The sequence below is a fragment of the Rhinoderma darwinii genome, chromosome 1, assembly GCF_050947455.1.
Source record: "Rhinoderma darwinii isolate aRhiDar2 chromosome 1, aRhiDar2.hap1, whole genome shotgun sequence".
NCBI classification, from domain to species: Eukaryota; Metazoa; Chordata; class Amphibia; order Anura; family Rhinodermatidae; genus Rhinoderma; species Rhinoderma darwinii.
Window position 1 is genome coordinate 66,591,927 of NC_134687.1, and position 144,179 is coordinate 66,736,105.

Below are 144,179 nucleotides of genomic sequence, written 5' to 3' on the forward strand. Positions count from 1 at the left end.
ATCTTTCGTCCCCACACCAGACATGGATACGTTTACGTGGATAAAAGATATTGATCTATTTGCAAGAAAACTAGCTTTGCACAAGTTACATAAACATAAAAAGTAAAAATATATCCCTTTTAGAAGAAAAAGAAAAATTAGCTCTCCGGGCTTTGGAAGAACTACTAGTTGAAAATGAGATGGGCTTTATAACATGTGAAACACCTTTTTCTGATGTTCAAAATCAACATTAACTCCTGCTTTTAGTGCACATAGTAGTATTGAAATTTTTGTTGAAGCGGTTGAAAAAGACTTAAATCTTAGAAATCATCAGTTGTAGGCAACATGTCGGAAGAAGAAATACAATCTTTAAAACAGATACAAGATAATGACCAATTGATAATAAAGTCAGCTGAGAAGGGCGGAAATATTGTCCTGATGAATCGTCAAGATTATGAACATATGTGTCTAAAAATACTGTCAGACAATGCCACCTACGAAAGACTAAAAAAAGATCCCACTTGTGATTATCAACTTTGAGGCCAATTCTCATTAATGCACTGTGTAAAAAATTTATCACTTTAGCTTCTTTTTAATGAACACCCAACTATTTCAAAATTTTAGGTACTTCCAAAAATAAATAAGGACCAGATTACACCGCCAGGTAGGGCCGTTGTATCGGGAAATAATAGCCTTAGGGAACAGATCAGTATATATATGTCGATAAGATCATTAAACCATTTATTTTGTCATTACCATCTTTTTTTACTTTCATTAGTTTTTTTTATTTAAAAAATTACCATCTTTTTTTGAAAGATACTAAGGATACAGTTCGGAAGTTAGAAGGAAATTCAGTAACCCCAAATACCTGGCTAGTCTTGATGTGGAAGGATTATATAGTAGTATCAGACATTATATAGGCCTGCATGCAGTTTCACAATTTCGTGGCAGACACTTGAAAGATCATAGCGATTTTGTTATAAATCTTCTTGAATTTACTTTGAAGCACAATTTTTTCCTCTTCCGTAACGCCTTCTACCACCAGCTCAGGGGGACTGCTATGGGGACATCTTGTGCTCCCTCATATGCTAACCTCCTGGGCTGGTGGGAGGACAAGGTTGTCTTCGGTGAGGATCTTTTATTTTACACTCACCACATAACTTTCTGGGGGCGATACATCGACGATGTGATGCTACTCTGGAAAGGAGATTTACATTTTATTTTCTGATTTTGTTGAAATTTTGAACAAAAATCCACATGCCCTTTTTTCACAAGTGAAATACACAACTCATTTCTTGGATTTGACAGTGATTATCAAATACAGACAAAAAAAAATCACAAACCAACCTCTAATAACAATGTGCTAGCTTGGAAGAATTATCCGGAAAGCCTAAACAAAGGTATTCCTCTTGGGCATTATTTTAGAGGATAGGCCATCAATTTTTTGGGACTGGAATCCCCCTTAATAAAAGTTATACAATATGATATACTTATGTACTTCAAAACTATGCTATCAAAAAAATACATCTTATGCCGCAAAAAAACTTGTATGACTACTTTGATGGAAAAATAAAAAGATTAAGGATTTTGGAACGTGGAAATTAAAAATCGAATAACATTGCTGCGTCCTTTAGTCCAAACGAGGCTATGTCCTTAAGGGGTTAATGTAGACCTGTACAGTACTGCAGAAGAACATTGTGTAAGTCTTGTATGACTATAATTTTTGCTTTATGTCTGCAGGAAGAATCCAAACTTGTATTGTAATGATGGACCTCCATTGCTCTCAAGGCATAAGGGTCATTGTATTGTGAGAATGAGTGCGTCTCAATGCGTATTAGGGTCCTGCATAATTACATTATAAACACCAGGCATGCACAAGACCTAGCAGATACCAGCACTGCTGCATGATGAATATTCATGTAGATGCGGCTCTCAGCATCTCTATATTGGTGCACAGTATGAATACTGTATATAATAAGGTTATCCATGAAGTTGGTGTTGGATTTTTTCATGTGAAAATGTCAAAGGTAAGAATAGAAGAGCGTGCTCTATAAAAGTCATAGATCTGAATGTTACCATTACAAGACTGGGTCTACAGGATATCACAGATTAGTAATCATTTCGCATGTGAAGATTCACAAATGCTGAATATTAATTGTCGCATATATTGAATCAAATATTCTTTGTGGACTATCATGCAATGCAAACACTCCAAGTATGTACTTATCAGGGAAGACTACAGTATATGAACTGCATATCATTTGGATGACTGTAAAATAATGCTAACCAGGGATAAAGGAAATACTTTTTACCTGGGCCATACAGATTTCCAATGCAAGTGCTTATTATCTCTTGCATCAACACAAATATTTGTCCGACTATGGCTTGCTGAATAGGGAACCATTGCAAGATTACTACTCTAAGTGTATATACAGTCATTATCTGACCATAGGGACCATGGACTCATATTTATTTGAGGAAAATAATATATGAATAATTATGTTGCAAAATAGCTCTCATGTTGGCAATGAAAGCGATATGTCGTGACAGTAGCACAGGGACAAAGCAAGACTTTCCTTTACCTGGGCCAAATATTCAGTCTGGTGCTTCTCCCCCACAAAGTAATGCATATAAATCGAAGTACGCTGACATGTATACCCAGTGTTAGACTCACTTTGCCAGCAAGGAAGGGGCTACATGTTCCTTAAAAGGGGTTCCCTGAGACTTTGAATAATGGCCTATCCCTAGAGTGGACCAAGTGTTTGATCAGTGGAGGTCGGACCACTGGTACCCCTGCCGATCGGCACAATTAAGGTGCCACAATGCTCCCAAGAGCGCGTCTTCTCTCCTCGTCTGTACGGGTGGCAGTGCCTGGTACTACAGCTTGTCCAATTCAGCCCCATTCAAGTGAATGGAATAAGCTGCAGTAACAGGCCATCAAGATCAGATGCAGGCGGAATATATGTATATTGTAGCTTATTTATCTAGTGAGGTGGAAAATAAACATATTGGCTGAAAATACGAGTTTTGCTGTTACCAAATAAAATACTGTGAAAAGAACACTTGAATAATCAAAGAAGATATTCACTGAGCACATTACTCCGCATGATAAGCCATATAACAAAGAAACCTGAGATTATGATGATGATGTGATTGTTCCAAAGGAGAATAAACTACTCTCATCAGTTCTGCCTTTGCAGCCTAAGGAAGAAAATATCCGCAACATAAGATACATAAATATTATCAGAGACCAAAATAATCCACACAAAAAGTCGGGTAGTGGCGACATTTTATGAACACAGGATGAACGAGTTGAATTCTTGCATAATTTAACCCAATTGTGAAAATGCAGATTATATTAAAGCTAATTCTACAGAACACACCAACACATTCTTGTCCAGTGACATTGTCTCCAAATGCCTTGTTTAATCTGTGATGTGTTCTATTTGGAGAAGAGAGTAACAGTCACTTATCACAGTCCACAGGAAGTCCCTGAAGCATTTACCAAGGTGACAAAATTCATACACACACACACTGTACAGACTTGTAGTATACTTTGGACTGTATTAGTGGTAGACTGGTATTGCTGGTAGGGCCCACTAAGTGTCCCAGGCACCTTGCTCAGCAACAAAACATTGAAGACACATTAATTGAACTATAACACTAAAATTTCAATTTGTGGCTAACTTTTTCTTTCACATTTTTTTAAATCTTTCATTTCGTCTTCGTTCTAATTCTTCATCAATCACCAGATCCATCATGGGAGATTCTGTTAAATATCTCCTCTTGACACACTTGGTGGTCCATAGCATCAAAATAGGAGTTTACGTTATGGAAGAACGTTCCCACAGCACGTCCTTGGCGAGCATGTCCTACTGCATCACTGAAAACCTTGTTGATCTGTTCCTCGGATGGCATCCACCAGTCTGGGTTTGAAGTGCAATGCATCCTAATAAATTCTGAAAGTGTAAAAAGTAGACAAAAGTTACGTAACACACCAAGTAAGCATTTGTTTTCTTGTATCAATTTTTGACGTTGCGTTTTTTGGTGGAGAGTTGGGGCAAATTAGTAGAACAGACATCCTGGAATATAACTTCGTTGGAGGTCTGGGACATCGGCCTCTCACCATTTGCCAAACCAGGCAGTAATGAGCTTCCATGTAACACAAATCTCCAGCAATGGTGAAAGGGCGCTCAAATAATACTATTCATTTAAATGGTGTTTCATCAATAGTGTTGTTTGTGTCAGATATGCAAATAGATGGAGAATATGTAGGCAAGTGCTTTAAAGAGCTTCGACACCTACATTTTGGAAATTAGGTAGATCTGTGCTCGTTGAACCCCTTCTTTCCGCATGGTTCTATGACTTATCAGGAGATCCATTTAAAAAAAAGGAGATTTGCATGATTTATCAATAATTTCTGATCAGCCGCTACTATGCGCATAGTGAACGATCAAAGTATAATATGTGTATTAACGTGCTGACATTCCTTATTAATGCCTCACTGCCTGAAATCGGACAGGTCATATTTAAAGAAAGATGAGGAACTTTAAGTAACTATTTCGATACTTATATAATGTACACAGTAAGCTCCCAGTTTTCTGCCATTTCTAAAGATCTTTACAAATTTTACAATTCTCAAAAATTAAATGGACACTCACTTTTCAAAAAACTTATGCTAATCTAATAGTATACCTGATATTTATCAACTTTGTAAGTTACGAGCTGTTAAAATTTTGTTGTTTTATCCATGCAAATTCCGTGTGAAGTTACTGCCACTGGGTGTCTCCCTTCCTGTAATCTGCTGTCCACCCGCTGTTGTCAAGTAAAGTCTGTCTCAAGTTACAGAGCAGAGGAGATGGAATGCAGGAAGTAGAGGTGTGTTTCTTCACAGCCGGCCCATAGACATCTATGGAGGGGGCAGAAGGAGGGAGCAGGGAGATATACATATGCTGTTTCTCATAAAAGTGTATGGAGAGGAGAAGGCGGAGCAGAGTAAGAGGGAGAGGAAAAACCTGCTGCTAATAGAAATCTATGAAGAGGGGAGGGGAAGCATGTGGAGGGTAGCAGAGAGATAGAGACAAATGCACTGCCCATATAAGTCTATGAAGAGGAGGGGAGCAGGAGGAGGGGGCAGGGGAGAGGAGACAGTAGAAGTTTGGAGAAAGGAGGGAGTAGGGACGTAGATAGAGACCCAGACCTGATGCCCATAGAAGTCAGTGGAGAAGAGAGGAGTGCCAGAGGTGGGAGCAGAGAGAGAAAGAACAGATGCTACTGCCCATAGAAGTCTATGGAAATGGCAAGGGAGAGCAGAAGGAGGGAGCTGGAGCACAGATAGACCCAGACACGCTGGCCATAGAAATCTTCAGAGAGGGGAGGAGGAAGAAGGAGTAGAGGAGACACAGGCTACTGGTAAGATTTATATGTCACTCCAGTGCTGGATTCCCAGCTACACTGCTCCATACTGCTGTATGATTTCCTCCATGCTGCTTCTATGAGTATGTTACAAAGAGATAGTGGACGGATATTCTCTGCCCTGCGTGTGCAGGTTATAGAAGACATTATAACAGTTAAGATCTGCCAACTTTCTCAGGGAAACTGAGAATTACAGGTAGGCTCTGCAGAATGGGAAACTGCTAAAAAATGCAGAATGCAGAATACAAGTCATATAATGGCCAGAAATAGTGTTATGCCTCAAAAAAGTTACCTAAAAGGTTAGGTATGCTTTAAGGGAGATGTGTCTGTACAATCAAGAACAAATGCATACCAACGAGGATATGTCAGTCAGGGTAAGAATCACTCAAGAATACTACAGAAATCATATTTTTCTGGAATAAGGTTGAAAAGTGAATTCCCAATACAATTCCCAATTTCCAATCCGTGTGTGTCCTTACATTGTATGTAATGGTACATCCCTGTAGACATTACTTTTACCCCCTACAGCAGTGCCTCTCGAACTGCGAAACAGCCCTCCCAGTACTTAAATAGGCCCTAAGTTCAGCAGGGCAGTCCCAGCACTTGAACCTTCTGTCCCAGTAGATGCGATCTATCAGGGATTTATTAATCTGGAAAGACATCTGCTCTGTTGGAGATGTTCAAAGCAGAAAATGTAAAAGGTATCGTATAAAATTATCAGCTTCTGCACCTCTTATCAAAGTAAACAAGGTGGCCTCTCTTGCATGATTCCAAAATTGGGACGCCAGTACCTTCATAAGGAACATAGCAAAACTACCCTGCTACATTCATTCGTATGAAGGTAAGGATGGACCTATCTTTGAGGAAAGGACCAGGTTATTTATTTAGCAGAAAAGGAGGAAACCAAAAAAGTTTTACAACCCCTGTAATGATATAGGGGTAATTGTCTTTTTTTTTCCTTCAACATTTTCCATAGCCCTTTCTATATAAACCGTTTGATATGGCTTTGACAAGAACATAGCGGCAGCCATTTATACATTTCAGTATTACTGTCTTAGGATAACGTAGATAAAAGCAACAGCCACTTATTTTGGAGTGCCTGGAAAATGAAGCAGCTTCTAAGTGTACTTTACATTTTTAAATTAGAGTGCCATCATATCAATTAAATAGGAGCTACTACCTCTTTATAATACCATCATTCTGGTGAAGAAGGGGCTGCGTCTCCAATTCCGCTTTATTTCTACTTCATAATCTCACGGCTTTAATTTATATAGCTGTAACATCTGGCTGGGCTTTCAATAATGATCAAAAGACATCTGTTAATCTGTATTTATGGAATAATATGATTTGTTCATTGACTGTGGTTTGTATTTTAATTAATGATCTTGGAGCTGGCCCTTTTGTCTAGCAAATGGATATTAAAAAGAGTCATTCAAATCAAAGCATGCAAAAATGTTATGAACAAAAGCCCTATTAAAATAGAGAGAAAATGTTAATGCGCAAACAGCTTGTCTTCAATGTTCTATGTGATGCTCAAAACAATAATACCATAGACCCAGGGTAGTTTTTGTAGATTCAAACTTTATAAGCTTCAGTTCTTTAAAGCGTATTTCCACGTTCCCATATTTTCAATCTGTATAAACGATTGATCATACACTTTGCTTTACTGTATTTGCTTTACTGTATTTGCACCATCCCTTGGTAACGTAATGCCAGTGTATTACTGGTTAGACCCCCTGGGAGGAGGTATCACTGCCTTAGGGGCTGGTTACAGACGTCATTATGATGTTACGTTATCTAATTGGCCGTCTCAGGTATAGGATCCACCCCTGGGGTGTGGCTTAACACTTAAGTAGTTTGCCTTTCAGCATCTCGGTGCGGCCAGTATGGTGCATCCTGTGTACCAGTACTAGCCATTTGTATGGCCTATGCCTAGGATGATGCACCAACTATTGATGCGTGGTATTGAAACACGTTATGTGGCCTATTAGTAGATTAATGCCACGGTTTACTTAGTAGTGTTGACAGTTCTGTCCAGATAGGTAGAAATAATATCATTTAGATATAGAGGAATAGGAGATATTGATCCAGTGTGAGAGACCGTATCAGTTCTCCACATATATACTGCAGTATCATCAATATCTCCTATCTGGTGCCTGATATAGGGTATTACTAGTGGTCAGTGAGTCCTAGACTATTCTTAAAGTAAAAGTATTAAAGTTGATTTTAAACGTTCTTTCAGTCAGATTTTCTTTTTATATAAGTGAACGTCTTATTTAAAAATCGGCTTTTCTATTTTCATGTTGTTTTCTCCCATCATATACATAGCAGATTTTAGCGGTCTATCACTTCAATCAGTAATGTTCAGTCATTTTGGAGAATTTACATGTTAAATTTGCGGCGCGCGTCTAGTGCTGCAGCACTTGAGTCTAACATTTCTCCCTATTGGGCAGTGGGAACGTGAATATCATGCATACTGTATCATTGGACTCACTGTCTGCAGCGCTGGCTGCGCAGCAAACAATACTGTATGTTAAATCTTTAAATTGACTGAACATTACTATGTGACGGGCTGCTGAAATCAGCGTGCCTAACTATTCTATGCTGCCGGCAGACAGGGTAAGGGATTGCGGCGGTCCGCGACCATGTCCGTGACAGTACCCCTCCTTTCGCCCGCCCCCTCTTCTTAAGTCCGGAGCGTAAGAGGAACATCTTTATGAGGGTAGGAGCATTGAGGTCGTCTTCTGGCTCCCAGGACCTCTCCTCAGTCCACTAGATAGAAGGTTCTTCCTCCTATTCTCTTATAGTCCAGAATCTCTTTTACCTCAAACACCTCAGATGACCCGCTGGGAGCAACTGCATACCTAGGAGCTTTACTGAAGCGGTTCAGAACCACAGGCTTAAGGAGGGACATGTGGAATGAGTTGGGGATCTTGAGAGTGGGAGGCAACCGAAGTTTATAGGATACAGGGTTAATCTGTTGCAGAACTTCGAATGGACCGAGGAACCTGGGAGCGAATTTGTGGGAGGGCATCTTGAGACTAATGTTTCTCGAGGATAGCCAGACCTTGACTCCAGGAGAGAACTGAGGAGGAACTTTTCTCCTTTTATTGGCATGCTTTTTCATGCAGACAACTGCTTGGAGAAACGCAGACTTAGTCTCCTGACAGATGTGAATAAACGTCCCAAAAGAAGAATTGGCTGCAGGTACCCGAGTCATGGCTGGCACAGGAAGAGGAACTCAAAGATGCTGGCTGTACACAATGCAGAAGGGAGACGAGGGAGTAGACTCACTTGTGTGATTATTGTACGAGAACTCAGCCCAAGGCAGAAGGTGCACCCATTTGTCGTGTTGGGCAAAAACAAAATGGCGGAGATAGTTCTAAATTTGGTTGGTCCTCTCCACTTGACCATTGGACTGTGGGTGATAGGCAGAAAAGACGTCCAGTTTTACATCTAACAGGTTGCACATGGATCTCCAGAACTTGTATGTAAACTGTAGTCCCCGGTCCAAGACAATATGCAGAGGAAGGCCGTGCAGGCGGAAGATGTGTAGAATAAACAAACGTGCCATCTTTGAGAAACAATCCACTACTACCCAGATTCTAGTACATCCAACAGAAGGAAGGTCAGTGATGAAGTCTATCGCAATATGCTGCCATGGGGCATTAAGAACAGGCAGGCGTAGTAGCGGACCAGCAGGTTTGGAGCGGGTAGATTTGTTTGAGCCACAATTCGTACAAGAGACATAGTCCGCAACATCAGGCAGAGTGGGCCACCAATAGTGACGAGCTATCAAATTCTGTGTCTTACGGACGCCAGAGTGCCCTGCTAGTTTAGAGTTGTGGCCCCAGCTGAGAATTTTCTTCCTGTCAGCAAGACGGACAAAAGTCTTTCCTGGCAGAATGTCTCTGATTTGCAGGGGGTTAGCAGCAATAATCCTAGAAGGATCTATGATGTATTGAGGGATCTCCTCAAAGTCATTGGTTTCGAAGGAGTGAGACAGGGCATCTGCTTTCACATTCTTGTCTGCAGGACGGAAGTGAAGCAAAAACTGAAATCAGGCGAAGAATAACGACCATTTGGCTTGGCATGGATTTAACCGTTGGGCCGACTGTATGTATGTGAGGTTCTTGTGGTCGGTATGGATGATAATAGGATGACTAGCACCCTCCAGCAAGTGTCTCCACTCCTCTAAGGCCAACTTGACTGCCAGCAATTCCCGATCCCCGATGGAATAGTTCCGTTCTGCTGGGGAGAATAATTTTGAGAAGAAGCCACAAGCCACCATCTTGCCTTTGCAATTATTTTGGCACAGTAGTGCTCCCGCACCTACGGAAGAGGTGTCCACCTCCAGAAGAAATTGCTGAGAAGCATCAGGGTGATGGAGAACAGATGCTGAGGTGAAAGCTCTCTTGAGGTAAAAAAATTCAGATTCTGTCTCCGGAGGCCAGACCTTGGCGTTCACCCCCATTTTGGTGAGAGCCGAGATTGGAGCAGTCAGAGATGAGAAGTTCGGGATGAACAGCCGATAGATGTTTGCAAATCCCAGAAATCGTTGTATGGAACGAAGACCCTGAGGTCGTGGCCACTCTAAGGCGGATCTCATCTTCTCAGGATCCATCTTGAGACCACGGTCAGACAGGATGTAGCCCAGGAAGGGCAAAGAGTTCCTTTCGAAAACATATTTCTCGAGTTTAGCATATAGACAGTTTTCCCTTAACTGCAAGAGGACTTGGCGAACGTCTTCCGATGTGTCAACGAATCAGGTGAGTAAATCAGGATGTCGTCCAGATAGACCACCACACAGACATGCAGTTGGTCTCGGAAAATGTCATTCACAAATTCCTGGAACACAGTTGGGGCGTTACATAGTCCAAAAGGCATCACGAGGTATTCATAATGGCCGTCTCGGGTGTTAAATACGGTTTTCCACTCATCACCCTTGCGGATATGGACCAAGTTATAAGCTCCGCATAGATCCAGCTTTATGAACACCATGGCCCCACAAATTCTATCAAAATGTTCAGAGGTGAGTGGTAGGGGGTACTTATTCTTGACCGTAATTTGGTTTAGACCTAGGTAGTCGATACATGGGCGAAGAGATCTGTCCTTTTTTTTCACAAAGAAGAATCCGGCTCCCGACGGGGAGGATGACTTCCAGATGAACCCTCTCTCGAGGTTCTCTTTAACGTAGGCAGATGTGGCTAGTGTCTCTGGCAGGGAGAGGATAAACTCGACCTCGAGGTGGCGAGGCATCAGGAAGTAACTCAACATGGCAATCGTAGATACGTTGGGGGGTGGGTGTCTCTGCCTCCTTCATACTGAAGACGTCTTCAAAACTGGCATATTGTGACTGTAGATCGGAAAGTGACTGAGACAGTGGAGGCAAAACAGGATGAACCTCTCCGGAACTCCAGTCGAGGACCGGAGCATATAGGCGGAGCCAAGGCAGGCCCAGCAGGACAGGGTTGATGGAATTAGGCAGGAAGAGGAAGGTGATCTGTTCCGAGTGAAGAACTCAGATTTGTAAGGTCAACGGTTTAGTGATGGACACAATAGGATCGGGCAATGGCAGTCCATTCACAGAGGCAACAGCCAAGGGTCTCTCCAGAAGAACTGTGGGTAGATGTAGACGATCCACTAAATCCTGCTGGATGAAATTTGCAGCTGCTCCGGAATCAAGATAGGCAGAGGAGGAATGTGATGTCTCTCCAGCGATGAGGGTCACAGATATAGATAATTTGAAAGAGAGGTTTTGACATTTGGCGTCGTCCCCCCTAGAGTTGCCTCTCCAACTAACCCTAGGTGCTGGAGTTTTCCAGCTTCTATGGACATTGGCGCACAAAATGGCCCCAGAAGAGCGTCTGCGCTGTTTCTCCTGCTCGGAACAACTTGACTCTGTCTACCTGCATCGGTTCTTCAGGTAGCGCAACAGGGGAAGGCAATAGTGGTCTCTGCAACGAGGGTGCTAGTCTGTGAAGCCTTCTCTCCTGCCGAACCTCCTGAGCGCGTTCCTGAATCCTCATGGAGACCCGGGTGGCCAACAGGATGAGGGCATCCATGGTAGAAGAAAGGTCGTGGGCTGCTAGCTCATCCTTAATATGAGAAGACAATCCCTGCCAAAGGGTCGCCACCAACGCCTCATTGCTCCATGCCAACTCTGCTGCCAGCATACGAAAATAGATAGCATACTCTCCTTGTAAAGGATCTGCCAGACACAGCTTGTGTCAACGCCCATAGGTAATCAGTCTGCACCTGCTTCTATGTCTGTGAGACTGACTCCATCTTCCACCACTCAGGATGGCAGGCTTAGGAGTGGGAGAGCCTATCACAGCCTGGCCAGACGGAGCTAGCTCCCGCCCTCTGTCTATTTATACCTGCCTTTCCTGTTCCTCCTTTGCTTGTGATTCTTCTCTGCTGGTTTCCTGGCCCTGCTGCAGCTTCTTGAACTACTACCCTCTGCTTGTTATTGACCTTGGCTTTACTGACCACTCTTCTGCTCTGCATTTTCGTACCTCGCTCATCTCCTGGTTTGACTCGGCTCGTTCACCTCGCTTGTTGCTCATGGTGTTCCCGTGGGCAACTTCCCATTTTCCCCGGCTTCTTTGTACCCTTGTCTGTTTGTCTGTCGTGCACCTATTGAGTGTAGGGACCGTCGCCCAGTTGTACCCCGTCGCCTAGGGCGGGTCGTTGCAAGTAGGCATGGACTGAGTGGCGGGTAGATTAGGGCTCACCTGTCTGTCTCCCTACCCCGACATTACACTCCTACTGTGGAGCCTCCTTGTTTGAGGGTTAGCAGAGTGGCTGCGGCAGAAGATGTTCGGCCCGGCTCTTCGCAACACGGCACGGAAAGACTGCAGGAACAAGGCTAGGTCCCTGTTGTTCTAAGATGGGGTTCGCCTATGCGAGGGCCTTTCCAGCGAGGGAGATAATAAATGCTACTTTAGCCTCCTCAGAAGGGAAGAGATGAGCTCGTAGTCTAAAATGAATGGTGCATTGATTGATGAACCCTATACAGGCTCTAAGGTCACCGTCATAGCCAGGAGGAAGAGGCAGCGAAACTGTGGATCCGGAACAAACAGAAGGGGTAACGAGCAGTGGAACGGCAGTCGTCTCTGGAGGGCGAACATGGAGTTGATCCAGTTGAGCCATGATGGAGTTTACAGTCTCAAGGAGTTGATCCTGACATGCCCGTAAGTCATGCATATCCGTCTGTATCCTCTGAACTGCGGTCTTAGGCTGGCCAGCGGGTTCCATGGCCCGAGCGCACTGTCACGATCTAGGAGTATGTGGACCCACTAGGCCGCTCCGCCGTAGCGGAGGCAGCTTACCAACTCACAGTCTAGGCACAAATTCTATGGTAAGAGTGTAGCACACGGGTACCTGGGATAGTCCGGATAGCGGCAAGGGTTCTGGCACAGATGGGGCTGGAGGTGGTGGTGTGGCAGATGGTATCCGGAATGACAAGCGACAGCCGACGTTGAGTATTCCAGCAGGGGAGACAAGGTACGGCTCAGGTACTATACAGGCTCGGAACAAGGCACAGCACGGGATAAAGGATATAGGAGGCAGGACAAGGGAACACTGGGAGCAGGAAAACACTAAGGAACCATTTGCAATACAGACATGGGAAAACGACAACAACGCTCAGGCAGGAAGTGGAAGGGCGGAGCCGTTCTTATAGTCCAGGATGGGCAGAGGTTGATTAGGGAACTTTAAACATGTGCGCGCGCTGGCCCTTTAATGCCGCGCGCACCATACCAGAAAAAGAGCAGGACCAGCCGGCCGCGAGTGCTGAGTTTCCTAGGAAAAAGACGCCGGCTGGAAGAAAACGGACTGTGGTCGCGGACTGCCGCCGTTCCTTACCTGGCGACGCCTGCGGCCATGAGCTTTCCTCCTATGTCGGTGATCAGCGCTGCTCGTCAGTCTGAAGGCGGCTTACTTCTTTGTGAGCCGTCTTCAGCCTGACCGGGAGCACTCATCACAGCCGAAGCAGCAAAGTGCTTCTGCACCTTCGTTTCAGCAACGGTGGGGGTCTCAGCCAGCATCTGCACCCCCACCGATCTAAACTTTTGAAATGTCACTATGACATATCAAAAGTTTGATGAAGGTGCCGTTCCTATTTAAGACCCTGCCTATTAATCACTTCAGAAGTAAGATCTTGCACATTTCCTGTGTTGCACATTTCAAAGTGCCATAAATAGGAAGGCATATGCCTTATACATGTGTGTCAGAGGTCTGCACACTATGGGGCGAATTTATGAAGACTGGCATTTTATTAAATGCCAGTCTTAAACAGAAGAGTGTTGGAGTAAGATGTGCCAAAAAGATTTACTGGCAAAAATAATTTTATAAATTCCGCCCCATGACTCCAGCTTTTGTGAAGTCCCATAAATGCTGAAGACTGCTATGACATGCTGGGACTTGTAATTTCACAGCTGGAAGGCCACCGATTGCAGACCACTGACTCATGTAATGTAAGTCAATCAATACATGGAAGTTAAATATCTAGACACATAAAGTATGCATGTAAGCATGAATAATACATAAAGAGGCATTGATATCTTCCTAGTGTGCTTCCTGGCGGCTAGACATTCTGAGCAATGGAGTTCAGGGATGACATCGGAAGTTCCTACATGTAGGGCATTTCACTTGATTCTGCTAACTTGCTGCAGCGTGATATCACGCAACAAAAGCCATTGAAAAAGTCAAATTAAAGTTTCTCGCCACTGTATTTAATGCGTTAAAAGTCAAGATAAAGTTGGCTACATCTGTAAATAGAAGCCAATGGAGACTGACTCTTCTCATGATAGTACTGTGCATGTGTTGCAGGAGATTGCTCCTTCTTAGAAACCATGTTAAAAACAAGGAGGGTGGCAAACTGGGAGGGACGTATAAATGTATGTGTGCCACAAGCACAGCCAGGCCTGAAGTTACCTATAGGCACAGTAGGTCTGTGCCTATAGTGGCCATGGGGTGGTTGTATATATGAATACACTGAACAGTATACATTCACCTGCAGAGTATGTGTATTTTTGTGTTAATCAGGCACTCACAGTGATGTGGGTGTGACAGGAGGACACCCAGCGAGGGACACGAAGGCTGCAGAGGGGGCAGGATGTTGTGAAAAGTGCACCGCAATGTTCTGCTTCGTTTCGTAAGAGCAGAGAAATATTCTTTATATGACTTAAAGGGGTTGCAAAGGATTAGGAACACATGGCTTCTTTCTTTGAAAAACAGTGCCACACCTATCCCCAGGTTGTGTGTGGTATTGCAACTCAGCCCCATTCACGTCAACTAATCTTAGCTGTAATATCAGACACAACCTCTGGACAGGGGTAGCACGGTTTCTGGAAGAAAGTAAAAATGTTTTTATACTTTTGGACAACCCAATGTGTGGTCTACTTGATTGGTGGAACCTAAGGCAGACAATCTGTGTCTACAGACACCTGAGAGAAAAATCTAGAAAGTTTTTCCATGTCTCGTGCTGTGATCTCTTCCTGATTTTGGTGATAAAATAACCCTAAGGCCTTATTCACAAGAACGTGTTTAATGTCCGTGATACGTGCGTGAAAATCACGCGCGTCGCACGGACCTATGTAACTCAATGGGGCCGTTCAGACAGTCCCTGATTTTCACGCAGCGTATGTCCGCTGCGTAAAACTCACGACATGTCCTATACTTGGGCGTTTTTCGCGCATCACGCACCCATTGAAGTCAATGGGTGCGTGAAAATCACACGCGGCACACGGACGCACTTCCGTGTGCTGCGCGTGATTCGCGCAACAGTTGTTAAAAAAATGAAGGGACAAATAAAACCACCTCCTTCATTTCTGTTTATTAACATAAAAACAGTGTCATAACAATGTCATATGTGCGAAAATCACGCAGCTACGCATCAACTACTGATGACAACTGCAACGCACAAAAAACCCAGCATTTTTTGCGCGAGCAAAAAGCACACGTTCGTGTGAATAAGGCCTTACACATGTGTGACCCTTAACAAAACCGGATTGTTTTTCTGCATTTCCACACAATTGTCTGTTAGGAAACACAATGGAATACATGTGTAATGTGGAAACATATGCTCATTTTTTTATTTGCCAAATTTCCTATAAAGTGTTAGGGTAAGGCCACAAGGTGCGGTCACGGTGCGTTTATGCTGCGTTTTGAAACTGCAGAAAGTCATTTTTCAATAGAAGTCAATGGGGAAATTTGTGTTATGGTCAGACGGCTGCTCTTATATTACAATGTGTTTTTTGTACAGTTAGCTGCATCTTCATAATTTCCGACCGCATGCAGTTAATGATCGCGCTGCCAAAGTTGTTGCTGAACTGCTTGCGTTTTTGCTAACAGTTCTACAATGCAATGTAATGAACAATATACAGGAAGCACCGAACAAACTTCAACACGGGTGAAAACGATGTCCATCAATTATTTCCTTTAAAAACGCAACAGAACTGCCGCATTACAGAGACAAAAAACGCATGCAGTTGTCCACATGCGGTTTTCAAACACAACAAAACCGCGTCAACGACGCACCGTGTGGCCTTACCCTTACCAAGAATGTGGTTATTACGGGTAAGGCCACACGGTGCGTCGTTGACACGGTTTTGTTGCATTTGAAAACCGCATGCGGTTAACTGCATGCGTTTTTTGTCTCTGTAATGCGGCAGTTCTGTTGCGTTTTTAAAGGAAATAATTGATGGACATAGTTGTCACCCGTGTTGAAGTTTATTAGGTGCTTCCTGTATATAGTTCATTACAAGGCATTGCAGAACTGTTAGCAAAAACGCAAGCAGTTCAGCAACAACTTTGGCAGCGCGGTCATTAACCGCATGCGGTCGGAAATTATGAAGATGCAGCTAACTGTACAAAAAACACATTGTAATACAATAGCAGCAGTCTGTTAATAACACAAATTTCAATGACTTCTATTGAAAAATGACTTGCTGCGGTTTAAAAACGCAACATAAACGCACCGTGACCGCACCGTGTGGCCTTACCCTAAATGGGGTAGTCTGGAAATTATAAACTGCACTTAAGCGTCTATTTTAGCAGTAAAATTACTTAGTTTACGGTATAATAGTAAGTTTGTCACTGCAGTGTTGGAGCGGAGATCTCATAACACTACGTATAGGGGTATGTGTGTTTTTCCGCTTGCGACAAGCTGCTGTTGAACAAACATTTTGGAATTACCCTTTAATGTGTTGGTGCCCGTTAGTCCCCATTCACATCGAGTTTGTGCTATCCACCGAACGTATACGTTTTTAAACACTAAAAAAGCATTGAAACCTATGGCTTGGCGTATACATAGACTGTAATGGGTCAAACGTAGACCAAAATAGCATCCGTTTGGTCTATGTTTGTCATGGTTTACGTTGGGATACTGTTTTTTGAAAGTACTGAAAAGCGTAGTCTGCTACGTAATTCTGTACTTCAATAAAAGGTATATGCGACGTAACTTTTTTTAGCATTGATCTCAATGGACGGCGTAATGCTATACGTTTGTATCCGTTTACATACAGTAAATCTATCAGTTTTTTGGGGGTTTTACTTTAAAAAAACAACAACTTAGGCCTCATGCACACGGCCGTAGCCTAGCCATGTGCACGGCCGTGATTTTCGGGTCGGACGGCCGCGGAGTGTCACTCGCGGGCCGCCTGCAAATCGCAGGCCGTGCACATGACCGCGTGCATTAATTTCTAAGAGCCTGGGCCGCAAAACACGGCCGTAATAAGACCTGTCCGTTCTTTTGCGGTCCAGGCTCTTGTCCCATGCACGGACCATGGAAACCACAGTCATGTGCATGGACCCATTGAAATGAATGGGGCCGCAATTCACCCGCAGATTTTCGGGTGAATTGCGACCGCAAAAATAAGTTCGTGTGCATGGGGCCTTATACTTTTTTTAGGTAAAAAGCGGACAGAAACGTATACCGACGTATAAATATACTCTAAACGTACACGCTATAAAAAACACAGACATAAACAGAAAATAAAACTGCTTTCTTTCACTTATTGTGGGGCACGAGGTGTGATGAATTTAACCTCCATGTGCCTCACATTAATAGTAATTAACCCCATCATGTACCTTACACATTAACCCATTATGACTGAGAAACATGATGGGGTTAATTACTATTAATGTGAGGCACATTCAAATTTCATCACACCTCGTGCCTCACATCAGAAAACGAAAGAACTTTTTTTGTTTTTATTACTGTTGGCAAATTATCGTTTTGGTATCGAAATCGCAATACTGAACGAAGTATCGGTATCGAAGTCCAAATTCTGGTATCGTGACATCCGAATGAAAAAGCTAAATTTACAATAAGGGCATACATACCATAGAGGTAAACCATGGAACTACAGTACATTGTTAGAAACTAAATGGACGGAAACTGGTGTAAAGGTTATGGAAAGGGTGTAGAGGGGGAAACAAACCCCAGGCCCTTTATCCTAGGTGTCACAGTCAAAACCTAGCACAACATTCGGGGCCCATTTTCATCTTTTCTTTCTCTACTGAATGTTTAGAGGTTTATCTAGAATGAATAGAAAAGTCGGGAATGGTCACCTTGTTAATAGTAAACTATACTGTAGTAATGCAAAGAGAAGCATAACATCTTTTACTTGAGAAGCAACCAAAGGATGCATAGTAGCGTCATATATAAGATATGTTACACAAAAGAGAACCCACATAATAGGGCTCGATAGTAGAAAGTCACCACTATATTATTTTAACATTGTTCTTGCACCTGAGCAGCCCCTCAGCCTCTGGACCTGTAGCAGCAATAGAAGTTGTAGCTATACTCATATCTGCATGAATGCAACAGTGCAAGATGGAGCATGGCATTATAGGAGCTACTGGAGGGGGAGGGGGACACGCGCTGTCAACACAATGTCAACTGATTCCAGTAACAACCTGCAGAATTATGAATGCAGCTCTGGGCTCTAATGCAGCCTGAAGCTCAGAATCAGTACAAATGGTAATGCAATAAATGACAATGTTATTTAACTGTGTATACCCTGAAGGTATAAGTGTGTATACCCTGTGTATAAGCTTCAGCGCTTTGCTATTAAGTGACATTCAGAAGACAATTAAATGCTATTTCTAGTTTCCTAGAGCGCAATCTTATTTACACTTTTGTTGCTTGTAATATTAGCAACCAGTACTAGTAAACAGCAGGTGCAGTATCTGCTTTTGCTCATCACTGTGGTTTCTGTTGCCGTTTGTGGTTTTATATACAGTTTAACTGCAATTTTAATATCTTGCAAAATTATATTTCTTCAAAAGGTAGAAAGGATCATACATCAGCATGCTTGATATGAAAAATATAGAACTCTGTATGTGGCACAGCTATAAGCGGTCAGTACAATGTGGATAGTACTGTAGGAACCAAAGGAGACATTAATGGGCACCACCGTGAGGCACAACTATGTCACAGGGCTTTACTGAGTGGTTATCTGGGCTGTATTATGTGTTAGTATAATATTGACACTCCTGGGGACAGTATGTTATAATGGACTACTGCGTGAAAACTAATATATGTCATTATTATGGGGGCATTAGATGTCTGGGAACATTAGGGGGAATTTATCAACATCTTTATGCCACTTATGTGGTGTAACAATTTTGCACATTTTAGCACACTACATATTTGCGCTAAAATTGGTGACTTTTTACATTTAATTTCACAAATATTTTATTACTTGCTCCATATTATAGAAGTATGCCCAATGGAAAATAAAATTCTCCCTAAGACGGAGTATAGAACTTTGTTGTGTGAGCGTGTCATATCAAAAAATACTTTACGAGTACCTGTCATTTTTAAAATCTTCTAATAGGTCATGGATAAATATCCCAGCTATCCATGAACAAGCTGAACAAAGCTTTATGGAGTCATCCTCACAAACTTTTTCTAATATCCAAAAAGTCTGAGATCTCAACCGTTTTACTTAATATGGCCACTCTCCCACTAAGTGAATTTCCAGTGAGGAGAAGATTCAACCAACTCCTTGTGACAAATCTTATCACCTTTTGAGTAACTTGACCACCAAATGTTTGACATTTCAAGCCACTAAAGTTTTTCTACCGGTTGTTGGTCACTACAACGTGGCCTGATGTTAGTCCGTGATGTCATTACATCTCAATCCATTATCTATGTCTAACCTTGTTCAGATCAACAACAGACTTCAAGGGATTGTCTCAGCACAAGCATTAACCCCTTCCCGCCGCAGCCCTTTTTCAGGTTTTCATTTTTTCCTCCCCACCTTCCAAAAGCCATAACTTCTTTATTTTTCAATATGGTCATATGAGAGCTTGATTTTTGCGGGACGAGTTGTCGTTTTTCGTAGCACTATTTATTGTGCCATATAATGTACTAGGAAATGGTAAAAAAATTATTTGTGGGGTAGAAAATGAAAAAAACAGCGATTCCTTCATTGTTTTTTGCGCGTCCTTTTTACAGAATTCACTGTGCAATTAAAACAACATGTTAACTTTATTCTGTGTGTCAATACGATTACAGTGTTACCAAATATATATAGTTTTTTTCTATATTTTACTACTTTTACAAGTAAAAACCTAAGTGTAAAAAATAACATTTATTTTGTGTCACCAAATTCCGAGAGCCATAACTTTTTTATTTTTCCGTCCATTAAGTGGTCTGAGGGCTTATTTTTTGCGGGATAAGCTGTAGTTTTGGATTATGATACCATTTTGGTGTACATGCGATGTTTGATCACTTTTTATTTCATTTTTTGTAGAAGATGAGGTGACCAACAAATACAATTTATTTTTTTTACGGCATTCACCGTGCAGGTTAAATAATGATATATTGTAATAGTTCAGACTTTTACGGACGCGGCGATACCAATTATGTTTATTTATTTATGTTTTTCCTATGCTCTAGTGGAAAAAAATTTTTTTTTTAATTTTAAATTCTTTTTTTTACATAAAAAATTAACTTTATTTAACTAATTTTTACTTTTTTTATTAGTCCCCTAGGGGACTTCAACGAGCGATCCTTAGATTGTTTGCACGATATACTGCAATACTAATGTATTGCAGTATATCGTGATTCTGACAGGCTTCTATTAAGCCCTGCTGGAGGCAGCTCTTAATAGGAGCAGAAAGATGGCGGACCTGAAAAATTATATTTTTGGAGTAATAGCAGGTTAAAGAAAACTTGTGGTAGTGATAATTGTGGCCATGTTGATTGTCTCAAATGTTGCAGAAACAGATATCCTTAGGAAATTATTGTGTTCTTTAACCAGGTGACATAATGTTATAATAAGTATCGCATTCCTGCATTCGTTTCCCCCAATTTCCAGTATGACTTTGCTCTCAGATGTACTTTATAAGCAAAGCTGGCCATACTGGACATATACATTAGATTAAAGATACAGATGGTATTGGCCAACTATTTAATTTGTATGGGGGGGGGGGGGGGTTGTTCCTGACTCTCCCTGAGGGCATATGTTGGGGAAAAGAAACATCAGGCACGTTGGATTTCATCATCCCCAGTCATCTTTTGTCCTACTTTTGACCTATTTCTTCCTTTATGGATGTGATACACAAAACGTTGTTGCTTTCTCATAGGTAAGTACACGTCTAATAGCTGGCCATACACTTAAGATTAGGATTGGCCACAATGCAGATAATCATTTTGTACATTGGATCGTTCATACAAATGATCCGACTATCAGCATGTCAGACTCCACTTAGATCAGAGACATAGTTAAAAATAAAAAGTGTAAAAAAACAGAATACGATTGCACAAAGTGGCGAATGATTGGATGTAATTGGTCAAACATGTCATACAGGCATAGTTGCAGCTGGCGACCGGCTGAAAATATTAAAGATCACTATTTCGGCAGGCAGCAGTTGGCCATCCCGATTGTTCGTTAGATTTTAAAACAATGCTCGTCTGAACATTTTGGCCAACTTTCATCTTATGTGTATTGACACCCAATACTTGTGGAGATCTAACACGAATGTCATATGTTTTCTGTATACATGACTATTCCTTCAGGTATTTTGAGGCAGATTTTGACCTGCCAGCCGAACATGTGCCGCGTTTTTCGGCCGCGGCCACTGAGCAGGGAAAACCTCTTTCTCTGCCTCTCATTGATGTCAATGGGAGGTCAGAGATAGAAATACCTAAAGAAAGAGCATGACGCTTTTTCCAGGAAAAAAACGCCTTCACCTCCCATTGAAATTAATGGGAGGCGTTTTCAAACGTTTTTTGGCGTGGTTTCCGCATCAAAAATGGCGCCAAAAAAACCTCTGTGTGAACTACGCCTAACACTTCATGTAACCACATGCGCCGGGGTCTAGCCACACCTTTAATGTAAACTTTTTGTTAACAATAACTTTGAAATATAATTAAGAAATGACAGAACATAATTTTATAATAATGTGACCACTAAGGGACTTCTCTTGCTGATGTTTGGCTGAAATGCTCCTGTGCAATTTTCATGGACACTTAAAATATGTCAATTGAATCAATTGAAAGAAGTATAACAATAAGAGGACGGAAGGTGTATCACATGGAGTCTATAAAAAAAAAAAAGGTGCTAAATATGAGATCAATCAAGAGTAACACTGAGTGAAAAGATGCAGTACCTCGGAGACATGTAACTTTAACAGGATCCAGGGGACGTCTTTCAGGACCAGAGTCTCCTGTCTGCACTGACCTTTTCCTTTTCCCAAGGCCACATGAATATTTAAGCTCATCTGTTGTGAAAACAAATCTTATGAGGTATCGGAGGAGCCGCCTTCCATCTTTCTTGGAGGAGTTGACGGCCTCATCCCATTGTTTACTGGTAATGTATACAGGGTAGTTATTCAACAGCTGTTTGCTGCCCTGAGGAGGTAATGGACAAAGAAATTGTTATGTATGAGTACATTTCTAATGGAAGAATTATTCTTGAAGGGCATTGTCATATAGGTATTTCCTCAGTCATCCCCTTATAACCACCATGCTGGGAGTTGTAGTTTTTTAAAAACTGGAGAGCCACAAGTTGAAGATTACTGACTTACCCCATGCTCCAAATTACCTTGAATATATAACAATGAAATAATTTTGTATTTATATAGCAACAAAATATTCCGCCAACGCTTCATTATATTATAGACTTTACAATATTATATGCAGAATGATTTTAAGATCATTCCTAGATCATATCCTGTGAATTACTTCCCCAATTCAAGCAATGAAATACTATTACATTTTACAATAAATCTGCCCAAGTTCAATAACGCCTCTTCCCTATGATATGTGAGCAGCCTATACTGTAATACTTGTGTTAAAAATATATACCTAGCGCTAATTCAGAACAGTAAGAGATTGTAGTAACTAAGGGCTAGTGGCAATTCATTACAAGAGAATGGGCGGAAGTTCATGATGCCTTCTAGATATGTGGGAATAATTCACATTAGCGACAAACAAAAATATATGGCAATAGCACATACAGGTTACTATGCTGACTTTCATATGGTTTGTCACTATGCAGGTTACTGCACACATATTACATCAGCTGCTAAACCAATCCATAAATCAATATGTAGATAGATAAATACGAGATAGATAAAAATAACAGCACAGGAAATATAGAGAGAGAGAGTATCCGATGCACACCAATGGACTTTGGCAAAGTGTCCAACAATTGATAAGGAAGGATACCTATCTTGTATCTATCTATCTAACTCAGCATTCCAGATTTCCATAAAATAAAGTGGATTCTCTATTCACCCATAATGTGCGACATTTCAGCTTACTCAATGGAGGCTTTCTCAAGCTTTATTTCATGGAAATCTGGAGTGATGAGTTAGATAGATAGATATTTCCAAACGAATAGGCAGCACTACACAAGACTCCAATTCAGTGAAAAAAGGTTTATTCACCCATACGATAGTGCAACGTTTCAGCCCACATGGGTCGTATGGGTGAATAAACCTTTTTTACTGAATTGGAGTCTTGTATAGTGCTGCCTATTCGTTTGGAAATATATATGTGGGACTGGAGTCTGAGGCCCTAAGGCTTGTGCACACACAACTACGCTTATTTTTCATTTATATGTGCTGCTCTTCCTTTTTCTACTAGATAGATAGATAGATAGATAGATAGATAGATAGATAGATACCCAGACTGGTCAAGGTGTGATTCCAGCCCAACAGAAATATTCCCCCTGGAGTTCTGCAAACAATTTCTCCAAGTCCATCGGAGTACCTCAAATAGTGCCCGTCGAGCCAAACTGGGCAGGCTCCCACTACACCTCACAATCAAGAATAGGGCACTATCATTCTGGGCCCACGTACATAGCAGCAGGCAAAGTTCCTATCACTTTAAAGCCTTGCTACATCATGGGGTCCCAGGTAAACCAGGCACCCTGGAAAAATTCACCCTGACCAAAATATCATTCAGCAACGCCTGAACCAAAATCGAGAATATAATAAACAAGGGCCAAGAGGAGTATATCAGTGACTGGAGAAACTACATAAAAACATCACAAAAACGGATAATATACCAGAGTCTACAGAGAGAATACGAACTGGCCTTATATCTGGACAAACTGCCAAACCCCAGAGACAGACAGTTCCTGAGCCGTTACAGACTCAGTGCCCACAGTCTGGTCATCGAATCAGGGCAGCACAGACAAACCTACAAGCCCAGGGAGAGCAGACTGTGCCAACAGTGCGACCATGAGGCCAAGGAGGAGGAGACCCACTACCTGCTACACTGCTCCATATACTCAGCAGTTGTAGATAATGCCACAGTGCCCTCTGTAGATAGTGCCACACCCCCTGTAGATAACGCCAGTGCCCTATGTAGATAATCCCACTGTGCTCTCTGTAGATAATGGCACAGTGCCCTCTGTAGAAAGTGCCCTCTGTAGATAGTGACACAGTGCCCTCTGTAAATAGTGCCACAGTGCCCTCTGTAGATAGTGCCACACCCCCTAGATAACAGTGGCCTTTGTAGATAACGCCACAGTGCCCACTGTAGATAATGCCACAATGCCCTCTGTAGATAGTGCCACACCCACCCACATGTATATCGTGTCACACACACTCACATGTAGATAGTGCCACCCCCTATACACACTTCCATTAGGGCTCCCACTAGGAGTGGAATCCCAAGCCAGAGCGTTGCCGACGCTCTGGCCGGGGATTCCTCTACTGGAGGAGCCCCTGAAGTCACTGTCCATATATGGCAGACAAAAAATGGACAGAGGCAGCACTTCCAAAAAGCATCAGCAGTTTATTCACCCGGGCATGGGTGAAGTGCTGCCCCTGTCCATTTTTTGTCTGCCTGATATTGAGGACCGTGGAGCATGTCCAATTGAGGTGTGCACCCACCTGCAGTCCAGTGCTGTGGAAACTATTTGTTTTTGATACTGTCCATATATGGACAGTGACATCCGGGGATCTTCCTGGACCGGCCAGAGCGCTCTAGCTGGGGATTCCTCTGCTGGAAGAGCCCCTGAGGTCACGGTCCATATATGGACAGTGACGTCAGTGGATCCTCCTGGACCAGATTCCCCGTTGCTGACACCCAGACCGGCTATTCCTCTGCTGGAGGAGCCCCTGAAGTCACTGTCCATATATGGACAGTGACGTCAGGGGATCTTTCTCGAGTGGATTTCTCTCGAGTGGATTTCCCGTTGCTTATGCTCGGGCCGGGGATTCATCTACTGGAGAATTCCCTGAAGAAGTCACTGTTCATATATGGACAGTGACTTGAGGGGCACTTTCAGCAGAGGAATCCCTGGCCAAAGCATCGGCAACGCTCTGGCTGGAAGTTCCACTCCTAGAGGGAGCCCTAATGGAGCTATCTACAGGGGGCTGTGTGGCCATTATTCACCTACCACGATCCAGCAGCGCGGGAAAGGGACTGCGCTCCTGCATGACGTCATGAAGGAGCGCCGGCGTGGTCCTACTTTGGCCTGCTCTCTTCTATCCGGAGGGAGCTTCGGTGCCCTGCGGGCCGCAGATGACAGCCTCGTGTTTGGGACATCTGCCATAGACTAAGTGAGACATGATATGCAACGGACTTGTATACTCCAACCCTAGATGTGTCCCTATACCCCATTCCCTTACTTCTTACTTGCTTTGGCAATGCTAATGTGTATTTAGTCCTGCCAATAAAGCCTCTTTAAATAAATAAATAAATAAATAGCTAGATATAAGATGGATAGATACATATGAGATAGATAGATAGATAGATATTGTAGATGTAGTAAATGTGGGTTGTCCAGTGCTGGACAACTGATGACCACCAGACAGGTCATCAGTGTATGACACCCAGACCCCTGTACCAATCAGCAGTACTGCAGCTCAGCCGCTATTCTGTGACCGGAGCCATCTGCTTCCGGCATGGACGTCCAGTGCCCGGAGGCAGCCAGAGCGACTGATCGGTGCGGTGGATTGGTCATCAGTTGTCCGGTAGTGGACAATTCCTTTTAATCCTATAAATCTGTTCTTGTGTGTGGTTTCCTTTCTGCACTGATGACACTTGTATAGCCATACACTATTCATCCACGCTCATGCCTGATTACATGAACTATTCCTTCACAACACAATGTTGGCACAAGTCCTGATTGCAACGCACAAAGAAATGCAGTCAAGTCATTCCCTGAAGAAAAAACAAGCACACTACTACACTGACAATAAAACATGCACTGAAATTAACAAGTAATTGCTCACTCTAAGGGCTGACACTTTTAAATTACATTTGCATTTTCCATAACAAGACCCAATGAGGTATAATGAACACCTTTGAGAAAGCAGTTATTTATAATTTGCACTTTAGCAGGTAGGAGCAAAAGTGTCAATGATCCAGTGACTGAGAACATCATTTAAATATAACCCGTAACCTTCCTGTTCCTCCATTAACATGTCATGTGCCCGGGATGAGCCTGATGAAGGAGTTGTCTATATGACGGGTGACAGTATACTGTACAGATGATGCTTTATCATCAGCTCTGTAAATTACCATTAAGTAGTGGAAAATGTGTCGCTCAATCTAACGGAGGAATAAAAAACAACGGCGCAAACAAATAAAACTGCAGCATTAAACCTGTTAAAAAGCTTGACGTAAAGGCTAAGAATATTCATTCGAGTTTACAGCATTGAGTAAATGTCACCGTGTCAACCTGCAATCCTTCTCACTCATCATTTACTGTAAAACTCCAGGGCTAACTGCAAGCATTGCAACTAGTTACTGTCATTTGTATGACCCATGATTCATTTATACAGACGATCAGTCAATAATACCGATTCACAGATCTAAACTCATCAGTCGTTTATTATATGTAGATCCTCACTATTAAAGAGCATATACCTTTAAATAAAATCACCTCAGGGGCCCATTCAGATGGAAAAGGCAAGTGCACAGCCCTGTACGGCAGCCGCGGAGTCCATACAAGTTTGTAAATAAACCTCTGTGTCCATAGCACGCTATGGGCACTGTATTTCTGATCAACACATCATGGATTCATAATACGGCCATGTACAGAAGGCCTAAATATAAGTTATTGTGCTGTTTTCATGTGTCTGGCAAACAAAATGGCCGCCATTACAAATACCACAGTCCACTGAATGGAAAATGTGTCTAATTGTGCAGTAATATGGTAATATGGGAAAGGTGGATATATCACCGGGCAACTTTGCTACTATGTAGTCTGGGAAAGCTAGGTAACAACTCCTATGGGAGAAGTCAGGGTGAGCTCTCTTGGTGTCTAATATACGGTAGATGTTTAAAAATGCCCCCCCCCCCACCTTGTTCTCTGAAGTTCTGTAAATACTCTATGTGCCACCATACAGGGTCTGTTCAAAGGGCAATACCATGCAAATTGACACTTATGCAAACGAGAGTATTTAGATATGGTCTCTGTCTGTCACTGCAGGTTAGTGCATACTTGACTATTCTCCTGGAATGTCCTGGAGACTCCCAAAAAAAATAAGAGAGACCTCAGAGAATCCCAGAAGAGCAGGCAAGACTCCTCAGTTGTGAGTTTTGACTATGAAGGTACTTAGGCTCTGTTCACACCATGTTCGGTGTGTTCGTTCACCATATTCGCTGGGAAGTTCTCCCGGGTTCACATATGCTGAACATATCCATAGAGTCCTATAGACCCGATGGTTGCCTCTTAGCATCCTCCTGGCAAGTATACATCGTTATACGTTTTTTTTTTTTTTTCACTGTATAGGAAAGCGTAGACTACTGCACTTTACTATACAGTGGGCCAACACTAAAAAAATAAAAATGTATACCACACAATATAGGTTTTGATCTTTCAACATAGGGGTCTATGTATGATGTATACCACTGTATGACATACAGTGAATACGTCAGAACTTTACACCGGGTACTTACTTTGGGAGATTTCCCAGTGGTACAAACCAAAACTTATAGGCAATGGCGGATCATCATTAGGGCTTAAGTACGGTGCAGTTTTGTTGCACTTTTTGACGTGAATCACGGAAAAAAAACACAACAAAACTGCATTGTGTATGTCCTGCAAAGGAACCTGCAGACATAAGGTCACATGGCCTTATGTCTGCAGTTCTTGTTACTGTTTAGAGACCTGCTGATCACATGACCGCAGGTCCTAGAACAGCAGCAAGACTCCATAGAAAAGAATGTGAGGTGAGCTGCTAGGTAAGTATAAGGGGATGGATTTGTTTAAGGGGTCTGTATTTAGGGGGTCTGGTCTGGGGTCCGTATTAGTTTAAGGGCTCTGTATTTAGGGGGTCTATTAGTTTTAGGGTCTGTATTAGTTTAAGGTGTCTGTATTTAGGGGGTCTAGTCTGTGGTCTGTATTAGTTTAAGGGGGTCTGTATTTAGGGGGTCTGGTCTGCCATCTGTATTAGTTTAAGGGGTCTGTACTTAGGAGGCCTGGTCTGGGGTCTGTATTTAGGGGTCTGGTCTGGGGTCCATACTAGTTTATGGGGTCTGTATTTAGGGGTCTGGTCTGGGGTCTGTATTAGTTTATGGGGTCTGTATTTAGGGGGCCAGGTCTGAAATCTGTATTTAGGGGCCTGGTCTGGGGTCTGTATTAGTTTAGGGGTCTTTATTTAGGGGTCAGTATTCAGAGGTCTGTATTAGTTTAGGGGGCAGGTCAGGGGTCTGTATTAGTTTAGGGAGTCAGTTCTTGGGTCATTATTAGTTTAAGGGGGTCAGGTCTGGGGTCTGTATTTATGGGTCTGGCCCAAGGGCTATATTTAGGGTGCTTGTTCTGGTGTCTGTTCTGGGGTCTATATTTATTTAGAGGAGTCTGCAATAGATTAGAAGGTCTGGGGACTGTATTTATTCTAGGATGTGTTCTAGGGTCCAAATTTATTAGTCTGAGTAAAAGGAGTTTTCCGGGCACATCAATAGGTCAAACCAGTATGAAAAACCGGACAACCCCTTTAACCACTTGTGACCTTCCTGATAGAGCCTCAGTTTTCAAATCGGACATGTTACACTTTATGTGGTAATAACTTCGGAATGCTTTTACCTATCCAAGCGATTCTGAGACCGTTTTCTCGTGACTTTATGTTACTGGCAAAATTTGCTCGGTACATTTAGTATTGTGAAAAACACCAAAATTTAGCGAAAAATATCCCAAAATTTGCATTTTTCTAAATTTAAATGTATCTGCTTGTAAGACAGGCAGTTATATCACACAAAATTGTTGCTAATTAACATCCCCCATATGTCTACTTTAGATTGACATTGCTTTTTGAACTTCCTTTTATTTTTCTAGGATGTTACAAGGCTTAGAACTGTAGCAGCAATTTCTCACATTTTCAAGAAAATTTCAAAAGGCTATTTTTACAGGGGGCAGTTCAGTTGTGAAGTGGCTTTTAAGGCCTTATATATTAGAAACCCCCAATAACTCATCCCATTTTAAAAACTTCACCCCTCAAAAACAGCATTTACGACGTTTCATAACACTTCAGACGTTTCACATGAATGAAAGCAAAGTAGAGGTGAAATTTAGAATGTATTTTTTTTACAGAAATTCATTTTTAATCAATTTTTTTTTTTTTAACATAGCAAGTTTTACTAGAGAAATACAACTCAATATATATTGCCCAGATTCTGCAGTTTTTAGAAATATCCCACATGTGGCCCTAGTGTACTTATGGACTGAAGCACTGGCCTCAGAAGCAAAGGAGCACCTAGTCGTGCCTTCTTTTTATTAGAATATATGTTAGGCACCATGTCAGGTTTGAAGGGCTCTTGCGGTGCCAAAACAGTGGAAATCCCCCAAAAGTGACCCCATTTGGTAAACTACACCCCTCAAGAAAATTATCTAGGGGTATAGTGAACATTTTTACCCCACAGGTTATTTGCAGAAATTAAGTAGGCCATGAAAATCTACATTCTTTCGAAGAAAATGTTGGTTTAGCTAATTTTTTCTCATTTCCACAAGGACTAAAGGAGAAAAAGCACCACAACATTTGTAAAGCAATTTCTCCCGAGTAGAAGAACGGCTGTTTGGACAAACAGCAGGGCTTAGAAGGCAAAGAGCTCCATTGGCTTTTGGAGCTCAAATTTAGCAGGAATGGTTTGCGGAGGCCATGTCGCATTTGCAAAGCCCCTGAGGGACCGAAACAGAGAAATCACCCAAAATGTAACTCCATTTGGGAAACTACATCCATTGAGGAATTCATCTAGGTGTGTACTGAGCATTTTGACCCCACAGGTGTTTCATAGATTTTATTAGAATTGGGCAGTGAAAATAAAAACAATCCTTTTTCTTCAATAAATAAAAGAAAAAAAGAACCCCAACATTTGTAAAGCAACTCCTCTGGAGAACAGAAATACCCCATATGTGGTCATAAACTGCTGTTTGGGTACACGGCAGGGCTCAGAAGAGAAGGAGCGCCATTTGGCTTTGGAGCACAAATTTTCTGGATTGGTTTCTTGACACAATGTTGCTTTTGCAAAGCCCCTAAGGTACCAGTACAGTAGAAACCCCCCACAATCGACCGCTTTCACGAAACTACACCCCTTCAAGAATTCATCTAGGGGTCTAGTGAGCATTTTGACTCCACAGGTGTTTCATAGATTGTATTAGAATTGGGCAGTGAAAATAAAATAAAAATTATTTTTCTTCAATAAGACGTTTTCATTTTCTCAACAAATACAGGCAAAAAAGAACATTTTTAAAGCAATTTCTTCCGAATACGGCAATACCCAATATGTGGTTATAAACTGCTGTTTGGGCACAGAGTAGGGCTCAGAAAGGGAGGAGCGCCATTTGGCTTTTGGAGTACAGAATTTGCTGGATTGGTTTCTGGTCGCTACGTCGCATTTTCAAAGCCCCAGTGGGACCAAAACAGTGGAAAGCCCCCAGAAATTACCCCATTTTGGAAACTACACCCCTCAAGGTATTCACCTAGGGGTGAATACCCCGCAAGTGTTTTGCAGTAATTAGTGTGCACTCAATGTTGCAGAATGAAAATGGGATTTCTTCCATAGATATGCCAATATGTGGTGCCCAGCTTGTGCCACCATAACAAGACAGTTCTCTAATTATTATGCTGTGTTTCCCGGTTTTAGAAACACCCTACATGTGGCCCTAATCTTTTGCCTGGACATTCGACCAAGCTCAGGAGTTAAAGAGTACCATGCGAAATTGAGGCCTAATTTAGCAACTTACACAGTATTGGTTCACAATTGCAGAGGATCTGATGTGAAATAATAAAAGAAACCCCTGAGAAGTGACCCCATTTTGGAAACTACACCCCTCAAGGCATTTATTAAGGGGTGTAGTGAGCATCTTCACCCCACAGGTCTTTTCCATAAATGATTGAGCTGTGGGTGGTGCAAAGTAAAAATTAAAATTTTTCCCTCGATATGCCATTTCAGAGGCAAATATGTCATGCTCAGCTTGTGCCACTGGGGAGACACTCCCCAAAAGCCATATATGTGGAAGTACCCAGCTGTTTGGGCACACTGTAGGGCTCAGAAGGGAGGGAGCACCATTTGGCTTTTGGAGTGTGGATTTTGCTTGGTAGTAGTTTTGTTTGGAGTTTACTGGTATTTCATTTTATAATGTGGGGGAAAATGTGAGCTGGGCAGAGTACATCAGGGGATGCGCCCCTCAGGGGATATAATAACGGGGTAAAAAAAAGAATATAATAATCCATAGATATTTCTTACGCTGTGAAGCAATCCTTTCTGCACAGGCCAGTGTCGCACTGATATATGGTGTCCTTACTTATCCCCCTTTTGGTCCACACTTCGCACCTTTGCAGTTTGTGGAATTTTGCTGGGAAGTGTTGTCCTGGTAGAATACTGGCACCCTCACTTTCAGCAGATATGTTTGGGCCCTACCCTTCCTGGTTCCCTAATTTTAGGGCCTTGATATATCGCCTCTTGAAACAGTGATGTTCCCCTCGGCCCTGTACAACTGCATATTTTTTATTTCCTGACTTATTGGAGCCTTAACTAATTTTATTTTTTCATAGAGTAGTGGTATGAGGGCTGGTTTTTCACGGGACGTGCTGTAGTTATTATTGGTACCATTTTGGGGCACATGCAACTTTTTGATCACTTTTTATCCTATTTTTTGGGAGGCAAGGTAACCAAAAAACAGCGATTATGGCATAGGTTTTTTAGGTTTTTTTTTTATACAGTGTTCACCATGCGTTATAAATTACATGTTAACTTTACTCTGCGGTTCAGTACAATTCCGGTGATACCTAATTTATAGTACTTTTTTATGTGTTACAACTTTTTGCACAATAAAATTACTTTTGTATTTTTTTTGTCGCCGTGTTGTGAGAACCATAACTTTTAAATTTTTTAGTCGACGGAGCTGTATTAGGGCTTATTTTTTGCGAGGCGAGCCGTAGTTTTTATAGGTACCATTTTTGGATACATGAGACTTTTTGATCACTTTTTATTTACATTCTTGTAGGGCAAAGTGACCAAAAAATAGAGATTCTGGCATTCATCGCGTGGAAGAACTAACATCATGTTTTTATAGCTCAGGTCGTTACGGTCATGGCGATACTAAATATGTATGGTTTATTATTATTTTCAATAATAAAGGACTTACATACAGGCTTACATAATAAATTACATACAGCGTCGGGGCAGGTGGTTTCTGATCCAAAGGACATTATCACATGCTTCCAACAATACTATTCCTCGCTATACAATATTAAAGGCAGTTTACATGATATCCCGGTTGAAGCGCTACAGTTCATAATAGATGAGTATTTAAATGAGACCCCGGTCCCTACTCTTTCCCATATGGACTCTGATACCTTGGAATCTGACTTCACGGAAGATGAAGTACAGCGAGCTTTAAAGGATTCTCCGTTGGGAAAGAGTCCTGGCCCTGATGGTTTCAATAATAAATTCTATAAAACATTTCAGGATTTACTAATTCCCTTTTTAATGCAGGTCTTCAATTCCATCACTCCAGCGTGCGGTTTCACCCAACAGTCACTTGAGGCACATATCACATTGTTACCAAAGCCTGGGAAAGATCCTACGTCTTGCCCTAACTTTCGCCCGATCTCACTGATCAATGTGGATGTCAAGCTATTTGCGAAGACCATTGCATCACACATCTCTCCTATCTTACCCTCTCTCATTCATGATGATCAGGTGGGATTCGTTAAGGGGCGAGAGGCAAGAGACAATACGAATAAAACTATTCTTCTCATGTCCTATGCACAACGACAGCATATTCCAGCATGCCTGCTCTCTGTGGACACCGAAAAGGCGTTCGACAGGGTTAGTTGGCAATTCCTTCGGAGGACATTGTCATAAATTGGTTTAGGTCACAATATGCTCAGGAAAATCATGTCCCTGTACACGAAGCCCACAGCTCGGGTTCGTGTGAACGGGTTATTATCGGATCCACTACATATTTCAAATGGTACTAGGCAGGGATGCCCGTTATCCCCTATTCTATATGTTCTCACTATGGAACATTTGGCTAGTGCTCTGCGAAATAACTCCTCCATAAAAGGAATAACAGTGAGATCACTGCATACCAAGCTTGCTTTGTATGCTGACGACCTCCTCTTGTATGTAACAGAACCTATTGTGACTTTACCATCCATACTCAAGGAATTTGAACATTTTAGTCAGCTCCGCAATTTCAAAGTTAATTACTCTAAAACTGAATCTTTAAATGTTTCCCTCAGCAGTGAGTAGGTTGAACACTTAAAACAAAACTTCCCATTTAAATGGCAACAGGAGACTCTAAAGTATTTGGGGATCAACATCCCACAGGATTTGACAGTGTTGTTCCGTCTGAACTACATCTCTTTATTGCATCGCACACTGAAAGATGTAGAGCAGTACTCCTCGGCTCACCTTTCCTGGTTTGGCCGAATCAATGCTGTGAAAATGGACATTTTACCTAGATTTTTACATATATTTCAAACGGTACCGATTCTGGCCACTCAATCTTACTTTCGGCAATTACACAGAGGCATAAATAAATTCATTTAGGGCCCTAAAAAACCTCGAATAAGCATGAAGGTGCTCTGCAGACCAAAATCGGAGGGAGGGGCGGGGTTACCGGATTTTAAAAAATATCATTCTGCAGCATTGTTGATGAGAATTGCTGATTGGTTTAGATCATTTACTCAGAAACAATGGGTTCGCCTGGAATTTGAAATTTCACCTTTGCGACTAACATCTCTCCCGTGGATTGCCAAACAGAATAGATCTACTCTCATGCTACCATTGTTAACCCAACAATTTTTGGTGTGCCTGGGATAGGGATGCGGCGCCTTCCAAATTAACACATTGTCCTGGCCCTTTCACTCCTTTATTTGACAATCCAGACTTCACACCAGCGGTGGGAGTTGAGGAATTTCTTTCGTGGAGGAAACAGGACAATGTTAGACTCTCTTCCACACTTGCAGACACTCATGAGCTTCCCACTTTATTGTCTCTGAGGGAATCTTGTCCTCACAAAAGATTATCTTGGATGGAATATCTACAGTTTAGAGCATACATTTCCCCTTTCTCGGATTGCGAGGCTCTCGCCCTGGACAAAACAGCATTGGAAACCTTCCTATTGATACCCTCTAGGCCGACTAAACTTTTATCAACACTACATGCTTTTCTGCGTGCTTGCCCCGAGCTTTCGCAACTGAGGTACGTACAGGCGTGGGATCGTGAATTGGGGTTTCATATACAGGATGAGGATTGGCAAAACATTTTTTTGCTCACCCATAAATTGCCCTCAGCCTGCTACGCCCAAGAAAAGAATTTTAAGATTCTCACCCGTTGGTACCGATACCCGGTCTTGCTGCATAGAGCCTTCCCCCTCCGTGTCTGATCAATGTTGGCGCTGCCTTTCAGCTTTGGGAACCATGTTACACATATGGTGGGAATGTCCCATCTTATCTCCATTTTGGACTAACAAATTCGAACTGTATAATGTGCTGTTTGATTCTCAAATTCCTATTGAACCTGCCATTGGACTATTGTCCCTTTTGCCCGGCAATGTCACAGTTCTGAAAAAAGGTATTTTCAGACATTTTCTCACTGCAGCTAGGTGCGTGATTCCTAGACACTGGAAATCTACGGGATGCCCTTCTCTTCGTGAATGGGTAACCGAGTTGAATCATATCATGAGAATGGAGGGCCTCTTGGCAGGAGACAATGGCAAACGTGACAGATTCATGACTACATGGAGGAGTTGGATTCTGTTTGCGGAGAGTGAGGCCCTTTCCCGCTGGCTGGAAGAACACACCTGAGTTTCTTTTGTCAGTCCTACGTCTTGGGTCGCGGACATCCCTCTCCACTCTCCACCTTTTACCTGTTTTGCTTTCCTCCCTTCCTTTCCCGTTCCCCCTTTTTTTATTCTATTTGCTTCCCATTTGATGATTCATATGCTAATGTACACTTCTTGATGCTGACATTCTATATACTCTTCCTGTATTGCATTTACATTGTATTCAAATGTTTTATTTGAAGTGGTTCAGTTGAACTGCCACTCGTTTATGTGCAATAACATTGTTATATGTTTGTACTGAAAATGTAATAAACTTTGATAAAGAAAAAATAATAATAAAAGACTTGATAAGGGAAAAAGGGCGATAGTGTTTTATTTTATTACTTTAAACTTATTATATTTTTTACAACTTTTTTTTTTCAGTCCCACTAGGGGACTTGAAGGTCCAACTGTCAGTTTTTTTTCTAATACATTGCACTACCTATGTAGTGTAATGCATTAGATGTTAGTCATTCACCGACAACAAGCCGATGGGCGGGGCCTAATCGGCTTTCATAATGGCAGAGCAGGAGGACATTGTTAGGCTTCCTGTTGCCATAGCAGTAGTCGGCAGCCCTGCGATTGCAGGGCAGAGCTGCCGATCTGCTGCCAACCACTAAGATGAAGCGATCGCTTTTAATCGCTGCATCTAAGGGGTTAATGGCAGGAATTCGTGCTAGCTCCGGTTCCTGCCATTACAGGTGGTTGTCAGCTGTAACATACAGCTGATATCCACTGCTGATGACGGCTACGGAAGCCTTTTAAGCCTCACCAACGGGTGAGGAATGGAAGGTTTCCGTACTAGGCAGACCACTTTTAGGCCTCCGGTTGCCATTCCAGCCACCGGCACCCCGGCAATTTCATTATTGGGGTGCCGATGAGCTGCAAAAACCTTATAATCCGCGATCGCTTTTGACCGCTGCATTTAAGGGGTTAATGACGGGGATCGAAGCTAACTGTCTGGAAGGGGTTAATGAATTTTTATGTTTCTATAGAGGTTGGAAATGGCTGCAGAAGCGAGGAGCAAAGATGTCTCATCAGAAGTCGCTATACCGGTCTTTGTCAGATGGAGAAGAAAAGAGAATGACTCCAATCAGAGAAGAAATCACTTGTGAGTTACTGGATCTATAGAGGATCTGTCCCCTCTCCTACATGTCTGTTATGGGAAATCCTTGTATTCCACAAAAGTCTTTGTGTACCCAGGACTAATAGACAAATGCGTGTTACCATTCCCATTGTCAAGAGGATCTGTCCCTACACTGTGTGATACTGTCAGCGATGGTTGGAGACGGTCAGTATGTAGGGACACAGCCCTTTGACAAGGGGAATCGTAACACCCATTTGTCAATGCTTGCACAGAAAGGTGAGTTCACTATGGACACGGCAGAGCGGCGGTGGGGAAAGGGGGACTCAAGTTTGTGGATCAGCCTAGGGTCTATGGTCTACTTAATCCACCACGCCTTATAGGCTCCCACAATGTATAGACCTCTTCACTTATGTCCTGATGCCGACGGCAAGGTCTGAATTTATTTTGGGGTCTGTGTTCCTTTTGGGGTGTAATGAAGGGGTTATATGCACTTTTTATGAATAAAATGTATTCGTTTGAGGGCAATTTGGAGGCCGTTGCATAGGTTAAAAAATATTATAACACCAACTCTTGAGATCTCAAGTATGGGTTAGTGTTTGTATATAATATATATATATCTCAATCATTCTATGAAGGGTGCTTAGTTAAACAGATATCCATCAACAGTTAATAGCACCATAATTATAGGTACTTAACATCTATTATAAGTGAGATATTACATCCATTTTACGTACATAAATGCAACTGAATTTACGAAGATTAGGAACACAATGATCGCGGCACACAATACAGCGGCATTAAACATTCATTATAATGATTAGGATTAAGGTGTTGTATTAATTTGCCAAGATAATTAGCACATATTTTAATGAATTAATACTAATGGTTTCTATAGGTTTCATAAAATATAGTGCGGAAAATACGGAGGGTAAAAAATGCCAATTTTGATTTCTAAAAAATGTAAATGTCAAAATGTAAAAAAGTGGTGACATGTTGAAAAGTAACAAGCTCATCAGAATAAGATATATGAGGCAGTAGAGAGAATTCAAGACCATTCTGCAAATATAAATGTTATTGTGCCATAAACGGGGTGAACTTAAAAAAGAAAATGTATTCCAATTATTTTGACACCCTGGGATACACTATATGGACAAAAGTATTGGGACACCTTCACCTTTAACCTACACAAGTTTTTATGACATCCGATTCCAAATCCATAGGCTTTAATATGGAGTTGGTCCCCTCTTTGCAGCTAAAACTCTTCTAGGAAGGCTTTCTACAATATTTTGGAGTGTATTTGTGGTAATTTTTGCTAATTCATCCAGAAGAGCATTTGTGAGATCAGACACTGATGTTGGAGGAGGGGGCCTGGCTCGCAATCTCCATTCCAGTTCATCCCAAAGGTGTTCAATGGGGTTGAGGTCAGGGCTCTGTGCGGGCCAGTCAAGTACTTCCACACCAAACTCACCCAACCATGTCTTTATGGACTTTGCTTTGTGCACTGGGGCACAGTCATGCTGGAGGAGAAAAGGGACAAACCCCAAACTGTTCACAAAGTTGGTAGAATACAATTGTCATTGCCATTCTTTCACAAACGTTTTTAAAGACAAACATGGGTAGGTGCTTCCGTTTATACAGTCCTGGCCAAAAATGTTTACAATTACACCATTTTGGTTTTCACAAAGTTTGCTGCTTCCGTTTTTTGTAGTGGCATTAACTTTAGATTGTTATGAACAGTGATGAGATGAATTGCAAATAATTGCAGAGTCATTCCTTGCCATGAATTTTTTTTTTACTGAATTTCAGCCCTGCCAAAAAATGACCTTCTAACATAATTTTAGTGATCTTCTCGAATGCTCAGGAGAAAGTGTTAACAAGGACAAGTCAGCTGATATTACTCTGTCATGCTAATTGAATTATAAGAGCAGACTGGTTGCTTTAAAAGGGGGATTGTGCTTGAAATCATTGTCCTCTTCTGTTAACCATGGTTACCTCCAGGGAAATGCGTGCAGTCATCATTGCTTTGCATCAAAAGGACTTTGCTGCTTGTATGATTGCCCCTAAATCAACCATTTATCGAATCATCAAGAACTTTAAGGAGAAATGTTTAATTGCTGTGAAGAAGGCTTCAGGGCCAGTCCAGTAAGTGTCAGGACCGTCTCCTAAAGAGGATTCAGCTACAGGATCGGTTCAACACCAGTGCAGAGCTTGATCAGTAATGGCAGCAGGCAGGCGTCAGTGCATCTGCACGCACAGTGACGCGAAGGCATTTGGAGGCTGGCCTGGTGTGAAGACGTGCAGCAAAGAAGTAACTTCTTTTCAAGAAAAACATCAAGAACAGACTGGCATTCTGCAGGAAGTACAGGCATTGGACTGCAGAGGAGTGGGGTAAAGTTATTTTCTCTGATGAAGCCCTCTTCAGACTGTTTTGAATATCTGAAAAAATAATTTTACGGAGAAGAAAAGGTGAGCGCTACCATCCTGTGTCATGCCAACATTAAAGCATCCTGAGACCATTCATGTGTTGGGGTTTCTTTTCATCCAAGGGATTGGGCTCACTCATAATTTTGCCTAAGAAAACTTTCATGAATAAAGAATGGTATCTAAACAACCTCCATGAGCAACTTCTCCCACCCAATGATCCAGGAGCAATTTGGTGATGAACAATGCATTTTCTAGCATAATGGAGCACCATGTCACAAGGCAAAATTGATAACTAAGTGTTTCAGTGAACAAAGCATTGAAATTTTGGATCCATGGCCAGGAAACTTCCCAGATCTCAATCCTCGAAAAGCAGGTGGACAAACAAAAACACAGAAATTGTGATAAACTCCAAGCCCTGCTAAGGCAAGAATGAGTTGCCATCAGTCACGGTTTGGCCCAGAAGATGATATTCAGCATGCCAGGGCGAATTGCAGAAGTCTTGAAAAAGAAGGGTCAACACTGTAATTATTGAGTCTTTGCATAAACTTGATGTATTTGTCAATAAAAGTTTAAAAACTTATGAAATGCTTATAATTGTACTTCAGTATACCATAGTAACATCTGACTAAGGCCTCATGCACACGACCGTATTTTTGTCCACCCGTTAATACTGGCGTAAATACGGGTCCTTGGTCACACGTATTCGACCCGTATTGCACCAGTATTTACGGGCATGTTTTTGGCTGCAAAATTGCACTGCACTAATCGGCAGCCCTTCTCTCTATCAGTGCAGGATAGAGAGAAGGGGCAGCCCTTTCCGTAATAAAAGTAGCCACTGTCCAGGGTGCTGAAACAGTTACTGCCGATCGTTTAACTCTTTCAGCACCCTGGACAGTGACTATTTACTGACGTCGCCTAGCAACGCTCCCGTAATTACGGGTGCACACACGTAGTCACCCGTAATTACGGGAGCCCCATAGACTTCTATGGGCTGCCCGTGCCCTAATTACGGCCTGAAATAGGACATGTTCTATATTTTTCAAGGCACGGGCACCTTCCCGTAAGCATACGGGGAGGTACCCGGGGCCAATAGAAGTCTATGGGCCCGTAATTACGGGCCGTAATTACGGGAGTTTTTACGGTCGTGTGCATGGGACCTAAAAGATCTAAAAACTCTGAAGCAGCAGACTTTGAGTAAACCAAATTTTGTGTCCGGTTCAAAACTTTTGGCCAGGACAGTACACCTGTAGCAATGGGACTGAATGAAACACCTAAATTCAATGAATAAGTGGTGTGTCCCAATACTTTTATATAGTGTTTATATTGAGCTGATACACGTAAAAACACACTGAGGCTGAGTTCACATGTTCAAGTGGTGGTTGTGCTTCCAGTCCCGCAGTTATAAAAACAGCAAAAACTGCCTGTGCAGAGAAAGAATGGAAAGTTGGTAATTTATTTCCGCTACAGTTTACATTTTGTTTTATGGAAGTTACAGATACAGCCATGCACCGTTGCTCAGCTGTTTTGGTAACTCCCGTAGAACAAAAGGGAGAGAGCCATGCGACCACTTCTCCATTAATTCTCTGCCTGGATTTAGCGCAACCCACTGGAAATCCCGTTTAATGGTTATGAAATTTTGCAACTAAACATGCAAAGACTCCGAGTAAATAAATACTTAGGATGATGGTAAATGGACAGGGACAAAGAAGCTGGTGGTAAATACTAGGTAGGTTGCAGTCTTTGGCATTTACGCAAGATATATCTACCGTGGAATACATTGCATGCTAAACAAACGTGACCAAGTAGTGTATAAAGAAAAAAGGGTGGTCCATACTTTTTTTTTTATAAATAAGAGTCATATAAGAATATAAGCTCTAGGCAAAAATAGCCGTGTGCATTAAGCCTGTATGGTGGCACACAGGGTCTCTGTGGCTCAATACTATATAGCCTTATGCTCTCTGTCTCATGGAGCTTCCATATGGCACCAAATGACTAATATATTCTCAGTTCCTTTATACTCTGAAGCTGTCAACACTGGTTAGACAGTGTCAGATTGTGTAGGGATGCACCCTATTAACAAGAGGAATAATAAGATATAGTTGTAAATTTACTGATACATTTCAGGAGGAATACCAGAGGAACGGCAAAACACAGAGTTCTGAGAAAAAATGGTCCAACACTGTTATTTCATGGGAAATGCAAGTATTTACTAAAACAGACATGTCAGGAGAGCTTACTTATCCTCTAAAACATACTCATACATCAAAAGACAAGATACGTATGTAAACAAATAACCACCCTCTCCCACTTCTTTGTGGTCCTTAGATCAGCACTCAGGAACCATAATAGAATATCAATATTGCATGCACCCAAAAGCGATATACTCTAGAGGCACACAAGATGGCTAACATGTGTTTACCATTTGTAAGTGCAAAAAATCAACTTAAATAACAGCAAAACAGAGAACAAAAAAGTCAAACAAAAGCATAAAAGTGCAGGAAGAATGAGTGATCCATATCTAAAGACGCAAGATGTCAGCTAGACCATAAGACAAGGATCAGCTCGCTCAGCTTTCTTTCCAATAAGGGGAGGATATCAATGATAAATAATGTTATAAAATAAATCTTGCTTTTCTGATTAGGATGTAAAAATACACAATAAGGAGAATCTTTGGTTTTGCAGTAAAAAGCTGAAGATGATGCACTGATTATATCAAATGCGACTCCGTGGGGAGGTTTATGATCGTGCTGCAAGTCAGCTAAGAAGTTTTGTGTGCTCTTAGTGTTTATATGCTATATATATATATATATACTGGGAAAAAACATTACTGCTGAGCCCACACAAGGTTTTAGAGCAGTAATAGTCCTAACCAAGGCAATTTTTCTAATATTTTTTTTTTTTCTTAAACAAAGTTGTTAAAATGTAATTTATGGTATCCATTACTACAAAGATTCTAGGAATCATTACCTAAAATATCCCAAATAATGTGAAGCAGATGGGTTTTAAAGGAGTTCAAAAGACATAGAAATGGTTCCATCAACTATTTTCATGAAATGACACTATACATACACAACTATGTTTGCTTAGGGGTAGTTCACACTGCGTTTCTTGGCACGGATTTTGACGTGGAAACCACTTCGGAATCAGTGCCAAGAAACGCCCCAAATCACCCCTCATTGATTTCCAATCTCTACAGAATCGGTCATGTCTTTGTATGCTACAGGCATAAATATATTCATATTGATAGTTTGTATTGACTTTTTTAATGATATCTGTAATGGTCGGGACGTTACATGTTTTCCATCTGAACGCTACAGCTGATGTGGCAGATATTAAAATATGACATATTACAGTTTGGAATTGTTTGGGAATAACATCAATTCCAAGCCGTAGTAACCCAAGTTCCGGCGTGAGGTTGATATTTTGAGTTGTAATCTCATTTAGTAGTGCGCTAATAGATTGCCAAAAGGTTAATAATAAAGGACATTCCCAAAATATGTGAAGTATGGATCCCAAATGGTTACAACCTCTCCAACATTGGGGCGATGCATCACTATATATTCTGGAAAGTTTATACGGAGTGAGATACCATCTATAGAATATTTTATAATATAATTCTTGATGATTAGTACAGGAAGAGGATTTAAGAGATGGAGAATGCTCTTAACCACTGGTCTCTTGAAAATTGGCCGTTCAGATCTCTATGCCATTTAGATATATGTATTTGATTTTCAAAGGTAAGTGATTGGACACCCCTCATTGATTTCAATGAAGGGCAGAGACATTTTTTTCCCCGGGTGGCTTGTGGCTGTGTGCGGGGAAAAAAAGCAGAGTGCTCTTTCTTCGAATGGCTTCTGCCTCTGACCTCCCATTGAAATCAATGGGAGGCAGAAAAAACTTGCGGTGCTCGTTTGGAGCGTTTTTTTTTGCCCTGGTTTTTGACTGATTTTTGCATTGGATTCATACAGCTTAAAAAAAAACGTAGGAAAAAAAAAAAGCTAAAGACCTCATGCACACATCCGTGTTTGGTCCGTGATATACAGGTCATATGTCGGCCCACAGTTCCTAGCATCTAAGTTGTGTGTGATGCTAGGAGTCCCCGTTTCCCTGCGGAAACACTGTCCCATACTGAAAACATGATTACAGTACGGGACAGTATTTTCGCGGAGAGGCAGGGACTCCTGACATCGTACATAACTATGATGCTAGGAGCCCGGCTCCCTGAAGTGTGTTCGGTCTGGGAAATGTGGCCGACATACGGCCCGTATATCACGGACCAAACACGGATGTGTGCATGAGGCCTAAAAAAACGCTGGCATTTTAAAATCTGCCTCAAAATTCCTCAAGGGCTATTGAGACAGATTTTTTTCTGCCAGAGAAAAATTCCATTTGAACTACCCCTTATAGGAGTACATAGCAGATCACATCTGTGGGTATTTCAGGTAGGCACAAATATTGTGAAGGAACACATTTTTAGCAGAGAGATGGATATCATGTCCTCCACTATTTAGGCTTTGGGACATCAGTGAAGTTCCAAGCTCATGGAACTCCTCCAATGTGATTTTCTGACATGTCAGGGAATAGAATCTTTCGAAAGACACTTTTTTTAACTGTACCTATTCCCTCCATTCTGCAGATGATGTCCTACTACCATTTATTGATCAAGTTTTACCTGACATTAGGCCTCATGCACATAACAGAGCAGTAAGGTGGCTCCGTACAGACCCATATTACCAAGAAAATAGTTATCAGAGTAAATAAACTATATTCAAAAATGAGCAAAATGCCAGTTTTTCAGAGATACCTCATGAATGACTTAATGATCTCGCTATCTCCACAATGTTACAAAGCACTTTTATCAACATTGTACATACTATAAACTGTATCAAGTTGAAGCCAAATCTGCAAAAAAGACCTCCCTTATAAACCCCTATCCTACATGTAACCGTACTTAGTTGCACAATGATGTTGTCTAATTGTATACTTCCGTTTTTGTGTTATTTCATACATTGCAGCTTCCCTTTTGTATACCCCTCATCAATGTCCATCTGTTATAGAAAAAAAAAAAAGTGATATCACTTGCTGATTACATGGGGGAGATAAAACGGTGGGGACTGATCTGTGTAGACTGACTGATTTTTATCCAAGTTTCCCCTTGAACGATATACTCACACAGGTCCTGGAAGCTGGGACCTGAGTTGTTCGAGACGGTTTTAGATGCGTCAGAAAGCATCGTAGTTTATGTTTATATATATATATATATATTTATATACACTCCCCAACATTTAAATTGCAACACCAAGAAGGACAAGCCGTAAGGTTATGCAAATCGAAGAAGTAGCAGATGTCGCTAAGATCTGCAAATGACCACATTTTCAAGGACCTAGCTCCAATCTGTGGAATGTGGTAGCGTCATAAGAGCCAGATTGAAAGCAAAGTTTTTTAGCCACGTGAAACCTCAAAAATCGCATCAAGTGGTGAGGGATGATTGTGTGATGCCTCCTGTTCCTCAACGTGCCAGTTATCACCACTTGTCGCAAACTGAGAGGCACAGAATCCTTGAACTGAGAGACCTTGGTTTATCACTCCAGCAGACCGCTACGTGCCTAGGCCGAGATGTCAGCACTGTTCAATGTTGCGTGCCCAGGAGGTTGGGAGAACAACGACGAATGGGAATGACAGCAAGAGGTGTGCAGAGGCGAACCTCTGCACGGATGGATCGTCTGATTGGAAGAATGGCGTGTAGTGATCCATTCCTTACTATAAGTGAAATTGGACGTCACATCCCAAGCATAGGGCGGCAACCAGTGACAACACAAACCATCAGAAAAGCATTTGCACAACAATGGGCTATGATCCAGACGTCCAGCTACAGGTACACTAACAGCTCAGTGTTACATTGATTTGGTTGTGGAACTAGTGGTACGGCCATTTCTCAACAGCTGTTTTTCAACAGGACAAAGCATGTTGCTCGTCCTACTGTGAGCAGCCTGCATGGCCTAAACGTGCTACTATGGCCTGCAGCATCTCAACGTGTCAGCCATCGAGCACATCTGGGACGTCATTGGTCAGCAATTGCAAAGGGAGCCGCCAGCAGCCATTTTTTGTGATTTGTGTGCCCAAGTGCATTCAGCGTGGTATAACATTCCTTAGACAACCATTAATAACCTCAAGGATAGCATGCCAGGGCGTGTGGCGTTCATACTCGATACTGAATAAATCAAGATGTTTTGTTTCCATTTTTTTATTATTGGCACAACATTAAAAGCAATCCTGTGATTTTTCCTTCTTGGTGTTGCAATGTCAATGTTGAGGAGTGTATAATATATATATATATATATATATATATATATATATATATATATATATATATATATATACATACACACATTGACACACATATATATATATATATATATATACACACATATACACACACGTACACGTATACATATATCAGATTCTGAGCATATGTCAATTCAGTGCAGTAAATGCAGCTTTGTTGAGATCATGTAATTTGAAAAGTCTTGTCGACAGGTCTAGGGTGACTAGATGCCCGAATCTTCAATTTATTCCAGATAACTGACAGGAAAGACTCTCACTTTGATGACTTGGTAAAGCAGTTCCAAGCAAAGCGGCACTATTTATATAAAAAAAAGTGAAAAATACACAGCACATCAATGTTTAATGGAAAAAAAAAGAAATATAAAGCAGAAACACATTCTCTCCTCATATTCTTCCCCCCTGACAGACTGCTTATGTGCACACTGCATATTGATTATACATAGGTCTAAAATATAGGGTTGAACTCTACAGCATCATTGATCTGCAGGACCTTTGCAACACCCCACAAGATTAATTGCATTGAAATTGATCAGACAATCTGTGCGCTAGTCAGTAAGGACAGATGAAACCTGCAGCTGGTGCTGAACAGATCTTAGGATTGGCGTGATTATCAAAGAACATACCATCAATAGATCAATCAATCAAACATTTAATCAACCAATCCCTTAAAGTGTATTCTCATGTGTCGAATGACACCGGTAGTGTACTGTGCGTTTTACCGCAAATTATTTCAATGTGTTTCACCTGTACAAAACATGCGACCATAAACCACATTGTAGAACTGTGGTAATTTGCGATTAAACACGTGCGTGAGAATTCACCCTTAGGGTATGTTCACACGCAGTGTTTTCAGGCGTATTTCGTGGCGCTTACGCCTCGAAAAACGGAAGCTGAACGCCTACAAACATCTGCCCATTGCAATCAATAGGAAAAACAGCATTTAGTTCATACGGGGGGCCTTTTTACGCCTCGGTTTTAAAAAAACGGAGCGTAAAAAGACGCTACGTAAAAAGAAGTAGCATGTCACTTCTTGAGGCGTTTTTTTGGAGCTGATTTTTCATCGAACACTATGAAAAACGCCTCAAAAAACGCCTGAAAAGAAGCCTCAAAAGAAGCTCCAAATTTAATTTTCAGCTTCAAAATCGCGTGAAAATCAGAGGCTGTTTTCTCTGAAATCAGCTGCGTATTTTCAGACTTTTTTTGTTAAGCGTGTGAACATACCCTTAGTGTCTATAGAGAAAATGCGATCAGGGCAAGAGAATAATAATATTGCATTTAATTGTAAATTTAAATTTACGCTTCAATGGAAAATTTATTTTAATATGGTAGGAAAATGCAAACTGTTATCGCCCCTCTTGGATCGTGTATGAACGAGGTCTAAGTGATTTGTCAAAAAGCCATATAATATCAGCCTTGGCTTACATGATAATGACCATAAATAAATGCAGGAATCTTCAGGACTTTCTAGGGATCCCAATGTATTTCTATCCCAGAGGAAGACAAAATAAAAGGAATAGAACATCTGATGATAACTCTGTCCTCAGAAAGCAATAGTCTATTTTATATAGTATGCAGCTGCGGATGTGCTTTAACATAATAAATATACAATGCAATTTTCATTGCGGGGTAATTTTGGTAAATATTGTGCACACATTTCATTTCATTTTGCTTCGAAAGAACTGAAGAATCAACAGTTACTTAAGATGAATCCCGACTCTACTTATCATAATGCATCTGAGGTCCTATGGGACTTGTGAAAAAGTGTAGGTAGCCATAAAAGCGATGCAAAAGATAAGATGTGATCTTCAATTAACATATCAAGACAACTTCCATCAAAGTCATGTGAGAGTTGGATACTTTGTAGGAGGCTACAGTGCCCTCTACCTTCAAAAACTTGCGGAGACTTCTGGGAATTTGGTGATAACTAGCTTATATAAATGCACATCATTGCTGCGAACAAATAATGTCATTATCATATTTTAAGTTCAATCCAAAAAAATATAAAAATGAGGATAAGTATGGTAAGGGTCCTCTTACATGGCACGACGTGGGCCATATAAATGAGTGCCGATCAAAGAGGCAGCTTATTCATCGGCACTTATTTGCTCCTTTCCCACGGAGATATGTATGGGGACGCGCACTCATGTTTACACAGAGCAGTGAATGGAAGAGAGCAATCTTTTAACACTGTTTACACGATAATTGGCCCGTGTAAAAGGGCCTTAAGTCTTGTCAACAATTACCATGTAGGTGAAAGTTAGAGAGGAATGTTCAGGATTTTTAACCTTCAGTGGTTCCACGCAAGCCTTGGTGGAAAATAATTAGGAATTTCTAATTTGAAATTAAACATGAAAATAATTATAAGGACATAAATTAATAAATAAAAGTCAGCCAAATGCGTAAAATAATGTTGGCCAATGTGCTTTTAACTGACAATTAAAAATGCCAATGCCCCATTAATTAATACAGAGATTTGGCCAATCATCTTAAAGGGGTTTTCCACTTTCTGAAAACTGATGACTGATGACTGATCCACCGGATAGGTCATCAGTATATGATCGGTACATGTCCGATACACTGACCCCGCACCGATCCGCCACTCCGGCTGCCTCCGGGCGCCGGACGATGTTGCTGGAAGCAGATGGCTCCGGTCAAAGAATAGCTGCCGAGCTGCAGTATTGCAGCTCTGCTCCTATTCAAGTGAATAGGAGCAGAGCTGCAGTTCCGCAAAACAGCTGCTATGCAGTGGTTGGACCCATCTGCTTCCGGCTCCAACTACTGCATCCCAATCCAAACATCTGGTGCACATCGGTGCGGAGTCCGGATGTCGGACACGCACCGATCATATACAGATGACGTGTCCGGTGGATAGGTCACCAATTTTTAGAAAGTAGACAACCCCTTTAAGTCTATGGAGACAGGAAAAAGTAAAGACCGGTTGGGTCTATTTCTCCACTATCCCTAACATCAAGCCTATGGTAAGGGTCTACGACCCCCTCTAACCTACCAATCATTAGCCAATGATACCAGCATCAGCAGACAAATATCTAATGTCCGTGGTCACCTTAAATCTTGACTCCACATAGATAGTGTATTTACCCTATTGTGAGCCAGGTGCAGTATATAGCATCTAAAGTGAATATTGAGTATTTCTACTACGCAAACAAACATTTCAAACCAATCCTTATAATTTCCCCAGTGATTAAAAATATTCAAAATGATCCTTAAGTAGACAGTTGGAACTAAGGCTTCGTTCACATCTGCGTCAGGGTCCCGTTCTGACATTCCGTCGGAGCTTCCCGCCAGAACGGGACCCTGACTGAAACCATAGGTTTCCGTTTCCATCACCATTGATTTCAATGGTGACGGATCCGATGCCAATGGTTTCCGTTTGTCTCAGTTGTGCAAGGGTTCCGTCGCTTTGACGGAATCAATACCGTAGTCGACTACGGTATTCATTCCGTCATAACGATGGAACCCTAGCACAACGGAGACAATCGGAAACCATTGGCACCAGATCCGGAAAGCTCAGACGGAACGTCAGAATAGAACCCTGTCGGATATGTGAACGATGCCTTACATGAGGGGCCATATAATGTGCCTGTATAAAACTGAAAAGGACATCAGGGAGGAACATTGTGAAGAGAGCCATTCAGCCAAACAATATTGCTGAGAAGAGTACCCCCAATGCTGATTGGTTGAGAACAGCTGGCTGACAAGTTCCTCCCTCACGTTCTTTTCAGTATATTATACCGCCTTTCATGACAATATAATTTTTTTAATGGCCAATACCTCCAGGCATTGCATTTTATAACTTGGTAGTTTAACTATATTTGGCTGCATATACTGCAATTCAAAGTGAGTTGTGAATGTGTAGAACATGTAGAATTGTACCCTCTTCCCTCCTCTTCGAAAGTACCGTTCCCTCGGCAGGTACATTGTACAGCAGAATTTAAAAACATTAGGGCAGATTTACTATTCAAAATGCTCAAGAATTCTAGCTCAAATTTAGCCAGAGTTCTGGCGTTCATGCTGTGCACCCCATTTATTAACTGTTTTTAGACACGCTCCACAAGGGGTGTGGCTTAACTGGAAATGGGCACGGACTAGAAAAGTGGCGTGGCTTAAAATGCAAAACCGTGTCCCAAAATTTTGATGCAAAAATCTGAACTTTTAAACTAAGCCACCCAAGAGGTGTATGTTTATCATACAGCATGCACCACTTTGATACATTTGGTGCATTTGTGACTGCCTTGTCTAAATGTAAACTGCCATTATGTGGTACCAATGGAAAGAGATCTTGATGGTTCACCTTGGCCTGTTTCCTTTGGAGCATCACCTGCATAGAGCAGTGTCATGATCCTTCCCATCCTTTCATTAAATAAATAGTCCCTCTACTGCATCATATATCAGTGTGGATCATTGTATGTTTCCATATAGGCCTCATCGCTCTCATGATCCAGAAGAAGCAGACCAGTAGAACCCACAGATCTCCACTTTGTAAGAAACCTTGTTGAATAAGATTTTGTGTGGTGTGAGAATGCTTGTAACACAAAGCGGAACACTTTAATTACATCCTAAACAATTTCCAATAGATAGAAGATTTTTAAGTACATTACCTCAGAAGGTTGATCTATCGGTTGTGGTATAACCAACTGATTGTGATGTTGAAGAACAGTCTTCAAATAGTCTAACACTGTTTGGCAGGGCACTGTAAAAGACAAAGAAGTCACAAGCATGCCAGCTATCGTCATAAACTACTATCTAAACCAGCAAACATAAGAAAACATGAAATTCAGAGATAAAATGCCAATTATCGGGAGGAGTCTGGAGATCTTCTGATGGCCTTAAGTGTAGTTAATAAAAGTTGAAATTTGCCGTATCCCTTAAAGCAAAGGACGCAATCTTAAACAAATTTAAATCCCGTTAAAGGTTCGCATTTAATTTTTATTCTTGTTTTCTAATGAAATGCAAATTAGGTCATTATAACCATAATTAGATTCATTCCAGATGGTTAATGGTTTGAGATTGAGCATGAAGTTAAAGTCACTCTTGAATCTGACCTTAGTGACATATCTCCATGGTTTCACGACAAGTGGAAGTCTCTTCTAAGGCCACCATGAGATATGCAAACAATGTCAATAACTCACAAAAAGCTATTGTCTGAAAGTCAATAAAGTACTAAACTTTCTCCTATCATTTCACATCCTCCATGAATATTTTAACACTATAAACATTATACATTTCTTTATAAAACAAAGGGTTTCCAATTATAGTGGATCAGTCGCAAAGGAGAAGTTAATGAAGTTTGTTCCCCATGACTGGAGTTCCAGCTTCTGCTGTAGAGAATGGCTGTCAGCCAGATTTCAGGACATCTGTATAAATGACTCACAACTTGTATCAGTGTTGGCAGGTGTAGATCATTTATTTCATTGTGCTTTGCTACTTAATTTAATTAATTACTGATCACCTAAAATCCATGTATCAATTGTAAAAAAAAAATCCCCAAAAAATAAATCCTGGGAATTGCCCTCTTTATGAAGTTGTTTAAAATACTATTCGTGCATCTCTTAGTATTAACTTTTTTTCTTATTCTCTTTCAAAAGTGACATCCACTAATGGCTACCATTGCTCTTGGAAACTCTAAAGGTTTACCCTAATAGTAAATCCACTTAAAATAGGGGATATATAACTGAATAACTTGGCAGATTTTCCGTTCAGGACACCAAGGGGAGGTGTAACGGAAGGCCCAGTTCACATGGAGTTTTTTGGCGCGGATTTTAACATGGAGATTTTGTCGGAATCAGCTCCACAAAAAAGGCACAAATCTCCCTATTGATTTCAATGCGAGGTAAAAGCGTTTATTTTCCTGAGCGGATTTTGACTGCACTCGAAAAAACACAACTTCATTCCCTATCTTGGAGCGGCTTTTCCATCTGAACTTCTATTGGAATAAATGGGAGACGAAAAAAAGCTCTGTTCGTTTGGAGCGATTTTTGACGCGGTTTTTGCATTTGCTTAATTTAAAAAAATGCCTAGAAAAAAGCTGCCTCAAAAAACGTGTATAAAAAAGCATCAAAATCTGCCTCATAAATCCTGAAGGAATTTCGAGGTAGATTTTTTCGGCATGGCACAAAGTTCTGTGTGAACATACCCTAATAGATTACCATATACAGTACAAAATTAGGCTTCAATATGTGCTTCTTTCAACATATACTTGATTTATTCCAAAATACATTTATCACTTATCCACATGATAGGTGATAACTATATGATCGCTGGGGACCCCACCACAGGGACCCCCATGATCACTAGAACAAAGGTCCATTCTTCATAACCCAGAGCTTTGCTGTTTCCATCAGTCCCATAGACTTTGATGTAAACCCTAAAATGATGCGGCCACTGCATACAGAACCGATCTCTTTTCTTGCTGTGCAGTAAACAGATATTACTGCACATATTTTACATCATCAGCCGCCATCCAGTCCCATCATCACCTGTTCAGCAAGTATGGACTCAAGGGTTAGATGCTAGAGATATATTTTCCATTAGTCGAATATGTAGAAAACAAATGTTTATTTTGCTGAAATGGAAGAATTAATTTAACATTTTTAAGTGTTCTTGATATTCAGCTCCCAAGATGAAAGATTATCAGATATGAAATGTTTGCTTATATACACACAAAAAGCATACAGATTTCTACTATAAAATGGTGCTACGGAATCTGATATCAGAGGCTGTTTTCCAGGGCTGTTTTTGACCGCTCACGGAAAAAAAAGCGGCATGCCCTATCTTGGAATGTTTTTTCGACTCTGAACCTTCATTAAAATAAATGGGAGGGAGAAAAAAACGTGACACTCGTATGAAGAATTTTTTCGCAGTTTTTGCATTTGATTCATTAAAAAAAACGCCCTAAAAAATTACGCCGGAAAACGCATAAAAAAAGCTTAAAAAAAATGTTGACTGAAGGAATTTTGAGTCAGATTTTTTTCTGCCTGACAAAAACCCAAGTGTGAACTCACTTCCTGGACAAGACGTTTAATACAGTACCTCTTAAAATTAAAATAATAATAACAAAAAATAAAACCTTATATTATTTCCAAACACATTTTGTACTGCAAGATTGACAAAATGTTAAGAAGCATGTTGCAATCTGCCATTTGGAAAACAACCTTGATAAGAGATCATAAAAATATAAGGATATATTGCTATTTGCTGAAATTACAGACGTCTGCTGATGTGCCCTACTTTTCCCTGGTGACATGATACATTTCTGTGCTTTATGCATCTGACGATCAATAGAGCATTGGAGTGCTATCAGAGTTCAATATAAAATCTGGAATATTCCGCTCAATTTCATGAGCATCTGCGAGAAGCAACACAATGGAAATCTATAGGTAACAGGAGAATAACAACGGTTCTCTAAATAACAGATCAGGGATGGAAACCATACAAAATACTAAGCTTCAGGGTGACTGCATATGATCTTCATCAGTAAATACACATGTTGAAATATAATCTCTTGAATAAATCTTTCCTTAGATGTCTGAGATAAAAATACATAATTCTTACGTATTTAACTCACAATTCTGAGATTAAACTCTCAATTAATGCTTAGATTAAAGAGATACTCTCGTCTAAATCATTTATGGCATATCCATAGAATATGCCATAAATGCCTGATCAGACCCTCCCCTATCGGGAGAATGGACCTCCAATACACTTATTCGAAGGCGCTACAGTCTCCATCGAGTTCAATGCTTGCTTGGCTCTTACCGTAACTCCGATAAACTTTAATTGAGAGGGCCAGGAGCAAGCACAGTCACTTCTCCATTAAACTCAATGGAGACTGCAACGGCCACGAATTGGCAAGACGGGGCCGAGGGACCCCAGTTCTTCCAAAAGGTAAGCCCAGCACCTATAAGGTATTTATGGCTTATCCTGTGGATAGGCAATAAATCCTTAAGATAGGAATAGCCCTTTAAGCCGGAAGTTGCACTCCATGTACAGTAGCTCTTCTTGAGAGTCTAAATTAACAATAGAAAAAATTATTACCTAATATTTTCAACAGATGTCCTGTAATGCATTGTAGTGAGTATTTACACAGTGGTTTCCTCTCAGATAACAGCTGATCGCAAGGCAACCACAATATGAAATGGTTTGGTCAAATTAGACAACACCTTCAATGGTCAATGTGCATTGGTGTGATGGTACACGTGATGGTCTTTAGTCTATTTCTTGCATATTTGGGATTGGCTTGACAAATAAATGTGTAGATTGCTACCACAAAATGGTCACATACGTAGAGTGAAAGAGTCTAAAAGGGTTAATGAGAGGACTTGGGTGGCGGAAGAAATTCCTAGATGCGTACCCAGAGAACTAGTGTAGAGACACTTGTCAAATGAGCAGTGCCATCCAACTAATTGTCTGAAATTAAAGGGGTTCACTTGAGCTTCAGTACCAGGTTGATCCACGGAAGTCAGTGGGGATTCGCCACCGATCAGACATTGATGGCCTATCCTAAAGATAGGCCATTAATGTTTAAGTCCTGGAGAACCGCTTTATTTTCTTTGTACCTACATGAGATTTAATTTTTTTAATTAATAGGATGTAGAAGGTATGGGACCTTCTCACTAGACACTTAACATTGTTTATTAGATGACATATAGCAACATGTTATTAAGTACACACCACCTTGATATTGGGACATTTTTTGAATACATTAAAGTACAATCATCATAAAACTATACGAAGAAACGTGTATAGAATACCTGGTATACTTTCTAACTTCCTTCTGAGCTCCTCATTCTCTTGCTGTAGACAAATGACCTCTTGTTCTAGCTCCTGACATCTTGGACAGTAACCTTCTTCTTCGTCATCATCTTCTTCTTCTGGAAGGGTTGAGGAAGATGGGTGGCCATGGGATTCAGAGTTTGCAGGAGATGCCCATCCACCCATTGTGTGCACTGTAGAAGACGAAAGAACATCCATGTCTGTCAAGTGACCATAATCACTTGAAGATGAGGTATTACGAGAAGGAAAGTTTCCAGCCAATAGGTAGTTTTGGAGTGAATCTGTGAAGACCCTCAAAAATGCTGAGGTCTGTTGCTTTTTTTGAATGTACTGCATTTCTACATCTGGTTCGTCTGGAGATTGGCTGTGAAAGGCTTTACTAAATTGACATTGGTCTGGCCGCTCACTGTAACCGTTATTTTCCTGTTTCACACTTGACACCAGAGATTGGGAAGGCTTGTTGTCCAAAAGCTTCCCCCCACAGTTCAACAGGTTCAGTACTCTGCTACACTGCTGGGCAAAGGCGTCAAGAATCATTCGGCTCTCTGCAAAAACAGAACAAAAATAGTAATAAAACGGTACAAAAGCATCAGGAAAAAAAGACTGCCTGGGCCTATACTCTCTTTAACTAACAGAATTACCCGTTATTCAGTCTGACAAGAAACACAAGATTTCACCGCAATATTAAGTTAATTGCTTATGCTCTTTTTGATTTGCATATTTAACAATGACATGAATTAACAGCAAGAAAATCTAAATGTACTCAATCTCAACAGTTTTCTTCAGGAAACCTTAATTTGGCTTTTCAATTTAAAAGTAATAAAAGTATTGAATTTTTTTAATAAAATACCAATATACTCCTTGTAGAGCAGAAATGTTTAGAAATAACATTTTAGTTATCAAGTGTCACATATTACGTAAAAGCTGGTCCCTGAGACCCAGATAGAGACCGGACCTTGAGTGCTCGTCCAACTTTTTCTTGTGCTTTAGTCACCTCCAGCTGCCAATAAGCTTCATATATATGCACACTCTTTGTCTAAACAATAAGGAGGTCAAAAAGACGGATGTCAGGTTCTCTCCACACTCTTGCCAAACCACCTCAGGTAAATTTTGCTTACATTTAAATGGTGCTACATGTGTGAAGTTGAGTCTCTAGTATTAGCCTCATTTCCCAGACCTGCTCACAGCCCAAACCTATGATCCATGCTATCTGTGTACCCAAACACCCAAAACGTTAAATTGCAGCCATACATGGAATCTTGCCTTCTTCCGATTCCAGTGTCGTCCACTGACAGCGTGGCTTTGGTTCACGCCCCGTTGACGCTGGGTGGTGGAGACCGCCCAGTTGTCATTTTTTTCATAACGTAGCATATAGGTAGCTGAAACGAACGGATGATCGTGGGGGAACAGAGGCCCATAGAGAGATTTATAAAAACAGTGCTGAAATCAGGGGAAAGGCAGGATTCCAGGCATGGCCATCATTTTATGTTTTTGGGGACATGACAGGTCCTCTTTAAGTTTGTCTATTCTCTGTGGGTTAAGATTTTCATATTTGCCTTTATCACCCATTTATAATGTTTTGCTGATGGTCTCGTTACTTGTGTCATATTTCCATCCCATTGCCCGCTCCCTTTTTGTTTTGTTTCCTCTCTTCCCATCCCCTTCAAGTCTATATATTATACAAGTAATATTTTTTTATTTAGATATATTAGTCAGATACAAAGGTGTAGCTAGGGACTTAGAACAGGAGGGGCGGAACACATCTGAATGGGCCTCAACCCAGTGGGGCCCCCTACACAGTATAATGACCGCTTAGTGGCCCCCACACAGTTTAGTGCCTTTATAGCTGCCCCTACAAAGGATAATGCCCCTATAGCTGCCCCCACACAGTATAATGCCCTTATAGCTGCCCCCAAAACAGTGTGTCTCTATAGTGCCTCCTCACACAGTACAATGCCCCTATATCTGCCCCCACACAGTGTAATGCACGTAAATTATCTCCCCACACACACAGTTATGCCCCTAAAGCTGCCTGCCACACAGAATATTGCCCCCTAACTGCCCCCACACAGTATAATGACCCCTTAGTGCCCCCTCACACAGTATAATGACCCCATAGCTGTCCACATACAGTATAATGCCCCCATACAATTTATTGCCCCATAGTGACCCCCCTTAACCAGTGCCGCCATAATGCCTAATAAAGAAAAAAATTTAATAAATACTCACCTATCCCCATTCCCACGATGGGTGGAGAAGATCCCTCTGCTCTTCTGGTCTGTGCAGTGTGTGGCTCTGCGCATACAGGCACGATGATGTCACCACATTGCGCCTGTCTGCGTCGAGCCGCTCACAGCCGGCATTACATAGTGAATGCTGGAACAAGAAGCCACCAGCTCCCTCCTCCAGCCTTGGATTCAACTGTATCTGTGTCCTGAGAATGCAGATACACTTGAAACCGGGACATGCCACCGCTGGGGGACCGGCAATGGGCCCCACTATCCCACTAGCTATACCTAGCTATATTAGCAATATTCTTAAGCTTTCTAAGATTCATATTCTTGTCCATATAATAAGGAGGTGGTGCTAGTTTGTCAGGTCAACAATGGAATGTGTAGATAAGTGGCAACCACTTTCCTAAGGCTGACACATTTTCCCTTAGCCCACCCTTTGGCAAGTTCATTACTCAACAGGGGGCGACAGAAAGCACAGGAAAACTGCTCCCATGATGGTAGTGAGATACAGAATAAAACAAGTATAATTAGCAAAATCTACTTTATAACATGTACATTTATTTTACTTTGTCTATGTTATTCTTGGTGCTAGTATTAATAAGTTGCTCTTATAAAAATGAATCTTTATACTAAAAAAGTTCATACTCATGTACAGATCATCACATATACTGTACCATTAGTGAAATCCATACTGAACGTATAAAAGAACTTTGTACATATATTTACCTCAGAGACACCTTTATATACAAAAGCATTTGTGTGTAAATCTGTCAGATGCGATGTATAGAAGTAATTGCTTTCCCTTGCACTGGGCTTTCTTTGTAAAATCTGCATTGGAAATCATACACTTTACATATTTTGTACATTAAATCAAGATTTTTCCTACAAGAAAAAATAAACATAAGCATAAAATGCATTTGGAGGTCTAGTGACACAGACCAACGACCATGTTTTATGCTCTGAAAATCTTTTCTTATGATTCCACTACTTTATAATGTTTATATTTATATTAGGTAGCAACTACAGTGAGGTTGCATAAGCCGTCCGATTTACTAATGCAGAGCTCAGTAAACTGCAAATATCCTCTATATCACAGCACCCAATGCAATTGATGTTAGAAATGTAACACACATTACAGGTATCTAAGCCAAGGAGACTGATACAAGTATCATTGTAGTGTATGTTTTGTATCATATTAAAAGGGCTGTATTAAAGAGATTAAGAAAACATGGCTGCTTTTTTCCAGAAACAGTGCCACTCTTGTCCATAGGCTGTTAGTGGTATTGCAGCTCAAGTTAATATGGCTGAGCTGAAATACCACAAACAGCCTATGAACACGAGTGGCACTCTTTGCAATATTGACAGTGTGGCTCTGTGTTTCATAAAAGAAAAAACAAATATTAAGAAAACAAACACACAACACCAATTCAATAAGTCCTGCCTCTGCTCCACATACCTTCTGAATTTTTCAAAATGATTGCTAGAGTTTTAGTAGGTTTTTCAGAAGTCATAACCCTTATAACTATATGGGCTTCAGAAGACCTATATGCTCCCTCCCGTCTGCCTTTAACCTTACTTTACACCCGTCTCAGTCAGACTTACCTAACCAGGAGACCTTACTGTTGTGCTTCACAGATATAGGGCGAGATTTATCAATAGTGTTGTTGGATGAATGAATTTAAGAGTAACTGAAAATAGTGCCACACTAATCAAATTGAGGAATGTAGCGTAAAATATTTGGCTAGACACATTCCTCCTTATGCCACCTCAGGGTTAAAATACTATATTTTGCACACAAAATAATTTAGAGTTTTACAACTCCTCTTAGCCAAGCCTCTTTCTCTCTTGCGTGCAATCTACTCCATTCCCTGGTGTGTTTTGTGAGCATCCTGGTGCATTTTTATTTATCTCCTCCATATTTTCCATTGCACTCTACACTAATGCATCAATAAAACATAATAAACATGGTGTTCCGTTGGCAAGGAGTCTGGACTGGTAACACACGACAGGGTCCGACTGTCGGCCGATATAAATGGCCATTTTGCATCCGTTCCGATTCCGTTCCGGGCCGTGTTGCCGATTTTAACGGCCGATTTTGACCCGTTTTGCATCCATTTTTTTCCCTGTCCGTTTTAAAATCGGATGAATTTAATTTGTATATTTTTTGCTACACACTGCCCTCTGTAGATACTGCCACAGTCCCCCTGTAGACAGTGCCACACAGACCCCTGTAGCTAGTGGCACACAGCCCCCTGTAGGTAGTGGCACACAGCCCCCTGTAGGTAGTGGCACACAGCCCCCTGTAGGTAGTGGCACACAGCCCCCTGTAGGTAGTGGCACACAGCCCCCTGTAGGTAGTGGCACACAGCCCCCTGTAGGTAGTGGCACACAACCCCCTGTAGGTAATACCAAACAGCCCCCTGTAGGTAATACCAAACAGCCCCCTTTAGGTAATACCAAACAGCCCCCTGTAGGTAATACCACACAGCACCCTGTAGGTAATGCCACACAGCCCCCTGTAGGTAATGCCACACAGCCCCCTTTAGGTAATGCCACACAGCCCCCTGTAGGTAATGCCACACAGCCCCCCCATAGGTAATGCCACACAGCCCCCCCATAGGTAATGCCGCACAGCCCCCTGTAGGTAGTTCTACTCAGCACCCCCCCATAGATGGCACCCCCCCTACCTGTCTGTAGATAGCGCCACCGTTCCAGAAGAAATCCCTGACTTCAATGTACATATATGGACAGTGAAGTCAGGGACTTCTCCTGGAGCGAAGACACAGGCCACAGGGTCGGGGATTCCGCTTCTGAAAGTGCCTGACGTCACTGTGTCCAATGCTGTGGCCGGGAATTGGGGATTCCGCTCCTACAGGGAACAAAAAAATACTCTCCTCCTCCTCATATGCACTTCGCACTGTGAGAAGGAGAGAGCGAGCGGCGGAAGATACGGCCGTGACTCGGAACACATTCCAGTGATGGCTGTTTATTACCCGGCCCCATAGACTTCTATGGGAGCCGGGCGCCCGGGAAAACGGCCGAAAATAGGGCATGTCCCATTTTTTGACAGCCGGGTTTCCCGGGCCGTCAAAAAATCGGTCGTGTGAATAGCCCCATTAGGGGTCTATTGTTCCTACTGCGGCCGTGTGACGGCCATTTTATGATCGGCCGGGAAACCCTGTCGTGTGAATAAGGTCTTAGACATTTATGCCATATCTACAGATTGCTCGGCAATTCCCATAACTCCCATAGAACAGAATGTTGTCACCTCCACATTCATTCTTTGCCCGGAGGCGAGGGTCGGCGGTCGCCACACCTGGCAGGCCGGGGGTGCCTGTTCTCGGCACACAGCTGGGACCTGCATCTATAAAACATTTTGTGGCATATCCAGTGGAAATGCCATAAATGTTTTAGGGGGAAATAACCATTTAAATATGTACATTCACTAGCCATAACTATATACACTCAGTCGGTCATTACAGACAAAAGCCTGTCAACAGCAGCTAGGCAGCTTGTTGACGGTCTCCAAGTAGCAACACAGATTTTATTTTTTTTAACAAAGTCACAGAAGTAGATACAGTTAGGTCCAGAATTATTTGGACAGTGATACAAGTTTTGGCATTTTAGCGGTTTATGAAAAACAAAAAGAAAAAAAGAAAAATATTCCAGAAATATGACTAGGCACTCTTAGGTTAATAGAAAATTATCAAAAGTATTTTATTTTGAACTCCAGATATAATCGGAAGTATAAATATACATATACACAAATTTTAAAAGAAAATCTCCTGGCCAGGAAAACCATATAATTAGAACTTCTGTACATATATCAAGTTCCCTAGGATAAATAACATTCACAATGTATATATATTATTTCAAAAGAATTTCAGTAAAACCGCTGGGTTGTATTCACACTTGCGGTTTTTCACAATATATATTTTTTATCCTTGGAATGGCCAGAGTTCCCATTTCATGTGGTTGGAAATAATTTTTTGAAAAGAATCTTGTTATAAAGTGTGGTACTTATCACAAGAGGATGACCCTCGTATCTTGGGGAACCAGATTTTGCAGCAGGTTTTTATTCCCCTCCATTTCAATAAAGAGATCCTTGATTTTTGTAAGGATCTATAGTGGTAAGCAGTCTATTCATAAACCCATAGGTCAATATATAGCCTTCCAGATTTTATATTCGGCAAGCCCAATTTTTATTCCTTTATATAGGTTTTACCTCCAAACATTCAGCAAGCCCCAGGGAACCATGCGGGGAGGCAGCCAGCCAGGCAGGTGGAGTAGAGGGCCTTCAACAGGTAAGTACCGACATGTTTGGCCATATATTTCCTTTAAAGCCTCCAAAACTTCCACCGTCACCTCAGATAAAGCTTTTCTTTCCAGTGTGCCTAGGCATTCCACATCGTACGCCGGAAAGTGCAAGATCCAAAAGGACAAGGGCGCATGCCGGTAACCAGGTAAGTTCCGAAAATGTATGATATCCTCTTTCCATGTGATGTCTCCAACAGCTTTGAGGAAATCCCGTTCCGGGATGAAACACGTCAGCTGACCTAATCAAACAGGGCGGGTAGTGACGTCTAATCCCTGCCTTGCAAATCCCTGTCCAATGTTGGAGACATCACATGGAAAGAGGATATCATACATTTTCGGAACTTACCTGGTTACCGGCATGCGCCCTTGTCCTTTTGGATCTTGCACTTTCCGGCGTACGATGTGGAATGCCTAGGCACACTGGAAAGAAAAGCTTTATCTGAGGTGACGGTGGAAGTTTTGGAGGCTTTAAAGGAAATATATGGCCATACATGTCGGTACTTACCTGTTGAAGGCCCTCTACTCCACCTGCCTGGCTGGCTGCCTCCCCGCATGGTTCCCTGGGGCTTGCTGAATGTAAAAAACCTATATAAAGGAATAAAAATTGGGCTTGCCGAATATAAAATCTGGAAGGCTATATATTGACCTATGGGTCTATGAATAGACTGCTTACCACTATAGATCCTTACAAAAATCAAGGATCTCTTTATTGAAATGGAGGGGAATAAAAACCTGCTGCAAAATCTGGTTCCCCAAGATACGAGGGTCATCCTCTTGTGATAAGTACCACACTTTATAACAAGATTCTTTTCAAAAAATTATTTCCAACCACATGAAATGGGAACTCTGGCCATTCCAAGGATAAAAAATATATATTGTGAAAAACCGCAAGTGTGAATACAACCCAGCGGTTTTACTGAAATTCTTTTGAAATAATATATATACAATATATACATTGTGAATGTTATTTATCCTAGGGAACTTGATATATGTACAGAAGTTCTAATTATATGGTTTTCCTGGCCAGGAGAGTTTCTTTTAAAATTTGTGTATATGTATATTTATACTTCCGATTATATCTGGAGTTCAAAATAAAATACTTTTGATAATTTTCTATTAACCTAAGAGTGCCTAGTCATATTTCTGGAATATTTTTCTTTTCTTTTTTTCTTTTTTTTTTCATAATTTCCTATCAGAAATGGCACCGTGCTATATTATCATTGCATTTTTGGGTTTTCATATTGGGTATGGTTTAGTTATAACCACATCTTTTTCTATATATTTTAGCGGTTTACCAAAACATATTGAATATACAGTTATATAATCAATATGGGCTTAAAATGCAAACTCTCAGCTTTAATTTGAGGGTATTCACATCCTAATTTTAGGAAAGGTTTAGGAATTACAGCTCTTTAATATGTAGCTGCCTCTTTTTCAAGGGATCAAAGGTAATTGGACAATTATCTCAAAAGCTATTTAATGGGCTGTATGGGCTAGTCCCTCGTTAATCCATCATCAATTAAGCAGGTAAAAGGTTTGGAGTTAATTCCAGGAGTGGGATTTGCATTTGGAAGCTGTTGCTGTGAACCCACAACATGAGGTCAAAGGAGCTCTCAATGCAAGTGAAACAGACCATCGTTAAGTTGAAAAAAATGAAGAAATCTATCAGAGACATAGCAGAAATGTTAGGAGTGGCCAAATCAACAGTTTGGTACAGTCTTGAAAAAAAAACAGCGCACTGGTGATCTCATGAACTCCAAAAGGCCTGGGCGTCCACGGAAGACAACTGTGGTGGATGATCGCAGAATCCTTTCCATGGTGAAGAAAAACCCCTTCACAACATCTACCCAAGTGAAGAACACTCTCCTGGAAGTTGGTGTATCAGTATCTAAATCTACCATAAAGAGAAGACTTCATGAGAGCAAATACAGAGGGTTCACCACAGGGTGCAAACCATTAATCAGCCTCAAAAATAGAAAGGCCGGATAGACTTTGCCAAACAACATCTAAAGAAGCCGCCCAGTTCTGGAACAGAATGAAACGAAGATCAACCTGTACCAGAATGATGGGAGGAAGAAAGTGTGGAGAAGGCTTGGAACGGCTCATGATCCAAAGCACACCACATCCTCTGTAAAACATGGTGTAGGCAGTGTGATGGCATGGGCATGCATGGCTGCCAAACGCCCTGGGTCACTAGTGTTTATTGATGATGTGACTGAAGACAGAAGCAGCCGGATGAATTCTGTAGTGTTCATTTACTTTCTGCTCAGATTCAACCAAATGCAGCAAGGTTGATTGGACGTCACTTCACGGTACAGATGAACAATGACCCAAAACATACTGCGAAAGCAACCCAGGAGTTTTATAAGGCAAAGAAGTGGAATATTCTGCAATGCCCAAGTCAATCACCAAATCTCAACCCGATCGAGCATGCATTTCACTTGCTTAACCCCTTAAGGACACGGCCAATTTTGGCCTTCAGGAAAGAACAATTTTTTTAGATTTCCCTCTTTGCGTCCCGACGCTCATAACTCTTTTATTTTTTGTACGATGTAGTTGTGTGAGACTTTGTTTTTTGCGGGACGAGTTGTACTTTATGTAGGTACCATTTTTTGGTACAAATACATTATCGTTTAATTTCTATAAATTTTTATTTTGGCGAAAATGCAGAATAAAAGCAGTTCGCTGCAGTTTTATTTTTATTTATTTTTTACACCATACACCGATCATAAATAGTGTTATACATTTGCTGTACAGGTTTTTACGGTCGTGGCGATACAAAATATGTCTATATTATTTCATATTTTGCGACTTATATTTTAAAAAGTTTATTTATTATTAAAAAAAAATGTGTTTGTGTATTTTTTTACTTTTTATTTATTTCTTTTAAATTTTACATTAATTTTTTTTACATTCATTTAACTTTTTTTTTTTTAATCCCATAAAGGGATTTATCATTTTGATTTTTATTTTGTAACTGCAATGTACTGGCATAGATCTATATGCCAGTACATTAGCCTGTTACTGATTGTACGCAGGCAGTTGTTAGGGCATACCTCAGTATGCCCTAACAACAGGAAATATGTTCAGACAGCCCTGGGGTCGTTCAATAGACCTTGGGCTGTCTGGCCATACGAGTTGTGGGCTTTGATCGTGTCACAGTTATTTTCTGTGACGCGATCAAAGTGCAGTCCCCCCTCCTTGAACACCGCGATCAGCTTTCATCGCAGTGTTCAAAGGGTTAACGGCAGAGAGAAGATGTTTCTCTCCTCTCCGCTGTCAGAGCGGGGCCGTGGCTGTATATTACAGCCGTTGTCCCGCTCTCGATCGCCGCACAGACCGCTGTCACACAGGACGAGAATGCTCATCCTAATGCGCAAAGTACTCACCGCTCAGGACGAGCATTCTCGTCCTGTGTCAGCAACCAGTTAAGACAAAACTTAAAGGGAATGTGTTGCTAGCAAAAAATGTATTTTTTTTTTTTAGTTAAACAATTAGTGTGTAGGTGATTAAACATTGTTCTAATTTTTTTTATTTTTTTCACGAGTCAGGAAATATTATAAATTAGATTCTAATTTATAATATTTCCCAGCACTGGTCACTAGATGGAGCAATTCCCAAAATTGCAGCATTGCATGTGGTAAAGCAACCACATTGCTTTATGCTGCAAAATTGGAAAAAAATCCCTCGCTTTAGTGAGCTCTCAGAATCCCCCCCTCCTTTATCCTGGCTAGTGCCGGGAGAAACGAGGGGATTGAACGGTCAAACCTCCTACACTGTGTGTCGCCATTTTTTGAGCTAACACACAGTGTAGAAGGTTTACATACAGTAGTAAACACACACTGAAACACGAACATACATAGAAATCACTTACCTGCTCCTGCTGCCGCCGCTCCCTCCGGTCCGTCCGCTCCGTCTGCTGCCGCTGCTCCAAGTGCACAAGTCCGGAAGCCGCGACCGGAAGTAGTAATCTTACTGTCCGGCCGCGACTTCCGGTCCACAGGAAAATGGCGCCGGACGGCGCTCAGTTCAACTTGGACTGTGTGGGAGCGGCGCATGCGCCGTTCCCACACAGACGGCGTACACCATAGTGGATGGAACGGGCCCCGTTCGCATTCACTATGGGACTGTAGCTGCCGTATTCCATGTCTGTATGTGTCGTTAATCGACACATACAGAAATGGAAAAAAAAATGGCAGCCCCCATAGGGAAGAAAAAGTAAAAAAATAAAAAAAAGTAACACACAAACACATAAATAAATACAAAAGTTTTTAATAAAACACTAACATCAAACTGATATAAAAAAATTTTGGGTGACACTGTTCCTTTAAGGCAGAAAGACCCACAAACAAGCAACAACTGAAGACCGATGCAGTAAAGGCCGGGCAAAGCATCACAAAGGAGGAATCCCAGAGTTTGGTTATGTCCATGGGTTCCAGACTTCAGACAGTAATTGCCAGCAAAGGAATCTCTACAAAGTATTTAAAAAATTGTTTTTATTTATGATAATGTTAATTTGTCCAATTACTTTTGAGCCCCTGAAATGAGGAGGCTGTGTAGAAAAATGGTTACAATTCCTAAACGTTTCACAGGATATTTATGTTCAACCCCTTGAATTAAACCTGAAAGTCTAAACTTCAATTGCATCTCAGTTGTTTCATTTCAAATCCAATGTGGTGGCAGCAGAGCCCAAATCATGAAGATTGTGTCACTGTCCAAATAATTCTGGACCTAACTGTACCCATGAAAGGTGAAGAAGATATATTGCAAAGCTGCTACAAATCTATGGTATAAAATGTAATGTTATGGTATAAACAGAGAGAAATAAAAAAGTGGAGAAACATTTTAAACCATGTCTATATAAAGCATGGAGCAGCACAGACAGCTCTCGCACCTATCATAACTGGCCTTGTAACAGAACCCTTTAGATAAAACGTAGCTCTCATAAGTTACCTGCAAATAATTAACATGCTGAACGTCTCGCTCTTTAAGTCTATAGTAATTATAAGTGTAATTATAAGTGTAATTATTGTCAGTGCCAAAGTGAACCAATGTATTTTTATATAATATTTCTGCAAGTGACTAAACGTCAGAACAAAGACAACAGTTAATTAGATGTGCAGAACTAGATCATTTCATTTGCATTATGCCAAAGTTTTGTTGCTAAAGCAATTAAGAATCCATTTTACAGAACACGAAACCGTAAATGGCGCACACACTTCTCCCAGAAGTTCAACACCTATACTACTTATACAGTAAAATATAACCGACTGAATACATTGCCTTTGTATGTCGTAGAAGTTGGTTGACACTAGAAATCACAAAGCAACAGTTTGACCGGAGCCTCACATTGCCACGATGTGCTGCGGAGACCCTGCTCTTTCTACTGTCGCAGTCTGTGCTTTCATGTTTACGTACAAATCACAGAACGGACGTGATGACAGGACTGGGTTCTCCTCTCTGGTCAGTAATATTGCTCACAAATACCATCCAGAAAGCAGAGGGCACAATATGGGCGGGGGAAGTAATAGCCTGCATTGACTATTTGGGGATAATTGCGAGGAACGGAGGTGTAGTGTGGAACAACTTCAGTGGAGATTTATAGAGGAGGGGCACCACCGGTGTGACTACTGGAAAAGAAGGGAGAACCACTGTTGTGACTATTGGGAGAGGCGGATGACAACTGCTGTGGCTACTAGGGTAGGGCAAAAATACTGCGGTGGCTAGTTTTTCCTTCACCCTGGGTAAAAATTCAGATTGCAGCTTTAGCCCTGTATCTAAATTCCCGAGTAAAGGTAGAGTAGTTTGTTGGTGCCGCATTGGCACCAAGCATCCGAGGCTCGTGCCCTGTTGCTGCCCCCCTTGGGTTACTGGGGGAGACAAGACACTCCACTGCTATGACTACTGGGAGAGGTATAGGGTGTCAATGCTGTGACTTCTAGGGAGAGCTGTGACTACTGTTAAGTTAAACCATTGCTTTTAATACAATAGAAAGGGGTAATTCTATTAATGACTTTGAACTACTTTGTGTGGCGTGGGCACTGCTGTGACTACAGATGGGCCGAATGCTGTAGCTTCTGTGGGAGCGGTTACATTTTTTTTTTTTTTTTTTTGCCAAAAAAAATAAAAAATCTCATTCCAGGTAAAAGAGGCATCTTGCCCTTCAAATGCGTAATAGGACATAAGGTAAACTGACATTCTGGCTTGGTGGCAAATTCTCCCTAGAATTTTTTTTAGTAGGTACCGAACTGAAAAATGCAGCTATATATGACTGCCTTAGGGCATGACCACACGTGGCGGATTTCCTCCGCAACTGTCCGCATCAATGCCGCACCTAATCCGGGTTGCGGATTACGGCTGCGGATCTGCACAAAATGTGCAGAAAATTGATGCGGACTAGCTGCTGCGGACTGCGGGAAAAGTGCTTCCCTTCTCCCTATCAGTGCAGGATAGAGAGAAGGGACAGCACTTTCCCTAGTGAAAGTAAACGAATTTCATACTTACCGGCCGTTGTCTTGGTGACGCGTCCCTCTTTCGGCATCCAGCCCGACCTCCCTGGATGACGCAGCAGTCCATGTGACCGCTGCAGCCTGTGCTTGGCCTGTGATTGGCTGCAGCCGTCACTTAGACTCAAACGTCATCCTGGGAGGCCGGACTGGAGACAGAAGCAGGGAGTTCTCGGTAAGTACGAACTTCATTTTTTTTTACAGATACATGTATATTGGGATCGGTAGTCACTGTCCAGGGTGCAGAAACAGTTACTGCCGATCGCTTAACTCTTTCAGCACCCTGGACAGTGACTATTTACTGACGTCTCCTAGCAACGCTCCCGTCATTACGGGAGCCCCATTCACTTCCTCAGTCTGGCTGTAGACCTAGAAATACATAGGTCCAGCCAGAATGAAGAAATGTCAAGTTAAAAAAGCAAGACGCATCCGCAGCACACATGACATGTGCATGACAGCTGCGGACTTCATTGCGGAACTTTGAATCTCCATTGAAGTCAATGGAGAAATTCCGCCATGAGTCCGCCACTGCTCCGCAACAGACAGAGCATGCTGCGGACACCAAATTCCGCTCCGCAGCCTATGCTCCGCAGCGGAATTTTACGCCTCGTCTAAACGAACACTGCTAAATTAAAGTGTAAGTCAATGGACAAACGGCTCCGCTGCGGATTAACGCTGCGGAGTGTCCGCAGCGGAATTTAAGTGAAATTCCGCCACGTGTGGTCATGCCCTTACAGAACCTGTTCTAAATGCAGACCTGCTGGTAAACAGCCGATTGCTGCGGACCGGGCAATGAGCGGATATTGCTGGGAGAAGCACAAATGTAGAATCACACAATGGTCATTCAAATAAATATGTGACCATATAATACATGGTTGGGCTCAGTCCTTCAGAGGTTGAGTTGCTCCTTGCAGTGGCTGTCCACTGTGCTTAATTGGGAGGTCCTAGTTGGGAAACCCCCCTCTGCGACATCCATATGCCCTAATTGGGCATAGAGAAAGGTGTTGTCCTGATGGGACAACCCCTTTAACCTAAAGGACTGAATAATAATTAATAACCTGCTTTACATAAGGAGAGACAAGGTTCTTCTGTGCAGCACCAGGAGTGTTAGTCACACCAATGACAGCCCCTTACCATACTGTTCTCATTCCATTTATAGATATGTTGTGACTTCATTCTTTGACTTTTCTGTTTTTAGTAACTACACAGAAAACAGCAATTTATTAGCATTTTCTAAAAGCCCTGGATCTTCCAATTAGGTGTTTATAGCTTACAATTAAATCACTCATGAAGTTTTATCACCAGGACAAGCTGAAATCACTCTGATATTTTATGACATCATTCTACCAAATTGAATTTAAGCACAGAATTCAAAATTTAATATTAACTTAATACGGCATAGCAACAAAGCATTTTATAGAATTACAAATCAGTCTGATCAACACTCACAAAACAGTCAATATTTCAAGATTTATTCGATATCGATAATCACACAAAAAGATACCACCAAAATTAGGCAAACAAATTGTAATAATAAAAACCTGATATAATGTTATTTTCTGATAATACATTCCCTCTAAACTGGTATTACCAAGCAAATAAAATACATAAAATCACACATAAATATACCATGTGATGTACTCTCTAACATTATGTCCTCTCTCTTTCTGAAACTAAGTCTTTCAAATACAGAGCTCCTTGTGTTTCCGCTATCTACTAACCTTCCTAAACCTGATGTTTCCATCTCAGTGTGTGGTACTACCATAACTCCTTGGCAGCACGCCCGCTGTATTGGGGTTATATTCGAACTTTCATTTACTCCTTATATTCGACCACTTGCACTTCAAAAACATCTCCAGAATCCACCCTTTTCTTACTGTAAAAACAGCTCAAACTGTCATTGTCACTCTAATTCACTCTCGTCTTGATTATTGTAACTTATTAGTAATCGGTCTTCCACTCACTAAACTCTCCCCTCTCCAATCTATCCTGAATGCAGCAGCCAGGCTCATCTTTCTGACCAACCACTACACCAATGCCTCTACCCAGTGCCAGTCGCTGCACTGGACGGCTACACCAATGTCTCTACCCTGTGCCAGTCACAGCACGGATTGCCCATTAACTTTAGAATACAATTTAAACGTATTACTCTCACCCACAAAGCTCTCCATAGTCCTGCACCTCCTTACATCTCCTCCTTCATCTCTGTTTTACCGAGCTCTACATTCTGCCAACAATTCAACTGTAACGTCCGTGGTCGCTGACCACGAACTCCTTCCATCAGTCGACGCCCTTCCCTCAAGAGATGTCTGCACATACGGCCGTCCTGCTCCACAGTGACCACCAGTGTGCACTCACGAGCTCAGTCCAGACTTGAGTTTTATTCCAAACTTCTCCTCACTGACTTCTCCTATCTCTAACCTCACTAAGGGCATGAGCACCAAGGTGTGTACTCCTGAGGCAGGGTGCGCATTCAATAGCCTGAAGAGTGCCTTCACGTCAGCCTCTATCATCCATCATCCAGATGTCTCTCTACAGTTTTCGTTGCAGGTGGACGCATCCTCTGTCGGTGCTGGTGCACTCCTGTTCCAGAGAGGCTCCAAGGGCAATTCAATTGTATGTGGATATTTTTCTAAGCTCTTCTCTTCCGCAGAACGCAACTACTCAATTGGGGATCGGGAGTTACTGGCAATCAAATTGGCTCTGGAGGAGTGGAGACATCTACTAGATTTTTACGGACCATAAGAACCTTACCTGTCTTCAGACGGCCCAATGGCTGAACCCTCGTCAGGCCAGGTGGTCACTGTTCTTTACCAGGTTCCAGTTTGAGCTCCATTATCGCCCGGCAGACAAGAATGTGAGGTCCGATGCCTTGTCCAGGTCTTTCGAGACAGAAGACACCATGGAGATTCCACAGAACATCATTGATCCGTCTTGCACTGTCTCTGTCAATCCCCTGCAAGTTGGGGACATTCCTCCAGAGAGGACTTTTGTGCGCCTGGCTGACCGTGGAAGAATCCTCCGCTGGGGACACTCCTAGACTGGCAGGTCACGCAGGGACCCGTAAGACTCGGGATCTGATTGCTCGTCATTTCTGGTGGCCCACGCTGCCCAAGGACATTATGGACTTTGTTTCTTCCTGTTCAGTATGTGCAGCCAACAAGGTCGCTCACTCCAGACCTACTGGTCTGCTCCAGCCATTGCCTATGCCCAATACCGACTGTCAGCATATAACTATGGACTTTATTACAGACCTGCCTCTCTCTGCCGGATGCAGTACTGTCTGGGTGGTGGTGGATCGATTTTCGAAGATGGCCCACTTCGTTCCTCTGACCGTTCTTCCTTCTGCTGGCCAAGCTGTTCATCCAACACATCTTCCGCCTTCACGGCTTGCCGCAGCATATGATGTCTGATCGGGAAATTCAGTTCACCTCGAAGTTCTGGACAGCCCTCTGCGGACTCCTAGGTATAAAGTTGGACTTTTCCTCAGCCTACCATCCTCAGTCCAATGGTCAGGTCGAGAGGATCAATCAGATCTTGGAGAACTACCTACGCCACTTCATCTCCAAACAGCATGATGACTGGGTGCAGTTGCTTCCGTGGGCTCAGTTCTCTTACAACAATCATACCAGCGAATCCACACAGAAGACACCGTTCCTTATTGTCTATGGCCAGCACCCGTCAAATTCCTCTCCCGGTCCCTGTTACGTCCGAGGTGCCAGCTGCTGACACAGCCTTTGGGGACTTTCTGCAGATCTGGCAGCAGACTCGATCCCCCATCCTGCTGGCAGTCGACCGCATGAAGCGGAAGGCGGATACAAGGAGAAGAGAACCCCCTCAGTTTCTTCCTGGCACAAAGGTCTGGCTGTCCTCCAGGAATATTCGACTGAGGGTGCCGTCGTACAAATTTGCTCCCAGGTTCCTCGGTCCCTTTGAGATCCCGAAGCAGATCAACCCCGTCGCCTACAAGCTTCGGCTGCCTCCTACCCTCAAAATCCCCAACTCCTTCCATGTTTCTCTCCTGAAGCCAGTGGTTCTGAACCGCTTTACCAAGACTCCAAGACCTGCGGTTGCCTCCAGCGGCCCTTCATACACCTTCGAGGTTAAGGAGATCTTGGACATTAAAAAAGTAAGAGGAAGAACCTTTTATTTAGTAGATTGGAAGGGGTTTGGTCCAAAAGAGAGGTCCTGGGAGCCAGAGGAGAATCTCAACGCTCCTACCCTCATTAAGAGGTTTCTCTCTCGTTCTGGTCCCAAGAGGAGGGGGCGTAAGAGGCGGGATACTGTAACGTCCGTGGTCGCTGACCACGAACTCCTTCCATCCAGTCGACACCCTTCTCTCAAGGGATGTCTGCACATACAGCCGTCCTGCTCCACAGTGACCACCAGGGTGCGCTCACGAGCTAAGTCCAGACTTGAGAAGCCAGAGCGCACGCATGTTGGTGATTGAGCTAATTGGTCCAGAGCACCCTGGGCTATAAGAAGGTCCCAGCCCCATCCTCCCACACCTGAGCTTTGTTGCTGTATTCCTAGTCTGTCTTGCAAATGGTCGACTAGTGTTTCCTGCTCCCAATGTTTCCTGTTCCTGTATCCTGATCTAGTGCCGTGCTTAGCTGTAGCCGTGCTGTGCTGTATACCACGCCTGTCCTGCTGCTCCACGCCTGAAATCTACCTGCTGCCTAGTTCCTGCCAAGCCTGTCTTGCTACTGTCCGAACTGCCACAGGTACCCTATATAAACTATAGACTCTGACCTGCGCCCTGTTGGCCAGCTGCCATACCGCCAAGGCGGTACGGCCCAGTGGGTCCACGAACCCTACGTGACATCAACATTAACATCCTCCATAATCCGAACCTCCCACTCCCGTCTCCAAGACATTTCTCGTGCTGCGCCAGTTCTCTAGAATGCGCTACATCTGGCAATCAGATTAATTCACAACATTCACAGTTTTAGGTGTGCCCTAAAAATATATATTTTCAGGCAGGCATATCACATTCCCTAACTGGACTACTTTTCTTTAACAAACCCCACACTACATTTCTTCTCAATATTTAGAACTTCCATTCAGCAGTATCCACCACACACTTTGCACCCTAATGCACTTAATGACTGTCATACACACACACACTGGCTGGTGACCGGCTCATGCAGCTTTATGTTGCTACTGCATTTTTGAAAGATAGTTGGACAATTGAACAATAGAAGCACTTTTACCTCTTGTATCACCCCCTATTTCCTCATAGATTGTAAGCTCTTGTGTGCAGCGCTCTCATTCCTCTTGTTTGATTTGTAAATTAGTTTTGTCACTTTGTAATGTCTGATATTGTCTGTACATGTTCCCTCTGAATTGTAAAGTGCTGCGGAATATGTTTCCGCTATATAAATAAAGATGATTATTATTGCCATTAGGGTTTGTGGGTAATGGTAAAACTGGATATACAGTCTAAATGTTACCATTACATTTAAAGAGACTCTGTCACCACATTATAAGTGCGCTATCTCCTACATAAGGAGATGGGCGCTGTAATGTAGGTAACAGCAGTGCTTTTTATTTAGAAAAACAATCTATTTTCACCACATTAGGAGCGATTTTAGCTTTATGCTAATTAGCTTCTTAATGCCCAAGTGGGCATGTTTTTTTACTTTAGACCAAGTGGGCGTTGTACAGAGTGTATGACGCTGACCAATCAGCGTCATACACTTCTCTCTATTCAGTCAGCGCATAGCGACACTGCGTTGTTCACTATGTGCTGTCTTATACTGACACATTAACGTTACTGAAGTGTTTAGACAGTGAGTAGACATTCCTTCCAGCCAGGACAGGATGTCTATTCACAATCCCGACACTTCGCTAACATTTCTGTGATATTTACAGCAGAGCAAGCGTAATCTCGCGAGATCACGCTGTAAATGACAAGTTACAGGGAGATTACGCTTTGCTCTGCTGCAAGTACCACAGAAACGTTACGGAAGTGCCGGTATTGTGAATAGACATCCCACCCTGTCTGGAAGGAATGTAACGTTAATATGTCAGTATAAGACAGCACATAGTGAATAACCCAGTGTCTGTAATGATGGGGGTAGGGAAATGGACAAGTGAGCCCTAATCTACCCGCCACTCTGTCCCTGCCTACTTGCAACGACCCGCCCTAGGCGACGGGGTACAACTGGGCGGCGGTCCCTACGCTCAGTAAGTGCACGAGACAAACAGACAAGGGTACACAAAGCTAAGGGAAATGGGGCAGTTGCCCACGGCAACACCGTGAGCAACAAGAGGGGTGAACGAGCCGAGTCAAACCAGGAGTGAACGAGGTACCAAATGAAGCAGGAGAGTAGTCAGAAAGCCAGGGTCAGTATGGAGCAGGATCAAATAGTCAGGAGCTGTAGCTGGGCCAGGAAACCACACGAGAAGAATCACAAGCAAAGGAGGAACAGGAAAGGCAGGTATAAATAGACAGAGGGCGGGAGCTAGCTCCGTCTGGCCAGGATGCGATAGGCTCTCCCACTCCTAAGCCTGCCATCCTGAGTGGTGGAAGATGGAGTCAGTCTCAGAGGCATAGACTCAGGTGCAGACTGATTACCTATGGACGTATACACAGAAGTTGTGCCTGGCAGATCCTTTACAGTAGCCCCCCTTTTATGAGGGGCCACCGGACCCTTTCTAAGTGGACCTGGTTTATTGGGGAAACGAAGGTGGAACTTCCTGACCAATACCCCAGCGTGAACATCCCGGGCGGGTACCCAAGTCCTCTCCTTAGGCCCGTATCCTCTCCAATGGACCAGGTACTGAAGGGAGCCTTGGACCATCTTGCTGTCCACAATCTTGGCCACCTCGAATTCCACCCCCTCAGGGGTGAGAACGGGAACAGGAGGTTTCCTCGAGGGAGCCAAGGACGGGGAGCAGCGTTTAAGGAGGGAGGCATGAAACACGTCGTGTATTCGAAAAGATGGGGGCAACTCCAGTCGGAAGGAGACAGGATTGAGGACTTCAATGACCTTATATGGCCCAATAAACCGGGGAGCAAACTTCTTGGACGGGACCTTAAGGCGCAAGTTCCTAGACGATAACCACACCAGATCCCCGACCATAAACAAGGGGTTAGCAGAACGTCTTCTATCAGCCTGAGTTTTTTGTACGCTCTGGGACGCCTCTAGGTTCTTCTGAACCTGGGCCCAGACTGTGCAGAGTTCCCGATGAACGACCTCTACCTCGGGATTGTTGGAACTACCAGGTGAAACGGAGGGGAACCGTGGATTAAACCCAAAATTACAGAAAAAGGGGGAGACCCCTGACGAGGTACTGACCCGGTTATTAAGGGAAATTTCGGCGAGGGGAATGAATGAGACCCAATCATATTGACAGTCAGAGACAAAACACCTTAAATATTGTTCTAGAGATTGATTAGTCCTCTCCGTTTGGCCATTAGTTTCAGGATGGAAGGCAGAGGAGAAGGACAGATCAATCTCCAACTTTTTACAGAAGGCTCTCCAAAACAATGAAACAAATTGTATCCCTCTGTCCGAAACAATATTGACAGGGGCCCCATGGAGACGCAGGATGTGTTTGACAAACAAGGTAGCTAACGTCTTGGCATTGGGTAGTTTCTTGAGGGGCACAAAGTAGCACATCTTACTGAAGCTGTCTACTACAACCCACACCACCGACTTGCCTTGAGATGGAGGCAAATCGGTGATAAAATCCATGGAGATATGGGTCCAAGGTCTCTGGGGAATGGGCAAAGAACGTAGTAAGCCCGCTGGTCGGGATCTGGGAGTCTTGGACCTAGCACAAACCTCACAAGCGGCGACGTAAGCCTTAACGTCTTTAGGCAACCCAGGCCACCAATAGTTTCTGGCAATGAGGTGTTTGGTACCCAGGATGCCTGGATGACCCGATAGTGCGGAGTCATGATTCTCCCTAAGTACCCTTAGCCGGAATTGCAGGGGAACAAACAGCTTGTCCTCAGGAAGGTTCCCGGGAGCTGAACCTTGATCGGCCGCAATTTCAGAGACTAAATCAGAATCAATAGAAGAAATGATTATACCAGGAGGCAAAATACAAGCAGGATCCTCCTCCGAAGGAGGGCTGGCCATGCAGCTATGCGACAGAGCATCGGCCTTAATATTTTTAGACCCAGCCCTATAGGTAACCAAAAAGTTGAATCTGGTAAAAAATACCGAGCTTGTCTCGGGTTTAGCCTCCGGGCAGATTCTAGGAAAACCAGATTCTTGTGGTCGGTAAGGACCGATACCTGGTGCCTAGCCCCCTCCAGGAAGTGGCGCCACTCTTCAAATGCCCATTTAATGGCTAAGAGTTTGCGGTTGCCAATATCATAGTTACTCTCAGTGGGCGAAAACTTCCTGGAGAAGTAGGCACAGGGACGGAGATGGGTGAGGGACCTGGTACCCTGGGACAAGACAGCCCCCACTCCCACCTCGGATGCGTCAACTTCCACGATAAATGGCTCCATTAGGTTGGGCTGAACCAGCACCGGGGCCGAGATAAAGCACTTCTTAAGGACCTCAAAAGCCTGGATAGCCTCAGGAGGCCAGTGGAGTAGATCAGCACCTTTGCGAGTGAGGTCCGTAAGAGGCTTAGCGATGACCGAGAAGTTAGCAATAAATCTCCTGTAATAATTAGCGAACCCCAAGAAACACTGTAACGCCTTCAGGGAGGCAGGTTGGACCCATTCCGCCACAGCCTGGACCTTGGCGGGGTCCATGCGGAATTCATGAGGAGTGAGGATTTGACCCAAAAATGGTATCTCCTGTACCCCAAACACACATTTTTCGGTTTTCGCAAACAGTTTGTTTTCCCGAAGGACCTGGAGCACCTTCCTGACATGAACCAGCACCGGAGCCGAGATAAAAAACTTCTTAAGGACCTCAAAAGCCTGGATAGCCTCAGGAGGCCAGTGGAGGAGATCAGCACCTTTGCGAGTGAGGTCCGTAAGAGGCTTAGCGATGACCGAGAAGTTAGCAATAAATCTCCTGTAATAATTAGCGAACCCCAAGAAACACTGTAACGCCTTCAGGGAGGCAGGTTGGACCCATTCCGCCACAGCCTGGACCTTGGCGGGGTCCATGCAGAATTCATGAGGAGTGAGGATTTGACCCAAAAATGGTATCTCCTGTACCCCAAACACACATTTTTCGGTTTTCGCAAACAGTTTGTTTTCCCGAAGGACCTGGAGCACCTTCCTGACATGCTCAATGTGGGAGGACAAGTCCTTGGAAAACACCAGTATGTCATCAAGGTACACTACAAGAAATACCCCCAGGTAATCTCTTAAAATCTCATTTATGAAATTCTGGAAGACCGCAGGAGCATTACACAACCCAAAGGGCATGACGAGGTATTCGAAATGACCTTCGGGCGTGTTAAACGCAGTCTTCCACTCATCCCCCTCTTTGATGCGGATAAGGTTATACGCCCCCGTAGATCAAACTTAGAGAACCATTGGGCCCCCTGAACCTGATTAAAGAGATCAGGAATCAAAGGAAGGGGATACTGGTTCCTTACAGTGACCTTATTCAAGTTACGGTAGTCAATGCATGACCTAAGACCACCATCCTTCTTCCCTACGAAGAAGAAGCCAGCACCTACCGGGGAAGTAGAGGGGCGAATGTAACCCTTGGCCAGGCATTCCTGGATATACTCTCTCATGGCTTCACGTTCGGGACAAGAAAGATTAAATATCCTACCCTTAGGGAGCTTAGCTCCTGGTACCAATTCGATAGCGCAATCGTATTCTCTATGAGGAGGTAACACTTCGGAGGCCTCCTTAGAGAAAACATCAGCGAAGTCCTGAACAAACTCAGGTAGCGTGTTCACCTCCTCAGGGGGAGAAATAGAATTAACAGAAAAACATGACGTCAAGCATTCATTACCCCATTTGGTAAGCTCCCCAGTATTCCAGTCAAACGTGGGATTATGCAACTGCAACCAGGGAAGGCCCAAAACCAAATCGGACGATAATCCCTGCATCAACAGTACAGAGCACTGCTCCAAATGCATGGAGCCAACAAGGAGTTCAAAAACAGGGGTATGCTGTGTAAAATAACCATTAGCAAGAGGAGTGGAGTCGATACCCACTACAGGGACAGGTTTAGGCAAATCAATCAAAGGCATAGCTAGAGACGTAGCAAATTCCACAGACATGATATTAGCAGAAGACCCTGAATCCACGAAGGCACTGCCGGTAGCAGACCTACCACCAAAAGAGACCTGAAAGGGAAGCAAGATTTTATTACGTTTCATATTTACGGGAAATACCTGTGCGCCCAAGTGACCTCCCCGATGATCACTTAGGCGCGGAAGTTTTACGGCTGCTTATTCTTACGCCTAGGACAGGTGTTCACTTGATGCTTGTCATCCCCACAATAGAAGCAGAGACCATTCTTCCTGCGGAACTCTCTACGTTGTCGGGGGGACACGGAGGACCAGAGTTGCATAGGTACCTCCGAGTCTTCCGTGGAAGAGCGAAGCAACGGGACCTCGGGAGGCATCATGGGGGAGTCAGAGGGGAAAACACAAAAACGTTCAAGTTGTCGTTCCCTGAGACGTCGGTCAAGTCGTACCGCTAAAGCCATAACCTGGTCAAGGGAGTCAGAAGAGGGATAGCTAACTAGCAGGTCTTTCAGGGCTTTCGACAGGCCCAACCTAAACTGGCACCTTAAGGCAGGGTCATTCCACCGAGAAGCTACGCACCACTTCCTAAAGTCAGCACAATACTCCTCAACAGGTCTCTTACCCCGACGTAAGGTCACCAGCTGACTCTCAGCAAAGGCAGTCCTGTCAGTCTCGTCATAAATGAGTCAGAGAGCAGAAAAGAAACGATCAACGGAGGAAAGTTCAGGGGCGTCAGGAACCAAGGAGAAGGCCCACTCTTGGGACCCTTCCTGGAGCCGGGACATAATTATACCCACCCGCTGGCTCTCAGAACCTGAGGAGTGAGGCTTTAAGCGAAAGTAGAGCCTACAACTTTCCCGAAAGGAGAGAAAAGTCCTCCGGTCCCCTGAGAACAGGTCAGGCAACTTGAGGTGGGGTTCAAGAGGTGAGGGGCACTACCATGGTAGCGTCAGGCTGGTTGACCCTCTGAGCCAGGGCCTGGACCTGTAGGGAGAGACTCTGCATTTGCTGGGCCAGGGTCTCAAGGGGGTCCATAGTAGTGTCAGGGACCAGGGTAGACTAGGTATGGGGCTTGTGATTATGTAATGATGGGGGTAGGGAAACGGACAAGTGAGCCCTATTCTACCCGCCACTCTGTCCCTGCCTACTTGCAACGACCCGCCCTAGGCGACGGGGTACAACTGGGCGGCGGTCCCTACGCTCAGTATGTGCACGAGACAAACAGACAAGGGTACACAAAGCTACGGGAAATGGGGCAGTTGCCCACGGCAACACCGTGAGCAACAAGAGGGGTGAACGAGCCGAGTCAAACCAGGAGTGAACGAGGTACCAAATGAAGCAGGAGAGTAGTCAGAAAGCCAGGGTCAGTATGGAGCAGGATCAAATAGTCAGGAGCTGTAGCTGGGCCAGGAAACCACACGAGAAGAATCACAAGCAAAGGAGGAACAGGAAAGGCAGGTATAAATAGACAGAGGGCGGGAGCTAGCTCCGTCTGGCCAGGCTGCGATAGACTCTCCCACTCCTAAGCCTGCCATCCTGAGTGGTGGAAGATGGAGTCAGTCTCAGAGGCATAGACTCAGGTGCAGACTGATTACCTATGGGCGTATACACAGAAGTTGTGCCTGGCAGATCCTTTACAGTGTCACTATGTGCTGACTAAATGAATGTGAAGTGCATGACGCTGATTGGTCACTGATTGGTCAGCGTCATACACTCCTCTGTACAACACCCACTTGGTCTAACGTAAAAACACGCCAATTGGGCATTAGGAAACTAATTAGCATAAAGCTAAAATTGCTCCTAACGTGGTAAAAATAGATAGTTTTTCTATATAAAAAGCACTGCTGTCACCTACATTATAGCGCCGATCTCCTTATGTAGGAGATAGGGCACTTATAATGTGGTGACAGAGCCTCTTTAAAGAAAAAAAAAGAAAACAGAAAAAAAAAAATAGAGATTATTTCATATACAGTGAGTTAACTCATCTACCATTTCTATTTTTCTTCCTAAATGTATTTTTTCGAAAAATAACGCTGGCCGAGGTGGAAACTAGAATGTCTATGTACTGTCAGCACACTGCAAATACAGCTTAACCTTAAGGACATGGACTATTTTGCATGTTCAGGACGCAGCCCCATTTTTCAAATCTGACATGTGTCACTTTATGTGGCAATAACTTTGGAATGCTTTTACCTATCCAAAAAATTCTGAAATTGTTTTCTCGTGACACATTATACTTTACGTTAGTGGTAAAATTTTGTCGATGCATTCAGTATTTTATGGTTAAAAACAAAAAAAATTGCGAAAACCTGCAAAAATGTGCATCTTTCTAAATTTAAATGTATCTGCTGGTAAGACAGATAGTAATACCACACAAAATAAATGCTAATTAACATTTCCCATATTGCGACTTTAGATTGGCATAGTTTTTTGTACATCCTTTTATTTTTCTAGGATGTCACAAGGCTTAGAACTTTAACAGAAATTTCAGACCAAAAGAATGGCTTGACCAGAAGAAGATCAAAGTTTTGGAATGGTCCAGCCAGAGCCCAGAACTTAATCCCATTGAAAATCTGTGGGGTGACCCGAAGAGGGCTGTACACAGGAGATGCCCTCGCAATCTAACAGATTTGGAGCGCTTTTGCAAGGAAGAGTGGGCAACAATTGCCAAGTCAAGATGTGCCATGCTGATAGACTTCTACCCAAAAAAACTGAATGCTGTCATAAAGTAAAAGGGTAATTCAACAAAGTATTAGTTTAAGGGTGTGCATATTTATGCAGCCGCATTCTTTTTGTTTTTATTTTTCCACCCTAAAAGACTTCAGTTTGTTTTTCAATGGAATTGTATAGATTATGGGTCACATTAAAGGTGGAAAAAGTTCTGAAATTATTCATCTTGTACTGACTTTGTTACATTGTTGTAGACTTTTTCTATCCACTGCGTGTGTGTATATATATATATATATATATATATATATATATATATATAGATATATATATATATATATATAGCACACAAGAAAAGTGAAAATTGTGACCCCCACCTGCCACTACAAGGTGTCCTCTATAAGGTGGGAACCTACGCTATATATTTGAGATAGATAGATACAGATGTATACTGTATATAGGGGATTGAGCACACAAATCGTACATGATGCACTGAATTAAATACATTTTTATTATGGGACGAAATGCATAAAAAAGTAATTCTACTATTGATTTTTGTTGTTTACTTTTTCTTATTGCCATTGCTATTTATGGGAATATACCATAATTAATATGTTCACTTATTGCAGATTGTTATGGTTATGGGAATATACACAATGAAATAAATGTAATCCATTATCTGATAATCCATAAAGTCTTAACTCAACGGAACTGCAATATAATGTGGAAATTCACAAGACTAGTAGTAGAAGACTTTGCATGCGTTTTGCTGTCAAGTTTGCCGAGTATCCCCAGAGGGCCCCTGTAAGAAGCCAAGACAGCAAAACTTGAGTCGATTTAGAAAACCATAGCTTGGCATACTTGATACGCTCTTTTACCTTTGTGAGTAGAAATGAATCTTGTATGCTGGATAGAGTCTGGTGGTATTTTACCGTTAGAGGCAGGTATCTCCTATTTTCTCTTAACTAAGATCACAGCGATTCAGCGCTTCGTTGGAACAGTTACTACTAGAATTGGAAGGATTCGAACAGCAATGTGCTCGTTTTCTTTGACCTCAAAGACCGCAGGTACTGTGTTCAAACACACATATCAGTTTTATCTGTAAGCTTTATTTTTCACTGAAAGTTGAAGCAGTGCAGATCTTTATTGTATTCTGGACTGTGCACAAAGAGGACAATCTACTTCTTTTTGTTCTTTGCTGCGCTTTAATTTTAGATTGTGACACCGATATATTTTTGTATTTGCTAGATTCTATGTATTGTTATATCCACAACTGGTCGTCCTGTATTGGGGACTCTGTTTTTTATAGGCTAGCTAAAGAATGGAGTCCCCCTACCATTGTTGAAAGTATCATCATATCATCACAGGTTATTACCAGGGGCAAAAGGGGGCCCCCAGAGCAAAGATTAAACAGGGGTACCCATTATGGTCCTGGGTTTTTCCACCCCGGACTGAGGGCCTGGTTTCTTTCCTACCACCCTCTAGACCAGGGGTCTCAAACTCGGCCGGGTAAGTGGGCCGCATATAGAAAAAAATGGGAAGTTGACGGGCCGCATTACTTTCAAATTTGCTACAATACAAAATTATTGTTAATCAATTAGTTATTTGAACTACTATAACACTATATTACTAGAATAATAATAATAATAGCGCTAGGTTTAAAATTTGAGATATTTCTCCATGTGCTTATTTCAACAATACAGCTTTCCAGTTTAAGTGTCGCTAAATGCAGTCCGGCGGCTCAGTTAGCACAAATGTCAAGATTGGGCAGCCCCTTTTTAGATAGTGCCGCAGTGCCCTCTGTGGATGCTGCCGCAGTGCCCTCTGTGGATAATGCAACACACCCCTAGATAAAGCCACAGTGCCCTCTGTAGATAAGGCCACAGTGCCCTCTGTAGATAAGGCCACAGTGCCCTCTGTAGATAAGGCCACAGTGCCCTCTGTAGATAAGGCCACAGTGCCCTCTGTAGATAAGGCCACAATGCCCTCTGTAGATAAGGCCACAGTGCCCTCTGTAGATAAGGCCACAGTGCCCTCTGTAGATAAGGCCACAGTGCCCTCTGTAGATAAGGCCACAGTGCCCTCTGTAGATAAGGCCACAGTGCCCTCTGTAGATAAGGCCAAAGTGCCCTCTGTAGATAATGCCAGTGTCCTCTTCAGATACTGTCACACACCCACTTGTAGATAACGCCACAGTGCCCTCTGTAGAGGCTGCCACAGTGCCATCTGTAGAAGCTGCCACAGTGTCCTCTGTAGAGGCTGTCAAAGTGCCCTCTGTAGAGGCTGCCAAAGTGCCCTCTATAGAGGCTGCCCCAGTGCCCTCTGTAGAGGCTGCCCCAGTGCCCTCTGTAGAGGCTGCCCCAGTGATGTCAGGGGCTTGCCCAGAGCTGGAGTCCCAGGCAGAGCGCTAGTAGGCTCTTCCTGGGACTCCAGCTGTGCTCCTGACATCACTGGGACTCCTGCTCTGGGGAAGCCCCTGATATCATTGTCGATGTATGGACAGCGATGTCAGAGGCTTCCCCAGAGTCCCGGAGCAGAGCCGATAATAGGGGACTCCGCTCTGGGCAAGACCCTGACACACTGTCCATATATGGGCAGCGATATCAGGGAATTCCACAGAGTCCCGGAGCAGAGCCGACACCAGCGCTCTGCTCGGCACCCCGGCTCTGGGGAAGCCCCAGACATCGCTGTTCATATGTGGACAGCGATGTCAGGGAATTCCACAGAGTCCAGGAGCAGACACCGCGGGCCGTGTGCTTGAGACCCCTGCTCTAGACCAATTCCCTATCCCCTTGTTTGCTAACAATGCAGTTCCTTTGGAGAGGGAAGTTCGGCACAAGTTTTAACACCTAATGGTATTGGGACCTATCCAGGACTGGACCTCCTCTCTCTATGGCCCCATAGCAGCTGCATGATCTGCTCCTATGGTATGCACGTCCTTGGTTAAAGTGAATGTGTTATCAAAAAATGACCTATTGCTTAATTTAAGTTTTTATTCTAAACATATTTTTCAAGAATTTTGGGTGATTCATTTTTTTTTTCATCTTCTTCGTCAATATCTATATTAAAAAATGAACCTAAAATCTTGCATTTTTCACTCCGACCACTGAGCCTCATAATAGGCCTACACTTCCTGTTCTATTGAGATCACTTCTCAGCAGTCATCTCATTATCATCACAGGCAGAATTACAATGAATTTAACATCTCTATATAGAAAAGACAGTATCCACCTTTGACAATAGGTGATGGACACAACTCTTCTCCTCCCCCTCCCTGCACAATGACCTCTGCACAGGTCACAGAGCATGCCTAGAAAACTGTTCTATAGAAGTCAAGGGGTCCCCTCCTGTTCACAGGTTCCTTCGGTCCAAGTGGCTGCTGTAAAGCATATCTCTACATGCTGTTAACAACAACTCAGGAAAGACGGCTGCCCCCATAATCATGTACAAAAATTAGAATTAAAAAAAAAAATCTACAATCAAAAAATCAAACCAGATAAAAAACAAAAAAGTTTATGTATTACTATCTGGTTTGAATTCTGAAATAAAATATATAGGCAACATTTTCCCTTTAATACTTTTTATTTATTTATCAGGTGCTAGTTTTGATAAGTCAATATCGCACAGCTTAGTATTGTAATACATGAATGTAGCGACTGGCATGATGTAATGCGGCCGGTGCCCTACAGACAGAGAACATGGCCCGTCCCCATGTTATCCGTCTTCAGTGCCTGCTGCTCATTAGTGTAACGCCGGCCACATCACAGCATGCTGATCACTTGCTATGCCCGTGCGATCATGAGCTGGGCAATGGTTGTAATACACAGCCGCAGCCCCGCACTAAGGACGGAGATCAGAGAAACCTCTGATCTATGCTGCTATCCACTTAAATGCTCAAATGATCAAAGCTGACCGCAGCATTCAAGGGGAAAATGAGAAGGGGAAGCCCCCCTTTGATTGCGTCGCAAGGAATCTGTGTGAAGCAATCGAGAGACATACCTTATATGGACAGACAGCCAAGGGTCCATTTATGGATGTCCTAACAACTGCCTGAGTGCTATCAGTACACATATAGATATATGCCAGTACATTAAAGTTTAAAAATAAAAAAGTAACATTTATAAAAAATAAAGTATAGTTAAAGAGGCTCAGTCAGCACATTATAAGTGCCCTATGTCCTACATAATGAGATAATGAGATCTGCGCTGTAATGTAGGTGACAGCAGTGTTTTTTATTTCGAAAAACAATCTATTTTCACCAAGTTATGAGCTTTATATTTTAGCTTTATGCTAATGACTTTCTTAATGCCCCACTGGGCGTGTTTTACTTTTGACCAAGTGGGCGTTGTGGAGAGAAGTGTATGACGCTGACCAATCAGTGACCAATCAGCGTCATACACTTCTCCATTCATGTAATCAGCACATAATGATCCTGCATTTTTCACTATGTGCAGTCACATACTTACACATTAACATTACTGAAGTGTCTTGACAGTAAATAGACATCACTTCCAGCCAGGACGGGATGTCTATTCACAATCCCGACACTTCGGTAACATTTGTGTGGGACTTACAGCACAGCAAGCATGATCTCGCTGTAAGCTGTCATTTACAGCGTGATTTCGCGAGATCAGGCTTGCTGTGCTGTAAGTCCCAGGGCGGATACGCTGAGTGTTTTTACGCAGCATATCCGGCCCGTGTGAATACAGCCTAATAGTAATTAAACCCATCATCACTGTGAGGTACATGATGGGGGTTAATTACTATTAATGTGAGACACATGGTGGTTCAAAATTAATAACATCATGTGCCTCACATCAAAAAATGGAAGAACTTTTTTTTTTATTGCTGACAAAGTATCGATTTGGTATCGAGAATTGCAATACTACACAAAGTATCGGTATCAAAGTCCAAATTCTGGTATTGTGACTACCCTCTGTGATCAGTGCTCCTCATCAGGTAGATGATGGCTCACATAGACATTCTACGTGCATACAAGAAAAGGAAGAGTATGTGACTGATATGGAGCGTGACAGACGAGAGACCAGCCCCAAACCACCGTATGCTCAGCAGCCAAAATGGGCAAGTGAAACAGATCCTTCAGAACTGTGCCAGCTGTTCAAAAAAACGAAGAAAGGAAGGAGGCTGGCACTAGATGATTCTGACAGAGCAATCGTCCCGTATAGAGGTTTTGACTGACATGTGATCATGTATAGAGTCGGCTATATGATTGCCCCCGGGGTGCTCATCGACAAGTACAGCAAGTTTGTTTTGGTTGCAATAAACTTCTTTTATTCACTGATCATGGTCTGGGAGATGTGGAGTAAGCCTACGGCCGTTTCACGCTGACACACGGTTTTTCTTGGCCCTGGCGTTACTTCCTCTCTTTGCTTGTTATATACCCTGCTCACACATGAGTATACACAGTATCCTTTACATTCAAAATAGCAAAGAAAAATGCACACTTCTCTGTGCTATTTTGCAACTGCTTGAGAAAGGCCCATGCTGCGGCTGAAACGTTGCACTTACCTTTTGAATTTCTATATATTTGGTACCGGAGGTCGTGGTCCCGAGGCTTGCACCCTTTAAATCTCTACTAAAGGCTTTTTGTGCCTCTTTGTGCTGAAATCCTTTGAGATAGATAGATAGATAGATAGATAGATAGATAGATAGATAGATAGATAGATAGATAGATAGATAGATAGATAGATAGATAGTCCCTTGATGAAAAGATTTCCAAAAATAAAGATCTAAAGATCTTTATAAGAAAAGGTAGAGAACAGAGAGAATAGAAAGAAAACAAAGGTTATGACAACAGGGAAGAAACGGAACTTTAAAGTTGATGGTGAAGAGCTAGATGAAGTAGACATCTCCTGTCTACTTAGATCAATTATTAACATCAAAAGATCTAGCTTTAAGAATTAGGATACAGACTGGCATTTGGTAAAGTAAAGATGAAAGATCTAGAAAATATCTTTAAATGTAAAGATGTGTCGATAAAAACAAGGTTCAGAATCTTCCAGGCTTTAGTATTTCCAGTGGCATTTTGTAGATGGGGAAATGTACATGCCTTTGGACGTTGGATGACAAGCAAAACAGGCAAGTGGATCCTTGAACAACCTATCCTTCTACTCAAAGCGCAAATTATGAGAGGGAATTTTATACCGAAAGGGTTTAACAAGAAGTAAAAGACTGCCAACAAAAATACAGATGGCTAGAAAACAGGACATTCTGGGGAACCATTACTCATATGTTCTCGAGAAGTTAAATCTCTTGCTATACTTGACTAAGGGACTAGCCTACAAGCTATACTACCCTACACCATACAAGGGAGAATCTCTGCAGGAATAGACTACACATGGTTTATTTGTAGTCTGTAACCATGGAGACACCTTGGTCTACATAAGAGCTGGCAGGAGATTTTTTAATCAAGACTATTTGCAAAGTTGCTTCATTTTATATTTTAGATGCATTAGAGCAATAAAACATATTTGAAAGTGTATACATAACGTTTGAGCTTTATATATGTGTGTTTGTATGTTTTATTGTCTATATATTTGTCAATTGTATTTATATTCTTGTAAATTACAAGATAGCATTAGGTCTACATTCAGGACTCTATGGAACTTTATTGGTATGTTTCTGTACATTAACCTTGACTCTCCATGAATAAGAATCGAATAACCACCATTCATGTCAATTTAGGGAATGCTTTCTGGAAAATGGGTTTACCTGAACATCTAATAGTTATGAGGAACCTCTACACCGGTCAGGAAGCCACAGTCATGACGGAAAATGGACAAACAGACTGGCTTCAGATTGGCAAATAAGTTAGACATGGCTACATACTATTGTATGTCCCACTGGGACATTGCTAAATGTTATGTGTAGATTGTTTTGTGTAACAGGAATGGATTCAACTTTATTCCACTCAGAAACCTGGTTAAATTAATCTTTGCACGGTTTGCCATTATTTGCTGAAAAATACTGCAACGTGCGCTTAAGATGTTTTGGGCATGAATTGCTGTGGCTGGAGCAGGTTCCCATCTTTTCTATTGAGCATCTCTGGATGCTTCTGGAAGGAGGGCGGAGCTAAACTAGTATGGCCTTGCCCCCTCCCTGTCCAGTGTGAGTGGAGTTCAGCTTAGGGTGGGGTGTTGAGAGAATAAGTGCTGTACTCTGAGGAGTACTGAAGTAGTGGAAAATGCAATACACACCGAAGGCTCTGGGTGCAAATTGCAAAAAAAGGCCCTTTGATCGGCTCCGCCTTCTAAGTAGGAACAATACGCATTAGTAGAAAGATACACCTCAAAATCTCCAACTTTTCACCATGACAAAGGGTACACCAAATGCTGATAACAACAAAATAATGTCACAGACGTGCTCCCACAACATTGACTTCCCGACCTCGGGCTGTGACAATACCTGTTGCCGCAGAGGAACTGAACAAATTCCCGCATTGCCAGATATGTTTAACCACCATAACTCCGTTCCCATGGGAACACCCGCATACAAAGTACGCCAACACCAAATATCACCGACATGCTCCTCTAACATTGCATCTAGCTCTCCACCAGATATGCAGCTGTCTATCCCCACCACTAGACAGCAGTCGTTCCACAAGATCATCAAAGCGAAGTTCCGTATCTATATAAATGGTATCCGGTATCACTATTTATACTAGAGCTGGGTGATTTTGCTAAAAATATAATCTAGATTTTTTTTCAACACTATGGACGATTTTTGATTTGAATCTCGATTTTCTTATTTTTTTAAAATAACTTAAAAAAAATACCAAGATAGGGTATATATGGTACATTACTAGTAAACAATGTACATATGTATATATGGTGTGGTGCATATGAGCAGCAGGAGAACAGTGAGACCTCAGGTAAAATACACATAAGGTCCTGTTCCCATAAATTTTTCCTTACGGTTAGTGTGTATAGGTGGAAAGATCCAGACATAAACGCTTAAGGTCCTTTAACGTGTCCTTATGTTACAATTAGCCTGGCGTAAATGATAATAAATTTGTTGGGCCACTGTGGTCACACTCTTTCCAAGACGCGCCTGTGATGCTCCTTTCTACAAAAGTTTTGTGGGTGGTGCAAAAAGGGCAAGCCGCAATTTGGACAGCAAATTGTGACTTTTGGGACCTTTTGTGACTTTTCTGGTGTAGAAAGTTTGCTAAATTACCCCCAAAGTCTGCATGTGATTTATGACTGCTCTTTGGACATCACTTCTGTGGCAAGTCTCTTAGACTTATTATCAGCAGTACTACACAGAACTAGTAACCCCCGCTGCATTCTATATCACCAGCACTGAGGCTCCTCCACTGACACTGCTCTGTGCTATGCCGTTTTCATAACTGAAGAGAACTAAAACCACTTCATTTACCCATTCAGTTCCTGCTGTGTTTTAAGGCTTAAGAAGCTATAGGGTGGCTATAGCTTCTTAATCCCTGAAATGCAGAAGGGACTTAATGGGTTAAGAAGCTGCCTGGGAGAATGGGACTCCGTATTAAACAATCTCTAGACTCACAGTATAAGGCCCCATGCACACGAACCTAAAAAGTAACGGTTCTTTTGGCCGCTGACACCTTTCCGTAGCGCTACGGAAAGGTGTCCATGCCATAGAACCGTGCCGGGAAATATGGAGCAAGTCCTAGTTTTCGGATTTTGCGGGCCGTGCTCCCATAGTTTGTGCCCGTAATCCCGGGCTGTGATTACGGGCACGGCTGTGTGCATGTGGCCTAACAGAGTTAGCAAATTCCAGTCCCCTCAAATCCCAGTCCTCTCATCGCCTCCGGCCAGGACGCGATGTATATTCACACTCCCGACACTTCGATAAAGTTACTGTGGGTGTATGTGACAGCACGGTGTGATCTCGCGAGATCACGCTGTGCTGTGAGTACAGATGGACATGAATGGAGAGAAATGTATGACACCGATTGGTCACTGATTGGTCATACACTTCTCTTTACAACGCCCACTTGGTCAAAAGTTAAAAAATGCCCAGTTGGGCATTATGAAACTAATTAGCATAAATCTAAAATTGTTCATCATATTCTCAAAAATGATAGTTTTTCAAAATAAAAACCACTGTTATTATCTATATTACAGCGCCGATCAGATTAGGTGATAGGGCATTTATAAACTGGTGACAGAGCCTCTTTAAAGTACAGACTGCTTTTGCTTACTTGGATCAATTATTAACAAGGTAAACAGCAGGCAAGAAATTAGACAAAGACTGGCCGTTGCAAGAACAAGGATGAAAGACTTAGATCAGATTCTCAAATGTTTTGATTTGTCTCTAAATAGAAAGATCAGAATTGTCCAGAATTGGTATTCTCTATGGCTCACCAAGGATGTGAAAGATGGACAATGAAGAAGAGGGACAGGAAATGTATTGATGACTTTCAGATTGGCCAAGACTTCTGAGAGTACCATAGACAGAAATGAAAACAAACAGATGGATCATCAACCAAATTAGGCTGAACCTTTCGCTTGTAGCAGAAATGTCCAGACTGCAGTTGCCTAATTGTGGACATATCACTAGAAAAGACATGGTAAAAGACGACCAGCAACAAGATGGTTGGATACAAATCACAAGAATTAAGAACAGACTGAAGACTCAAAAGACAGATAAGACTCAAACAGAAGATAGAACATTTTGGAGAAACACTATCCATATGGTCGCCAGGAGTCAAAAACTACTAGACAGCACTTATTAATAATAATAATAATAACAACGATAATAATAATAATAATAATAGTCATTAGATACAAGAGAACTGAAGTGTTTGAGAGCAAGTTCTTTATGTTTGACTTATGTGGCTGAAACAGAGCGAGAAGGGAATATAATCACATGAAGCAGTCCCAACCCATTTACCATCCCAAACAACATCAAAACAATTTTCCAAGTTTGCCAGTCTGAATTTAATGTTTTCAGCTGTTCCACACCAAAGTACGATAATATACCTAAAGTCTATATACACTTTTCTTCAATGCATTTGCCTTCTACAAAAATATATTTTGACAATAAAGTGTGACTCTTGTAAAAAAAACTGATTTCTCCATTGTAATTACCCATCAGGTATTCCATTATCTATGCAAGCACTGAGCCTGTAATCAACGTAGCACCAAGTTGGCCACCAGGGATGAATGTGTTGGTTTTCTAAGCCCTTGTCAAGACCAACATGGTCATGTTTTTATTTGGAGGCTGCAAGGTTGTATGTGTCGACCATAAGGCGTTTGGAAAAAGATAAGGGGTCACAGCACCACAGCCACTTAGTTCTAGCAATTAAAGGGGATCTTGACAGTCGGACCCCATCGATCGAGCATTGATGGCATATTCTAGCGATATGCCATGAATTTTGTGAAGTAGCCCATTAAGTGTTGCTAGTCGATATTGCGGAGATGCGCACTTCTGCCCGCACATTGTGTAGAAGATGTCCACCAGTCCGCAGGGCTAGAGAACTTGTAGTCTGGTGGAGCGCAGACTGGGGGGCATTGGAACGAGAGAAAATCTCTCCCAGCTGGAGGGTTTCTTTAAGATAAACAATAAAAGTACGGTGTTATTTTTCAGTACGTTTTGCTTGTCACTCAACATAATCATTTGGGAATTAAAGAGTATTTGTAAATCAATGTAGAAAAAAAGTCTCCCCAGTGGATTCTATTTTGAAAGAACATTACCATAGATATGATTAGTTACATGTCAGTTCTGGTGTTCTGTGAAGAGATAGAAAATTACTTTCTTGGAAATACAGATACAATGTTTCTACCACATCCTTTGTGTAAAAGAATAAGATAAAAGAATTAACACATTTCATCTGTAACATTGATGTCTTTCATTGACGTTATCTTAAAAATGAATGCATCTGCATAAATGATTGTCCACTTTTATATCTAGTCGTAAGGAGTACTAGCAAGATGTATTGATGCACAGATAGATGGATAGATTGATTACAGACAGATAAGTAGATAATGGAGATTTGGGGGATGGTTGGTATTCGGTGATGTATAACGGTTTATAGGCACTCAATCTTGGGTAACCTTTTTCGAACTACTAGATTGTAGACATCTCTAGTTCTCATTAACATATAAAGGTTAATACATTTCACCCTATGTAGAAAACATTTTGACTTTTGGATCTTTTATGTCACCCTCGGCACTTCTAAATAGGCCATACCGGCCCATAAATGGGATGGGGGCACTGCAGACCGACAAATTTGTCAGTAAATATTTCATTCTGAGGGGCTTAGCAAGGTAGAGGCCAGTGCTCGGCCCAGTACTTTGACCCTCCACTACCCCCTCTCTCCTTCAGGCAATAATAATAATAAAAAGTTTGTATTACCTCACTGCTCCTCTACCCCCTCTCCTGGTCCCCTATCGGTCGTGATGCAGCATGCTGAGGGGAAGGGGATCGGGATCTGGAGGGGGGGGGAGTGAAGAGGAGCAGTGAGGGGAGTATCTATATTCTTTGTCCGATGGGGGGGAATAGATGGAGCGCGACCGCGGTCGTTGCGCTACAATTGTGTCACACAACCAGCGAAAATATGCAACAGATTTATTTAGAGGCATGCGCCTCTTAATAAATCTGTCACATCTTACTCCAGCGGAGTGAAACCCCAGTCTTCGTAAATCTGCCCCATACTGTCGTTTACACGACAAGGTGTAAGGTGTATGGAGGGGGGGGGGGGGATTTTGGGCTCTAACCTTCATTGTCGTGGAAGAAGAATTCACTATATCTACATGAAAGAAGATTTTAATAGCAGAATGCCTTTACATTTCTTTGAACAATTAGTTGATGCTATAAGTTCTGGGTGTAGTGAGAGCTTCCATTTCATGGTCTATTCAGCAGCGATCATGCTGTACTTTAGAAACCGAGGGCGGAAGAGGCACAATTTGAAACCCACTTTTGAAACCCACTGTGAAAGCTGTAAAACTGGCTATAAATATGAGATTTTTGTCAAAGGCTCCAAAATTCCATCAGGAGCCACAAACAATTCTGTGTTTATCGACATAGTCTGACTGCGCCCCGACATCTTCAGTGATGAGTCTGTTCTGTCTTCTCTGATTCTAGATGTCTGGCAGCCACGTATCTCCATTAGTCCATACAAATAATATGTCCATTTGGACAAGCTGAATGGGCATGTTTATAAGGACGTCTGGGATAGCTGTTGGTGTGTGCAACTCTTATGTCTATAGCCGGCTTTAAATTATTGAACCCTCCAAGATCAGCACTGGACAGTCATTAAGATTACAATTCAGATGGAAAGTTTTGGTTTCAACAAAGTACCCCCTTTATAGATGCCATTGTGGAAAATGTGATGCCACTAGTTCATCTGTACTAGATTGCTTGATTTGGATGACTGATTTACGTATTTACTCCGACTGCCATAGCTGGAGTCAGGAAAGATTATTTTTAACCTTACATAAGGACAGTTTGATAACTGGCTCTATGGGGAATAGTTTTGGCCTCCTCTCAATAAAGCTCAACCCAATGGATGTCAAAAGACTAATTTTGGCATTCATCAGGCCAATACATTGCGGTAAACTTTTCTACAACTGTATGGAATAGCATGGTGTACTACGAAATACCATATAAAGGCATCCAGTAAAAAAAACTATTACCGTGTGGTATACATTTTTTTAACATAGAAGCTTATGGGTGACATATGCCACTGTATGCCTTCAGTCTGAAATATACGTCCCGGAGAAAACCTCCAATGTACACTTCAAACGGATTGTGGCTAGACCCTTACTAGTATGTTACCATATCTAATCTATGTGTTCTTCAAATTTATTTTTCTGTAACCTTTTAAGTGCTTACTGCATTTAACGTCTGTGGAATCAATTCCGTATAGATTTCAGAATAATGAATCTATCTATTCACCAAGTCCATAGCACTATAAGTTCATGCACTTTACTGACTTCTTATTTATATTGAGACACAATTATGAGCGTATCTCTATGGAAGATTAAAACTTCAGAGTTTTCTTGTACAATACTTTTGTGAAGCAGTACTTTTGTGTCAGTATGCGAAAAAAAATAAGGTAGAATACGCTACTCTATACAAAGGAATTTCGTAAAAAAAACGTTAACCACACATTTTTTAACATGGCAGCCTATGGGTGACGGATGCCACTGTATGGCATTCGTCACAGGCATTAATTTAATGTATACTTTATGGGCTTTTGATGATATTATAAATTAAACAGGTGCCATACTAGCCAACAAGTGACGATGCCCATGATGGATTTCAGAAAGTGGCATCCGTCTTTCATAGGCCCATGACAAGCCCTAAATAGATGCCATAATAGCCTATTGGTGACGGATGCCACTATTAGGCGTATGCATCACAGAATCTATTTAGCGTATACCGTGGGAGCTTTTCCCAGCATATATGCTAAACATATGTTCCAAAACTGTGTTGAAAATGGGTCCTAACGCATACAGTGGAGCCCAGTCACGGTTCCTACTAGCCTGCTAGCTCATATTACACTTTTGACTCTCCCACTTTCCCTTTTAGCATAGCCCTATACACTGCTTGAATCAGTGCCGAGGCTGCTGTAATCACAGGACTTTATAATCTTGTACATTTTGTTTCTGCATTGTGTAACAGGTCACCATCTATTCAGAAAAACCTTACCTGCCAGTCTTTCCCTGAAGATTCAACTGCATTACTAAAACAGGCTGATAACTGATAGGGTGCCACAATAATTTGGCTGGCGGGGATAACAGGCGTTTCACACTTACCAACATGCACACATATATACGAATACAACTATACCTCTATAAATACCACTACTAATCCATGGGTGACACCGGTTACATATTTTACTCATTATTGCTTGCTCCGCAGTTATTTATCAATTCTTTACTAGGGTGCAGCTATGATCAGTATCTGGAGATTAGCTGCATGTTATTCCAAGGTGTGGAAGAAGTCTGAAGTAGTCTGAAACAGGCCCCTGTCTCATGAAGAACTCAGCATGCTGCTCTTTCCCTCCCTCCCTACATAAGGAGATCGGCGCTATAATGTAGGTGACAGTAATGCTTTTTATTTAATAAAACGATCTGTTTTCACCACTTTATTAGCGATTTTAGATTTATGCTAATGAGTTTCTCAATGCCCAAGTGGGCGTATTTTTACTTTAGACCAAGTGGGCGTTGTACAGAGGAGTGTATGACGCTGACCATTCATTTAGGCAGCGCATAAGGATCCTTTTAGATCGTTATGTGCTGTCTTATACTAACGCATTAACAATACTGAAGTGTTTAGACAGTGAATAGACATTCGTTACTCTGTCTGTGGCAGTTACAGCAGAGGAGGCGTAATCTCGCGAGATTACGCGGTAAATGACAGGTTACAGCGAGATTACGCTTTGCTCTGCTGTAACTACCACAAAAACAGTAACGAAGTGCACAGATTGTGAATAGTTATAGCGCCGATCTCCTTATGTAGGAGATAGGACACTTATAATGTGGTGACAGAGCCTCCTTAAACCCGCATCAATGTCCAGATTTCCTCTGCAACTGGAGCTACAGTTCAACCCCAGTTATAGTGGAAAAGCATTGTGTAAAAGTCCTTTAACCCCTTTCTTCTGTAGCCATTTTTTCAGATTAGAATTTTTCCTCACCACCTTACAAAAGCCATAACTTTTTTATGTTTTCATATGAGAATTTGTTTTTTTGCAGGACGAGTTGTAGTTTTTTACGGCACCATTTATTATACCATATAATGTACTGGGAAAAAAAATTAGTGATTCCTCCATAGTTCTTTAGTTTTTTTACGGCGTTCACGGTGCGGTAAAACTACATCTTAACTTTATTCTGCGGGTCAAAACGATTACAGCGATAACAACTTTATATAGTTTTTTTATGTTTTATTACTTTTACAAGGAAAAAAATAAATAAAAATGACAGATAAAACTTGTTTTGTGTCGCCATAAGAGAGCCATAACTTTTTCTTTTTTCCGTCGATTGAGCGATGTAAGGGCTTATTTGCAGGGCGAAAATAAGACCTTTTGATCACTTTTTATTCTATTTTTTGTGGGAGATAAGGTGACCAGAAAACAGCAATTCTGGTGGTTTAATATCTTTTTTTTTGGCGTTCATCGTGCGGGTTAAATATTTTTATATTGTAATAGTTCAAACTTTTACGGATGCGGCGATACCAGTTATATACTTTTTTTTACATTGCTTTTGGGAGAAAATGGGCAACGTTTTTTTTTATATATTAAAAAACTTTTTTATTAGCTCTCCTGGGGGACTTGAACCAGCGATCGTTGCATTGCTTGCAAGATATGCTGCAACACTAATGTATTGCAGTATATCATGATTCTGACATGCTCTTATTAAGGATTACAAAGATGACAGGCATGGGAGTTTTCATTAGGCCCCCAGACTGCCATGACAACCATTGGTACCCCGCAATTGCGTCGCCAGGGGGGGGCAATGGAATGTTAGAGGGTGCCTCACCCTATTTCTAACGGCTTAGATGCCGTGGTCGCTGTTGATCCCACTCATTACACTGACGTGTCAGCTGTAATATACAGATTGTAACGTCTGCAGTCGCAGACTCCTGTCATCCTGCAGATGTCTTCCTCCCCAGAGATGCCAGCACATCCGGCCGTCCTGTCCTGCAGTGACCACTAGGGTGCGCGCTCGAGCTCATTCCCGGCCTTAATGGGCCAGAGTACACCCCTGTTTTAGATTTGACTGATTGCTCCCATATCACCCTGGACAATAAGGGCATGTTCACACGTGGCAGAGTTTTTCCGCTGCAAATGATGGTGCAGATTTGGGGCAATTACGCAACGAATCTGCACCAAAATTTGCATATTTGACAGGTAATTCAGACGTTGCAAAAAAGACAGCGGACTTGCCACATATTTGAGTTTTTGCATTGCAAAGGCTAAAATCCGCAGTGAAATTCCGCTTCTTCTCCGCAACAGACTGTGCATGCTGCGGAGGGAAAATTCCGCACCGCAGCCTATGGTCCACAGCAATTCCGCCACGTGTGAACATGCCCTAATAAGGGCCCTGCCCCTTCACTCATTGCCTGAGCGTTGTTAGTATTCCCATGTCAGTCTTGCAAATGGTTCCTTAGTGTTATCCTGTTCCTGTTGTTACTCGTGCCCTGCTACCTGTATTCTGTGCTGTGTCCTTGTTCCTGAGCCTGTTAGTGTTGGAGTTGTGTCCTATTTCACCTGCTGTCATCTGCCACGTCCAGTGTCATCCGCCACGTCCAGTGTCATCCGCCACGTCCAGTGTCATCCGCCATGTCCAGTGTCATCCGCCACGTCTAGTGTTATCCGCCACGTCCAGTGTTATCCGCCACTTCTGGCGTAACCTACTGCACCTGCTGTTATCTGCCACGTCTGACGTAACCTGCTGCACCCACCTCCATCCGTGCTAAAGCCTTGGCCACTGTCTGGACTATTCAGGTACCCTAGTGTGGGTGCGGGTGCTCTGTTACTTGGCCAGCTGCCTCTCCCCTACGGCGGTGCAGCCCAGTGGGTTCACATACGCACAGACTGTGACACAGGTGACATGCTCGTTCTATGGGGTGGGCTCAGCCCGTGAGCATGCTCCATACTCCCCCACCCGACCTCTGCAAAATATATGCAGCCACTGTCGGGAAGGGGTTAATGGTCTTTTCTAACCGTTGAGGAATGGAATAAATTAATAAAAAAAAAAAATCTAATACACACCTCCTCGAAATACCAGCCAACACCAAATGTTGGTGCCCCCTCTACCACTGGTTCTATGTCAAAATTAACAATACCAGAAATATTTACTTTTATAAGCCTAAGAATGTATGTAAGAATGATAAAATAAGAAACCTGCATTGGTCACGAAAAAAAAAAATGCTGCAAAAATCACATCGATCTCCCAACAAATAAATAACTCGTAGCCATTAATGACGTTCTAATAACGGCTAAAAGAAGTCTGGTCCTGAAGACCCTGAACCGATTAATATCACAAACAACACAATAAAATATATTACATTACATAAGCTTCTTTATATATACAAACAGGTCACATGTAACACGTAACCCTATCATTATAATAATTTCGTTTCACGGTTATTCTTAAAGTGCTAGAGGAGTAGACTGCAGCCACAAATGCAGCATTACTTACAAATGATAATCACACGTTCATCAAACCCATTGAATTCCGTTTTTATCTGTATTCGTACAATTCTGAACACTGGCGCAGAGTTACAGCCACGCTCTTACCTGAGCCTATAGCAATATTCATCATGAGTTTTCTGGTTTATGAATACAATGCCAGAGTAAAAGTGAAAACTTACAGAGATAGGGTATGTGCACACGATAGCAGGCATTTACGTGTGAAAAGACAGACTGTTTTCAAGAGAAAACAGCTGCCTCGTTTCAGCAGTAAAAGCTCCTCCTCGTATTATGCGAGGCGTCTGTGACGCTCGTAAATCTTGAGCTGCTCTTCATTGAGTTCAATGAAGAACGGATCAAATTACGTTGCAAAGAAGTGCCCTGCACTTCATTGCTGAGGCAGTCAATTTACGCGTCGTCGTTTGACAGCTGTCAAACAACAACGCGTAAATTACAGGTTGTCTGCACAGTAAGTCGGCAAACCCATTCAAATGAATGGGCAGATGTTTGCCGACGTATTGTAGCCCTATTTTCAGACGTAAAACGAGGCATAATACGCCTCGTTTACGTCTGAAAATAGGTCGTGTGAACCCAGCCTTAGTGTTATGGGAGAGAAAAAGGTGTCCTATCTACAATGTAATAATGCCTTTTGGTGGTAGTCACCTAGGATCTAGAATTATACAAATAATTTACACAAAAGTGTAACTTCCTGACATTTATTTTCAGGACGATTTTTTGTTTTTTAAAAGGGGTTGTATCATTAATAACAACCCCTTTCAGTTTTGAGCCGCTGTGGCGATCAGCTGATTTTGCCTGGGAAAGCTGCAGCCTGACAGGTATTTGTAGTAATACATGGTGGCCACGTAATACATGGATGTCTCCAGTCCACCAGAATAGGAGCCGATGGATGGAGTCAATCCATGGTGATATCGGGGCCTCACCAGCGGACAAATACTGCTGCGCAGCACCTATATGACCTCTGTAGCAGTGCCAAATAAATGCCACCATGTAGCACAAAATACTTGCCTATGAGTGCCACAATGCAGTGTAAAATACTTCCCCCAACGGCACCAAACAAATACCCCAATGCTGCACAAAATACCTCTCCAACAGTACCAACTACCACAATAAAAGTACATCCCAGGATTGTCAGACAAGTTACCCTATAAATGTTAGCCACATTGCCCCCATGAGTGCCAGCCATAGGAGCCAGCCATAATCCCCTTAAAACTGCCAGCCACATTGCCCGTATTAGTGCCAGCCATAATCCCCCTGTAAATGCCAACCACTATGCCCTCATAAGTGCCAGTTGCATTGCCCTCATAAGTGCCAGTAAATTAGTAACTTTGTCACCATATATGCCATACAGTTTAGCCAGTAGAGATGCTTTCCTGCGAACTATCTGACTTAATGTGCGCTTAGCTGATGCCATTTAGTCGCCCAGCAGCCACGCGCTGGCAGCTTAGTGTACTGTTAGGGTTAAAAGAAGTGCATAAGAAGGGGTTGTGAGAAACACTTGTTTTAAAGCTCATATTGAGTGTCACGGCGCAGGGTGTGGCCCCACTGGGCCGTACCGCGTAGTGGGGTAGCAGCTGGCCAACAAGGTACAAAACAATGTCTATAGTCCAGAACGGGTACCTGAGGCAATGTAGAAAGTAGCGGAAGCACGACTTGACTTTCACAGCAGGTGGCACCGTGGATACAGCGGAAGACACGACTTGACTTTCTCAGTAGATACGATAGCACGGGATACAGGGTACAGGCAGCAGGAACGGGTAACACTGGGAACTGGAAAACACTGGGAGACGATTTTCAAGACTAACTTAGGTATACAACAACGCTCAGGCAAGAAACAAGTAGGCAGAGCCCCTTTTTATAGTCCAGCAGCCATTTGGGCTAATTATTGGTTGGTGACAACTGGACGCGTACTGGCCCTTTAAGGCCGTCCACGCACGGGCGTGCGCACCCTGCGGGAAACAATCCGAGGACCCAGAAGTGAGTGCCGACGTCTCCCTGGAGGGAGATGACGCAGAGAAGACAGATATCCATGGCCGGGGCCGTCAGAGGGTAAGTCTGAATGACGGCCCGCGGCCATAGACGTTACAGTATCCCCCCTCTTACGCCCCCTCTTCTTGGGACCAGAGCGGGAGAGAAATTTCTTCACAAGGACAGTGGCATCTATGTTCTCCTCTGGCTTCCAAGACCTCTCCTCTGGACCAAATCCCCTCCAATCCACTAATAAAACGTCCTTCCTCCCACTTTCTTGGTGATCAGGATCTCCCTCACTTCGAAAGTTCCAGATGAACCGCCAGGAGCCACTGTGGATCTAGGAGTCCTGGAGTAGCGGTTCAGGACCATGGGTTTCAGCAAGGAGACATAGAAGGAGTTAGGGATCTTGAGGGTAGGAGGCAGTCGAAGCTTGTATGACACAGGATTGATCTGTAGCAGAATCTCAAAGGGTCCAAGGAACCAGGGAGCAAACTTGCAAGACAGCACCCTCAGCCGGATATTCCTGGAAGACAGCCAGACCTTTGTACCTGGAGGAAACTGAGGAGGTTCTTGTCTTCTAGTGTCTGCCTTTCTGCTTATGCGGTCCACCGCCAGCAGAATAGAAGATCGCGTCTGCTGCCATATCTGCAGAAAGTCCCTGAAGGTAGAGTCGGCTGCAGGCACCTGGGACACATCAGAGTCAGGCAGAAGTATTCGAGGATGTTGGTCGTAGACGATGAAGAACGGACTGGAGGTGGTGGACTCACTGGTATGGTTATTATAGGAGAACTCCGCCCACGGGAGCAGCTGCACCCAGTCATCATGTCGTCTGGAGACAAAGTCCCGCAGATAGTTCTCCATAATTTGGTTAACCCTTTCGACTTGTCCATTGGACTGGGGATGATAAGCTGAGGAGAAGTCCAACTTTACACCAAGGAGGCCGCAGAGTGCTCTCCAGAACTTTGAGGTGAACTGGACCCCTCGATCCGAAACAATATGTAGAGGCAAGATGTGCTGAACGAAAAGGTCGGCCAGTCGAGCAGCAGAAGGCAGGCCAGTCAGGGGAATAAAATTAGCCATTTTAGAAAAACAATTCACCACCACCCAGATCACAATGCATCCCGCAGAGAGATGCAGATCTGTGACAAAGTCCATAGCAACATGCCGCCAGGGGGCATCGGGTACAGGCAGTGTTTGGAGCAGACCGGCTGGTCTGGAGTGGGCAACTTTGTTTGCTGCACACACCGTACAGGAGGAGACAAAGTCCATGATGTCTTTGGGCAGCGTCGGCCACCAGAACTAACGGGGAATTAGGTCTCGGGTCTTACAGGCACCCACGTGACCTGCCAGCTTGGAACTGTGACCCCAGCGAAGGATTCTTCCTCTGTCAGCCAGACGTACAAAAGTTCTTCCCGGAGGAATGTCTCTAACTTACAGAGGGTTAACAGAATAGATGCAGGAAGGATCGATAATATTCTGTGGTGACTCCACAGTGTCCTCTGTTTGAAATGACCTAGACAAGGCATCAGCCCTCACATTCTTGTCGGCAGGTCGGTAGTGGAGTTCAAACCGGAACCGTGCAAAAAACAATGACCACCTGGCTTGATGAGGATTCAGCCGTTGAGCGGTCTGTAGATAGGTCAGGTTCTTGTGGTCCATGAAGACCAGGATAGGATGAGCTGTGCCTTCTAGTAGGTGTCTCCACTCCTGCAGGGCCAGCTTGATGGCCAGTAACTCCCGATCCCCAAATCGAGTAGTTGCGCTCAACAGCTTGGAGTAGTAACCACATACCACCGTCTTGCCTTTCGAACCTCGCTGGAACAAAAGTGCACCAGCACCAAAAGATGGGGGAGGTCCACCTCTAACGAAAACTGTAGGGATACATCAGGATGATGAAGAATAGAGGCTGACGTGAAGGCCTTTTTTAAGATTTGAAATGTGACTTCCGCCTCTGGAGTCCATACCTTGGCATTCATACCCTTTTTAGTGAGGGTAGAGATGGGAGCTGTCAAAGAGGAGAAGTTGGGAATGAACAGTCTGTAGAAGTTGGCGAATCCCAGGAAGCGTTGTATGGCCCTTAAGCCTTGGGGACGTGGCCACTCCAGGACAGCCTTGACCTTCTCAGGGTCCATTTTGAGACCCTGATCAGAGATGATATAGCCCAGGAAGGGTAGGGACTTCTCTTGGAACACACACTTCTCCAACTTGGCGTAAGGCTAATTCTCCCTTAATCGAAGCAACACCTGGCAGACATGACCCTGGTGAGTCACAAGATCTGGGGAAAAAAATCAAAATATCATCGAGATACACCACAACACAGATATAGGGGAGATCACGAAAAATGTCATTGACAAATTTTTGAAACACAGCGGGGGCGTTACACAGGCCGAAGGGCATGACCAAATATTCATAGTGTCCATCACCTGTGTTAAATGCAGTTTTCCACTCATCACCCTGACGGATCGGGATTAGATTGTAAGCCCCCCGCAGGTCTAGCTTGGAAAACATTTTCGCCCACTGTATGCGATCAAAGAGTTCCGAAATCAAAGGCAATGGGTGCCTGTTCTTCACCGTGATCTGGATGAGACCTCAATAGTCAATGCAGGGTCGGAGGGATCCATCCTTCTTTTTGACAAAGAAAAAGCCGGCTCTAGCCGGGGATGAAGACTTTTGTATGAAGCCCCTCTCCAGATTCTCCTTAATGTAGGCTGACATAGACTGGGTCTCTGGCAAGGAGAGAGGGTATACTCTACCGCGAGGAGGGGACGAATCAGGAACCAAGTCGATAGGACAATTGTATGTGCGATTTGGTGGCAATGTCTCTGCTTCCTTGTTGTTGAAGACATCAGTGAACTGAGAGTAACAAGGAGGCAACCCTGCCAATAACTGATGCGGAGAAGGCTGGGACGGATGAACATGCACAAGACAGCGGTCGAGACACTTGGGACCCCACTGGAGAACCTCTCCGGAGTTCCAATCCAGGACTGGGGCGTGTAGACGGAGCCAAGGCAAACCCAGCAGCACGGGGTTGACGGCCTTGGACAGCACATACAGGGAGATGAGCTCAGAATGAAGAACTCCCACTTGAAGTCTTCATGGCTTGGTCACAGACAACAATGGGTCAGGCAAAGGCAGTCCATCTACCAAGGTAACGATCAACGGTCTCTCCAACAAAACAGTGGGCAACTGAAGAAGATCCACAAGGTCTTGTCAGATGAAGTTGGCTGCGGAGCCAGAGTCCAGGTAGGCAGAGACTGGATGTGATCTCTCGCCAGCGATGATGGTCACAGGAATGAACAGTTTGGAAGAGATGCTGTACCACCCAGGATTGTCTCTCCAACCAATCCCAGGCGTTGGAGTTTCTTTGGCCTCTGGGGACACAGACGCATGACATGGCCAGCGAGGCCGCAATATAGACAGATTCCAGAGGTGCGCCTGCGCTGTTTTTCTTGAACGGACAGTTTAAACCGATCCACCTGCATCGGAACCTCGAGCGCAGCAGAAGAACAAGGCAAGAGGGGTTGCTGGAAGTTGGGCGCCAGTCTAGGAAGACGTCTCTCCTGTAGAATCTCTCGAGATTTCTCCCTGAGCCTTATGTCCACTCGAGTAGCCAGTAGAACCAGGTCGTCCAAGGCAGCTGGGAGATCTCGAGCAGCCAGTTCATCCTTGATCTTGGGCGATAGGCCATGCCAGAAGGATGCTACCAAGGCCTTATTGTTCCAGGACAATTCTCCTGCCAGAGCCCGGAACTGGATGGTGTATTTGCCCACGGAGGCGTCCTCCTGGCGCAGGTTAAAGATAGCAGTGGCTGCCGACGAGACTCGTCCAGGCTCCTGAAATACGAAACGGAACAACCGCACGAACCCCTGGAAGTTTCAGGTCTCGGGTCCCTGTCGTTCCCAGATTGGATTCGCCCACACCAGGGCCTTGCTGGCAAGTAGAGATATAATGAAGGCGATCCTGGCTCCGTCCGAAGGAAATGCTCGGGCGTGCAGAGTGAAGTGGATATGGCATTGGTTCAGAAACCCCCTGCACGAACTTACGTCTCCATGGAACTGAGGTGGCAATGGCAGCGAGAACCGAGGGTCCGAACCGGGGCTTCCAGGAGGTGTAGCAGGAGGGTCGATCGGAGGAGCTTGAATAGGAGCAGTGAAGGAAGTAGCTAGCGCCCCAAGCTGCTGTGCCATGGAGTCTACTGCCACAGGGAGTTGATCCTGTCGTGCTTGCAGATCCTGCAGGTCCGCCTGCATGGCTTGGGAGGATGACATGCCCTTGACTTGGCCAGCAGAGTCCATGGCCTGAGCGTACTGTCACGACGCTGGGTGTGGACCCACTGGGCCGTACCGCATAGCGGGGTAGCAGCTGGCCAACAAGGTACAAAACAATGTCTATAGTCCAGAACGGGTACCTGAGGCAATGTAGACAGTAGCAGAAGCACGACTTGACTTTCACAGCAGGTGGCACCGTGGATGCAGCGGAAGACACGACTTGACTTTCTCAGTAGATACGATAGTACGGGATACAGGCAGCAGGAACGGGTAACACTGGGAACTGTAAAACACTGGGAGACAATTTGCAAGACAAACTTAGGTATACAACAACGCTCAGGCAAGGAACAAGTGGGCAGAGCCCTTTTTTATAGTCCAGCAGCCATTTGGGCTAATTATTGGTTGTTGACAGCTGGACGCGTACTGGCCCTTTAAGGCCGTGCGCGCACCCTGCGGGAAGCAGTCCAGGGACCCGGAAGTGAGTGCCAGCGTCTCCCTGGAGGGAGATGATGCAGAGAAGACAGATGTCCATGGCCTGGGCCGTCAGAGGGTAAGTCTGAATGACGGCCCCCGGCCATAGACGTTACATTGAGCTATCAATGCTTAATACAGAAGGGCGGTTTACGTCAAGGGGAGCCCTGACGTATACTTTCGATGGAAGGTAGCGACTTATCCCACTGTATAGGCATACACTGGGATACGTTGCCCGAACTCCCCCAGCAGAGCGCTACATATATACCATAAAACAAAGATTACAAATCTATCCTTTCAAGGTAAGTAAAACAAATCCAGGAAATTTAAGTTAAGGATATGTGATATGTCACGTATATATATGATTAACATGTAAGTTATATGGACAGTGGCATCAGGGGCTCCTCCAGTCTCAGAGTCCCCAGCCTTATCACTTCCGATGCTCTGGCTAGGGACTCCATAGTGGATAGTGATGTCAGGGGCTTCCCCAGGGCTGGAAACCCCAGGCCGAGCACTACCTAATGCTCTCCATGGGGACTCCGGTCCTGGGAAAGATCCCCGAGGTATACATGTAACAAATACAATACCTCCGACAGATGCCATACAGTGACATTCATCAAACACAGGCTCCCATGTTTTAAAAAAAAACGCATTCTGGGCAATTTTTTTTTTTTTAGTGGGATCACTCAGGATGGAATAGCGTAGTCTACTATATTATTGCATCCTCCCAAAAAAAAGGTATACCAACATATACCAGCCTAGCAAAGGCCCAAATTACACTATTTTGCCCTCTATTGTGCTAATGGAGCCCACGGCATACGTTTAGCGAGTAGGTCGGGGGCTTTCCTGAAGTAAACACTAAACTTAGGGCAAAAACGGGATGTGCACAGGCCCTAACACACATTGATCATCTATCTATCCACCATAAAACCTAAATGTTAAACATACATATAATATATGTGTGTGTGTGTGTGTGTGTGTGTGTGTGTGTGTGTGTGTGTGTGTGTGTGTGTGTGTGTGTGTGTGTGTGTGTGTGTGTAACATATCACGTATCCTTACAATTTACAGGATTTGTTTTACTTATCTTCAGAGGATAGATTTGTAGTCCTTGTGTCTTGGTATATATATATATATATATACACATACATACATACATACATACACACACACACTATATCTCTCTCTATATCTATTCATCTATCGATCTCCTATCTATGATCTATCTATTTCTGTTGCCACAAAATCCTAAACATTTATCCATTTATATGCAACATATCACTGCCTGCAATCATATAGATCATGGTGGATCAAGGTTTTTCTGGTGATTTTATGATTACACGGTTAATAAGGGCATCTTAGCATCCATCTAAATAATGGATCCTTTGATATGTTACCCCGAAGATGTATAGCACCTTCCCTTCATCATCTATATCCATCAAAAAGCGGGAGTGTTTTGTGAACTATCAGTAGAAGGAATAGACTGCTGCTATTTGTGACGGCAAACAAAAGCAATCATGACTGCCAAACACACAGTATAGAGGCAGCATCTCAGCCCTGCGAGACAGAAAGTAATTAGAATGCTTTTAATGTCCAAAAGAATGATGCTGATAGGCTGCCACAGATGTGTAGATTTATGAATATTTATACGGTGGTTTATAGCTGACACTTTTATCAGTTGAAGAAGATAAAATATCTGCCTGACTCAAAAGCTTGACAGTCAGGTTAATAAAATCTCATTAAAGAGAATGACCTATGCAATTATATAGGATTTATTGTAATTCATTTTTGATTGTGTTCTGCTTAAAGATGCAGTTTCCCATTTCCTGATGCCACATTTCGGTCGCACATCAAAATTCTTCTGCGTTTAACTCCAAGCTGTCCTTGGCAGACGATGAGAGATGAGTAAACAAATGACTGCATCCGGGGCTTTTATCTTTTTTTTTTAAACGGTCCTTGGCTAAAAATCGGACAAGTAGAGGAAAAACAATGACTAGCTAAGGGCAGGTGTCTACAAGACTGGCATTGCCACTCGTCTCTGAGAACATGAAGTAACACATCTGTAAGTGTCACTCTGGGAATCCTGACGTAGGTAAACGCTGCATACAGCTGTAGATTTGTTTCTTTTTTTATTAATGAGGTTCTCCTACCAAGGCCATGGCGGTTATTTATGACTGTGCCACATCACTGGGCTGTGGGCCGACTTTAATATGTGCCAGAAAAACATAAAAGGGATGGGATGAGATGAAATATTGGGAAAAAATACGGACCCAATAATAGGACTGTAACGGTGAGTTCAGACGGCATTTTTTAGTTCCGATTTTGAAGCGGAAGCCACATCAGAATCAGCGCCAAGAAACGCCCCAAATCGCCCCCCATTGATTTCAATAGGAGGCAGAGTCTTTTTTTTTCTGGGCGGCTTTTCGACGCTCGTGAAAAAAAAAAGTAGCTTGCACTTTCTTTGAGCAGTTTCCACCTCTGAACTCCTATTACAGATATTCACATTTTTTTTCACCAGAGAGGACATTGGAGAGTAGAAATAGAGGACTAGCGTCAGTGCATACCAGCTCTAAATCTAACAACTGTTTTATACTCAAAGCTTCGGATTACATGTCAATGAAAAATGCATATCCCTTTTTATAATACCTGTTGACATGGTTGTATTTACAGTTGGTGCCAGTTTAGTCACTGTGAGCAAATGCACCCTAAAGCAGGGGTGCGCTGAGAGTGGTATGGGCCCCAGTCATACCAACCACTATCGATATATTACACATGAGCTGAGTTAATACAATGAGGCAGATTTACTAAGGCCTCATGCACATGGCCGTGCCCGTTATCACGGGCCGCGATTGCGTGCGTGGCCGCCCGCCGCCCGCATTTTCGGCACGTTATTTCATACAAAGTATGGGAGCACGGACACTAAAAAGCAAAAGATAGGACATGTCCTATCTTTTGCGGTACATTTCTATGGCCCGGACACCCTCATGTAAATAAACGGGAAGGTGGCTGTGGACAATAGAAGTGAATTGGTCCATAATTGCGGACCGTAATTGCGGTCCGCAATTACTGACGATTTTTACGGTCGTGTGCATTGGGCCTAAGACTGGCATTTCATACGCCAGTCTTAGTCTGAAGCCCGCAGGAGAAAAATTCAAAAAATGTATTAAAAGTTGCATGCCACTTTATAAATTTGTTGCATCTTATGGTGGCCACGCAGCAGAAAGTGAAATCTACGGCAGCTATGATCTGCCATAGATTTTCGCTATAATTTACATCAGTTCCTGGCTCATAGTAAATCTGTCATGCCATGGATGGCTACGCCAGCCTCCCGCTAGGCCCTATCTTTTTTTTTAAAGTGATGTAAGCAGAAAATTGCAAAAGGTAGCAAATTATTGTGTGAAAAAATGTGTGCCATATTTTGTGACTGTTTAATTCCAGAGAAATGGTGTAAAGTCGTTGTTAAATTCCCCAATTGCTTTTGAGCAAAATATATTGCATTATTTTTCTTTGTCTTTAGCAGACCATATACTTCAATGCATCTGATTCAGGGATCATGCGCACTTGGGCATTGCCCTAAATTGCTAAACTAATGCCTCTGCACCTTACGTTTTATCCTTGTATCTAATATATTATTCTAAACTTAATAACCATTATTTTTGGAAAAATAAAAAAATAAATAATCAACTTAATGGCATTCTTGTGCGGCTTCACTAAATGGTGCATTAGGCCTGTGTTTACCGTAATTTGCCTAGATGTATAAAATTAGTCCTTACTGAACCATATAGTAAATGCGTATTATAATCGCCTTTTCCGAGTAACAAGACCTTGTCTCTCATTTATTGGATGTTTTCTGGTCTCTCACAGTGCATTGATCCTGCATCTATCAATTTATTGGTCATATGTCACATAGAGGAAAGTGACTTTTGTGACACCATATCCCGTAGTCTGTAGCCAAAGCACTGCCTCACACGTATCTGTAAAGGAGGAGCACAGGTGGAAATATCCAAGCCAGTAAAGGATTGCCAGAGACAGGGTCACATACACTGCAAGTGCAATACTGCTGGTGAGGCTGTTGTCATAAGGCTTCGTTCACATCTGCATCAGGGCTCCACTCATGGATTCCGTCTGAGCTTTCCGTCAGGGGAACCCATGAACGAAATCCAAACTGAAACAAACAGAAACCATAGGTTTCCGTTTGCATCACCATTCATTTCAATGGTGACGGATCCAGTGGCAATAGTTTCCGTATGTCTCAGTTGTGCAAGGGTTCCGTCGTTTTGATGGAATGAATAGTGCTATTGCGCTATTGATTCTGTCAAAACACCGGAACCCTTACACAACGGTGACTAACGGAAACCATTTGCACCGGATCCGTCACCATTGCGTTCATGGGTTCCCCTGACGGAAAGCTCAGACGGAATCCATGACCGGAGCCCTGACGCAGACGAGAACGAAGCCTAACATGTAGCAAAAGCAGGCAGCATAAGACACCTCTCTGTTTCTTCAGGATATATTCATGCAGGACAGCAGGATGCATCCTTTCAGGTCTCAAGGTACGATGTTCCTTGTTTCTGTGTGTATATATACCGATCTCGCCAAAACATTAAAAACACAGGACAGACGAAGTTAATAACATTGATGATCTCTTTACAATGACTCCTGTCAAGGGGTGGAATATATTCAGTCAGTTCTGGTAGTTGATGTGCCGGAAAAATTGGAAAGCGTAAGGATCTGAGCGACTTTAACAAGGACCAAACTAGAGCTGGGCAATTAATCGAAAATCGAAATTCAGCACAATTAATCGACATCATCTTGCGAATTTCCGTTTTTATCAATTATTTTTTCCCGGTTAAAACTGTACCTACATCTTTAGGACAAAGATACATTTTAATCCAAAAGGTAGAGCAGGGTACCATAAGGTCTCTGCTCTACCATTCACTATGTATTGCCGGATGCGTAGCAGTGACGTAATTGTACCTGTCTGCGCCGAGCTGAACAGACCAGATGAGCAGAGGGTTCTCCTCCACTCAAGGTGAGTATGTATATTATTATTTTTATTAGGCTCTAGTGGTGGCATTATACAGCGTGGGGGAAGCTATGGGGGACTTCATACAGTGTGGAGCAACTATAGGGGCATTATACTGTGTGGAGGGCAACTATAGGGGCATTATAATGTGTGGCGATGCTCTATGAGGCAAAATACTGTCTGGGGCAGTGTCAGGGGGTATATTATATACAGTAATATACAGCAGGAAAAGGGAATAAATATGAAGCAAATTGCGAAGCATGCAAATAGGGGACGTGGCACACAAAAAGGGTGTGGCCTAAATAATCATTCATTAACCCCTTAAGGACGCAGCCTAGTTTTGGCCTTAAGGCTCAGAGCAGATTTTTCAAATCTGACATATTTCAATCTATGTGGTAATAACTTTGGAATGCTTAAACCTATCCAAGCAATTCTGAGATAGTTTTCTCGTGAGACATTGGGCTTTATGTTAGTGGTAAAATTTGGTTGATATATTCAGTGTTTATTTGTGAAAAAGATCAAAATTTAGAGCAAATTTTAAAAAAAATTGCATTTTTCTGAAGACAGAGGGTTATACCACCCAAAAAAGTTACTAGTTCACATTTCCCATATGTCTACTATATGTTGGCATAATTTTTTGAACATTCTTTTTTTTTCTAGGACGTTACACGGCTTAGAACATAAGCAGCAATTTCTCATATTTTGAATAAAATTTCAAAAGCCTCTTTTTTTTTTAGGTACCAGTTCAGTTCTGAAGCAGCTTTGAGGGGCTTATATATTAGAAACCCCCATAAAATGCACCATTTTCGAATCCAGACCCCTCAAAGTATTCAAGACAGCATTTAGAAAGTTTATTAACCCTTTAGGTGTTTCACAGGAATTTAAAGCAAAGTAGAGGTGAAATGTACAAATTTATTTTTTTTGTCAGAAAATTCTATTTATTCAATTTTTTCTGTAAAACAGAAGGTTTTACTAAAAAAACGCAACTCAATACTTATTGCCCAGATTCTGCAGTTTTGAGAAATATCCCACATGTGGCCCTAGTGCGGTAATGGACTGAAGCACCGGCCTCCGAAGCAAAGGAGCACCTCGTGGATTTTGAGGCTTCCTTTTTATTACTCACCTTGTCCGGTTTTAAAAGGTCTTGCGGTGCCAAAACAGTGGAAACCCCCCAAAAGTAACACTATTTGGCAAACTACACCCCTCAAGGAACTTACCGAAGGGTATAGTGGTCATTTAGATCCCACAGATTTTTTTGCTGCATTTCGTAAAATTAGGCTGTGCAATTAAAAATCTAATTTTTCCGAAAAATGGTACGAATTTTTAAATTTTGACAAGGAATAAAGGAGGAAAAGCACCCCAACATTTGTAAATTAATTTCTCATGATTACGGCAATACCCCATATGTGGTCATAAACTGCTGGTTGGACAAATGGTGGAGCTCAGAAAGGCAGGAGCGCTATTTGGCATGTAGATTTTGCTGGATTGTTTTCTGGGCGCAATGTCGCATTTCCAGAGCTTCTGAGGTACCAGTAGTGGGGAACCACTTAAACGTCACCCTATTTTGGAAACTAGACCACTTGAGGAATTCATTGTAGTTTTCTTGGGGTGCATGCGACTTTTTGATCAGTTTTTATTCTATTTTTAGGTGGCGTGGTGACTAAAAAACAGCAATTCTACTATTGTTTTTTATTCCTTTTTTTTTACAGCATTCACCGTGTGCTATAAATGACATTTTCACTTTATACTGTGTGGCGATACGATTCGGCGATACCATATGTTTATAGTTTTTTTTATGTCTTATGGCGTTTGCACAATAAGATATTTTATAAAAATCATTTACTTTTGTGTTGCCTTATTCTAAGAGCCAGAACTTCTTTATTTTTACATCCAGAAAGCCGTGTGAGAACTTGCTTTCTGCGTAACGAACTGTAGTATCGATCAGTACCATTTTTAGGTACATGCGACTTTTTGATCTCTTTTTATTCCATTTTTTGGGGGGTGAAGTGACCAAAAAAAAATTTAGATTTTTGGTATGGTTTATTATTATTTTCTTTTAGGGCGTTCACCGTGCGGGATAAATAATGAAATACTTTTGTAGTTCAGGCCGTTACGGACGCGGCGATACCAATTATGTATAGCTTATTTGTTTATTATTTTTTTTATTAATAATAAAGGACTGATGAGGGAAAAAGGGGGATTTCTACATTTATTACTTTTAAAATGTAAACTTTAAAATGTTTTTATTTTTACACAACTTTTTTTTTCCTTTTTACTTTGTCCCACTAGGGGACTTGAGGACAGGAGGCTGTGATCGCAATTCTAATTCACTGCACTACATGCGTAGTGCAGTGTATTAGAGCTGTCAGCTACTCACTGACAGCAAGCACAGTGGGTACTGACTTTCCATAGATGGCATAGCCGGACGCCATTATTAGGCTTCCAGTTGCCATAGCACCATCGTCGCCCGCTATCATGTAGTGGGCCGTCGATGGTAGTTTAACCCTTAAGAAGCCGTGATCGCTATTGAACGCGGCTTCTAAGGGGTTAATCAGCGGGGATACCACGATCAGTCCCCGCTGAAGGAGCTGTGGCAACTGTCGTACGAGACAGCAGCTGTCACAGATCCTGTATGTGTCGGGAGGAAGGCCGAAATGGGTGTTCCTCCCGTGACATACTATTAGGTCATGGAGCGCGAACGATACAATTACCATGACCTAATAGTATGTCCAGGAGCGGGAAGGGGTTAATCGTAATCGAGGTTACATGATCAATTAATCGGGATTTTGATTTAGGTCATAATTGCCCAGCCATAGACCAAACTATGATGACTAGACGACTGGGTCAAATCATCTACAAAACGGCAGGTTTTATGGGGTGTTCCTGGTGTGCCGTGGTTAGTACCTATCAAAAGTGGTCCAAGGAAGGACAACCAGTGAACCGTTGACAGGGTCATGGGCACCCAAGGCTTATCGATGTGTGGTGAGCGCAGGCTAGCCCGTCTGTTCAGATCCCACAGAAGAGCAACTGTAGCACAAGTTTATTAAAAAGTTAATGCTGGCTATGATAGAAAGGTGTCAGAATACACAGTGCATCGCAGTTGCTGCTTTTGGGGCTAAGTAGCTGCAGATGGTCAGAATGCCCATGCCGACCTCTGTCCATCGCCGAATGCACCTACAATGGGCACATGAGAATTATAACTGGACTATGGAGCAATGAAAACAATTAGCCTTGTCTACTGAATCAGGTTTTCTTTTACATTATATGGATGGCCAGGTGGGTGTGTGCCCCTTACCTGGGGAATAGATGGCACCAGGATGCACTATGGGAAGAAGGCAAGCAGGTGGAGTCAGTAGGATGCTCTGGGCAATATTCTGATGGAAAACCTTGTGTCCTGGCATTCATTTGGATGTTACTTTAACACGTACCACCTACCTAAACATTGTTGTTGACAAGTACACCCCATTACAGCAATGCTATTCGCTAATGGCATTGACCTTTTACAGCAGAATAATGTGCACTGCCACACTGCAAACATTTTCAGAATTGGTTTGAGGAACAAGACAAAGAGTTCAAGGTGTTTACTTGGCCTCCAAAGTCCCCAGATCTCAATAAGATCGAGCATCTGTGGGATGTGCTGGAAAAACAAATCTGCTCCATAGAAGCCCCACCTCACAATTTACAGGACCTTAAGGCTGGGTTCACACAACCTATTTTCAGACGTAAACGAGGCATTTTACGCCTCGAATTACGCCTGAAAAGACGGCTTCAATACGTCGGCAAACATCTGCCCATTGCTTTCAATGGGTTTGCCGACGACCTTTAATTTTACGCGTCGCTGTCAAAAGACGGTGCGTAAAATTACTGCCTCGGCAAAGAAGTGCAGGACACTTCTTGGGACGTAATTTGAGCAGTTTTTCATTGAATCCAATGAAAAACAGCTCCAAATTACGCCCCGTAATTGACGCCTCGCAAAACGCGAGTACAAGCAATTACGTCTGAAATGCAGGAGCTGTTTTCTCCTGAAAACAGCTCCGTAATTTCAGCCGTAATTGTCGTTATCGTGTGCACATACCCTTAAGGATCTGCTCCTACTGTCTTGGTGCCAGATAGCCTAGTACACCTTCATAGATCTTGTGGAGTCCATGCCTCTACAGGTCAGGTTCTTTGGTGGGAGGAGGGGGACCCACATAATATTAGGCAGGTGGTTTTAATTTTGTGGCTAATTGGTTTATGTACAATGTCGTGACCTATATTAAGGTCATGTCTCTCTTCTTTAAGTGACCTGGTATACAAGAATGAACTCTGAATGGTATCATTCACAATGGAGAATACATGAACTACTTTGAAGCTTGAAGAGGTACAGAGATCATTGATATACTACTGCATGTACCTACAAAACAATTGGGGATAGTCAATAACTTGACATAGTAGAACAATAATAGCAATAGCATGGGGACATCAAGTCTAATAAGTTAAATAACATCTATAACTGGTACTGATACCAGTGTGGCCCTGGAGGTCCCCCCACGAGACTCGTTGTGATAGCTGGCAGAACAAGCTGGTGTTGGATTGTGGTGGAATAACTACTTTAAAGTAATCAATTATATTGAAGGACCCTAACAAGTAGGCCGCAGCCGGTAAGTCTTTCTAGTCGTGACCTTCTCTTCTGGTAAAATGCCTGGATTACTAAGCGGAAACCAAAGAAATGTGGTACTAGATTGCCAAAACTAGTACACTGAGAGGGTCTGGGAGCTGTGACTGAATTTGGCACTTTGATAGACACAAACATGAAATGTAGTGGATATAAATAACCTGTACCCCAAATCTGTAACATCTCCCAGCTAAGTACTAAGTATCGTATCCTGGAAAATAACCGGATTGATATTTATTTTTTTTCCCCCTTTACAGCATATTTTTATTTTATTCCTTCTTTTGAATCAATAGGGGGAAACAATGTTGTCCTCCTCTATCCTTCCTTTTTATCCACATCCTCTCCCCTTCCGTGGTTGAACTTGATGGACATACAGTATATCTTTTTTCAACCGCACTAATTTAGTAATTATAAATTATCACGTGTTCTGGATTATGAATTATCACATGTCATTTTAAGATATATTATACTTACCTATAAGAGTAGAGAACCTCCCTGAAGACAATATAAAAGAATATATAAAATGTTCCACTATCACAAGAGTCTGCAAATAGAAAGATTTCAGAAATTTTTTCATTCCTGCGTGAGACGATTAGCATTTATGTAGTGGCGAATACTAAACTGAACTTTTACTGTAAACTTTTACCGTCCTGCGCTAATCTATTTCTAAAACCTGGTACTGAGTAAAACATAAATCTTTTGGCTAATGCTCACTAACTGTAAGGGTATGTGCACACGATAAATGGCTTTTACGTCTGAAATTACAGACTGTTTTCAGGAGAAAACAGCTCTGTCGTTTCAGACGTAAATGCTCCTCCTCGCATTTTGCAAGGCTTCTCTGACAGGCGTAAATTTTGAGCTGCTCTTCATTGAATTCAATGAAAAACGGCTCAAATTACGTTTCAAAGAAGTGTCCTGCACTTCTTTGACGAGGCAGTCATTTTACGCGTCGTCCTTTGACAGCTGTCAAACGACGACGCGTAAATTACTGGTCGTCGGCACAGTACGTCGGCAAACCCATTCAAATGAATGGGCAGATGTTTGCCGACGTATTGGAGCCCTATTTTCAGATGGAAAACGAGGCATAATACACCTCGTTTACGTCTGAAAATAGGTTGTGTGAACCCAGCCTAAGGCTATGTTCACCTGTGATGGTGTGGCAGGGAACTGCATCACTACCTCATTGAGAAAAAAGAAGCAAAAAACAAACAAAAAAAACCACTTGTTAAAAACACATCGTTTTACAGTGCGTTTTTTTCCCTAAAAGAAGTTTTATGAAATCTCAGAACTCTTTCTGTGAAAAACCTGGGGTTCCACGTGCTGTGGTTTTTCCCATTGAATCAATGTTGGAAAAACATGACGGATAGGGCATGTTCTGTGTTCTCCAAGGATGCTATAGTCGCTCTCTTTTCAGATCGACAACTTGACTCCCATCATAGGACCATTAGTAGCATGTGTTACAATAACAGCTCATAAACACAAATTATACCCAAATATTTCACTGTTAAAAGGCGAAGTCTGTGCATTGATCTTGTGATTCTACGAGGATATATTAAGAACTACTGGAAAGAAAGAGAAGCAGCAAATATCAGTCCACAGTAGTCCCCTACCACCAAATGTGCAGGAGCAGCAGATGCCATGCCCCTCTTTAATGCGCTGATCCCCTTGTATGCAGTACAAGGGTCGTGGTGTCTTTCAGCATACAGTAAGGGGCATAGTCCGGCTTCCTACGATGACGTTGCAGGCCATGTGACGCTGCAGCCTGTGATTGGCTGCAGTGGTCGCATGGGATGAAACGTCATCCCAGGAGGCCAGACTGCAGGAAGGAGGGCATTCTGGGTAAGTATGATTTTTTTCTGGAGTTGCGATTTTTGCGGCATAATCACTGCGATTATGTCGCAAAAGTCGCAGCACTTGGATTTCTGTTGCGGGTTTTGCATCCCCATTGAATTCAATAGAGAAAACCCGCAACAGAAAATCAACAAAAACACAGCATAAATTTACATGCTGCGGAATTAAATTCTGTGCCGCAGGTCAATTTATTAACGTTTATGCTGTGGTTTTTTTCGCAACGTGGGCATGAGATTTTCTAAATCTCATCCACTCTGCTGCTACTGTAAATGCTGCGGAATTTCCGCACACAATTCCGTTACAGAAATTCAGCAGTGTTTACGCTACGTGGGAACCCGGCCTAAGGGCTTATTTAGACGAACGTGATATACGTCCGTGCAACGCGCGGGATTTTCACGCGTGTTGCACGGACCTATGTTAGTCAATGGGGCCGCTCAGACAGTCCGTGATTTTTACGCAGCGTGTGTCCGCTGCGTAACACTCACGATATGTCCTATATTTGTGCGTTTTTCGCGCATCACGCGCAGCACACAGAAGCACTTCCATGTGACACACGTGATTCGCGCAACAGCAGTAAAAACTGTGAATGAAAACAGAAAAGCACCACGTGCTTTTCTGTTTCCAAACATACAAACAGAGTGTTATAATGATGGCGGCTGAGCGAAAATCACTCAGCCACGCATCATACGAGGGTGACACACGGAGCGGTTATGTACATTTTGCGCATGCAAAGCGCCGTTTTTGTAGCAACTCGCGTTTTTTGCGGAGTTTTTTTAGCTGTTTTTCAATGGAGTCAATGAAAAACGCCTCCAAAAACATCCTAAGAAGCACCTGCACCATTTAGGCTGGTTTCACATGGCAGTAACTCGGCCCCATTTACGTTTCTTTGGTGATCTAAGTTCAATTGAACTCAGGCCTTGCAGCTGCAATACAAACGTTATATTATACAAACTAATACAATGGTAGTACGGATATCCACAGAGTAAGGCTGAGTTCACACAACCTATTTTCAGGCGAAAACGAGGCGTATTATGCCTCGATTTACGCCTGAAAATATGGCTCCAATACGTCGGCAAACATCTGCCCATTCATTTGAATGGGTTTGCCAACGTATTGTGCAGACGACCTGTAATTTACGCGTCGTCATTTCACAGCTGTCAAACGACGACGCATAAAATGACTGCCTCGTCAAAGAAGTGCAAGACACTTCTTTGGACGTTTTTGGAGCCGTTTTCTCATAGACTCCAATGAAAACAGCTCCAAAAACGGACGTAAAAAACGCAGCGAAAAACGCGAGTTGCTCAAAAAATGTCTGAAAATCAGGGGCTGTTTTCCCTTGAAAACAGCTCCGTATTTTCAGACGTAATTGCAGTTATGGTGTGCACATACCCTAATAGGAATGGGTTCCACCCCTGGGACCCTCACCTATCGAGAGAACGAGGGTTCCATTAAATGGGGTCCTCATTAAATTCAAAAGAGAAGTGGCCATGGCCAAGAAGTGCTCAAATCTTCCCGCAATTACCTTAGATTTCAATGGACACCTCTCCATTGAATTCAACTGCGAAAGGGGCCATATAGAATCGATAAACAAGATTCGCAGGACCCCATTCTCCTGATATTTAAGGGTCCCAGCATTTCTACAATATCCTGTGAATGTGCCATAAATGTGTAAACTAGTAATACACCTTCAAAATTAAGCTAAACAAATATTCATGTGGTTTTTTTTTGCTGCTTTTTTCCAGATTTTTTGGTACATATGACAAGTAAAACGTGGTCCATGCTATACATAAAGATTGACAATGTTCTCCAATCAATATTGACTGGACAGACTCTTAAATTCATGCACGTTGAATGTATAATTCCCCTGGGGTAATAGTTTTGAAGCATCCTGCCATCTAGTGATATATTTTATCCACGTGAACTATAAACCGCTTCCAGTTGTGTGAATGACCCTCTCTCTGCAGGTCTGAACCACAGTCCAGGTCCGTCCTGGCAGGGAAAGTGACATCTGCGTCTCCTTTTCGCATACCCATGTATTGATGGGGACAGAGTTCTTTGCTGTAAAACACTTGAGTTCAGCATTAGCATCATGAATTGTTCACTATGGAAAGTATATTTAAAGGGGTAGTCCGGTTGTGAAGTGTTATAAGCAATATAACTTGTTAGATTGGTGGCGGGCCGACTGCTGGCCCACCCCCCGCCGATCGCCAGAATGTTGGATTCGGAGTTCCCAATTTGAATAGAATGGTGGTCAAGCATGCCCACGACCACCCCATTCACTGTCTATGGGTCTGTCGGAGATAGCAGAGCTACAGGGCTCTTCTCACCTACACTGAATTTAGTTTTCTAAATAGTTCTGGTAAGTGGCTGTGTGCAAGTGGTACAACCTGGATGAAATGCCCACTGGTTTATTATGACAGTTGATCACTATGTGTGGTCTCAAATATAAATGTAACCACATATGAATCTCTGCCTCAAGGATCTGGTCAGTGGCACTGCTGGATCATACATCAGTCTCTGTCGGGAGGGAATGTGGATGATTGAATTGTTTGCCTTCCTTTCTAACATGCAGAAACTAAATCTAATCCAGAGAATGAATGGCGAGGACAAAAATGCACTTCTGTTACTGCTGTGACTTTTAATTAGATCAGGGGAGGCCATTCTTCAGCACTGCAGCCGTTGGTGAATTACCTGCGCTTCACTATATGTATAGATGACGGAAGATAATCATTAAATGAGGGGCATGAACTGAGCACAATATCACATTCATATATGAAAGGAACCCGAATCATCGCCAAAATAATCACTTATTTCAAATGCAAATGGAATTCAATTTGCAAAGCGGTTTAGAAAAGGGACCAGGCAATACAAGGGTTAATGCTCAAATACTTATGCAGAATTGCAGGGTAACAACAGCAGATCACACAATGTAATGGGTTTTGTCATGCCAGTATTTCTCATCATCAGAGAGTCTATTTACATGGGATATATTACAGTGTGTAGTTTATAATAATGCATCTTATAGAAAGAGCGGATAATATCATCTCCGCATATGTATGTCAAGATTTCTGAATGTTCGCAGAACTGGAGACATGATAGATAAAGTAATGACATTTTTGGGCAGTGGGGATGACATTTTCTGGACTTCCTGTCAGTAATCTCATTGAAGAACACTAAAGTCAGTCTCTCCCTTGCTTGTCATGGCTGATAACAGGGAGCAGTAGACTGCATACAGCTGCACAACAAATGGAGAAAAGGTAGATTTAAGATTTCACTAAATTGTTTATATAAAAAAGAAATAAATAGTAATACATTTTAAAAATAATAATTATCAGACTACTACTAACAACTATTATTATTATTTTTTATTAGTACTTGTCATCTTGTGCCATAAGCTTTTCTTATACTAAAAGATCAATATTTAGTTCTTTGCTCTACATTTGAACTTGTCTCCCCACTGGGTTATTTGTGGAGTTTAGAGGTTTGCAATGACAGAATATCAATAAACTCAAGGTCATCAGAGTGTTCAATTAATCTATTATTCTCGTATCTGTAATGCATATACAAATATACAGTGTGTGTGTGTATATATATATATATATATATATGTGTGTGTATTTATTTATATATGTATGTACATGCATAGGTTGACCACAAACCTCTCTCCTACACAGAAAACATAGCAGTAAAACAGAAGCGATGAAGCACTAGGAAGTGATAAAACTTCGGGAAAGTTAACTTTTATTCCAAAGCAAACCTGTTATACTAAGAAGGTAGGACAATGGCTTCAGAGAGGATGACAGATCACACATTAGATTGCCATTACTGACCTCAGATAAATTATATATGGGAAACAGAGGGAACTCCTCATAACCTTACACAAATGCTTTACAACTGACCATCAGCAAGAAGTGCACCCCAACTGACCCTCCACATGTGGAGCACCCCAACTGACCCTCCACATGTGGAGCACCCCAACTGACCCTCCACATGTGAAGCACCCCAACTGACCCTCCACATGTGGAACACCCCAACTGACCCTCCACATGTGGAGCACCCCAACTGACCCTCCACATGTGGAGCACCCTAACTGACCCTCCACATGTGGAGCACCCCAACTGACCCTCCACATGTGGAGCACCCTAACTGACCCACCACATGTGGAGCACCCCAACTGACCCTCCACATGTGGAGCACCCTAACTGACCCTCCACATGTGGAGCACCCCAACTGACCCTCCACATGTGGAGCACCCTAACTGACCCTCCACATGTGGAGCACCCTGACCCTCCACATGTGGAGCACCCTAACTGACCCTCCACATGTGGAGCACCCCAACTGACCCTCCACATGTGGAGCACCCCAACTGACCCTCCACATGTGGAGCACCCTAACTGACCCTCCACATGTGGAGCACCCTAACTGACCCTCCACATGTGGAGCACCCTAACTGACCATCAGCAAGAAGAAACACCCCCCCCTCCCCGTAAAAAATACACCCCTTAACAAGAAATTCACCCATTAATCCTACAAAAGGTGCAACCCAAGTTCTTACAATAGATCTAACGTTAGCAATACTTGCACCCCAACTTCCCGACTGCCCCTCAACAAGAATTAACTCATTCTTAAATAAATGCACCCAAAGTTCCAATCGAATTTTCCACAATAAATTTCCTGTTCAACCCCCTCCAAAAAGTGCACCCCAAGTTCCCAAGCGATTCTCCATAAACGCACCTAAACTCCCCCATCAAGAAACGCACCCGAACTCCCCATAACAGTCGAGGCTCATAGTCAGGATGGAAGGGACCTACCTGCACTGAGTTCAAGGTTGCCCTGACTGGCGGACTGCTGACAGAACCTGTTGGTGGAGCCCAGATGCCCAGTTGGGGCACCTCCCCTCTGCTGGCACTGGGAGGAGGTGGAGGTGGCTGCTCTGATGGGCCCGTTCTGATAGGAGCTGTGCGCCTGCTGGTAATGATGCTGCTGCTCACTGATGGAGGCTGCTGGATGGTGCTGGAAGTGGTGCCCTGCAGGGACCCCCAGATGTGGCATCTCCACCATGGTGGGTCTCTCGTACCTCCTGGCCAGGGACCTCTTGTTGGAGAAGGTCTTGAGGACGCTGTAGGGGCTCCTCTGCTTGTAGATTTTGGGGATGCAGGGCCCCTCCTCTGCTGGCTGCATCTCCTCCTCCATCTCTGCCTTCCTTCCCCGGGCTCGTCTCCTTGTGGCTGGTGAGGAGCTGCTGCTGCTGCTGAGCCGTGCAGGGTGCTGTGTGATTGACAGGCGGCCCCTCCAATGCCTGCAGGGAGAAGGGAGGTAAAGAGCAAGTGTTTAGGGTAATATTTGCTAATGATGATGGGGGGAAGGGGCGGGTCCTACAGCTGCTGCCTGGGAGCTGCCTGAGCTCTGCTGGATGCTCACATGCAGGTGCTGGAGAGTCATTCACCCAGCAGCAGCTGACATCCTTCATACTGCCCTGTCCTGCCTGGCACATCACTACAGTGCCCACCCCAAGTAGTCTGGAAGCAGGGGGTTAAAATGTGACAATACAGGGAATATAAAGTGTTAATGATTGATAGAGGTTGCATGGATTTATAGGGCGCAGAGGACATGTAGTGTTCTTGTATCTTTACTATTACACTTTGGTCCTTGACTTCTGATGTGAGGGACCACAGATGGTTGGTGTTTACATTGTACACAGATCTATATGGATAAGGTGTGAGATACAGATGTGGTCACAGAGGTCAGATCTATGTTATGTTGCACATTCAGTATTATTGGCACAAATTTTCCCCGTAAAATGAAAATAAATCACCAGTAAATCTGAGCAAAAGTAAATATTCTGTCCAGCAGTTTAACTCTATCTGACCTGTCTGCTTGTCCAATGTAACCTGGAAGCTTGGAAGCATTGTTACAGGATAGAAGAAGAATGCATGACATTATACAGTATTATACAATGTGTTCATTATGTAAAAGGTGCCCTATAATACTGTAACTCAGTCCTCAGACACTGATCTCAGGGACTAGGAATGGACGGTGGGGGACTGATCGGTTATATACATGTATCTATGTACAGCCATGGTGATCTATACACATAACCCACCTTCTGTATTTAGATCACTTGAGAACACCATCACTAACTTGAATGATGTCTACTCCTATACATTGTTGTACACCAGGGGCAAGCTGTAGGGCTGCTTTTATCTTACTGGGTAAGCCGCATCTTCTTCAGGTTTTGGGGAGTCATCTTATTCACCAGCTGTAGCCCCTGTCTATGAAGGATTCTCCTCTGTATCCCATGATAGAGGAACCTAGCACCAAGAGAGTGGATTATGCACTTATTGCACCAATGATCCTTAGAAATAGGAATAAACTTCTGCTAGCTGGTCCCATCCCCGTATCATACAAAACCTTGCTGGGTTAAATAGGAATTGCAATCAAAAATTATTTTATGAAATATCAAAAGATACATGGTGGAAGATCACATGGATGGAGGCAGCTGTGAGTTCAAACCACCACCGACTTCCAGAATGAAAGGGTGTGGAGCTCTATAGAGTGCCCGAACTGAAATTCAGATCTCTCATGTACTATACTACCATTGATTTGAATTGTCCTTTGTTTACAATGTTATGTTAGAGATCTCCAGTGATGGAAATCTAAGGGGAGCTGAAGGGGTCTGGCAGCTCCCTAGGTTTGGAAATCAGCAGTCGTCCAAACTCACAGACTCAACCCATGTATATGACATATCAGAAGATCACTTGTGGGTCTATTTCCCCATTTAAGTAAAGTCTACCTACCACCGGATAGGTCATCAGTATATCATCGGTGCTGGTCCGGCACCCGGACCCCGCACCGATCAGCCGCTCCGATGGCCTGCAGGCACCAGATGTTATTGCCCATTATGCGATGTACGGAGCCGGAAGCAGTTGGCTCTGTACACTGCATAGAAGCCGTGCTGCAGAACCGCTATTCCGTGGCTGGAGCCAACTGCTTCCTGCATGTACGTCCGGTGACCGAGCAGCTTAACGGTGCGGGGTCCGGGTGTCGGCCCCCCACAGATCATGTACTGATGACCAATCCGGTGGATAGGTCATCAGTTGTCCGGTAGGGGACTATAGTGTTATAAATGTGTGGCTAGCAATGTATATTGTATCACAGAGCACAATCATGGAAGGCGAACTTCACCAAAAAACTAAACAATTATTTTTATTGCAGTAAACCCAACTACTCACCAAGTTGTACCCATAGGAATCTAGTATGAGTAGAACTAGTTGAAAATGGTGAAGGGCTCTTGTGAAGCTGGGCAGATGCCAGGTTGGGGCGACGACAAGCCACTCTGCCTTGACCAGCGTAATTAGATACAGAACTATGGCATCAAACTCAATCCTTTGCCCCAGGTGAAGGAAATACAAGTCTTGCCATGCGGCTTCTTCTATTAGGAACAGGAACATTATAGCAAAGGCTCCTTTACTGAATAGGAGACCCTAGAACCATGCACTCTGCTGGAATATAATCATAAGGAAGGCTACTAGGTAAGTACTGCATTTTATAATTTATATTAATAAATGGGAGGAAATGTGTTCCAGTAGGGTCAAGGAGTTTTTCTTTGAACCTGCAGTACTTCTATTTACTTTGGGAAGTAAAGTCACCGACATTGGCATGCTTTTTCTTCTGTTTATTTTATTTGGGTACCAGAACAAAAACTCTATTGGGAAGACTGAGGGTGTGCTCACACGTAGTTTTTTCAGGCGTACGTCTGAGCGTAAACGCGTTTAAATACGCCTGGAAAAACACTAGCAAAACGCCTACAAACAACTTCCCATTGAATTCAATAGGAAATACACTGTGCTGGTCACATGAGGTGTGTTTTGACACTGCTGAACTAAAAAAACACCCCGTAAAAAAAAGCCTCGTAAAAAGAAGTAGCATGTCACTTCTGGAGAAGTTTTTGGACCTGATTTTCACTGGACACTATGAAAAACACCTCAAAAAACACCTAAAAAAAAGCCTCAAAAGAAGTCTCAAATGAAGAAAAGCTTCAAAAAACGTCCTGAAATCAGAGGCTGTTTTCCCTTGAAAACAGCGTCGTAATTTTTAGCCACTTCTTTTTGTACGTGTGAACATACCTTAAAGAAGATCACCTCAGAACCCCTTGAGTATGGTTAGAAGGGTTTAGGACTGGCAGCAGGGCTGCACCATCCATGTCACGATCTGTGGGTATGTGGACTGTACCGCCGTAGCAGGATATCAGCTGGTCAAACAGTGTACCAAGTCAATGTATATAAAGTCCAAGCACAAGGGTACCTGTAGTAGTTCAGACAGTAGCAACGGCTAGGCTCAGATGGGACCTTGGCAGCAGACACCAGGCGTGGTGTAACACAGCAGGCGTGACTGGTGACACAACACGACTCCAACTTTCTAAGGCACAGGAACAAGGGTAGCACGGGATAAAGGTAGCAGGTACGGGAACACTGGGAACAGGATAACACTAAGGGACCATTTGCAAGACTAACATGGGTAAAAACAACAATGCTCAGGCAAGGAGTAAAGGGGCAGGGCCCTTGTTATAGTCCAGGGTAATCATGGGCTAATAGATGATTATTTTCATGTGCGCGTCATTGCCCTTTAAGGCTGGGCACGAGAGTGCGTGTGCACCCTACGGGACACAGCAGAACGGAGCGGAAGTGAGTGATAGCGTCTCCTAGGGAGGAGATGCGGGCCAGCGCTCACAGATCCATGGCTGCGGCCGTTGGGGGGTGAGAAATCCCGATGGTCCGTGGCCGTGGACGCTACAGTCCATAAGGCAAGATGAGCTTCTTGCCTCATGTGGTGGCCTGCTGCCTCTCAGGGGGCGGCGGCGCCACTGAAACCAACCGCTGCCACCCCCTCCTGCACTATAATTGCATGGATCACTAGCGCTGGCAAGACAAGGAACATTAGTTCCTTGTCCTGCCATTTGGCGCCTTTCAATGACACAAGCGGCGTGATGACGTCATTGCGCCGCTTGCGTCATTCAGCTCCAGCAGACGATCAGATGACACCAGGCCTGCTTTGCTAGGGGATGACACGGGATAAGGTGAGTATGTAAAGTTGTTGGGTTTTTTTCAGTTACCAGTGTGAGTGGCTTTATCTACATGGGGCTCTATCTACAGGAGGCTCTATATACTGGTGGCTCTGGGGGCAGCATCTACAGGTGGATCTATGGGGAAACTATGTAGGGCACAATGGGGGGGCTCTATGGGGAGCACTATCTACAGGGGGTACTACCTACAGGGTGCTCTACAAGGGGCTCTATGGAGGGCACTATCTATAGGAGGCTCTATAGGTAGCAGTATCTGTTAGAGGCTCTATGGCGGCACTATCTACAGGAGGCTTTATAGGGGGTACTATGTATGGGGGGTACTTTTTACAGGGGGCACTACGTGGGGCACTGTCTTCAGGGGACTCTATGAGGGGCACTATCTACGGGGGGCTCTATGAAGGGGCACTATCTACAAGGGGCTCTATGAGGGGGCACTATCCACAGGGCGCTTTATGAGGGGGCACTATCTACAGGGGGCATTATGAGGGTGCACTCTACTGGGAGCTCTATGGGGGCACTATCTACAGAGGGCACTGTGTGTGTGTGGGACACAGTGTATGGATTGCTATTATAATCAGGGATACAGTGTATGGTGCTACTATAATTAGAAGTGCAGTGTATGGCGTTGTTATATTTAGGGGTGTATTGTGTGGCACCATGACAATTTTATCTTCGTATATAGGTGCGGAAATGTTTGAAAAATGTGAAAGTGAGCAAAATATGTTTATTAATTCCTTTTTGTGTAGACTCCATTGTCACGGTTTGTAGGTATGTGGACCCACTAGGCAGCACCGCCGTAGCAGGGAGCAGCTGGCCAAGCAACAGAGCACCCCAGTAATACAAAGTCCCGCACTAGGGTACCCGGATAGTCCAGACAGTGGCCGCAGCTCTGGCACGGATGCAGGTGGGTTCAGCAGGTTACACCAGACGTGGCAGATGACAGCAGGTGCCGCAGGTGGCGACAGACGTGGCGAATCACACTGGACGTGGAAGATGACACTGGACGTGGCAGATGACACAGAACGTGACAAACGACAGCAGGTGCAGCAGACACTACTCCAACACTAGTAAGCACGGGAACAAGAACACAGCATAGGATACAGGAATAGAGGGGCACGGGTAACAACAGGAACTGGAAACACTAAGGGACCATTTGCAAGACAGATTTGGGATAAACTAACAACGCTCAGGCAAGGATCAGAAGGGCAGGTACTTTCTTATTGTCCAGGAAATCATGTGAGTTGATAATGATGATTGTTTCCATGTGCACGTGCTGACCCTTTCCTTTAAGAACGGGCACGAGCGTGTGCGCACCCTACGGAACACAGCGGACCGGAACGGAAGTGAGCGCTGGCGTCTCCTAGGAAGGAGATGGGGACCAGCACTCACAGATCCATGGTTTCAGAAGGGACACATGGAAGGAGTTGGGGATTCTGAGGGTAGGAGGCAGCCGCAGCTTATAGGAGGCAGGGTTTATCTGTTGCAGAATCGCAAAGGGCACGAGGAACCTGGGAGCAAATGTATGAAGGCACCTTCAAACGAATGTTCTGTGAGGACAGCCAGACTTTGGTACCTGGAAGATACTGAGGCGGCTCTCTTCTTCTTGTATCCACTTTTCGCTTCATGCGATCGACTGCCAGCAAAATAAAGGATCGGGTCTGTTGCCAGATTTGCAGAAAGTCCCCAAATGCAGGGTCAGCAGTGGGTACCTGAGATGTAGTCGACACAGGAAGAGGGACTCTAGGATGTTGACTGTACACAATGTAAAACGGAGTGGAAGTGGTGGACTCACTTGTGTGTTTGTTGTACGAGAACTCAGCCCATGGAAGAAGCTGTACCCAGTTATCATGCTGCAAGGAGATGAAGTGGCGGAGACAATTCTCCATGATCTGGTTGATCCTCTCGACTTGCCTATTGGACTGGGGGTGATAGGCTGAGGAAAAGTCCAATCTCACATCCAGGAGTTTACAGAGGGCTCTCCAGAACTTTGAGGTAAACTGAACCCCCCGATCGGACACAATGTGAAGTGGCAAGCCATGCAAGCGAAAGATATGAATGAAGAGACTTGCCAGTCGGGTAGCAGAAGGTAGGCCGGTCAGCGGGATAAAATGTGGCATCTTCGAGAACCGGTCCACCACCACCCAGACAGTGTTGCATCCTGCTGAGGGAGGAAGGTCTGCCAGGGGTCTTTTTGTACAGGCAGAGGTTGAAGCAGGCCAGCAGGCTTGAAGTGAGTAACCTTGTTAGAAGCACACACCGTGCAAGAAGAGACAAAGTCCACAACATCTTCGGGTAGCGTGGGCTACCAGAAGTGACGAGCAATCAGGTCTCGGATTTTATGAACACCAGCGTGCCCAGCCAGTTTAGAACTGTGTCCCCAGCGGAGAATTCTTCTCCTGTCTGCCAACCGAACAAAAGTCCTCCCTGGAGGGATGTCTCTAACCTGCAAAGGATTGGCAGTGACAATGCAGGATGGGTCTATGACATTGGCCCTCACATTCTTGTCAGTGGGACGGTAGTGGAGCACAAATTGGAAACGGATGAAGAATAGCGACCACCTGGCTTGACGGGGATTTAGTTGTTGAGCGGACTGAAGGTAGGTGAAATCTTGTGGTCGGTGTAGATCAGGATGGGGTGAGCTGTGCCCCCTAGAAGATGTCTCCACTCCTCCAGAGCCAATTTGATGGCCAGTAGCTCCGGATCCCCATATAGAGTAATTGCGCTCTGCAGAAGAAAAAAGTCTCGAGTAGCAGCCACATACTACTGCCTTTCCTTTGGAGCTCCTCTGGAACAGAAGTGCACCTGCACCAACAGAAGAAGCGTCCACCTCCAATGAAAACTGCCGAGATATGTCAGGATGATGGAGGATCGAGGCTGAAGTGAAGGATTTTTTGAGACTAATAAATGCGGATTCTGCCTCTGGAGTCCAAACCTTGGCGTTCACACCCTTCTTGGTAAATGTCGAGATGGGAGCTGCCAGTGATGAGAAGTTTGGGATAAACTGCCGGTAGAAATTGGCGAATCCCAGGAAACACTGTATGGACCTCAGGCCTTGATATTGTGGTCACTCCAGGGCAGCTCTCACATTCTCAGGATCTATCTTGAGACCTTGATCCGAGATGATGTAGCCCAGGAAGGGCAGAGAACTCTTCTCAAAGACGCACTTCTCCAGCTTGGCATATAAACGATTCTCCCTTAATCGTAGTAGAACTTGACGGACATGCCTCTGATGAGTCGTCGGATCTGGGGAGAAAATCAAAATATCATCGAGATAAACTACAGACATAGAGGAGATCTCGGAAGATATTAACTAATTCCTGGAAGACCGCGGGAGCGCTACACAGTCCGAATGGCATCACCATGTATTCGTAGTGCCCATCTCGGGTGTTGAACGCAGTCTTCCACTTGTCCCCTTGACGGATTTGGATCAAATTATAAGCCCGACGCAAGTCTAGTTTTGAAAAAATTATGGCTCCTCGTATACGGTCAAACAGTTCAGCGGGCAACGGGTATTTGTTCTTTACTGTTATCTGGTTGAGACCACGGTAGTCAATGCAGGGTCAAAGGGAACCGTCTTTCTTTTTAACTAATCCATCTTGTGCTTAATAAGTAATTTGTTCCTTTAAGAAGAATATAATTATGCTAGGATTGTTTAAGCTTTCTGACTTCCCTATCTCTTATCTGAGTCTGTAAGAAACGTACGTTTTGACCTTGTATTTGAACCTCTATGAAAAGGTCTTTCATGAAATTGTACGGACCAAAAGATAAACTTATATGCGGGCCTGGAAATATGGATACTGTTTATGGCAGATGCAGAGATGGTGTAAAGTTTCATGAGAATTATAGTTTTACATTTAAAAAGTTATTCTTGTCTGTGATTGGATAACCTCAAGCCTATTCCCCTTTTGAAAGATTTCAGTGTGATGAGATTTTGGCAATAAACCAGAGAAGAATATTTAAGCATACAATCAGTGTCTGTGTCTCTTACTTCTCTCCGATATATCTATATAACCTGTGATTTGGATCTGGATAACTTTCCTGGGAGGGTATCGGTTGAAATACCCGTCTAAAACTTCAGTCTAATATATATTTTGGTCATGATTGCGTCAACAGAAAGTGAGCAGCTGAAGATATCAAGATTGGCAAACTGCAGAAATGTGTCGTGCTCAGGAGAAGTCGTCATGAGGTCTGGACATGATGGAGAAGAAAAGAGAAAGAGAATGACTAGAAACTGAGAAGATGTCACCTATGAGTCACTCATTGTAAATCTTCTGCCTCCAATCAGTACTTTTTGGTTGATACACTCATAGTTTGCACTATCTGGTCACAAGTATATAATAATTACTCCTATGGGAGTACGTACTGTGTATTAATTTCACGTTTATTCTGCATTTTTCAATGTATGTAACTAATTACCAATTGCCAATTTTTGATTGACATCTTGTTTTATATTGCTGTGTATGCACATGTCTTTTGCTTGAGAAAGGCTCTAGTGTTTGGAGCTGAAACATCGCACATGGGGCAATAAAGTACCCTCTTTTTTCACTTATGCTACGGTGTGCTGCCTGTTTTTGGATTTCTGTATGATTTTCAGCTAGATGATGGGTGGTATGATATGTTTTTTTTGTGAAACAGCAACACCCAGCATATTCTTACCATTTGTAACAACTTGCAGGTATGTGGACCCACCGGGCCACTCCACCGTGACGGAGTAGCTGCTGATCAACAGAGTCTGTGAGGGTCAGTAATGGGAAAGTACCTGGAAGTCAGAAGTGGGTATATGCCAGACAGACAGGGGGAAGCAGGCCTGTGCCGGATAATGAAGTTTGGCTAGGACAACGTACTGGAGCAGTGCAGTCGTCTCGGACAATGGACTTAGCTAGGACAACGGACTGGGGCAGTGCAGGCACCTCGGACACTGGACTTAGCTAGGAAACCGGACTGGAGTAGTGCAGTTGTCTCGGACACTGGACTTTGCCCCGGCACCGGACGCAGATGGTGAAGTCGTCTCGGACACTCTCTTTAGCATAGGCACCGGTCACAGATGGTGAAGTCGTCTCGGACACTCAGTTTGGCACGGCATCGGACACAGGTGGTGAAGTTGTCTCGGACACTTGGTTTGGCACGTGCACCGGACACAGACTGTGAAGTCTTCTCGGACACTCGACTTAGAAACTAGAATTAAACACAGATACTGGATACGGGAAACAGGATACAGGATTCAGCTAAGGTACCATTTGCAGGATAAACGTAGGGAAACACAACATTGCTCAGGCAAGGTGGAAGTGGGCAGAGTCTTTTTTAAAGTCCCGGTGTGTAGGGATTGGACAGGGACTAAGTTGCAGGTGCGCGCACTGGCCCTTTAAGACCTAGGAGAAATAGCAGAAGGAGAGAGCAGTGTGTGCCGGCGTCTCTAGAGGAGGAGATGCCGGCAAATCCTGAGAGGCCTGCGGTCGTGGCTGCTGCTAAGTGGGGAATGCCGGCGGTCAGTGACTGCAGGCATTACAGTACCTCCCCTTATGCCCCCTCTTCTTACCCTTCTTAGATCCAGAGCATAGGAGGAACTTCCTGATAAGAGCTGGGGCATCCACATTTTCTTCATGCTCCCAAGACCTCTCCTCAGGACCAAACCCCTTCCAGTCCACCAGGTTGAAGATTTTCCCTTCCAACTTTTTGTAGTCCAGGATCTCTTTTACCGCAAAAACATCAAGAGAACCGCAGGGAGCAACTGCAGACGCAGGTGATTTGCTGTATCAGTTCAGGACCACAGGCTTTAGGAGGGACACATGGAACCAGTTGCAACTTTTTAGGGTAGGAGGTAGTCGTACGTAGCTTATAAAACACAGGCTTAATCTGTTGTAAAATCTCAAAAGGGCCGAGGAATCTGGTAGCGAATTTGTAGGAAGGGATCTACAGACGAATATTTTTTGAGGACAACCAGACCTTGACTTCCTGAAACTGAGGAGGAGTTCTTCTTTTCCTAAAGAAGAATTGACTGCAGGCACTTGAGATTTACAGATGTAGCTAAGTTTAACTTGACTCTGATAACTTGCTGCAACGTGATAGTAGCCGGCACAGGAAGAGGAACACGTGGATGTTGACTGTACACAAAGAAAAATAGAGAAGAAGCAGAAGAATCACTCGTGTGATTATTATATGAGAATTCGGCCCAAGGCAGACAATGCACCCAATTGTCGAGTTGAACTAATACAAAACGACGAAGGTAATTTTCAAGTGCTTGGTTAATTCTCTCAACTTGACCGTTAGATTGTGAGTGATAAGCAGAGGAAAAGTCCAATTTCTCATATAAAAGTTTAGACAGTTTAGGCTCCCAGAATTTAGATGTAAATTGTACACCCTGATCAGACATGATATGGAGGGGTAGTCTGTGCAGACAAAAGATATGCTGAACAAACAAATTTGCCAGACGAGGTGCTGAGGGGAGGCCAGCCAGAAGGACAAAATGTGCCATTTTATAGAAGCGGTTCACACCCTCCTCTCTGGCAAAGTCCTGGCATGGGAGAACCCTATCTGGGAACGTGAGGGGCCAGAATCTTTGAACCTACAATTGTTTCTGGAGACTTTTCGTATGGTATTTAAAGAACCGGGCCGAACGACTTCTGCAGCTGCCTCTCTTCTGACTCCCCGTCACAGGGGAATCGACAGTAGGAGAATACGCCATCCAGTTTCGTACGTGGGCACCGGAATTGCCTGGAATTACGAGGCCTTGGTAGCAACTTTTTGGCAAGGACTAACTCCTCAAATAAAGGATGAGTGGCAACTTTTGACCTACCGTCTACCTTGGATGCTCTAAGTCTGCTGGCAACACGGATTGACATGAGGATCCAAGAACGCACGCAGGAAGCTCGTTGGGAGAAAATGTCCTATAAACTGGCGCCCATGTTACAGAGACCCCTACTGCATCCTCCGGTTGTTTTTCCTGAAGAGCCTATGCAGGTAGACAGACTCAGACTTTCTGACCAGGAGCGGCAGCGCAGACACTCTGCAGGATTATGTCTGTACTGTCGGATCTCACAGAGAATCAAAATGAAGTCTTTCCTGAAATCGCACTGTCTGTCTCTGACATTATTCAGAAGGAGTCTTTTGACACAAATCTCAGGGCATCATCTCATAACTCTGTCACAACCTGCATCAGTCAGGAAGAACTTATAGGTGGCCAAGACAATAATTCTGAATGGAGTTTTTGGCCAAGAAGATCAACTTTAGATAATCAGGGTCCTCATCCAGACTTACTATCCTTTGAGTAGAATAACCCCTTCAGTGCCATAGACCACCAGGGATGTAATCATAAACACCTTTAGGCCTTGTTAACACAGTTCAGATTTGCTGCAGATTTTGCAGACATTTTTAAAGCCAAAACCAGAATTGGATCCAGGAGAGCAGACCTTTAAGGCCCTCTGTTTAGAATCCATTCCTGGTTTTGTACTTGCGGCCCTGGCTCACAAGGGATTTTATTATTAACTTTATAACTACCCTAGATGACCAGTGATGTTACCTATTACTGCAGGGAAATTAAAACTATCTGGACTTTTCAATAGCAAATTTCTTTTAGTAATTTTAAGGGTACGAACACACACTGCGTATTCATATCCGCCCTCAACACCACAGAGAATGCCGTCCAAAATCCCACACCACAGTTTTTTTGGGCGTAAACACCGCTGCGTAAATCATGGCACATACTTACACCCTCCCTCCTCTGACGTCCACTCCCACCTCGCTGGATGACGTTGCAGGCCATGTGACACATGGGTCACATGGCCTGCAATGTCATCCAGGGAGGCCGGACAGGAGAAGAAGCAGGGAACTCTGGGTAAATATAACTTTTTTTTTTTTTTCTTACTTGCAGTTTTTGTGGTGGAATCGCTGTGATTCTGCTGCAAATATCGCAACACACACCACTTTTTTACGGGTTTAAGCACCCCATTGAATTCTATTGGAAAATCTGCGATTCCGCAGCATTAATTGACATGCTGCCGTTGAAGATACCGCACCGCAGGTCAATTTATGTGCGTTTTTTCCGGCGGCATTTTTCCGGAGTGTGGTGACGAGATTTGTTGAAATCTCACCCACACTGCTGCTATTGTAATACGCTGCAAATTTTTCTCAATTAATTAGTTGCGGAAAAACCGAAGTGTTTACGCTGTGTGTGTTCGCTGTAAAGACGGGGTAGGGAGACAGACAGGTGAGCCCTAATCTACCCGCCACTCAGTCCCTGCCTACTTGCAACGGCCCGTCCTAGGTGACGGCGTACAACTGGGCAACGGTCCCTACTCTCACTATGTGCACGACAGACAGACAGACAAGGGTACAAAGAAGCTAAGGGAAAAGGGGCAGATGCCCACGGCAACGCCGTGAGCTACAAGAGTAGTGAACGAGCCAAGTCAAACCAGGAGTGTACGAGGTACCAAACGTAGAGCAAGAGAGTAGTCAATGAGCCGAGTCAAACCAGGAGTGTACGAGGTACCAAACGCAGAGCAAGAGAGTAGTCAGTAAAGCCAGGGTCAATATAAAGGAGAGGACAAATAGTACAAGCAGCAGCAGCAGAACCAGGAAACAAGCAGAATCACAGGCAAAGGAGAAGCAGGAAATGAAGGTATAAATAGACAGAGGGCGGGAGCTAGCTCCGTCTGGCCAGGCTGTGATAGGCTCTCCCACTCCTCAGCCTCCCAGCCTGAGTGGTAGAAGAAGGAGTCACTCTATCAGACTTAGGAGCAGGTGCAGACTGACTAACCATGGGCGTCGACACAGAAGCGGTGTCTGGCAGATCCTTTACATTCGTACCCTAAATATGAGATGTAAGTTGTAGGTATACTGGTGGAAAAAGGCCTATATGTTGTTTTCGCACGGGTGCCCTCCGTTGTCTGTGTCCGCGCCTGCCATGGCATGTCTAGCCAGCTGTCTGAATGCTACATTTTTTGCGAAGGAAATGGCATATCACTTAAATAAATCCAGAGTGTTATATGCACTAGTATAGAAAGGGGTTAGTCTACTGACATTAAAATGTTGGAGCTGTTAGCACGGGTCAAACAAAATAGTTTTATTCATTCATAAATACAGTGAACCTTCGGAGTGACAACTTTTTGGACTACTGAAGGGAAATGTAAACAAAATAGAGTTAACATAGTTTGAAATTGGATACAAATAAACTATATTACATAGCGCTACAGTATATTGTTTAAAGGGGTTTTCTAACTATGTTAATCATATTGATAGTAGCAGCGACATACAAGATAAGATATTTTTAAATATACATTATTGATAGATTTTGACCAGTTCAAGACTTATCCACTTACCAAAAGTCACCCCTATAGACTTGTTTACTCATGTTGCTCCTGGATACGTCCTGTAGGCCAATAAAAAAGGCAGCTGAGCATGCGTAATTGAAATTTAATTGTTTTGTATGGGAGCGGTCTCATCCTTGGGACCATAGCAGACCTACGGATGCGCAGTGTAGAAAGAAATTGGCTTGCTGCCATTGCTGTGTGTTCATCTCTCTGTCTTCTCCAGCGTTGTATTTAGCAAGGAAAATAATTCTGTTTAATTGGATTTCACACTGAGCCCCTCAAGTATATAGCTGGAAGAAGGCCGTTGACAAATTAATATATTTGGATCGAGTAATGTATTGGAATGGAGGCTTGTCCTACAACTATATAGACCGTTGGGATTCTTGGATAGAGAGTATGAAGACTTAGAGACTTTGTCATACGTTAGTTTTTTGTGTTTTTTCCCACCTCGGAGAGATGGTTGTGTGGGGAGACATATGTTTTATATTTATTTTATGTGTTTTAGCCTCACCCCAGGGATTGCAGGGGAGCCTAGGAAGTGTAGTCTGAGAAGCGGCACTTGTATTAGGATGCCCGCCCACTGCAAGCGTGCAGAGAAAGAAGACAGTGGAACAGGTAAATTACAGTGTAACCTAGTGTAGGCATGCTTCTATTACACACTGGTCCTTGATGCAGCCAGCCATCGGAATGCCCCTTCAATGCTAAGCTATTACTGACCTTGCTTTTAGAACATTCTTCGATGGGTATTTCATAAAAATCTGCATTAGAATCCATGTGAATTACGCATCCCATTGTTGTCATCATGATGCAAATTTTCCACTGCGGATTTGAAAATCCGCAAATTGAACCCCGATAGCGCATGCTGTTTTTTTCCATGTGGAAAAACATTAGTGTGAGGGCCATTGAGTTCTGTGGATCCATGTGCTGTCTGTGTGCATTCCATTGTGCACATGGCAAGAAAATAAGTTCGGGGAAATTAGGCCTAAGGGGGAGCCTGGAGGGTCATAGTACTGGATCAATCAACACCATGCAAGTACTGTATACTGGTATGAAAATGGTATAGAGATTAGTGGACCAATCAACACTATGCATGTATGCTTAACCCCTTAAGGACGCAGCATTGTTTTGGCCTTAAAGCTCAGAGCCCATTTTTTAAATCTGACATATTTTACTTTATGTGGTAATAACTTCGGAATGCTTAAACCTATCCAATCGATTCTGAGATTGTTTTCTCGTGACACATTGGGCTTTATGTTAGTGGTAAAATTAGTCCGATATACTCAGTGTTTATTTGTGAAAAATTGCAAAATTTAGAGAAAATGTTGAAAAAATATAATTTTAATTAATTTAAATGCATCTGCTTGTAAAACAGATGGTTATACCACCCAAAATAGTTACTAGTTCACATTTCCCATATGCCTACTTTAGAATGGCATTGTTTTTTGAACATTCTTTTATTTTTCTTGGATGTTACAAGGCTTAGAACATAAACAGCAATTTCTCATATTTTTAAGAAAATTTCAAAACCCTTTTTTTTTAAGGTACCTGTTCAGTTCTGAAGAGGCTTTGAGGTGCTTATGTATTAGAAACCCCCATAAAATACCCCATTTTAAAAACTAGACCCCTCAAAGTATTCAAAACAGCATTTCGAAAGTTTTTTTTAAACCTTTAGGTATTTCACAGGAATTAAAGCAAAGTGGAGGTGAAATTTGCAAATTTCATTTTTCTTGCTGAATTTCAATTGCATTCAATTTTTTTTCTGTAACACAGAAGGTTTTACCAGAGAAACACTACAAAATAGGTATTGTCCAGATTCTGCAGTTTTTAGAAATGTCCCACATGTGGCTCTACTGCACTTGTGGACTAAAACACAAGCCCCAGAAGCAAAGGAGCACCTAGTGCATTTTGGTACCTCTTTTTTATTAGCATATATTTTAGGCAGCATGCCAGGTTTGAAGAGGTGTTGAGGTGCCAAAACAGTAGGAATCCCCCAAAAGTGACCCCATTTTGGAAACTACACCCCTCAAGGAATTCATGTATGGTTGTTGTTACCATTTTGACCACACAGTTTTTTCACAGCACGTATTTGAATTGGGCTGTGTAATTTAAAAAATTTCATTTTTTCCAACAAGATGTAATTTTTGATAAAAATGTATTATTTTCACAAGAAATAAAATACCCCATTTTGTTGCCCAATAAACTGCCACTTAAGCCCATGGTAGGGCTCAGAAGGGAAGGAGCGCTATGTGTTCTTTTGGGTCCAGATTTTGCTGGATTGGTTTTCGGGTGCCATGACGCATTTGCAGAGCCCCAGAGGTATCAAAGCAATGGAAACCCGCCGCCACAATACCGTGCCCGCATAGGGAGCAACCCGGAGGCCCAGCAGCACCCCTGCTACCAGGCCAAGCTGCCTCCCCCCCCACAGGTGCAGCCCCACAGCAACAGACACCACCATACAGCACCACAACAGTGAACAGATGGAATGAACTCATCTTTAGATGTGCGCCCAGTGGCCAACTGAAAGCACAGGAGCAGAAATACTTATGAGGACGGTCATTCCTAAATTAAAACTAGCTGGGTTAAAAGCGTGGAATGGTAGCACCAGAAATTGCAAAAAAGGGAAAGAATTCATAAATAAGCTGTTTGGAGAGCAGAATCAAGGACCGCACATCCACAATATTAATCAATAAACATGAACAGGAGGTTCTAAGATAACATTTTGATCAAATTGTATAAGCCCACTTGCCACATCACGGTGACCTCCGTAAAGTGGGTCCCTACACTATTGTTTGCAGCACCATACGGCTTTGTCTATAGGAAAAATTCTTGAACCACTATTGCATGCAACCCGCTATGAACTGTAAGCAATAGTATGATATGTGGAGAAGACATGATTATCCTCAGACTGATTTAAAGGGGTTATCTGGGATTTTTTATAAAATTGGCAGCAGGTAATGGAATTACATAGTAAACTAATAGATACTCACCCCTGAAGTGAAATGGGCCATACTTACTGATACAAGGGCAGGTTGAAACACGCTTACAGGATGCAGACAAACCACAATGCTACATAGAGGGAGATTGCACAGGTGCAAAATACTGATGAACAGCCACTCTAACACCTATTATTTACAAGGGGGTGGCTGCTTAGTATTATCATTGCACACAGATAAGGCTTATCTAAGGGTGACAGTCGCATGGTTACGTGTAGTGCACCTTTCTGGATTACAGCCTATTAGTTATGCCCATATTATTAGATCAGGCCCTACATGTAATCTCTGGTCCTCAAAAAGACCTTCTGCTTTGCTCTCCTCTCTTGGTAAGGGATATATGGAGCGGGCTAGTTTAACACGTTAAATGCCGCGGTCAATAGCGACCGTGGCATTTAAATTGTTAGAAAGAGGGGGGCATCCCCCTCTAGCAGCTCATCACCCCCCCCCCCCCCCCCGCAATCGCAATGCCTCTGACAGGGCTTACTGGGAGACTGTCAGAAAGACGATATACTGCAATACACTAGTATTGCAGTACATAGTGCAAGCGATCCAACGATCGCTGGTTGAAGTCCCCTAGGGGGACTAATAAATAAAGTTAAGATTAGTAAAATAAAGGTTTTTTTATGTAAAAAAAAATTACAAATATTAAAGGTTCAAAAACCCCCCTTTTTCCCATTTTCCCCTAGAGCATTGTAAAAAAATAAATAAACACAATTGGGATCGCTGCATCCGTAAAAGTCTTAACTATTACAATATATCCTTATTTAACCCCTTCCCGCACCTTGGCGTACATGCACGTCCAGGTGAGCAGTAACTTCACGCACCTAGACGTGCAGTTACGTCCGTGCTTTAACAGTTAACCGCCGCGCGGCGCTACACCGCAGCGGCGGTTAACAGTGCAGTGTGTCTGCCCTGCTCTCCCCGTTGCCGATCAGTGGCCTGTCGCCGCGGAAATCGGCAATTAACCCCTTCGTTGCGGTGGTCGATTGCGATCACCACATTGAAGAGGTTTAGAGCAGATCGGCAGCCCCCCACATGCATTTGCGGGGGCTGGCGATCCTTATCACGGCAACCAGAGGCCAGATAATGGCCTCCGGGTTGCCATGTACGGAAGCCTCGGAGGAGCAGCCTCCGGCCGGTCCTCCGAGACTTCCTGTCAGTGTGACTGTCACGTCACAATGACAGTTAGTACACATTACACTACGTAGGTAGTGTAATGTATTCCAGCAGCGATCAGAGCTGCAAGTCTAAGTGTCCCCTAGTGGGACAAGTAAAAAAAGTAAAAAAAAGATAATAAAAATGTTTTTAAAAAGTGTAAAAATAAAAGTTAGAAGTGACATAAACAAAAAATGCTTTTTTATGTCTTTTATTATAGGAAAAAAATTAACACGTTAAAAAAAGTACACATATTTGGTATCACCGCGTTCGTAACGACCCTAACTATAAAACTGTAATACTATTTTTCCCGCACGGTGAACACCGCGAAAAAAATAAACGAAAAACAGTGCCTGAATCCCAATTTTTTGGTTACCACCACTCCCAAAATATACAATAAAAAGTGATCAAAAAGTTGCATGTACGCCAAAATGGTACCAATACAAACTACAACCCGTCCCGCAAAAAACAAGCCCTTACACCGCTTTTTTGACTGAAAAATAAAAAAGTTATCGCTCTCAGATTATGGTGACACAAAAAATAATTTATTTTATAAATAAGTGATTTTATTGCACAAACGCTGCAAAACATAAAAAAAATTATATACATATGGTATCGCCGCAATCGTATCGACCCGCAGAATAAAGTAAAATGTCATTTATAGCCCAGGGTGAACGCCATAAAAAAAAAGAATAAAAAACATTGTCAGAATTGATGATTTTTAGTCATCTTGCTTGCCCAAAAATTGAATAAAACGTGATCAAAAAAATTTCTGGTACCCCAAAATGGGACCAATGAAAACTAGAGATTGTCCCGCAAAGAATAAACCCTCAAACAGCTCCGGTGGAGAAAAAATAAAAAAGTTCTGGCTCTCAGAATATGGCGATGCAAAATGTGCAGTGTCCAAAAACTGATAAGATTGGGCGCCATTTATCAGTGCGACACCAGCCACATACCTATAAATTATTATTTATTTACTGATTATACCCTCTTATTATACCCTGATGTACCCCGCACAGATAACATATGCCCCCACATTATAAACTGAAACACCAGTAAAACCCAAAACAGAACTACTACCAAGCTACATCTGCGCTCCAAAAGCCAAATGGTGCTCCCTCCCTTCTGAGCCCTGCAGCGTGCCTAAACACCAGTTTATGTCCACAGATATGGCATCGCCATACCCGGGAGAACCCGGTTAATATTTTATGAGGTATTTGTGGCACAAACTGGGCATAACATATAGTGCACTAAAATGGCATATGAGTGGAAAATTTTAATTTTCACTCTGCACCATCCGCTGCACATTAACCCCTTCGCCCACCACGACTTAATAGCATGTCGTAGTGTGGGGGGTGATGTATGGAGCGTCTCATGTGAAAAATAAAGAATTTAAAACGGCAAAATCACTGTTTTTTGGTCACCTTGGCTCTACCAAAAATATTTAATAAAAAGTGCTCAAAAAGTTGTATGTACCAAAAAATGGTACCAATGAAAACGACCGCTCGTCCCTCAATAAATAAGCCCTCACACCGCTCTATTGACGGAAAAATAAAAAAGTTATGGCTCTTGGAAAGCGAGGAGGAAAAAACTAAAAAGTAAAAGAAAAAAATGGATCAGTCCGGAAAGGGTTAATTACTTTCTAATGAAAAAACATTTATGACCACACGTGGGGTATAGCCGTACTCGGGAGAAATTGCTTTACAAATGTTGGGCAGCTTTTTCCTCCTTTATCCTTTGTGAAATTTAAAAAATGCAACATATTAGTGGAAGAAATGTTGATATTCATTTTCACGGCCTAATTCTAATAAATTCTGCAAAAGACTTGTGGGGTCTAAATGCCCACAATATACCTAGATAGATTCTTTAAGTGGTGTAATTTACAAAATGGGGTAACTTTTGGGGGGTTTCCACTGTTTTGGCCTCTCAGGGGCTTTGCAAATGTGACATGGCACCCAAAAACCATTTCAGCTAAATTTGAGCTCCAAGAGCCAAATAGCACTCCCTTCTAAGCCCTGCTGTGGGTCCAAACAGCAGTTTATTACCACATATGGCATATTTCCGTAATCGGGAGAAATTGTTTTACAAATGTTGGGGTGCTTTTTCTCCTTTATTCCTTGTAAAAATTAAAAATGGCTACCTTTTTTCAGAAATAAAGTCGATTTTTACCTTTACAGAATAATTCCAATGAATTCAGCAAAACAACTGTGGGGTCAAAATGCTAACTTTACCCCTAGAAAAATTCCATGATGAGCGTAATTTCCAAAATGTGGTCACTTTCCGGGGCTTTCCACTATTTTGTTCTCTCCAGTGCATTGCAAACGTGACACGGCACTGAAAACTATTCCAGCAAAATCAGAATTTCAAAATCCAAATGGTGCTCCTTCCCTTCTGAGTCCTGCTGTGGGTCCAAACAGCAGTTTATTACCACATATGGGGTATTGCTATAATCGGGAGAAATTGCTTTACATATGTTGGGGTGTTTTTTCTCTTTTATTCCTTGGAAAAATTCAAAATTTCTACGTTTTTTTTAAAGAAAAAAAGTAGATTGACACAGGATTGCTAATCATACTGTATATATCCCCAAACTAGACCACCAGGGATACTTACATCTCTTCCCCCAGACAACCAGGGATGCTTACATTAGCCCTTCCCCAGACTAGACCACCAGGGATACTTACATCCCTGCAGTAGACCACCAGGGATTTTGGCATTGATCTCTACAAACCACTAGATAACCAAGGATGTTGGCATTGATGCCTTTAGTACCTAGACCACTAAAGAAGCTAGTTTTAACCTATTAGCTACCCTAGATCACTAGGCATGTTGGTAGTCACCATTTCACTACCCTAGACCCCAAGGATATTAGATAATAAAAGGTGTTTGCATGAAGGCATGCCTCATCTGGCCTTTATTTTTTAGTAGTATACATGACAACCCTACCTAAAATATATAATTGGCTCCATGTTAATAAATTAGAAGTATTTATTTCCATAGATATTGGCATTTTTATATTCGGTGAAGGCAGGCCATTTTGCAAAAATCACAAAATGAATTGCAGCCATATTGGTTGTCACGTTAGCTTCTCTGAAACTTATGGCAAACTATCATTTTGTCAGCATGTTCAATCAATAAGAAAATGACAGGTTTACCATCATTTGCTGAGAAGAGAATTCATAGGTACCAACCACTGGTGGCACGTCCTGTTGCCACTTTTGGCTCCTGCTCTACCTTCTGATTTACTAATATATAGTCATCTCTATGATTAGCTGGAAATTCTCTCTAAAAGTCATAATTTAATGTGTCTACTTCAAGTAATGAAATCACATTATTTTTTCAGACTAAAAGGCGTTGTGCACCCCTGAAATACTGTAAACCATTTTTTGTGTCTGATCTTTATAAGAGCTACAAGAACACAGAAGTAAAACTGATAAAACCAGTTAGGATATGAGGCAAATTTGGTTTATTCATAAGAAGATTATTTTTCTTATCAGATTTAATTATGCTTTGAAGCTTTTAACCCTTTAGGGTGCAGCCAATTTTGGCTTTCAGCATTAGAACTTTTTTTGCCTCCCTCTATTCTGTAGTTATATTTTGTTTATTTTAACTTTGACGTTAGTGTACAATATCTTTGAGTGCCATGGGCAAAAAACGCCTACGCCTCCCATTGAAATGCGTAAAAAACTCGTCAAAAACTCTGTGTGAACTCCCCCTTTGTAGCTTTTTGACACACAATTTTAAGGTACATATAAGTTACCATTGAACTTTGGTAATTTTTTATCAGGGAGGAAACACCCAAAAAGCAATTCTGCCATCGTGTATTCTGTCTGGGAAAGAGACCAGGTCACTGTTTATATGGAGCGCCGGTGTAGATAAATCTCCCCTATTATGTCTGTAGATAATAATATGACATTATCAATGGATAGCTCAGAGGCCTTTCATAGGACCTGGGCTGCCTGTCTAAAGATGTGAACACTGGCAATCGAAACGCCAAGTTCACAGTGAGCAAACAATGGGAGTGGGGGGCTTCTTTCTTTTCTCAGAACTTGGGTCCGTACTAGGGAACATGTGTTAGGGCATGACCACACATGGCGGAATTCCTCCGCAACTGTCCGCATCAATGCCGCACCTAATCCGGGTTGCGGATTACGGCTGCGGATCTGCACAAAATGTGCAGAAAATTGATGCGGACTAGCTGCTGCGGACTGCGGGAAAAGTGCTTCCCTTCTCCCTATCAGTGCAGGATAGAGAGAAGGGACAGCACTTTCCCTAGTGAAAGTAAAAGAAATTCATACTTACCGCCCGTTGTCTTGATGACGCGTCCCTCCTTCGGCATCCAGCCCGACCTCCCTGGATGACGCGCCAGTCCATGTGACCGCTGCAGCCTGTGCTTGGCCTGTGATTGGCTGCAGCCGTCACTTACACTGAAACGTCATCCTGGGAGGCCGGACTGGAGACAGAAACAGGGAGTTCTCGGTAAGTATGAACTTATATGTTTTTTTACAGATACATGTATATTGGGATCGGTAGTCACTGTCCCGGGTGCAGAAACAGTTACTGCCGATCGCTTAACTCTTTCAGCACCCTGGACAGTGACTATTTACTGACGTCTCCTAGCAACGCTCCCGTCATTACGGGAGCCCCATTGACTTCCTCAGTCTGGCTGTAGACCTAGAAATACATAGGTCCAGCCAGAATGAAGAAATGTCATGTTAAAAAACCAATACGCTCCGCACCACACATAACATGTGCATGACAGCTGCGGACTTCATTGCGGAACTTAGAATCTCCATTGAAGTCAATGGAGAAATTCCGCCATGAGTCCGCAACCAGTCCGCCACTGCTCCGCAACAGACAGAGCATGCTGCGGACACCACATTCCGCTCCGCAGCCTATGCTCCGCAGCGGAATTGTACGCATCGTGTAAACGAACACTGCTAAATTAAAGTGAAAGTCAATGGAGAAACGGCTCCGCTGCGGATTAACGCTGCGGAGTGTCCGCAGCGGAATTTAAGTGAAAATCCGCCATGTGTGAACCCGCCCTTATAGTGCAGCTGCAAGAGACGTTGAGGATGTAACACAACTTAAAACTACACTTTCTTGTCATTATTCTTCTCATTCTTTCCAGAAAAGCTTTGCTACAAATAAAGGTAGAAGTTCAATCCTGCCTCTGTTCCCTGCTGATTCCTCCACTTTTTTTTCCCTACTGTATTTGAATTTCAATAAATATGAACTAACTTTAAGAGGCTCTGTCACCACATTATAAGTGCCCTATCTCCTACATAATGTGATCGGCGCTGTAATGTAGATAACAACTACATGGTGGTTTTCTATTTTGAAAAACAATAATTTTTGAGCAAGTTATGAGCAATTTTAGATTTATGCTAAATAGTTTCTTAATGCCCAACTGGGCATTTTTTTTAACTTTTGACCAAGTGGGCGTTGTAAAGAGGAGTATATGACACTGAAAAATCAGTGACCAATTAGCGTCATACACTTCTCTCCATTCATGTCCATCTGTATTCACAGCACAGCGTGATCTCGCGTGATCACGCTGTGCTGTCACATACACCCACATTAACTTTACTGAAGTTTCTTGAGAGTAAATAGACATTGCCTCCAGCCAGGACGCGATGTCTATTCACACTCCCGACACTTCTTTAAAGTTTCTGTGGGACTTAATCGCTGCACAGTGTGATCTCGCAAGATCACACTATGAATGACAGCACAGCGTGATCTCGCGATATCACGCTGTGCTGTGTGAGTAAGTCCCACACAAACTTTACCGAAATGTCGGGAGTGTGAATAGACATCGTGTCCTTGCTGGAGGCAATGTCTATTCACTCTCAAGACACTTCAGTAAAGTTAATGTGGGTGTATGTGACAGCACTCGCGAGATCACGCTGTGCTGTGAATACAGATGGACATGAATGGAGAGAAGTGTATGACGCTGATTGGTCAGTATCATACACTCCTCTGTACAACACCCACTTGGTCAAAAGTAAAAAAACGCCCAGTTGGGCATTAAGAAAGCAATTAGCATAAATCTAAAATTGCTCATAACTTGCTCAAAAATGATCGTTTTTCAAAATAAAAAAACACTGTTGTGATCTATATTACAGCGCTGATCAGATTATGTAGGAGATAGGGCACTTATAATCTCGTGACAAAGCCTCTTTAATATAATTTGTGTTTTATTGTATTTATTAATGTAATTTATATCAAGTTATTTTGTTTTACAAGCATGTACGCTTTTTTTGTTTCACATAATTGTATTCAGATTATGCTGCAATATAATTGTATTAATTTATCTGCGGAATTACCTGCATTTATCTGGAGTTTTGTTGCAGATTTTCTGCACCAAATTACGCAACGTGTGCATGTAGTCTTAGGATGTACAGTATATTATTTATTGCTGTACCTAACCATTTGGTCTGACTAAATTGTGTGGATTTTGTGGGGTCCGTCTTGAAAATCGTTTGTGATCAGAGACGTATTCCTTCTTGGGTTTCTCAGAAGGCATTCAATAATCAGACTGACTATAGAAATAAAGAGGCTTTGGCTGGCGCCGATACACCCTAATTCACTGCTATA

General features: G+C 42.9%; 1 protein-coding gene across 2 annotated transcripts; it reads right to left on the minus strand.

Moving 5' to 3' along the window:
* Positions 1-1,244: 1,244 nt before the first annotated feature.
* On the minus strand, positions 1,245-120,335 carry BEND4 (BEN domain containing 4). 2 transcript variants are annotated; one of them, XM_075859441.1, is made up of 5 exons: positions 119,862-120,258; positions 53,781-54,347; positions 49,629-49,720; positions 22,027-22,267; positions 1,245-3,938 (listed from the first exon to the last, which is right to left on the minus strand). In XM_075859441.1, the coding sequence occupies exons 1-5, from the start codon at positions 120,241-120,243 to the stop codon at positions 3,721-3,723; spliced, it is 1,500 nt and encodes a 499-aa protein (XP_075715556.1). In that variant the 5' UTR covers positions 120,244-120,258; the 3' UTR covers positions 1,245-3,720. The 2 variants fall into 2 exon arrangements, with proteins under 2 accessions (XP_075715556.1, XP_075715552.1); XM_075859437.1 differs by having other exon boundaries at positions 3,845-3,938; positions 22,098-22,267; positions 119,862-120,335.
* Between the last annotated feature and the right edge of the window lie 23,844 nt (positions 120,336-144,179).

Bases quoted from the DNA above. Each gene is read 5' to 3' on its own strand.
- BEND4 (XM_075859441.1), bottom strand. From the start codon at position 120,243: ATGGAGGAGGAGATGCAGCCAGCAGAGGAGGGGCCCTGCATCCCCAAA. The intron at 54,348-119,861 runs GTAGGTCCCTTC...CTGTTTTTGCAG, and splicing joins CAACCTTGAACTCAGTGCAG to AGAGCCGAATGATTCTTGAC. The intron at 49,721-53,780 runs GTATTCTATACA...TGTCTTTTACAG, and splicing joins GAAGTTAGAAAGTATACCAG to TGCCCTGCCAAACAGTGTTA.